The 144,179-nt window shown below is 35.9% G+C and overlaps 6 protein-coding genes across 10 annotated transcripts; 2 read left to right on the top strand and 4 right to left on the bottom strand.

Annotated features, from left to right (window-relative positions):
• Window positions 1-7,362: 7,362 nt before the first annotated feature.
• On the bottom strand, window positions 7,363-15,793 carry LOC106672962 (translocon-associated protein subunit alpha). Of its 3 annotated transcripts, none has more exons than XM_014404830.2 (6): window positions 15,444-15,793; window positions 13,006-13,191; window positions 12,677-12,936; window positions 12,287-12,560; window positions 12,098-12,170; window positions 7,497-7,989 (listed from the first exon to the last, which is right to left on the bottom strand). In XM_014404830.2, exons 1-6 carry the CDS (start codon window positions 15,502-15,504, stop codon window positions 7,962-7,964), a joined length of 882 nt encoding a protein of 293 aa, XP_014260316.1. In that variant the 5' UTR covers window positions 15,505-15,793; the 3' UTR covers window positions 7,497-7,961. The 3 variants fall into 3 exon arrangements, with proteins under 3 accessions (XP_014260315.1, XP_014260316.1, XP_024083363.1); XM_024227595.1 differs by having other exon boundaries at window positions 7,901-7,989; window positions 12,067-12,170; XM_014404829.2 differs by lacking the exon at window positions 12,098-12,170 and having other exon boundaries at window positions 7,363-7,989; window positions 15,444-15,608.
• Window positions 15,794-17,904: 2,111 nt separating this feature from the next.
• LOC106672965 (40S ribosomal protein S28) lies at window positions 17,905-21,205 on the top strand. The gene is made up of 2 exons (XM_014404832.2): window positions 17,905-18,215; window positions 21,089-21,205. The coding sequence occupies exon 1, from the start codon at window positions 18,008-18,010 to the stop codon at window positions 18,203-18,205; it is 198 nt and encodes a 65-aa protein (XP_014260318.1). The 5' UTR covers window positions 17,905-18,007; the 3' UTR covers window positions 18,206-18,215; window positions 21,089-21,205.
• A 172-nt stretch (window positions 21,206-21,377) lies between these two features.
• On the bottom strand, window positions 21,378-26,495 carry LOC106672964 (alanyl-tRNA editing protein Aarsd1). The gene is made up of 11 exons (XM_014404831.2): window positions 26,342-26,495; window positions 26,139-26,267; window positions 25,828-26,080; window positions 25,648-25,769; window positions 25,474-25,590; window positions 25,220-25,350; window positions 22,074-22,140; window positions 21,877-21,968; window positions 21,760-21,814; window positions 21,594-21,685; window positions 21,378-21,537 (listed from the first exon to the last, which is right to left on the bottom strand). Exons 1-11 carry the CDS (start codon window positions 26,378-26,380, stop codon window positions 21,420-21,422), a joined length of 1,215 nt encoding a protein of 404 aa, XP_014260317.2. The 5' UTR covers window positions 26,381-26,495; the 3' UTR covers window positions 21,378-21,419.
• A 22,477-nt stretch (window positions 26,496-48,972) lies between these two features.
• LOC106672968 (calcyphosin-like protein) lies at window positions 48,973-50,309 on the bottom strand. Of its 2 annotated transcripts, none has more exons than XM_014404836.1 (3): window positions 50,212-50,309; window positions 49,847-50,001; window positions 48,973-49,743 (listed from the first exon to the last, which is right to left on the bottom strand). In XM_014404836.1, coding segments are annotated over exons 2-3 (672 nt in total). In that variant the 5' UTR covers window positions 49,848-50,001; window positions 50,212-50,309; the 3' UTR covers window positions 48,973-49,072. The 2 variants fall into 2 exon arrangements, with proteins under 2 accessions (XP_014260322.1, XP_014260323.1); XM_014404837.2 differs by having other exon boundaries at window positions 49,847-49,929; window positions 50,212-50,271.
• Window positions 50,310-70,091: 19,782 nt separating this feature from the next.
• Window positions 70,092-124,290, top strand: LOC106672953 (ataxin-1-like). The gene is made up of 4 exons (XM_014404810.2): window positions 70,092-70,272; window positions 90,631-90,688; window positions 95,000-95,545; window positions 122,866-124,290. The coding sequence occupies exons 2-4, from the start codon at window positions 90,677-90,679 to the stop codon at window positions 123,109-123,111; spliced, it is 804 nt and encodes a 267-aa protein (XP_014260296.1). The 5' UTR covers window positions 70,092-70,272; window positions 90,631-90,676; the 3' UTR covers window positions 123,112-124,290.
• Window positions 124,291-127,841: 3,551 nt separating this feature from the next.
• On the bottom strand, window positions 127,842-139,260 carry LOC106672959 (protein virilizer). 2 transcript variants are annotated; one of them, XM_014404817.2, is made up of 18 exons: window positions 139,043-139,260; window positions 137,203-137,315; window positions 136,987-137,125; window positions 136,769-136,918; window positions 135,839-135,967; window positions 134,800-134,921; window positions 134,560-134,735; window positions 134,281-134,492; window positions 134,139-134,222; window positions 133,869-134,076; window positions 129,703-132,364; window positions 129,349-129,640; window positions 129,175-129,292; window positions 128,948-129,108; window positions 128,728-128,887; window positions 128,390-128,653; window positions 128,168-128,327; window positions 127,842-128,097 (listed from the first exon to the last, which is right to left on the bottom strand). In XM_014404817.2, exons 1-18 carry the CDS (start codon window positions 139,097-139,099, stop codon window positions 128,067-128,069), a joined length of 5,238 nt encoding a protein of 1,745 aa, XP_014260303.1. In that variant the 5' UTR covers window positions 139,100-139,260; the 3' UTR covers window positions 127,842-128,066. The 2 variants fall into 2 exon arrangements, with proteins under 2 accessions (XP_014260303.1, XP_014260304.1); XM_014404818.2 differs by lacking the exon at window positions 135,839-135,967.
• Window positions 139,261-144,179: the final 4,919 nt, after the last annotated feature.

Below are 144,179 nucleotides of genomic sequence, written 5' to 3'. Positions count from 1 at the left end.
TTATCCATGTTTTTACTATTTTGTTGTGTATCTTGACAAAGATCTACGATTAGGTTCATTTCAAAAAAATAATATATCGACATAAAATAGTAAAACAATATTTTCAATTTACCATTCGACGATACTTTCCCTATAAATCTACGATTAGGATGTCACAAGAATATCTACGATTANCCATTAAAATCTACGATTAGGTGCTCAATTTTATTTTACAAAATTTTAATAACTACGATTTGGTTCTTTTAAAAAAATTTACTACATCGACGTAAAAGAATATAAACAAAACGTTCAATTTCCCAAACTTCGACAATATTTTATGTATAAATCTACGATTAAGTTCAGTTGAAAAAATTAATATTAGGTAGTCAATTTTATTTTCCTAACGTTAATGTCTTCGATTAAGTCCTTAGCATATTCAAGGTTTAAAGTTTTTATTTTCTTCAATTCACTAGTTTTCTATTTTCCATGTTTTTACATTTTGTGTTGGGTATCTTGTCTAATATCTACTATTAGGTTCAGTTCAAAAAATCAATATATCGACGTAAAAGAGTATAAACAATATTTTCAATTTCCCAAACTTCGACGATACTTGGGTATAAAGGTTTAGTCAATTTTATTTTCCTAACGTTATTAATCTTCGATTAAGTCTGTAATCTACGATTAGGTAGTCAATTTTATTTTCCTAACGTTAACATCTTCGATTAAGTCTGTAGAGTATTGAAGGTTTATTGTTTTTATTTTCTTCAATCCACAAGTTTTCTATTTTCCATGTTTTTACATTTTGTGTGTGTATCTTGTCAAATATCTACTATTAGGTCATATAAAAAACAAAAAATTACTATATCGATGTAAAAGAATAAAAACAAAACTTTCAATTTCTCAAACTTTTAAACTACGATTAGGTGGTCAATTTTTAAGTCTTTATCGTATTAAGGTTTAAAGTTTTTATTTTTTCCATGTTTTTACATTTTGTGTTGTCTATTTTGTCAAATATATCTACGAGTAGGTTCTTCCAAAAAATAAAAATTTACTATGTCAACGTAAAAGAATATAAACAAAATGTTTAATTTCCCAAACTTCGACAATATTTTATGTATAAATCTACGATTAGGTTCAGGACAAAAAAAATAAATATATCGACGTAAAACAGTATAAACAATTTTTCCAATTTCCCAAACTTCGACGATACGTACCATAAAAATCTACGATGAGGTCAATTTTTAAGTTTTTATCCTATAAGGTTTAGTTTTTATTTTTATTTTATTTTATTTTTTTACATATTTTGTTGTATCATTTCAGATATGTACGATTAGGTTCATTTCAAAAAATTGATATATCGACGTAAAATAGTAAAACAATATTTTCAATTTACCATAATTCAACGCTAATTTGCCTATAAATCTACGATTAGGATTTCACTACAAGAATACCTACGATTAAGGGTTCATATTTCAAAATTTTATATTTCCCAATGTCTACGATACTTACCATAAAAATCTACGATTAGGTGGTCAATTTTTAAGTCTTTATCATATTAAGGTTCAAAGTTTTTATTTTCCATGGTTTTACATTTTGTGTTGTGTATTTTGTCAAATATATCTACGATTGGGTTGAGGACAAAAAAAATTAATATATCGACGTAAAAGAGTATAAACAATATTTTCAATTTCACAAACTTCGACGATCCTTGGGTATATATATACGATTAGGTAGTCAATTATATTTTCTAACGTTAATGTCTTCGATTAAGTCTAGAGTATTCAAGGTTTAATGTTTTTATTTTCATCAATTCACAAGTTTTCTATTTTCCACGTTTTTACATTTTGTGTTATGTATCTTGTCAAATATTTATGATTAGGTTCTTTTTAAAAAATTTACTATATCAACGTAAAAGAATATAAACAAAACTTTCAGTTTCCCAAACGTTAACGATATTTTATGTATAAATCTACGATTAGGTGGTCAATTTTTAAGTCTTTATCATATTCAAGGTTTAATGTTTTTATTTTCCATGTTTTTGCATATTTTGTTGTGCATCTTGTCAAATATCTACGATTAGGTTCATTTCAAAAAATTAATATATCGACGTAAAATAGTAAAACAATATTTTCAATTTCCCAAACTACGACAATACTTGAATATAAATCTATGATTAGATGATCACTAAATGTTAATATCTACGATTAAATGTTCATTAAACTTTTTAATGATCACTAAATGTTAATATCTACGATTAAATGTTCATTAAACTTTTTATTTTCTTCAATTCACTAGTTTTCTATTTTCCATGTTTTTATATTCTGTGTTTGGTATCTACGATTAGGTTCATTTCAAAAAAATTAATATATCAATGTAAAAGAAAACATACAAAATTTTCAATTTCCCATATTTCGACGATACTTTATGTATAAATCTATGATTAGTTAGTCATATTTTATTAATATTTAATATCTATGATTAAGGTTTATAGTATTGTAGTTTTAAAATTTTCATTTTTAAATTTTTTTTGTTCTTTGTATATTTTTGATTAGGTTCTTTTTTAAAAAAAAAAAAGGTGTGTGTGAGTGCACATGCGTGTGTTTGAACAGATGTATGTGTACATATTTTCCAGATTGATATTTGTTTTAACCATTAGTTTCACGTAAATGTATTTTAAAAATCAATAGAATTGATTAGTATTTTTGTGCATTTAATTGGCAACTATGATTTTCATTAGTTTAATTTTAATATTTATGACATGCCACGAATATAAATACATTTTCCCCCATAAATAGTGTTTTTTTTAAGATTTTTTTTTTTTTAATAAGTTTCCATTATTAACATTTGTCTGTATTCGCTAACACAAAGGTGCGCAAGAGATTGTTTCGTTCAATTTGCACTTAATTCTTAAAAAAACGTTAAATCCTGGGATTTCTCATTGTGTGCATGAATATGAACGTGTAATTTGCCAAATGTTTATTAATGACTTACTGTAGTAACATTTGTGTATACACCTACACATTTATTAATTAGTAATTAATTTTTTTGTCATTTTAATTTAAGGCAGTTGTGAATGTATAATTTCCTAGAATTATGGGTATTCATGCAGTGCATTTTGATGCAGTTCTGTGCATGTGAGTGAGTGAGCATGTTTGTCCAAGTGCATGTATGTGAATTTTGTTGGGATGATTGGCCAAGTGAATTTTATTTGTGGCTGAATGCGCCTGTGTGAGTGAGAATGAGTGTTAATCCCTGAGTGAGGACGTGCAGATCTGAATAACTGTTTATAGTGTGTGTTTAAAAATCCTTGGACTTGATTGAACTTTTTCTTCCGAAGTGTAATAATTTTTAATTTTATACTGTTCCATCAAGCCCAAGGTTTTCGGTCTGACCGAAACCAAGTTTTTAAGTCCGCCGATAAGCACTCATTGCATGCTGATGCGCCAAGGCGCTCCATCACGTATGATTGCTTGTTGTCAGTCCCAAGCCTGAATGAAAAAGGACGAGGGGAAACTTGGTCAGTATAGACATGAATTTTAAATTAATTATTGTCTGTCAATTGACTTCTATATCTAGTTAATAAATTATTTTGTCATAAATTGTTTTCTTTTTCCTTAAAAATCCTATTCTAATACCAAACTTTTAAAGCATCCTCAAAGGTGAAGATTTAAGAAAAATTGCTGTGCTTGTTGTCAGTCCCAAGCCTGAAAGAAAAAGGACGAGGGGAAACGGTCATTATAGACATGAATTTTAAATTAATTATTGTCTGTCAATTGACTTCTATATCTAGTTAATAAATTATTTTGTCATAAACTGTTGTTTTCTTTTTCCTTAAAAATCCTATTCTAATACCAAACTTTGAAAGCATCCTCAAAGGTGAAGATTTAAGAAAAATTGCTGTTACCATTAACAAATAACTAAGTAAGTAGTAAAAGATAATCTTATTAAGCAAAAGATAGTATTTGCATGAGCAATAAGTCGAATGATTGATATCCATCATTGTGTGGACCCTGTGCCTTTATCAAAACCTGTATATATGACATTCTTCCAGTAGAGTGGAGTGTGGCAAGGATTTCTCTTTAGCCCTATACTGTTTTCGATGACCAGTCTATTAATTGGTACATTTGAAGTGCCTTTTCACTCCCCTATGATCTCCTTTGATTCATTCCATTTGTTTCTTTCTTTCGATATCATGCCATGAGGTTTTCAATTAGTTGACCATTGAGTAAATTCCTTCCTCATGTTTATTATGTATATTTTCCTTAATTTACTCGTTAGTTTGGATCCTTATCATCTAATTCCAATCTCGAACATCTGCCAGTTGAAAAAAATATGGGTTATCGGGACATTATTTGGGATTGAATCTATGAAACATTTAATGGGAGAGTAATGTTTTCTGATAGCATGATTACAGGGTGATGCTTTAGTTTTGAAGTATGGGAATGGGTTTTACGGTTGTAAGGTCAACTATAAATGTAATAAGGAGGTGAGCAAAAATTTGTTTTTGACTTACAAACAGTAATGAAATTTTCTATTTTTCAATTTTGTAATTGTTTTAGAAATACGTAAAGCAAATGTTTCTGGTTGGAAGATTGGTTTCCATACTTGGTATACATTTCTCGGCTCAACCTTTGCACTTTTTTAAATTTTTTTTTTATAATGTTGAACCTCATCGTAACAAAAGCATCAGGTTTAAAAGGGACTAGGGTAAGTTTTATAGTTGGCAAGAATATCATTCGAGCAGAGATTTATTACCTTTAACAAAAAAATTGTTCCCCAGAATGTTTGAAGTAAAATTCTGATAAAAGTGTAAAATGAAATCATCATTTTGCGATATCAATCAAGAAGCCATTGTATTAGCTCATAAAACTCATATAATGCTGATATCTATTCATTTTGGTAAACCCATTCATGGTAACAAAAGCATCATTTTAGAAGGGCTAAGGTGTAAAATAACTGAAAAGAACCTGATTGATATGAATCGAGCAGAGATTGCATGGAAAAAAACTGCAAGAATGGTTGATAGATCAATCAAGCAGATTTATAAGCCTGCTTGAACATTTTTTTTGTGTGCCGAATGATTTTCATCATAAAACTAATGTAATGCTGATACCTATTCACTTTTGTAACAAAAGCATTATTTTAGAAGGGTTAAAATAAAATAACTGACAAGACCCTGTTTGATATCAATCGAGCAAAGATTTATTAGCTTATATGAAAAAAATTGTGCCTGAATGATCGATATTCATCGTAAAACTCATATAATGCTGATATCTATACATTTTGGTAACGAAAGAATCATTTTAAAAGGTCTAAGCTAAAATTATAACTGGACAAGAACCTGATTGATAGTTCATTCGAGCAGATTTATTAGCCTGCTTGAACTTTTTTTGTGCCTGAATGATTGATATTCATTATAAAACTAATAAAATGCTGATACCTATTCACTTTTGTAATAAAAGCATTATTTTAGAAGGGTTAAAATAAAATAACTGACAAGACCCTGATCGATATCAAGCCAAGGCTTATTAGCTTACATGAAAAAAAAAATTGTGTTCCTGAATGATTGATATTCATTGTAAAATTAATGGTAATGCTGATATTTATTCATTTTTGATTACAAAAACGTAACTTTAGAAGGACTAAGTTAAAACTATAACTGACAAGAACCTGATGGATAGGTATCAATCAAGCAGAGATTTATTAGCTTGCCTGAAATTTTGTGTGTGCCTGAATGATAGATATTCATCATAAAGCTCATATAACGCTGATCTATTCATATATATTTGGTCAATAGACCATTAAATATAATGGATTTAATATTCTAAATGATTAGTATCAATCAGAGCAGATATTTATTATCTTACACGAAAAAAATTGTGTGCGAATGATTGATAATCATAAAACTCATAATGCTGACATCTATTCATTTTGGTAACGAAAGCATCATTTTAGAAGGGCTAATGTAAAATTATAACTGACAAGAACCTGATTGATAGCTCAATGGAGCAAATTTATTAGCCTGCTTGAACATTTTTTGTGTGCCTGAATGATTTTCAACAAATTACTCATATAATGCTGATAAATATTCATTTTTGATGCTGAAAGCATACATTTAGAAGGACTAAGGTAAGATTATAACAGACACTAACCTGATTGATAGGTATCAATCAAGCAAATTTATTAGCTTGAATTAAACAAAATTCTGCTGCCTGAATATTGATGTTCATCATAAAATTATATAATGCTGATACCTATTCACTTTTGTAACAAAAGCATTATTTTAGAAGGGCTAAGATAAAATTATAACTGAAAGAACCTGATTGCTATCAATCGAGCCAAGGTTTATTAGCTTAAATGGAAAAAATTGTGTCCCTGAATGATTGATATTCTCATAAAACTCATATAAGAATGCTTTCTCCTCATTTTTGAAAAGAAAGCATCAGGACAAACACTCATAGTCGATCGTAATCTGAATCATTAATCAAATCCGGCTGATATTTATTAGCTTACATGAAAAAAATAACGCCTGAATGATTGAAATTCATTGTAAAACTCATATAGTGCTGATATTTATTCATCATTTTTAGTAACTAAAGCATGATTAAGCTAAGCTGAAAGTAACTAAAGGGCTAAGGTAAGATGATTGATGTAATGTAATGTAAAATTATAACTGACAAGAACCTGATTGATAGCTCAATGGAGCAAATTTATTAGCCTGCTTGTACAGAGTGACAAGAGCCTGATTGATAGGTGTCAATCAAGCAAATTTTATTAGCTTGCATAAAAAAATGTGCCTGAATGATTGATATTCATCGTGAAATAATATATTGCTGATATCTATTCATTTTTGGTAAGACAAAGGTTTATAGTTGAAAAGAATCTGAATCAAGCAAAATAAAAAATATTGGGTAACTGAATGATATTAGTTGAAAAACATGTAAAATGTAATGGTCTATTCTTTTTCATACCAAAAGTTTAGAAGGATCTGAATGCTCTAATTTGAAAAACCCTTGGTTTATAAAGGTATACGTTATGTGTCCAAAAGTTTGAAATCCATCGAAAAAAGTGAAATCATGTCCGATACCCTCATTTTTGAAAAATTCTACCCTAATCCAAGAGACTATTACAGATTAAAGTAAGGAAGTATATAGTAAGTCGCATATAACATACTATTTTATAGATTACAAGTACCTAAAAGAATAATATCAATAAAGAATATATCAGTAATAAATAATGAAATCGTAGCTGACATCTTAAGTACAAAAAAATCTAGGATTAACACCAATGTACGTTTAAGTAATCCATCTTAAATGGATGGATGATTTTAATGCATTTTTTCCTGGAAATTGTGTAAGGGAAAAGTAAATAAAAACAACATTATTTTTCTATAAATTTTTCTTTTTTTCCCCGATCATTCTGCTGGAGTGAAAATAGGAGTTTTTGCAATGGAATAGCCCAAGAAGATTTTTGCAAGGACGCAAAAAAAAAAAAAAAAGAAGAAAAAAGGGGGGAAGTTTCCATGTCTAAAAGTTATGAACAATTGACGCACTCCTCGCATATTGCACAAACAAAAAACATGTAAATGTAAAAAAAAAAATTAAATAAATTAGAAATTTAAAAAAAAATTACAATTTTTTCAATAATTGATTGCTATAATATTGTGAGCATTTTTTGTCTCTTTTTTTATTTTATAAATATCACTTAAAAACCCTCAAAGAGGTGTTTATTTTAATATTAAATTACGATTTTTTACTCAATAAAATTTATACTGATTTTAACATGTGAAAAAATGTAGTATCGGATGTACTACAGACCTGCAGGATCAGTCTGTACGTTTTTTTTCTCATAGAAGAAAAAAAATGAAAAAAAGTTTTGTCCCCACAAGGTGTACTGAATGATGTCAGTCGTCCCTCGCAGATCTCTTCGCCCGGTTTCTAGGGCTAGTCTTCGGTGATTTGCTGTTTCTTTTGGGACTCGTCTCAGTTTTGTACACCCGTTTGGGCATATCTGAAAAATAGAAAATGAGAATCAGCCTCAGTATATTTCATTGTATTGAAACATCACTGAAAAATACAATAAAAAGCCTGTTAGGTCGCTCAAAATCTTAACATCAAAACAAACTTTTTTTTAAAGAATTTTTTTTTTTATTTAGAATTTTTAATTTCAAAATCATGCATTATGCTCCATCCCATCGATCATGAGTCGAAGGAAATCGATAACGATTCAATCATGACAAAAATATAGCAGGCACTACGAAAATAAAACAAAACAAAAATCATGTGCATGTTTCTAGTGCTTGCGCATAACAAGAATGGGCAAATGCAAAGGATCCCAATTTAAAATTGTACACTGTGGCGAGATAAATTTCTACTATGCTTTTAGCCAATGCATCCACTATTTTCTAGGGATTTTTCCCAGGTCGAGAATAATTATTTCTTTCCAATATGTCAGGTTTATTGTGTATGTAAATGTCACCTGTTGACATATCACACACTATTTTGATTAGACAATATGCGATATGTAATATGTAAATAAATATGATATACACTCTCCACCAAAAATATCGCCTGTTTTACATAAATCAAAACAGTTCATAATTTTTTATTTATCTAAACAATTGTTTTTTTAATTATTTAAAATCACATTTAATACATACAAGTAACAAAAAAATAACCTCTGATTTTGCTGATTGCTTCTGCTTAATGTAAGTTCATAAAATAAGTTTTTTTTTCTTTTTTGGCAGTAGGAAAGATGGAACCTTTCCAAAAAGCTTAAAGGCGTAGAAACACGACAACCGAATTGCCTTTAATAANACCTATGAAGCTAAGGTCGCCATTAATTTGGAATCCTGCCAACTGGATGGGCTTTTGTGACTCTAAACTTGTGTTGCACGCATATTAAGCGAACGGTCAGAGGTCATGATCGACCCTAGAGCAAGAAAGGTTTTGACCATCCAGCCTCGAGAAATTGGTTTTCCTTCCTTCCTTTGTTTTGCAGTTAAATATAAATAGGGAGGGTCGGGAAAGCAAATTAACCAGAGAACCAAGCAAAGGGCAGACAAGTGGCATGTTTTGGCTTTCGTGTCAGAAAAACATTTTTATTTGATTTGTGCGTATATTCCTCGTCCATTAACAGAGCCCACTTTGAGCCCTGAAGATAATCTTGATGAAGATCGAAGCATTGGCACGATAAAGAAAATGTTTTTCTAAAACCTACGTCACACCAGACTGCATCTCACGATCTCCGAATAATCATTGATTAACGGTCACTAAAGACCACTCATTAACAGAGCATTTGTTTGAACATGTTACCAACGATACGAAATTGATCGCTTTAGAATCTTTACAAGTAATGTACACCAAGAGAAAACGTCGATAAATAGTTCGCATTTATGGGTAAAACAAGGGTGCGTACTGAACCCGCCCCTGTTTGCGCTCTTTATGCGGATGTTGGAATCGGGTATATCTTTAACATGCCGACTATGCCTGGGGAAAAGCATTTTTTTATTTTTTAAATGTCAGCAAATTCAACAGTAGCAGAATAAAGACTGATTATGCAACCTCGCACAATGCCATATATTTGTACTATTTATTCCAGTTTTTGGTGATAGCTTTTGCTTTTTTACAAATGTTATTCATGATTTGTTATATTGTATCTTGTATAACAAATAATATAATTTTTAATTTTTGAACACAAGATTTGAGATTTAAAAAAAGTCGATGTCATATTGGGCTGGTATGAATATTATGCAGGATTAGAAAAAGCAGTCAAAACTTGTTCTGAATTTTTATAAAAAATCTTTACATCTTTGCCAACGCGTAATAAGCCCTTTTGTTCTGCTGACATAAAAATCTTTATTTCGACTTGCAATAAAGCCTTAGAAGGCGTTTTTGGCTTCACCGCGATCTATAAAAATTTTACTCTTCAAGAAATGATCAAAATGCCTAAAAAAGTGGAAGTCTGTAGACGAGAGGTCAGGGGTGAATATAGAGGGTGTGGTAAGGTTTCATATCCTAACTCCTTAAGTTTACGCAGGGTAGGCATTGTGACATGTTCCCTGGCTTTGTCGTGAAGAAGAATCGGGGCCCCACAGTTTATCAATGCTGGACAAAGACGATGCAGTTTTCCATGCATATTTTGTATATTTCACGGGATTTTTTTTGGGTGTAGATTTGGTTTCAGAAAGTGTTCTGGCACTTCATCCTGTCCAACCGCTGACCTGTACTTCTCCATAATATAGAAACCATTTCTCATCACATATGATGATTTGATGGGGAAATGGATCATGGACTCAAGAGAAGAGACGTGCAAATTTCAAAGTGTCTATTTATTTGGGCTTCAGATAGTTTGTGTCGAGCTTTTTTACTTTACCAATTTGCTCCAGATGGCAAACAATCAACACTAACCTCTTCTGCGATTTCCCTTGTTGTCTTATGTGAATTTTCTTCAACCAACATTTTGAGTTGGTCGTTGTCCACAAACAGCCTACTGCGACCTTCCCTGTCTTCGAGATCAAACTCTCTAAGCATTCGCTAATGCTTCCCTCCCTCTGAACTGTATTGATGTTACATGCGGTTTGGGCCAATTTGAGGAAAATCTAGTTTGGACATACATATTTAATTTTGCAGGTCCTTACTCATAAAATTCAATATAAACTAAAATGAGATTGTGAGATGCAGTCTGATGTAACTTAGGTTTTAGAAAAACATATTAATGACTGATGATCACTGTTTTAACCATTGTAAGTAGTGAAGAAACAATGATAACTATGTTGATCTAAAAATGTAAAATATATTTGTTCTGCGTAGAGGCGTTAACTCACCTGAGGAAGGATTAAAATAAATCCGAAACGATAAAAACTGGTTGTGGTTTTTTTTTTTTTTTTTTTGAGATGACCTATTATCCCACCTTCAAGAAGGAAAAAATCATAAGAAAAATATTTTCTTTATCGTGCCGACGTTTTCATCTTTATTGAGATCAACTTCGGGGCCTGGGATTTATAAACATAGTTTAAATTTTATAAATACATGTAGGATGTGAAAAAAAATGAATTTACACAATGCTAGAAAATTTTAGATTAAAAAAAGAATTTATACAATGCTAGAAAATTTTTGGTTCAATCAAAGTATTTGTACTCAAAGTGTTTGTTTTCCGTGTAGATGTGTCATTCTTGTCTGTCGTGTTGAGAGTGGCAGTGAGATATTGATGTTTTATGTTTATATATGTTGGATTTTGAAGGGTTGGGGAGGGAAGTCGGGAATGGAAAGACATTTTTATATGAGGAGTCGGCTTCTTTAAGGTGAAAGGAGCCGACAGAGCCGACAATAGGATAAAAAGGGGGATGGTTCGGCCTGATTATCTTTTCAGGATTATATAGACAAGGATAATTAGGGAAAGGAAAGGCAAATTGTTGAAGAACGAACTATGTAGAAATGTTTGATGTGTGGAATGTGATGATAATATATGTATGTTATAGATATATATTATAAATCCCAGGCCCTTAAGATGATCTCAATAAAGATCGAAACGTTGACACGATAAAGAAAATGTTTTTCTAAAGCCTACGTCACACCAGATTGCATGTCACGATCTCCGAATAATCATTAACTAAACATCACACAAACTAAAAGTTTTGTGTGTAAAAGATAACAGTTAAAAGTATTTATTATAATACATAAATCAGATTTGAGGATTTGCTTATATGACAAGTATTTGCGAAAATAAAACAAATTTTCAAAACTTAATTTTGCAACAACCCAATAGATGGGATTCGAACCCATGGTCTTCACAGAACAGTACCCCGTTCTAAACCCATCACGCACATTTACTTTTTTTAAATCTCAAATCTTGTGTTCACAAATTATTAATTACAGAATGGAACTGAAACCGACAAATAAGCAGTATTTAAATAATATTATTGTAGAGTATAAACCATCAAATAATATCGAGATTTTCATATTGCGATATTTTTGATGGGGAGTGTAGGATTTGCATTTTAAACCATTTGGGATCCTTTTCCCATAAAACATTTACTACATTTCTGTGCTAAATGAAAATGTTAAAAAAAATAAAATTAAACGCAACTCTTTTCTATATATTTCTAACACTCCCTCACATTGTCCTCGAGACGCCTTTTTTGTTTTTGCGTCGCTTCTGTTTACTCTTCTTTGAACCTTGTTGTCCGTTTTCTGTAAAAAAACACATCAACCCTTCCAAGTAACAGTGTCTAATTTGTAATGCGGACTACCAAGACAAAAAAAAAGCCTGAAAAATAAAGAATCGGCGTATGGAAAAGTTTACTCACTGAAGCTCTGCAGAGTTTGCTTTGGGAGCCAATCATAGTCAATGCCGTCGTCATCGTTGGTACCAGTTTCGATCTGTTTCTTCGATGAGGTTGAAGACGATCCGACCCTCTTCTTACCAACGGAAACGAGGAACTGTTGTCCTACAACCAATGCCAAGACGGCACAAGCACTCAGGAACACATAAAGGAAGAACGTTTCTCCGTCTAGGCCTTCGTCAAGCTCGATAATGTTAACAGTTTCGTTGAAGACACCTTCGTAGTATTGGTTTCCGCCCTTGATAAAAAATAAATAATTAATTTCACTAGTTTCCGTGGTCTGCTTGACCAATTAATATCTATTTAATATCTAAATAATTAATTTTTTTTAACTTAATATTTTGAGTCTTTTACCAAGTCCCGGTATCTGAGGTTGATGCTGAGACCAAAAGGTCTTCCGGCGAATGCCTCCGCTGGTACAAAACTGTAAAAAAGTGTGGCTTCTTGACTCGGCTTAACTGGCTTCTCATAGCTGAGAGTCGAAAAGTTCTGAATGTAAAAATTGAAGTCCATTGGGTATCTGAACGAAGCATCGAGAGTCTCGAGGACAAAGTCCTGGGAGCCTTTGTTCTTGAACCCGACAAGGAACTCAACCAAAACGCCTCCAGGGAGATCTATAAAAAAGAGTTGATACATAAATTGTGTATTAGAAAAATTATGTAAAATAAATAGAGATAAATCACCGAGGAGTGAGCCAGTTTGCAGCGAAGGCTTTGTGAATAGTATGGTCGTATCGGCATCAGGCGAACCACCTGGTTTTTCCGGCGCCTCTTCTTCTTCGACGGCATCTTCTCCTGTTACGGCAGTCTCTTCATTTTCAACGTCCACCATCTCGTCGTCTACATCGTCTTCTTGAGCCCTAACTATCCCTGAAAAAAATTTAAATTAATACGATTGTTTGTCTATCAAAGATAAATTGACTCAATGATTCAATTTGGTCAAACACTTGACTAGTCAATATGAATAATTGTGCTCGTTAAAAAATCATAACACCTGTGTAATCGCAATGATTAGCATTTTTAATTAATTATGGCCCCTAACTTTTTTTTTTTTTTTTTTTTTTATTCCCACAGAATTGTACTTTGGCTAATATGCAACCTCATTAGGCCATTAAAAAATCTTACATACAGAAAAAACATATTTTTTTGGTGATAAATCTAGGGAGGTGGACTTGATTGTGCAATGAATGGTTTTTGTTTAACCTTTGTCAAAATGTAAAACAGTACAGTAAATTCAGAGATTTTGATTGATGGACGAAGTCAGAAGTACAAACCGGTGAGAAGTTACAGAAATGTAAATTGGTACAGTTAAATGGGATCAGGTGAAAGTTGATGAATTAACAATGATGGTGAAAAATTCACCATTCCTGGAAAAAAATTCTCGTCTGATTTAACATAGCCAATGACAAGAAAAAAATGAAATTACAATAGAATATTTACAAAATTAGAATCATTAAATTATAAATTATAATCAATACGGTGATGATTTTAATGATCCAAGTCAGAATTACCAATGATGATGGTAAGTTTCAATTAAATTTCTGTCAAAAATGTTAAAGGGTGCATTTGAATTCAGGTGAAATTCGATGATGATTTACGACAATTATTAATGCAGAATTACAAACCTGTGTTGATCAAATTTCGGTAAAAAAATGTACGGTTAAACTTGTCTGGGTGAAAGTCAATGAATTTTTTGAAGAAAAGGATGAATTGTAATATTATTTTTTCCAATTAATTAGTCTTTTTATCTAAGGTTTTTGGTTGAGATGAAAAATTAGTGTCACGAGCGGTATTCGAACCCATGACCTTCGGCTCAATTCGCCACTGCTCTAACCACTTGAGCTATCGTGACTTTAATCGCCTCAGACACCAACTCCCCATCTCAACTGACAACTGTTCGAATTTTCTCTCTTTTTGCCATATTTTCAAATGTCGTGTAATCAGGGTTCGATTCTCAGCGACTTATGAAGTGCCCATAGGAGCTGTTAGTGAAGTAATTAATTCTTTTTAATTATTAAAATAACCAATATTTCCATAGTGGTCACAATGACCATATTAATTATTCCAATTAATTATTCTTTAAGGTTTTTGGTTAAGATGAAAAATTAGTGTCCGATGGGGTGTTGGGTGTCCGAGGGGATTGAAGTTATGATAGCTCAAATGGTTAGAGCAGCAGCGCACTGAGCCGAAGGTTGTGGGTTTGAATCCCGCCAGTGACACTTACTTGGTCATCTCAACCAAGATCTTACATAAAAAGAATAATTAATTCTATTTATTTTTATTTTTTGATCTCACAAGGGGTCTAATAAATATTTTACTAATTAAGCCATTTATATCCATGCGAACCACATCTGATAAAAGCAATGAAAACAGACAAAACAACTAGCACTGCTCTTATCGTTGATCGACGTACAAGCGTATCACAACGTATCGCTCCAATATAAACACCTGCATATAAAATGATATCGTTTTCTTTGTTTCGCTAGTATCACCACTCTTATTGTTTAACACAGTTCCAACATAAACGTACCCTGGGATGCTTTCAGCAGCCAGGTTTCACAGTGTCCAAGTACCCACACGAGCTTAGGTCAGTATGAAGTGTCGCATTACTCACATACCATGAGGCACCTGTTAACCACAGAACCCGTTTCACTTGAGACTCGCTCTCTTACGCCCTTATCTCACAGACAATCATCTCGATTAAAACCGCTTATGCACAGCATTCCAATTTGATCATGATCAGCAAAAAATGGAGGATTATTCGGAAACCGATTTCTTGAACAATTTTTCTATTCAGGACATGTCCTACATATATATTTTTTTAAACAATTTAAGATTTAATGAATAAATGAATGATTTAATTAGGCTTGTGATTAAATAATTGGTATGTATTGTGTCAAATGTGGATTATCTTTTGTAGGATGTTAGAGAATAGCTGGGAGAGATGACTTTCTAATGGAAGGTGAAAAGTTTAAGAACTATATTTAAAATAGTGTCCTAGTTTATTTTTTTACGGTGTGGGATATATTTAACTTAAAAAATATACAATTTAAATCTACGGTGGATTTTTTTAAATTTGAGTTTTTTGTAAGTTTTCGAGGTGTTAATGGTGTGCTACTTACCTGGGCTTAGGGTAAAGACTATCGCCGGGACGGCGAGAAGCAGGATCAGGAAATACTTCATATTTAACTTGATTTTCCACTTGGGCTTTGTACAAAAAAAAGTCCTTGTTCGAATGGTCGATTTTTCCCGTCTGGCCTCTAACTGATGCCCAGTCGCATAACACTTCTACAACTTGGTCCTGCCAGTCCAACTCCTGGCTGGATTGTATTTACGTGGCTACCATGGCACTGCACATGGCAGGATACGTCAACGGGATCGTAACAGCAACTGGGAATCGGTCTTTCGCCGTGAAAACGGCAAAAATGTACAAAAAACGCGAACATCCGTTGTCTCCTTGTTTAAATAAATTTTTGACGATTTTTCACACGTTATTGTTTAAATATTAGTAAATTATTTAATTTATTGGGAACAAGAGCGCAGCGTGGCGACGCCTAGTCGAACTTCGCATGCAAGGAAGCAGCATGTTTCTGATTTAATCATCACAAAATCATGTTCTTATTCAAGTCAAACTCGATCCATTTATCATCAAATTTCTCATATTTAGTAAATTTTAAATTGAGTTGAAAAGTTTTAATTTGACACCTCATTGTCTCACACATACATTAAAAGTGGGGTAAATAAGTAGTTTGACTTAGTTTAATTGTGAAACCATTATTTACAAACATTAAGTTTATAACACATTAATCAAATTATAAACAAAAATTCTCTGAGTAGAACCATCATTTACAAAAAGTGTTGCATTGTCCCATGTACATTTAATGAGAAGTGAAGTAGTTATTACTCAAGGTAAGGAAGAAAAGCACAATTCATATACACAGAGCATCATTCTCAGCATTTCTTTTTACTTTCAGTTGGCAATTTGTGACAATAATTTATCATCATGACGAGGTAAAAAAACGTTTTTAAAAAGAGAAATAATATTGGGAAAGGAAATGTGCTTTGTCGGACAACTGGTATCTCAAACCAGACTCTAGGTGGTAACAATCCCGTCAGTCGTTTAATATATGCAATTCAAAAATTAAAATAAAATACGTCTACTTATCAGAAATACAATTTATTTCTACCAAAATGTACAGAAAGACTTCTAGTATTTTTTTCCAGAAAAAATAGATTTTTTTAAATTTTAGCGAGCTTCTCCCCTTAACAAACGTCTTTACAAATCGAAGCTTCTAAACTGCCATGCATGTATTTTATATACTTTATATTTTCAATATGGTCAAAGAATGACTGTGAAAGGAATGGAATTCAGATAATTTATAACTCGCCTAGAAAAATTTCATATGGCATTCAACCACGCGCGCATATTTTACTACACTAAATATTATAAGAAGAAAAATATAACATTTTTATCTTATCTATCTATCCCTATTATAATTTTAATTTAATTACATATTTTACCTTATCTATTATAAGGTAAATAGACGTATATAAATTTATCCATTTAATTGTAGGTATAGTATAAGAAAAAAAGATAAAAAATAAAAATATACAGAAGTAACAAATAAACTTAACAAAAAGTAATAAAACAGTTAGGAATAAAAACTGTTAAAAGTTATGTTATTATTATTATTTTTATAATAATCCTTGATAAAAGTCAACCTCATATAACACCATAGTTCCAAGTCTCATAATTTTGTTTATGTTAGTATTTTTTATGTGGTTGTGTTGTTGGAAGGATGTTCAAAAGGGAATGTCACTGCAATTCTATTATTATCGAAACTAATTGCCTCATTTATAGTTTGAAAGGCAACAAGAAGAAAAATGTAAAAATTACATTTTTTCTTCCTCTTCTTTGGTCGGTAAATTATATCCTATGTTAATTATTTACTTTCTTAAACTGTTAGTACATGCTATAAAGTACTTACTCAAAGAATTCATAATTACTACACCTCTTATTTTCGATAATTAATTTATTTAGAAAATGTTTTCGATGATGCATTTTCCTTATGTTTGTCCAGAATTAAAACGACTCAGATAAAATAATTAACAAAATATTGATTAATTTATGTATTTCATAAATTATTGTATTTTATAAATTAATATGTACTATTATAAAAATTAAAATATTGTTCATTGAAAAACTTGTTCAGTGATCTTGTGATTCTTTTAACAACTTTACACAATTATAATTAGTTTTATAACTGGTTTTATTGTTGATATTTATTTTATGTCTGATGTTTTGTTTTTTGTAAGTTTATTTTATTAGTTTTCTAAAAATGTACTGCTGGGTTTTATTTTTCACAAGTGGGGTGTAAAATTCAAAATATGGCGGAAACAAAAAGATGGCGTTTTAGTCGTTTGTGAAAATTATTGATATTTTATCAGTTTTTAACTTTTCCAACAATTGTTTTTATTATTTATTAATGAATTAATTTTTTCTTATACGTACCGTTAAATTTTTTACCATGGAAACGAGTCGATTTTAGTATATCAAATTGACTTTTAAGCGTTTGCCGATCGTGTGAACCGAGAGTCGGCCATTTGCCTCGAGCACGTGTTCCCACTTCGCAGGTCTCGTCCAGTTTAGTCTCGCCAGTCTCACAGGCTCAAGAATAATTAAAAAATGGACAAACCAGTCGTTTTGGCCCGCGTTATCAAAATCCTCGGCAGGACCGGATCCCAGGGCCAGTGCACCCAGGTGAAAGTCGAGTTCATCGGGGAACAGAACAGGCAGATCATAAGAAACGTCAAGGGACCCGTGAGGGACGGTGACATCCTCACGCTTCTCGAGTCCGAAAGGGAGGCCAGAAGACTCAGATAGTCGATTCCAGGTAAGTTTCAAAATTCATTTCGTCTAATATTTATCCAAAAACAGAGTTAAAAAGTTTCCCAGCATTCATTCATAACTTAACCATCTCTTCCGCCAACTTCCACCTTACCAAATACTCATTTATTAATATTCACGTAACACTATCTTTATTTCCTTTCTTTCTTTTTAAACTTAATAAAACAATCTTAAAACCAATAAAAACCTCAAATTGTTGGCTGCTTGTACTGTAATCCAATTTTAGTTAAATTATTATATTCTAAGATGGCCGCTTTAGCGTTCAAGACATGTTCCTGGCATGGACGCATTACATTGGGTAATTATTTATTAATTTCTCGAATATACAAACCGTCTTATAACAAAATAAAAAGGTATTCTTTATATCGAAATGACAGAATAGTCGATTTTCATTTACTACCTTGGTATCAGTGCGTTTGGATCTAGTAGTTATATGCATGGAGATAATTTCCTATTTTGCATAACATTTAATTGTTTCTAGAAAACAATGTAACATTTGTAATTGCACTACTGTTTCAAACAGTTGTTAGATCTGTAAGTTGATGGTTGTCCGTCATATCTGATGGCCGACTCCGGTTTCATTCTTCATATATGGCAAGTTGGCTGACAAATCAACTTGTACCTGGATCTGGAAGTTGGATGAACGACTCACTTTTTAGTCTGATGGCCGACTTTGGTTTCATTCTTCACATCTGGCAAGATAGCTGACTGTGTTATAACTTGTACCGGAGACCTGATAGTTGGACGATTGACTCACTTCCTAGTCTAATGGCCGATTCATTTCATTCATCTTAACCAGTAAGTTGGCTGACCTTAGGGTGGCTATATGCGGTATTTTCGATATGCTTGTCATGGAATTTGCCAAATAGCGTGCCTATGTGTACACACATGCGGAGTTTGTGTTTTGGAAACAGCAAATATATATTTGCCAAATCTAACTATATTTATTTTATTTTTTATTTGTAAAAATATATGATTTGTGTTAGAAGTTTTCCAAATTATTGGTTCTGTTTTGTAAACATTGAGGAACTCCAAAACAGTTGTGTTGGGCTAATCCATTCCTAATAAAGAGCTGTTGTTATTGTGCAAATTAATACATCTTTGGGGGGGGGGCGTGGTAGCCGAGTGGTTAAGGCGTCAGACTCTCAGCTAGTAGATCCCCACCGTCGCCTCTGGACTTTTTCTGACGCCTAAGGGGACCGGTGGCCGCAATTGAAAGAAATTGACATGGCACTCATCAATGGAAGGGGCGGGATCGGATCTCAGAGACCCTGAATTTGGTCCCAACCACCTTCAAAAATGAGTTTCTTCGATGGAAGAACCCGGTACAACAAGGGCTCAAGTTCACATTTGTGTGCGAGCCCTCTCTCAAAATATGGAGCCAGGGATAAGTACAATAAGCTGTACAGCTCAGCTGCAGTGCTCAGGAGGGAACTCTTCCAGTCCCTGGTATCCATTGTAAAAAAAAAAAAAATAATAAAAAAACAATTTTACTAGTTAGGAATCATTTATCAATGAAAAATAAATAGCATTAAATAGAAGATTATTTGGAGATCAATTGGCGGTCTAGTGTGATGTAGGTTTTAGAAAAACATTTTCTTTATCGTGCCAATGTTTAGATCTTTTTTGACATCATCTTCAGGGCTCAAAGTGTTTGTTTTCTGTGTAGATGTGTCATTATTGGTTGTCGTGTTGAGAGTGCACACTAAGTTGGTCTCACTTATTTCCTATTATTTGTAACATCGTTGGAAATTGGCAGATTAACGGGTGGTCGGTTAATTTTCACTTCCTAGTCTGATGGCAGACTCAACGTTCTTTCTTCAGATGTGGCAATAAGTTGGCTGGTCTCTCTTATTTCCTATTATTTGTAAAATCTTTTAAAATCGACAGATTAACGGGTGTTCGGTTAATTTTCACTTCCTAGTCTGATGGCAGACTCAATGTTCTTTCTTCAGATGTGGCAATAAGTTGGCTGGTCTCTCTTATTTCCTATTATTTGTAACATCTTTTAAAATTGACAGATTAACGGGTGATCGGTTAATTTTCACTTCCTAGTCTGATGGCTGACTCAACGTTCTTTCTTTGGATGTAGCAATAAGTTGGCTGGCCTCTCATATTTCCTATTTTCTGTACATCTTTTAAAATTGACCGATTAATGGTTAACTTTTACTTCATAGTCTGATGGTGGACTCACTCTTTTTTATTCGGTTCTGACTAACTGATGCCTAGTGTATGTATGTATCTGATTGTTTGATACAACGTCTTTTGGCCATATATTTATTCCATTTTTGGTCCAACATTGTTTTAAACAGTTGTCAGATTCGACAGTTGGATGGACACCCTCATTATGATGGCTGAACTATACTTCTTCGTATTTGGCAGTCTTACTTCATAACTTGAATCCCATTATTTGACAGTCAAATTTATGAATGCTTATTTTGTACTTTGTGCAACACAACTCTCTCTTCCTACACTGTAGTGACCGAATGTTCATTTGGATTAATGGAAGCAAATTAGCTGCTTTCTTAATACTTTCATATTTAGACGGAATGCTGAGTATTACTTACTTTAGATAGTTTGAGATCTGATAATTGAACTTTTGTTTCCATCTTTTTGTCAGATGACCATAGATAGATTTCCTCAAGTGAATCAAGTCTTGATCCTATTTGAGTCAAATTTTGGAAACATTCGTGCCCAACAATTAGAGGGCTTGTCTCACTTTTTTAATTTTTATCCGATTATTTTGAACTGAAGTATCCTAACAACTAGCCATAATTTGTATTACTGCTTAATTTTTTAAAATCACATAGTAATAAAACATTAAAATAATGTTTTTTTTTTCTTCTCTCTTTTTTTCAGGACTGTTACCTTTAAAAAGATCCGACCAACACCTGGACACTACATCAAGATAATTTTTTATTTAAATGTACTATTTCTAAAATACAATTTTGTTCTAAGATAAATATTTTTGTCCCATGTCTTTTTTTTTGTTTTTGAATCCTAACAATATAAATGTTAAATTTGTTTTAATTATTTGTATTTATTGTATAATACTTCTTTAAATTGGGTTAATTTTAGTTAGTTACTTTTTAAGATTAGCTTACTGTTACAATTAGAATTGGCGGTATTTCAATAAATATAGAGAGGAGAAAAAAAATGGTAAAGCTCTAATTTATAATTTATATTACATTTAGTTTATAATTTGCGAGATTTTTTCTGTCAGCTTGCCGAGCCGATCTAGGCGTTTGACCTTGGCCTGATACCTCGTCCCATTCCTGTTTCCTTTCGCTTCAAGGATCTCTGACACTCTGAAAACGGGGTGTTTATCAAGAGATCGATTTTACTAATATAATACCGTACTCACATCTTAGCTGCCTTTTCGACTGTGTCTTCCGGACCAACTATCAAAACGTGCCCTCCTTCTTTCTCCCCTATGGTCAAGAGGTGGAGCGTATCCTACTCAAAATTTTTGTTAGTGATTCTCTCATAATTTGTACTTAATAAAATAAAAATTAGAATAATTGACCTACAGCATCGTCCATTTCTCTTACGACAAAATACATATAGTCCATATCACCTCCTGGCCTGAAATACAAATGTTTAGGACAATTAGAGGGAAAAAACTCAGCAATAAATTTCTTTTATACTTGTGATGTATAAAATATTTTGGCCTTGGATCCTTAGCTTTGAACAGCCTGATTTCAAAGCTTGCAACTTCTTTCAACAGGTTCTGCACCCTCTAAAAACGAGCAAAATTATAAAAATAAACCAAATTTTTACAAATTGTTTTAATACTTTGATATTAACTTTTTTTAATGCTGTTTATTTATTCTAGGAAATATACCTTTGCTAATGTCTTATTTGTTGCTAGGAGTTTATTGATCATTTCTTTATGTGAATCTGGATTACACCTGTCGGGGAAAATGGAATAAATTAACAAAAAATATTGGTTCTGATCCACTGAAGATTTTTGACCGTATGGATCGTTGAGTTATAACTAATCTGTTATCTAGTTTTGTTATATATTCAAATAAAAACATTTTGCAATATTTTTCTAATTATTTAATGATTAACTTAAAGGAGGAAAGATGAACCTATGTATGTTCAGAAATATTCTTCCTTAGGTTGTTTTATTTTTGGGAAAAGTTCTAGTTTGAACAAATAAATAATGTCAACTGAAGTGTTCTGCTTGTTTTGATCACCCGCGATCATCCTGAATTTTCAAAATTGATCAGAGATGATATTGCACCCAAAACAGTTTTAATCAGCCTGAGCTAATAAATTATTCTTATTTGTATAATAATTAAACTTTTTTGAAAATTGACAAGTTGAATTAAAATCGACCATATGGTTCAAAGATGAATTTTTTTATTTGCTTTTGATGTGGTATACAATATTGAACTGAGGACTTATAAGGTTATATAGGAGCCACCTCTTTATGACCTGTGCACCGCGACTGCTGGTCTATTGCGCACTCCATTTTTTCCCTATTTAGAACTCATTAAGCTCAAGGCTTTTCAGTTTTCACTAGACTCCAAAGCTTTTTCAACGGCTCCTATGTACTTCAGGCCCTGGGTTTTCATCTCCCAGGATTAGGAATCAGCCTAGGTAGGCCTTCGCACCAACAGAGGACATGTTCCACTGTTTCTTCTTCTTGGCAATATATGCACAGGCTTGTTTCTGCCACTCCGAGTCTATAAATATGCTTACAGAGACAGCATTCAGTGTCCAGTCAGTATAAAAACTAGTCCTAGATTTATTAGTCCTGTCGTTAGTTTCTGTGGTGGTCCTTTGATAAAATTTTTCGCATGCCTGTCTTTTTTTTTAATTTTTTTATTGGCCTTATGATCTTGCATATTAGCCATGGTACGAATTCTTGTGTGTTCAAATTGGGGGTTATCGGGAAAAAAGGGCCAGAGGCGACGGTGGGAATCGAACCCACGACCGCGGCGTGAGAGTCTCTCATGCTAACCACTCGGCTACCGCGGTCCCCATGCCTATGTCTTGGGCTACATTACCATTGAGTGGAGGACTTATTAATCCATTGTCTAATGGATCTGCATTTTTGGCAGTTTGCTGTGCCACAAAAGGGTTCAGGGCCAATAGGTGTCCTCAATTGAACAATCCTTTGCCAATTTATCAGCCTCTTCGTTAAACCTCTGCCCACTGTGCCCTGGCACCTAGACAAGGGTAATTTTTTTTTTTTTTTTTTTCAATGTGTGACAGGGCTCTAATGCAGTCCTAAAAGACTGGACTTTACCACCAATGCAGCAATTGCCTTCAGTGCTGCCTGGATGTCCCAGGAGATGGCTATACTTCTGTTGACAATCCTCAGCCTTTTTATCTCCCTGGCAGTGTTCAATGGCCACAGTTTCCATTTGAAAAACGGTGGCGAATTGCCGAAGGCATATATGAATTTTAGTCCTTGGTTTATTTCCATAAATGCCAGCTCCTGACCCACATTCAGTTTGGAGCCATTTATAAACCAGATATGGTTGGCATTAACTGGGGTCCCTTTCTCGCACAATGCTCTAAGAGGTATTTTGATTAGAATTTTTTTTCTCAAAACTGAATTTAGGGGGTCATGGCATTCGTAGGCATTCTCAAACTTCTGTCTAGCTGAAGCTCCCTCGAAACCTTAGTTGCTCCTTGTTATGTGAGTATTGGAGCCTGTGCCTGCAGTAGCCTATGAATTGTGGTTCTGGCCTCTCTGGATAAAGACGTGTAGTGGTGGTAGATACAGCAAGGATTTCCAAAGCAGCCATAGGGGTTGTTCTCATTGCCCCAGTGGTGCTCAGACTTGGCAACCTAGAACTTGATTGTTTGACAGATCTGTTTTTGGCAGTATGCTGCAAAAGGGCTGTCATCGAACTTGGCCAATTTATTGGTCTCTGCTCTGGTACAAGGGTGATTTTTCCCCCAATGACTGAAAAGGCCTTAAGTCATAGTAAATCATAAATTGGTAGTTGCCTTTAGTGCCACCTGGCTGTCCTATTAGATTCTTCCTCTATTCTTCTCTAGTATTCTTTTATTGGTAATACCCAGCTTTTTGACCTCCCTGTTATGTCTAGTCACTGGGTGAAAGACAATGGCACAGTGTCCGCTTATATGAAATCTAAACTTTGGTTTATTTCCATAGAAACCAGCTCGATACTTGGACTTAGGGTAATCTGTATACAAGATATTTTTAACTAGTCTCTCCAGAACCTTGTCCGCCTGGAATTTTTCTCAAAGCTTTGGAGCCTGTGCATTGTGGCTCTAGCCTCTCCCTGAATAAAGATGTAGTAGTGGTAGATCCTGGACTTTCAGTTGGATTTCGTTCTCTTTGCCTCAGTAATGCCCTGGCTAGTTCTCTAAGCAGAAGATAATACTAGAGAAAAAATGCTAATTTATTATCCTCAAATTACTTTTAAGCTTTTTTTTAATAAAGAAAGAAGAGGTGCTCCCAGTCGGCTATCAGAACAAATTTTCAAGGGGACTTTTCTCATTCAAGTACAATTTTCTGGTTTATGTGTGGTGATTAGTGACTTTTAATCGATAATTATTCAGAAATCGTGAGATGCGGTCTGGTGTGATGTAGGTTTTAGAAAAACATTTTCTTTATCGTGCCAACGTTTCGATCTTTATTGATATCATCTTCAGGGCTTGGGATTTACAAACGTTGTTTACATTTAATGTTAAATGTAAACAATGTTTGTAAATCCCAGGCCCTGAAGATGATCTCAATAAAGATCGAAACGTTGGCACGATAAAGAAAATTGTTTTTCTGAAACCTTCATCATACCAGACCGCATCTCATGATTTCTGAATAATTTCTGGTTTATCTTCTTATTCAGAACAATGTTTCTGGGGCTTTTATCTGTTCAAAGATGATGACATGAAGTGTAAGTGAAGTATAAAATAAATTTTTTAAACTGAAGGTATGCAAATTTTTGTATATTTAACACCCTGTATAGCGTTGTAATAGAAAAATATAAAATTTATACTTACTTAAGTAATAAGTTGAAGTCCAGCTCCTTTTTGTACATCTTGCCGTGCGATTTTAAGACACGGCATCCGACTAGAAATTGCAAATTTGTCTTCCCCTTTTTACCCTTCTCCGCCCCAAGGAGTTTTATCGCCTTAAAAAATATCAGTTTAACAATCTTCAACAATTTTCAATGGTTTTAAGTTAAATGTGATGGTTATTTCTGTTTTATAGTGATCAGCATTGACAAAGTTTTAAATTGGTTGTTTTTAATTACCTGAAGCTGGCTCAGGTTGGAGACATGAGTGCCGCAGCACATGTTCGCCTCGATATCTTTTATCGTGATTATTCTCACGCTGCCTTTGTGGTCTTTAGGAAGGCCGCGCGTCCTTGTCTGCAAGGTAATAAAATTGTAAAAAAAAAGTTTATATAGAGATTGAATAAAAATCACCTGGTTCAGCTCGATGTCATTCTCATCGAGTATGCTGACCGTAACAGGGACGCCATTTCGTATTTTTTCATTCACAGCATCCTCCAGTTGTTTGATTTGCTCTTCTGTCATCTCCGGTGTGTCTGTTATATCAGTTTTTACTCATGTAAACGTTCTCATTGACTTTACATACTTTCGTACCTAGTTCGATGAATGAGGTTTCTGCACCGAGGGACCAGGACGTAGTGGCATAGCCGAACATGATGTCAGCAAGTGCGGTGATCAAATGTTGTCCGGAATGCTGTTGCATGTGATCGAGACGGCGCTCCCAGTCGACGACCTGCTTCACATCTTGGCCCTCTTGCAGCGGGAACTCTACGATATGCACCGCGTCCTGCCCTCGCCTTAGAACATGTACAACTGGAATGCCATCAATCGTTCCATAATCACACGGCTGGAAAAACAACCTCATATACTAATTCATACCAAACAATTAAAAAAAAATTTCTCACCTGTCCTCCTCCCTCAGGAAAGAGGATCGTGTCTTTTAAAACCACCTCATAACACTTGATCTTTTCTTTTTTACCATTTGACAGCTTTTTGAACTCTGCCGGGGTGCAAGAGACGACAGAAGAAGTGTACTGGAGTATAAAAAATTTATTATCACAGCAAGACAAGAGTTTAAGTTGAATAAATCCTTAATAAGAAAACCCACCTCTTTCTGGAAACTGTCCCTTTGGCAGGCGAAGACCATTGTTAACGCCCAGGCCAATTTATTATTATTATTTAATTTATTATTATTCGGATTTTCAAGTACCACAGGGAAGACTGAAAAGGGTAAGCAGTTTTTAGTACTGTTACAAAAATCGGAACAGTTTGGCATCTGTGCAGTTTGTAGCGCCCCTGTGTTGTACTGGTAGTATCAGTCATAAAGGTGTTCCTTTAAAAAAATCAGCCTAATGATACACTTTTATTATGTTGAATTTCCTCTCAATTAATTTCGATTGATACTGAAAACATCGATTTTCTGCTTGATTTGCTATGAATGATCCGATTTAGTACCCAGAACCCTTAAATGACTGGTCTATGAAGAATCGAATCACCTCTTAGAACTTTAAAGAGTATTGACTTAAGGACGATCCGATTTACCTCTCAGAATCTTTAAACCACTCTGGCCTACGAAGATCCGAATCACCTCTCAGAACCTTTAAACCACTCTGGTCTCTGTATTCCGAATCACCTTCAGAACCTTTAAACGACTTCGACTTACGAAAGGTCCGATTCAGCACCTAGAATACTCGAACGATTCTCGACATAATGATCCGATTTTACTAATAAACGACCTAGGGCTTTGAACTCTCTCTCTCTCTCTCTAAACGTTTACCTAATTTATCTTATTATTTTTCTCCATCTTTCCTCATGTTGTCACATACCTTTTTCTCCTCTTCCTACCTCTTTCTTAACTATTTTCTCACTGTCTGTTTCACTACACACATTTTCTTATCTTTAATTTATTTTCTTCAGTTATTCACAAATCTTTCTTTCTTATCTCTTTGTTTATAGTTACTGTGACACTGTGTCATCTTTTCTTTGGCAACATTTCCTTCTTTTTCGGCTCATTTTATTTTGTTTTCTCTATCAACCAATCTTCCGTTCTCGCTCATTTATATTTTGGTTTAAAAATGAAGACAAAAATAAGCCGGGAGAACGAAGGAAATGCCTTACAATAAGGCGAATTCTTGTGCGTCACGACATAAACGATTAGTGCTATTATGAATGATCATGAGTAAACATGGAATTGCCAAATTGCTATTTGCCATTGATGCCAAATTGTATAATTTCGAACCGGGGTCGTTTCCGTGTCCACGATTAGGACGGGGGCAAATCCGGTGGAAAATAGAAGAAGACTAAGAAGTAGAAGTGGCCAATTATCTAAAACAATCGTTCCATCTCCGGGGCTCGGCTTTTGTTTATTGTCAAGTACAATTAAGGCCGCTCGTTAAAGGGAGAGGTGATGCGTGATACTGACGGCAAGTCGTTTTTGTACCATTGACTCACCCGAGGTACAGGTGTTGTGTCACGGTTCGCAGGGTGCAGCAGGTGGCCCATCCAAGGAGAGACAATTTAAATTGACTAGAGATCTTATTTTCGGTAATTGCCACCTTTTCACGAAATCTCCACACAAAAGGCGAATCTGATTTTTTTTGACGGACAAAACGTTTTTAATTTTGTGCCCAAGTCCGTTCATTTTTATATTTTAAAGCATAAATGAATTCTAAAAACTGATAAGAAATCTACCAGATACTATAAAGCATTACATCCGTGTCATGCGGGTTTTGCATCCAGACTATCTCAAGGCAATTTATTCACGCCCGAGGTTTATTTTTGACAATTTGGTCCTCTTAATTTCGCTGTATTTCTTTTGTTTGCACGAAATCTTCTTCAAATAGAAGATCTTCGTGATATTTTTTTCCAACGGAGAGTTTTTTGAATTGAATATGCAAACTTGTAAAATAATTTTTTTTTTTACTTCATTTATTTGTATCTACAATTGTACATGTATTATATACAACCGGCAGATTGGATTTCAGATTATGTGTTTGGCATTATGGGCGTTATAGAGAAAGCTACCCATTGGCAGACCCTCTGGATTAATGAAATGATATTAATCATTTAAGAGGTCTCTTATCCATATTCTTTTCAGACGTTTACGTGGTAATTGTGGGGATTGGAGTAATCGTATTTGTGTGTTGGTGTGATTTTGTAATTTACTATGAAAACGTCTGTAATATGTTTTGATGGATGAAAAAACTGTTGGGATTTGAGGATCTCTGTGAAGTGTATTATTGCTTACATAAAAAGGGGCAGAAACAATTAATCTCAAAATTTTGGATTGAAAACTTTGTAATCTTTGAATATTGGAACACTTCGCCGATCCATATACTTGGCACCCGTACATCCAAATAGGTTTGAGTAGGTGTGTTTATGTCGAAAGTTTTGATTTTAATGGTAATTTTGATTGTCGGTTGAGTAGGTAATAAAGAATTTTAAATCGTTTGTTCAGTGTGTTTTTTTAATCGTGTGTGTGGATTCCAAGTTACGGAGTGTAAAGGTGTTATGTTGTGACTTTAAGGGATTAAACTTTATTTTCCAAAGATTGCTCCATTTTTCAGTTGTTGATATGTGGTTTTGTAACATGAGTGAAGCTTGTGTAGAAGAGAGATGGCTTGTTAATATGGCGGTGTCATCTGCGTATGTGGCGGTGAGTGTATTCTCATTTGTGGGCATATCAGAAGTAAAAATTGTGTACAACAGCGGAGCGAGTATTGACCCTTGTGGCACACCTGCAAGCACTTCTTCCATCCCAGAAGTCTCCGTATCCTGGTTTACTGCGAAAAATCTCTCTTTAAGGTATGATTGTATAATCAGATAATAGGCCTGGGGTAAAAATAATTTTAATTTGTATAATAATCCCTAAAATAAAAAAATAAAAAAATAAAAAATGACTTCCGTAGTTATCACTGGGTTCGTTTACACTCGAGTTTTTCCCAGGCCAGACCAGTTTTAAAAACCAACTAGGAAATTAATTAATTATTTTTTAAAATATGATTTTCTGGCTTCGTACATAATTTGTGACCGAGTGACGTAGTAAGGCAGGTTGAAATATACAGGGTGTTCGGCTACTCGTGTTACAAACTTTGCCCGTAGATTCTACATTCAAAATGGAACCAAAAAGTCTCTAAATCTCAACAGTTTCGGAGTTATTCCACTTTTTCTATTTTTTAAGATTTCACGATCTTGCTTCAAATAAACAGTGATAACTCCAAAATTAAAAGATTTTAGACAAATCCGCAGATACTATTGGTGGCAACTGCGTGAAATTTCCAATAAGATGTGATAAATACTAAACTTTTAAACAATGGTGAATAAGCGTTGTAGTAGCCAGAATTTTGAAATTTTTTTTTTCAAAATTGAAAAACTTATTTGGTGATTCTAAACCTCTCTTTCCAAACCTAGAGACCAGCGAATTTCAGGAAACGTACTCCATTTAATATCCTTTTTTCCATGTAACTCTTTTTTAATTTTGTGTAGAGATTAGTGACCGTTAATCGATAGTTATTCAGATATCGTGAGATGCGGTCGGGTGTGATGTAGGTTTCAGAAAAACATTTTCTTTATCGTGCCAACGTTTCGATCTTTTATTGAGATCATCTTCAGGGCTCAAAGTGTTTGTCTTCTGTGTAATTGTGCCATCCTTGCGTGTCGTATTGAGAGTGCCCAATTATTTTTTTTTAATTACTTTTTTCAAAGACGAAGAAATTGATGAAGGAAAGGAAAAAACCGAAAAAAAGGAAATTTTGAATGAATTTATTAACCTTTTGTTAATTTGGGTTCGAAACCGAAGAAGTGCAAGTGTTTACTTTTTTACCAACACGACTGCAATTTTCTTTAAATTTTCCACCTTACCAATCCGTCTTTTTTTACTTTCCTTCATCTATTTCTTCATCTTTATGAAGTGAAAAATGACAATTTCTATAAGTTTATTGGCGCTTATGAACTATCCGGGTTTTTCGATGGTGCCTTCTCCCATCCAGTTCAGAACGACCGAAGCCGCCCCTTAAAATGAACAAGTTCTTACAGAGTGGCAAATGGTTTTTGGTTAAAAAAAAGTCCTGTCTCATAAATTGCCCTTTTCAAACTGCAACTATATGGACATCTATTGCTAAAAAAATCGATTTCAATTATTTTCGGACACCAAGACCGCCAAGTAATGAGACAGGAGAAACAAAGGCAATTAAAGTCACCGATTTAAATAAAAATCATAGTGAATACCCATTCACTGAGAAAAATCGAAGAAAAAAATCGTAGGTCAATCTTTCATTATTAAAGACACAAAAAATTCTCTAAAACTTCTCACCGACAAACTGCAAACTTACAGTTAATACATTTTTTGGAATGTACATAAACAGAATTTCATATATACAAATTAAAAGATGGAAAAAATAACAAGATTTGTTTTAAAAGGTTTAAATTTCTCTTCCCCTACAGCAATAATCGTACAGGAATTAAGGAAAAAATGCTACAAAGTAGTTATCCGCATTATCATTTGCATCATCGCGCCTAAAATTACCACTGAACATGTTTTTCGTTGATATTGATTGAAATACACACAAATTATACACATAATTTCTTTGGACCAAAATAAAAGTTGAGGAACCGTTTAAATGGCAATAAATTGTGCAATGCAAATTGTAAGAAAGAAAAGAAATTTTTCATATCAATATGTGCATTATATGAAATAAGCATAAATCGTTATTCAAGAGATACAAAAAAAAAAAAAAATAAATAAATGTTTTGGTGTGTTGGCTAACAAAAGTGTTTTACAACGCAGAATATTTTAATTTGGTATGATCTAAAAGATAAATGAACAAAATATTGCTTTTGTGTAAATTTTAACGAATATCCTGTTAGCAAAGCAGGTCAGAAAATGGCCAAAACTTGCATTTGACCTCATTGTCGTGATTCTTTCGTTACGCACCGTTTTTCGCGGAAATCGGTTTAAATTAAATTTTTCACTGGTAATTTCGACAATCTTCGTGCGTGGTCGACGGTCGTAGTGCAAGCTCTAACATCATTTTCTCAAAAACTAGTGAACCAAGTTTTATGGTCGATAATTTGTTTTAAAGAAATTATCTAGTGCATTTTTTAATTCTATCAAACATTAAAATCGGACTATTATTTCCATTAAAAAAAGAGGTTATTTTCTTTTCTTATAGAAATATTTTGTGTATTTTAATGGTATATACATCGTTAAAAAGCTATATTCCTCTTCTTTCAAATGGTCTGTTTGACATTAAAATCCTTTTAACCGTTTCAACCAGATATTCCGATAACGACTTCTTAAAGGGTCAAAAAATCGATAAATTCAAATTCAAACAAAAATTTATATTTAGGGGTCTCTAAAGGTGCTAAAAGGAAATTTTATTACGATTGGGAAAAAATTTGCCATCTAGTTTACTTGAAGTTTGAAATAATTGGTTTTTATAAATTGTTTGGTTATTGGTAAACTTTTATAACTTTTACTGTACTTTTATTGTAATCTACACAAAAAATGCTGGACAATGAAATATTCACATAGTGGATTTGAACAAGTAGAACGGCGAATTAAAAATATTAAAAAACGGAAAATTTCAACATTCATTTTTTTGGGGAAAATTTGACCTATTCACAAGAAGTAGCTATCCGCCACTAGAAAGCTTGCTAAACCTACTTCCACTAGAAATATTTATACAAGGAGAAGCTAGGAAAAGCTCATTTAGGCTCAAAACACAATCAAATTGGATGGGAACTAAACAATTCGGGCACATTATCATAATTAACGAAATCAGGCACCCATTAGAAATTCCGGAAACATTCTTTACAATATCCCATAAAGCCTTAAAAGATTTTGCCGATATTTTGAAGTGCAGAATCGCCAAAAAGAAGTTTGGTGCAAAACCGTGACCCACACCTGGTAGTCCTCCTGTTGGTTCAAAAATACCTGAGATACTACAAAACATAACAGAAGAGTCGTGCGGGTTTAGCATCCGGTCAATTTCAAGGCAACTATTTATTTTTTGAAAATCTCTGATTTGATGGCCTTATGATGTTTCGTATGAGTGGTGGTTTTATCTTATGGGTGTATTTATTAGCGTGAGTATCAGACTAATGAAATTTGCTTGTACCTATTAAATTTCAATTTATATTTCTGATGTCTGGTGATAGTAAACGTTCATAGATTTTTTAATTTTTTTTTTTACTTTTGATTTATAATGTTTTGATCTTTGTTCCCACTGGTCATCGAGAATCTGTAAGCCGCCCCGGACTTATTTTGCGACATACTGTTTAGTGCTTATCATAGACGCATATATTCAATCCCATTAGAATATATTTGGCAAGATATTAAAGAAATAAAGTCATAAAAAATTAGAATTTATAGGATATCTGAGACCTGCAGTAGATGAATGTATTTATTAGCGTGATTAAACTCGCATCAAATCTTCTTAAAAGGACCCAATTGCCCTAGATAGGTGTAAATAATTTATTCATATCAATTCAATCCCAACTGAATATTTAAGACATCTGACCTATAGTAGATGAATGTATTTATTAGCGTGAGGAAAATAGCTCTCAAACTTCACATAAAAAGCCAAATGCCTCGGATATAAATAATTTGCTCATATCAGTTCAATCCCAATAGAATATATAGCATATCTGTTACCTGCAGTAGATGAATGTACTTATTAGCGTGAGTAAGCTCGCTTCTATGCATCTTACAAGAAGCGAAATGCCTCGGATATAAATAATTTGTTCATACCAATCCAATCCCAACATAATATAAGATATCTGGGGTCTATAGTAGTTGAACGTGTTAATTAGCGTGAGTAAACTCGCTTTCAAGCTTCTTACAAGAAGCCAAATGCATCGCATATAAATAATTTGTTCATAGCAATTCAATCGCAATAGAATATTTAGGATATCTGGGACCTATAGTGGTTGAATGTATTTATTAGCGTGAGTAAACTTTTTACGTGCATTTTACGTGAGATACTATAAAGCATAACATGAGTGTCGTGCTAGTTTAGCATCCGGTCAATATCAGGCTACGGTTTATTTTTTGACAATGTTTGATTTGATGGCGTTATTCTTGTGCGTTTCGGAGGAGTGGTGTCTTTATCTTATGGATGTATTTATTTGCGTGAGTATAATACATCAAATTGCTCATTAAACATCAAATAAATTTTTTTTTTTTTTTTATTTTGATTTGTAATGTTTTGATCTTGGATTGTACCCACTGGTCACGGAGAATCTGAAAGCCGCCCCGGGCTTATTTTGCGACCTACTGCTTAGTGCTTTATTATCTGAGACGGCGACGTGAAATGCGCAGTTAAAGAGTTATGGCCCTTACGAAAAGATGGCCTCCAGAGATGGGTTCCAGGATCTGGCCGTGAGTCACCGGTCCCCCTGGAGGAAGTTGTGCATTAGCCGGTAGCCACTTGAAGCTCGTTTCGCTAATTCGCGAGCCGGTTCATCAACGCCAATATAAACCGGTCTCCGGCCCTTATTGTCTAATAAGAATTAAGCTTTTTCCCCCACTCCTCGTGGTACTTTAACCACTCGAATAAAACCCAGCAATCTGTGAAAAAAAGTTCTTCGCCTTCTAACACGTATTTTATGGGATATCAAAATACAAGACAGCCCCTCCGAAACCCCGTCAAAGAAATCCATTGAACTTGCGAAATTTTCTGTTTCCATCACGTCTGCCATTCAATCCTTTATTGTGCCCGGAGTTTATAAAAGGGCCCCACCTCTATTCACGAGTGGCATCTGTTGCACGCTCGGTCGAACACTCTCCTGAGGTTAAACACGTTTTAAAAACACCTTCGGAGTGGACGGTCCTTCCCGACGCCTCGTCCCTTTTATGCACTTTGAATGAGAGACGGCTGGGAGGCCCAGGTCAGATGAGGAACGGTTGGAAAACAACTCAATCTCAAAGGTTTTCTGCGTCGTTATTTACTTTGTTCGCGTCGGGATAAAAAGGTCTGCTTGATAAGGAAAAACTCAGCTGGGGTTTATGGCTTTGGTCCGCCCAGTCTCGCTTTCTGACAAAAGCCGGCCACTCATAAATTTGAGTCCATCTACCCTTGACAAAAACACTCATGTTTTATCTACTTATATGTAGAAACTAGCAAGACTATGGATCCCATATCTGAATACTGAGATAACGAAGAGTATGAAAAATCAAGTCAGATAAAAACTATGGAAATTTTAAGTCCTGTGTAAAATTTGTTCAAAACAATTGGATCACTATGAAAAATTTATCTTGTTACTATAGTACATGAAAGTACTTATTAGCGTGAGTAAACTCGCTGCAAACCTTTGTGCCTTCTTATGCCCTAGATATAAATAATTTGTTAATAACAATTCAATCCCAATAGAATATTTAAGATATCTGGGACCTATCGTGTATTTAGTAGCGTGAGTAAACTCGTGTCCAAGCTTCCTACAATAAGCCAAATGCCTCGGATATAAATAATTTGCTCATACCAATTCAATACCAATAGAAAATGAAGGATATCTGCGACCTGCATTACATGAGAGTATTTATTAGCGTAAGAAAACGGTCCAAATCTTCTTAAACGAACCCAAATGCCCTAGGTATAAACAAATAATTTGTTCATACCAATTCAATCCCAACCAAATATTTAGGATATATGGGACCTATAGTAAATGAACGTATTTATTAGCGTGAGTAAAGCAGTGTTCAAACCTCTAATTACGGACCAAGCAGTGTGAATATGTACGGCTTTCTTTTGCCAATTCATTCTTAAAGTAAGTTATGCTTTTTCCTACGTTGTCTGTAGTAAGCTACAGTACTAAACTAATGGCTACAGGAGTGAATCTGCCTTAAAACGTCTTATTACGAACTGAACGTCTTGGATATATGTGGTTTGCTTTTACCAATTCATTTTCAAAGTAGGTTAAGCTTTTTTCATGTTGCCTGTATATATGTATGTATTAGCGTGAGTAGTGCTATTTTCCAGCGCGTTCAACTTATGATTTGTGAGGTTAGGAATGTCTTTATTAATGTGAGTAGGTGCTTTCAAGCTTCTTATAAGGTGGCAAGTCCAAGAATATCACAATTAGTGTTAATCTGAAGTTACTTTTCGCTCATATGAAAATTACCTTTAACGAACTTTTGTGTTTTGTTTAAGGCCACATTATACCATGGTGATTATCGTATTATCATCATCATTATCAGAAATATAACATAAAGGAAAACTGACAACACACTGATTGTCTTTAGATATTTCTTTAATTATCTTTGTTGCGTAATTCACGTCGGCATCAGTAGTTGACTTGAAAGCTTGATTCTGTTTGTTAAGATCTTTAAGATCTATAATTTCACACATACAGACTGTAAAGTTTTACTGTTTGGTTGGGAAAATTGGTTTATATTTGCTAATAATATGCCAGGTTTAACGTTTATTCTTAAAATTTGATACAATTCGAAGAGAAAAAACTGCAATTGATATTTTTCCCTGTATTCGTCCATCGTGGAATGAATGGTAGGATAAAAGCGTCGGATTTTAGTCATTAATCCCCTCGGATCCGCGTGTGCCCGTACGTCTCAAGTTGAAGGTCCGCCGCTAACGAAGGTCGTGACCGGGAGCGAGAGAGAGGAGCGAGAAATGAAAGGAGAGCGAGATAATATCTAATAACAGATCCCCGAAGAGGCCCAGACAGAAATTCCACGACTTTTTGCTGCTCCCGGCAACGTCTTAAGCCTTCGAGGAGGCCGGGTCGGAGGGCCGAGCACGCCTCGGACCAGAGGGAACAATGTAATTTATCAAAGGCCGGGCCTTATTCAAACCTGGCCCCGGATTGTTTTTGAATCCGATTGACGGAAAGGATAATGAATAAGTCATCGGCCCGATCTCTATGAGACCCAGATAAACGACGGACCGGCGGAGAATGGCCCACGTTTCGATTTAATGACGAATGAACCTCAAAAACGAATTCAATTTAAGTACACGCACTGAAAACAAGATTAAAGATTATACGTACAATAAAGTGATTCATAAAAACATACATGCATTTATTTGATCGAAATTTACCTCGAATGAAAAATGACTTATACATCACATACCAGGGTTATTGGCTTGAAGTTGTCCATTCGCGCTAATAAATTCATCATAATCTAGACAAGGAAACCGTGATATCCGGTCGGCACCGTATAAGAAGCTTGAGGGTGTTCACGATATTTAAAACATTTATAGATAAAAGACAACGTAAGGAAATTTTCTTCGAAAAAGAACTGATTTGAGCAAATCGTATATCACTTGGTTCCTCGCAAGAGCTGGAAGGAAAGGTTTGAATGGTGAGTCGTATAGTTCATAAGTCCAGGTCGTTTAAAGGGTCAGATTTGTGAATCGGATCGTTTAAGAGTTAATGAGTGAATCGGATCGTTCAGTCAGACTCCTGGAGGAATTTAAAAATTGACTCGGATCGTTTACAGGTCGAAGTCTTTTAAGATTTTCTAAAATGAATTCTAGCTTATGGTCGATGAGCCCTTTTAGTTTCGCTGGATATCATTTCTATTGAATGAATTTCTTATAATTGTCCCCTCATGGATCTCCAAAAAACTTTTTCATTTGCTCCTCTTCCCGATGTGAACTTTTTACATTTTCACCGTTTACTGTTAATTCCATTGCTATTTTTCAAAACGTGTTAATATTTTAGAAGAGAACAGTTGAAGAGTTCGTAATGATCTGTCTTATGGATCTCTTCCTGATATGGAATATTCCAGCACATTTTGACTATTCCAACATAAACGAGTCAGTTTAGTCCTGGCCGTTTATGCTTTTTGAATAGTGAATCAGATCTTTCGGTCAGAATCCTTTAAGGGTGATCAATGAATCAGAAGGGTTATAAGTCCAGGTCTTTTAAAGTTTCTGATTAGCGAAGAGATCCGGATCGTTTAGTTTTGGGTGGTGAATCAGATCTTTTGGTCAGACTCCTTGAAAGGTTCGGATTGTTCATAGCTCAAAGTATTTTGGCAATTATGAAAAAATAATCGGATCGTACGTAGGTCAATGTCATTTATTATTTGATCCCCAAACGAACAAACGATACATAGACCAGTGAATGAAATGCTAAAAGTCAACTGTATAATATCCAGCCAACTAACTTTAATCTATTGACCAAACCGACTAGTCAACAACCAACCAACCATTCAATGAAATATCAAAGTCAAATGTCTAATATTCAACCAACTCACCCTAACCAACTGAACAAACTGACTAGTCAATAAGCAACCGACTAGACAAAAAGCAACCATCCAGTCAATGAAATACTAAAAGTCAACTAACCCTTACCTACTGAATAAACTGACAGTCGATAAGCAACCGACTAGACAAAAAGCAACAACCAGTCATTGAAATAATAAATATCAAAAGTCTAATATTCAACCAACTCACCATAATCTATTGAACAAACTGATTAGTCAATACGCAACCAACCAGTCAATGAAATACTAAAAGTCAAAAGTCTAATATTCAACCAACTCACCTTAATCTATTGAACAAACTGACTAGTCAATAAGCGACTTACGAGTCAATGAAATACCAAAATGTCTAATATTCAACCAACTCATTTTAATCTATTAAAAAAACTGACTAGCCAATAAGCTACCAACCAGTCAAAGAAATACTAAAAGTCAAATGTCTAATATTCAGCCAACTCACCCTAATCAACTGAACAAACCGATTAGACAAAAAGCAACCAAATAGTCAATGAAATATTAAAAAAATCAAGTGTCTAATATTCAACGAACTCACCATAATCTATTGCACAAACTGACTAGTCAATATGCAACCGACTAATCAATGAAATACTAGGGTCGTTCTGATTTTCCATATCGATATGGAAATTAGATGGGTCTGTTACGACTCCTGGATTCCATTTCTACTCATGTTTTCTGTACTAACTTCCATAAACGTGATGTACCTGCAATAGTATAACATAATATATGTGTGGTGATTAGTGACCGTTAGTATATGATTATTCGGAAATCGTGAGATGCGGTCTGGTGTGACGAAGGTTTCAGAAAAGCATTTTCTTTATCATGCCAACGTTTCGATCTTTATTGAGATCATCTTCAGGGCTCAAAGTGTTTGTTTTCTGCGTAATTGTGCCATTCTTGCGTGCGAGACTCTCAACACGACACACAAGAATGGCACAATTATGCAGAAAACACTTTGAGCCCTGAAGATCATTTCAATAAAGATCGAAACGTTGACACGATAAAGAAAATGTTTTTCTGAAACTTACGTCACACCAGACCGCATCTCACGATTTCCGAATAATAATATATATAATAAAGTACATATAATAAATGTAGTAAATGTACATATAGTAAATAAAGTACATATAGTATATATATATNTATATATATAATAAAGTACACTGGTTCACAGGATTAAACTAATCGGGATGGATTCAGAATTGATCCTTCAGGGTTACTACAATAGGGCCATCATGGGCCAGACTCATTGGCCACTTTTCCAAACATATCCAGCCGTAAGTAGTACAAAAACGGGCTTGAGTGGGTGGGGGAGAAGTTGTAAAAGTGGAGCTCTTTGAGATTTCGATCTAGCATTGGCACTTGTAAATCACACTGGTTTGGCTAGTAATGGCCGTTTGTTTCCCGGACGTCGGAGAAGTGTCAACTTATTGTGAGATAGGCGCCAGAGTTGATGTGGGCTGGCCCCGGGTCAAAAAAGTGCGCTCCTTTGAAGTGGGTCGACGCTTTTCTTCCTTGGATTAACAGCTCCGACTCGAAGATGGGATGTTTCGAACCAAAGGAATTCGGTTTTCAGGTTAAACGCCCTGGGATGATTCCTTCTCACGGGGAAGACGCGGAAGGCTCCCTGCAACCGGTTCTCGCGTACTTCGGCCGACCTTTCGTCCTTGTACGACCGGGTCGTTCAACTCCCGAAAAAGGCGACGAGGTGCCTTACGAGGGACTCTCCGCCCTACGGGCTTTCGGACGAGCTTTGTTAACCAAGCACCCGGTGTAATCGACTCGACAATCAGTTGCAACATTCCTCCTGACACGTGACCCGTTTAAAAGCGGGCAAAACGTCCATTTTTTTTCTCTTCCTCTAACGCAAAACTAACATATTCATCCAATTTGCAAAAACAAGTAAGAAAGCTTTAAAAATATGTGAAGCAAGTATTATCATCTTCAACCGAATCCCACCAAACACCGTAAAAAAGGGCCAAGTTCCAGACCCCCTCAAAAAATTAGCCTATCAATGTAATATCTACACTGTGGCCAAGTCCGTAACATGAAAGAACTCCTAAGAAAAGGTGAAAAAAAGTCTATCAAAATAGTGATATTCTACATTGTGGCCAACTTCACTTCACTACTACTTTTATGAGCAACACAGTTGTTTTATTTTTATTGATTATTTCTTGTCTTGTCTTTTCTGATGTTTTCCTTTATTTGCTATATAAACTCTAATATATGCTATATAAAAACTTCTTTTTACCGAATTTCACGTTTCTGCCTATACGGAAAATGCCTTATAATTAATCTTTACCTAAGGTATTGGTTGAGATAAAAAAGTCACTATCACGAGCGGGATTAGAACCTACGACCTTCGGCTAAATACGCCGCTGCTCTACCACTTGAGCTATTTGTGACTTCGATCCACTCAGACACCAACTCTCCATCTCAACCGACATAATAATTTTATCTCAATAATAATATATTTTATTGAACGTATTTATCATCGCGATTATCTTCTGAATACTCACACATAACAGGCTTGGTTAAGTTTCAAAAGTATTGCATACTTTGACGCATTAATTCTCAGAATTCCATTTGTTCAGGGATTAAGATCCTTGGTTCTGTTTGAGCCTTTTTCCCGATAGTTGTATGTTTTAGTCACGTCGGTGTTAAGCCGTGAAAGGGCGAAAAGGTGTCCAAAACTGGGCTTTGTTTAGAACAGGAGAGTAGGCCCAGACTCCGGCGCCAAAAGGACGACATAGGTGTCAGAAAGGGTTCTTCGAGGCATTAATGAAAAGGTCCCACCAAAGCTCTAATTATTTTAAAAGAAGAACGAAGCGAATCCCTCTCAGGTAAAGAGAATGACCTCTGCGCGTTTTCCACCCACCAGGTACCAACCTGTTAATGCACTCATTGTTACGACTGGCGCCAGGCTTCCACCCCCTTTGTCCTCCCATGGGGTTGCTTTTTCACTTTGAATGACAAGCACCACTTAAAAGCCGAGGGGGTGAAAACATTTTCACGCCGAAAAGTCTTCGAGGAGGTCCGCGATCCACCGACTGTCACACTGCCGCGGGGCAGAAAGCACTTCTTTATGTGAAAAGGCAGGGTTGGAAAAAATAATAATAAAGGATTCGGGGGGGGGGGAAGCAAGGAATAATAAAAGAAGAAAGAGCACCGGGCACGACTGCCAGTCACGAATCACCTCGGGCTAAACGAACACGTGCGTTCACGGCTGGCTCGCCATTATCTGTATAAATAAAAATGAGATGTCTGTTTGTACAAAGCTCATTTTGAGACAGGCTATAATAAACTGTCAAATCTGTGACGGTGATTTGGGGCAAAACAAAATCAGCATCCTCAAACAATGGAAAATGACTTTTCTCAGTTTCCCTTGCAAAAATGAAAACGAATCATCATGAAAAAAAGCTCTTCAGGTTTAACAGTCATATTTCAACCCTTGTAGAACGTAGTGAGCTTTGGGGTAAAACTGCTAATTGCTAATCGACTGTCATCGGCGCTTTCACTTCCGTGTCAATAGGTCAATCACCGTCCTGAAGATTTTCGTACTGGAATTTATACAACCGTCACACTGACACTATTCAAGAAACACAGACAAAGAAAAACACGCACACTAATTTACAACATTTCCCTTCCAGTATTATCAGGGAATCAAGCTATGGCATCACATGGTATTTTTCTTCTGAACCTTCTTTGACCACGTTCTGGGGAAGATTTGGTTGGTGTCGTGGTTGAGCAGTTTTTGGTAGTGCCTGTTGTACAGCACAGATCTATCCTGTACCAACCGTACGTCTAAAGAGAAGCTGTACGGCTGAAAGGACCCCCCGTCAAGGCCCCGGGTTTTGAAAGACAAGAATTCCATTGATTTTCGAACTTGAGGCCGGCCCGACGGTTTTGAGTGAAGAATCGGATAGTTCATAATTCCAGGTCGTTTATAAATTCTGATCATTGAATCGGATCCTCTATGAATCCGGGTCATTTAATGTTAGTGGTTTAATGGTAGTGAAGATCATTCTACGATAAGTCTAAACTAACCAATAAGCAGTCAAAAGTCAATGAAATAACAAGTGATTCCAACCCTACCCTTAATCAGTAAACAAAATGACTGGTAAATAAACGACCAGTTCGTCAATGATTTATCGTTCGGTCATTCGGCTAAATGTTAATAGTTATAACTTTTAAACATTTAATGGAATAATAGTCAATAAGCAACCAACTAGTCAATGAAATATTAAAAAAAAAAATCAAATGTTTAATATTCAACCAACTCACCCTGGTCTATTGAACAAACTGACAAGACAATAAGCAATTAACCGGTCAATGAAATATCGAGCCAACCAATTATCATTATTATCAGTAAATTAATAAGTTTACTAATCAATGAGCAAACAAATAGCCTATGAAATAACAAGTGATTCAATATATAAAATCGTTCAACCAACACTACCCTTAATCAGTACACAAAATGACTGGTCAATAAACAACCACTTGGTCAATGATTTATCGTACAGTCATTCGGCTAAACGTCAATAGTTATAACCATTCGAACAGTGTATGAAATAACAACTTAATATATTAATTATAAATAAAATATCTGGCGTGTCATAAAGCAACCAAACAATCATTAAAATATTGAGCCAACTGAGTAACTAATTACTATCAATCAAAAAGTTCGTGAAATTATAGGTTGACCGACTAATTATAAGAGATTAATACAACCAACTTTCAGTTAAACAGTGAACCAAACTACGTTCATTCAAATAGGGCTCAATTTCTTAAAAAAACAACAACGAACAAACGGTATATAGACCAGTCAATGAAATAAGACGTAAACGGGCTACTGGTAAGAGATTCGGCCGTTCAACCAACTCACCCTAATCTACTGATCAAACCGACTAGTCAAAAACAGGAACCAACTAGTCAATGAAATACTAAAAGTCAAATGTCTAATATTCAACCAGCTCACCCTAACCAACTGAACAAACTGACTAGTCAATAAGCAACCGTCTAGACAAAAAGTAACCATCCAGTCAATGAAATACTAAAAGTCAAATGTCTAATATTCAACCAACTCACCCTAACCAACTGAACAAACTAACTAGTCAATAAGCAACCAACCTGTCAATGAAATACTAAAAGTCAAATGTCAAGATATTCATCCAACTGACCCTAAACTACTGAACAAATTGACTAGTCAATAAGCAACCACCTACTCAAAAAGCAACCAACTAGTCAATAAAATGCGAAAAGTCAACCGTTTAATTGTGAGAGCCATTATTTAACCAACTCACCATTACGAACTAATAGTCAATAAGTAACCAGCCACTCAATGAAATTCTAAAACTCAACTGCCTAATATTCATCCAACAGACCTTAACCTACTGAACAAACTGACTAGTCAATAAGCAACCAACTAGTCAATAAAATACGAAAAGTCAGGATTATTTATAAGAGACATTATTTAACCAACTCACCCTTACCAACTGAACAAACCGACTAGTCATTAAGCAACCAACCTCTCAATGAAATACTGAAACTCAACAGTCTAATATTCACCCAACCCTAATCCACTGAACAAACCGTCTGGTCACAAATCAATGAAATACTAAGATCGTACATAGATCAAGGTCATTTTTAATTTGTTCCCATATGGAAATTTCTAGCGTATATTAGATGGATGTGATATGTCTCGCTCGATTCCATTTCCACTCATGTTTTCAGTATTTCCTTAAATGTGAAGAACCTTTACTAGAGGTTCACTGGTACTAAAGAAATCGGGATGGATCCGATCAGACTTTTCGTTCAGACCCATGGACTATAATTGGTGAATCAGATTGTTCATAGGTCTTTTGAGAGTTCTGAGAGGTGAATCGGATCTTTATAGGTTCATGTCGTTTTAGGTATGTCGCATATTAGCATTTGTAGCAATTGGTAGAAAATTCTACGGATGAGATCTGCTCATAGGTTCTTATTTGAGTAACTTATGAACTTATGGTACATCTTAATCAACTTACTGTCGAGATTTTCTTCCGAAAGCGCCGTGTGAAGAAGTGATTTTGCACTGTTAAATTGAAGGAATGACACGTTCCTACGGTTATCGAGGATTTGACCAAAAACGTCTAGACCTCGTTGAAAACCCGTTTCATAATAGTCTCCACTATTAAGAAGAATGGTTAAAAAAATAGAGAGAAAAAATAGTGAAATAAACGTGGCATAGGGTACCTGTGAACCCCAGCCTCCCTCGTAGATATGGGATTTCCACCCTAAATTATTTTCCCCTTTTGCCGGCTGGATTGCGGACCCCCGGCGCGTCCGGGACAGCGGCTCGGGATCGGCATGCGCCTAAGATAAAGAATCAGAAGAACAATCTGAATACACAACGAGAAATCAAAAGGGTCCGCTGTTTTTTATTATTTACCACCGGGGCGATATCTCTGAAATACGCCCGTGTCCTACGTGTCCTAAACGTATTATTAGACTCTCTGGGCCGACGGCGGTCTAATATTGTTGTGTCGACTCTATCCCAGAGGCTCAGACGCTCATTAGGGCCGGACGGAGTATTTCCGGAACGGGAGGATTCGAATAACAGGAATCGGAGTTTTAATGGGGGGAAAAATAAGCCCGACACACAGCCGACAATTCATTGTGTCTGGCCTCGTTTCAGGTTCAACAGCTCGATTGTTTCCCTGTAAATCACAACTATACGACGCCTGAAACACACAACATCGGTTAAGGACTAAATCTGAAGTTGAACAGCACATAACATGCTAGAAAAAAAAAGACAGCAGCACAAGAAAAATAATAGTTGAACCCGGCATACTTACAAATAAGCTTTTTGCATACCGGCACCCCGGAGTTGATATTAAAAAAAAGAAGAAAAAAACTGCTTAAACAACAACCGTTATGGACATGGTTCGTCCGGTCCATGTGCCAGAATTCATTGATTTACAAACCATACGAGGGGGAGGGAGGGATGGACGGANGAGAGAGGGAGAGAGAGAGAAGAAAAGAAAAAAATACATAAAATAAAATACAAAATGCATAATATATAAAAAATGCAAAATACAATAAAATGAGAACTGCACTCAAAATTTTGATAGATTATTAACAATGGAAAACTCAAAATTTTTCTACTTCATTCATTTGTATCTATAACTGTACATGTATTATATGCATCCAGCAGATTGTATAATTTATGTTTGTGGCACAAAAAGATCTGGATTAATAAAATGATATTATTCATTTTCATCCATATTCTTTTCTGTCGTTTACATTGTAATTTTGGGGAATGGAGTAATCGCATTTGTGTGATTTTGTAATTTAATATGAAAACGTCTGTAATATGTTTTGATGGATGAAAAAAATGTTGCCATATGCAGATCTCTGAGAATTGTGTTATTCTTTATGTAAAAAGTGGCAGAAACAGTTAGTCTTAAAATTTTGGATTGAAAACTTTGTAATCTTTGAATATTGGAATATTCGGCCGATCCATAAGCTTGGCATCCAGGTTTGAGTGCGAATGTTGAAAGTTTTGATTTTAATGGTAATGTTGATTCTCGGTTGATTAGGTAATAAGGCATTTTAAATCTTTTGTTGTCTGTTTTTTTTTTTTTAATCGTGTGTGTGGATTCAAAGTTAGTCTTCTATCAAATGTCCTAAATAGTTAACTTCGTCGGATTGAGGAACAGGTTCATTGTATAACTATATGCTAGGACAAGTCTCACGACGGAGTGTAAAGATGATATGTTGTGATTTTGATGGGTTAAACTTTATTTTCCAAAGATTGCTCCAGTTTTTCAATTGTCGATATGTGGTTTTGTAACATAAGTGATGACTTGTCAATATGGCGGCGTCCTCTGCGTGGCGGTAAGTGCATTCTCATTTGTGGGCATATCAGAAGTAAAAATTGTATACAACAGCGTAGCGAGTATTAACTCTTGGGGCACACCTGCGAACAGTTCTTCTCAGAAATTAACGCATCCTGGTTTACTGCGAAAAATCTCTCCTTAATATATAACTAATAGGCCTGGGGTAATATATATACAAAGTGGAAGGTTTATGGGCCGAAAAACAGCTGAGGTGATCGCCGGCCCTCCGCGTGTATTCCTTCTCTGTCCTGTCTTTCTCGCGTATTTTGTATTGAACTGCAGCCATTTGAGCATCTCGATCTGGTTACTGACTCTCTGCTTTTACTTGTATATTACGTAGTTATTTTAAAAAGCTAGCCTCTTGTTAGTACCTCAGGTTGTCAATTTAAGAATAGATAAACAACATACAACACATAACATATATATCGCCACAAACATAGAAGTCTGGTCACATTCACTNACAATTTCTTTAGATTTTTAACTTTTCCCATTTGTTGGTTGACTACACGGCAGATCTGGATGGGGGAGTCATCTTTAAAATCCCCCTCTTTTTTTTCCATGATCCAGTATCTTGTGAAATTCTTTGTCATCTGGTCTTCACTATCACTTCCGCTCTTTTCTTTTCTAATTCTTTTCCTTTTTTTGGACTCCGGCTCGAATGGCTGCAGTGTCCTCACTAATTCGGTGTTACCTTTTCCGTTCCTAGCAGTATCCATACGTTGGGTGGCGCTGCTCTCTCCACCAACTCCAACGGGGCCCGAGTGAATAACGCCGAGGGTGGCCTGTGCCCCCGACGTCACCGGAATTTCGCCTTCCGGATATACGGCGTTTTTTTTCATATTTTTTGGAGCTTGTTTGTTTTAGGCCAGGGGGAAGCTACCCACCCTGGCCCTAGCCGATTAGTGGGGCTGCCACTAAAGGTGAACCGGCACACCTCCCCCTCCTTAAAGCCTGGGACGCCGGGAGAAGGAACAGGGAGGAGGTTAGTGTTGGGGAAGGGGTTATTATAGGAATGGAATGTTAGGTAATGAGGTTAGTAAGGGGATAAAGTGTTTCGGAAGGCCACCAGGTACAGGAGGGGTATTGGACGCAGTTTAACCTCTTGCCCGGGAGGGCCGGGGTTAATAATTTTAATTTGTATAATAATTCCTCGTACCATACTTTGCAAGAATGGCTTAGAAACCCTCCAGTCCCGTACGGTTTCTACTTGAGACATGAAGTAGTGAAATCTGTACCTGTGAAGTTGATGAGTAGTGGAATGACGGGTTGAAAAACTGAATTGATAGTCTGGTATGACGTTCAAAGATGGAAAAAATTATAATGTACTTACTGTTAGAATGCAAAACAAAACAGGTCAAAAATAGAAAGGAAAAAAAGGTTACACAAAAAGACAGTAAATAGTACAACAGCAAAGACATGAAGCTTTTACGTGAAAAGACGCGCAGCTAACATAATTTTCGTTAATTTCTTTTCACGCAATGTCCTTACAATTTCAGCAACAAATACAACAAACCACCCTTGTAAAATCAGGACACTTGATCCTGCGATAAATTTCACTGATGCCTTTATCTGTTTTTTTTCTGGACGAGTATATATACAAAAAATAAGTTCAATGTGTTAAATGAAATCAACTGATAAAAATAATTATTTTTTCTGTTTATCTCTCTTAGGTAATTACTATTTACATTTTTGCAAAAAAAAAAAAAAAAATGAAAGGGTATTTATTCAAGATATTTATAAAATAATAGTACTACTAAGTTTATCTGCTGAATAGATTAATTTTTATAATCAGTTTTTTGTCAGTAGCGCGTCCGTTACGGATCGGCTCTAAGAGATAGATAACGTCTTTCTCGGTAGAGATAAAAAAAAATATATATAAAAATTTACAAAGTGGGGAAAATATTGTGGGAGTCATGATGATTCTTAATAAGTAACTGGTTGCTCCCGCCTTTTATTGGCAATGATTAAAATTCCTGGTTTATTCGCAAATCCGATTAATTACAAAAAGTATTAAAATAAAAATAAAATAAAATAAAAAACACGACGAAGACAGGCGGAAAATGGGCCGGATTGGTCGTGACGCCGCGTCAATCCGTCACAGATGTTTAACTTCTCGGGTTGAAAATAAAAACCGAAGTGGCCGTTCTTCATAATCGATTATCAATGTTTTGCCCCCCTTGAGCTTTAATTATAGAATGATTGATCGAACGTGTGAAAAATTCTTCCGGTTCGTAACGCCGTCCCGGTGGTCCTACTAGTGCCAATTCGGACCGGCGAGGTGGTCGGACACCCGGAAAATCGTTTAAAGAATACATGCGAATTTCAGAAGACTAGGATAAAACGGATCGATGGTTAAATTTAGGCCCAAAACCCCGGCTAGAAAAATCCCATGTTATCAGAAAACAAATAATTCAATGAAGCAATCAAACAGTCAATGAAATAACAGATTAACTGACTTATATAAGAGACTCATTCAGCCAACTTTTCCTTATACACTGAACAAACGGACAGGTCAATAAGCAATCAATGAATCAATGAAATAACATTTTAACCTAGTGTCGTTTGTAATAAAACACTAGTCGATAAGCAATGAAGCAAATCAATGAAACACCGAACCAACAAATCAACTGAATTTTATGAGATGGTTAGGGATGGTTAATGATGATTAAATCATTCAATCAACTTTCCCATAAACGATGAACAAGCTGAGTAGTCAATAAGCATCCAAGCAGTCAATGCAATACCGACCTACTCCACTTATTATTAATGAAAATTCAACCAGTTTATGAAATAACAATTTGACCTAGTGTCATCTATAATAAAACACTAGTCGATAAGTAATAAAACGAATCAATGAAATACCGAACCAACAAATCAACTGAATTGTAAGGGATGGTTAATGATGATTAAATCATTCAATTAACTTTCCCATAAACGGTGAACAAGCTGAGTAGTCAATAAGCATCCAACTTCCTCTCTCTCTCTCGCTCTCTCTTTCTCACTCTCTCTCATTCACTATTAACAATTCGCATTTTGTCTCAATCTTAATACCGTTCTCTTTCCCTCTCTTTCACTCTCACTCTGTGCATTCTTTCAATTTCTTACTCTCTCCTCTCTAATTCCTTTCCATCTCTTATTCACTTTCTCTCTCTCTCTCTCTCTCTCTCTCTCTCTCTCCCTCTCCCTTCCATCTCTCACTCTGCCTTGTTTGTATCTATTATTCACACTCTCTCTCTCTCACTCTCTCTCTCATTCTGTCTCCTTGCCATCTCTCCCTCTTCCTAACTCTCTGTCTCTCTCTCTCTCTCTCTCTCTCTCTCTCTCATTCACTATTAACAATTCGCATTTTGTCTCAATCTTAATTAATACCGTTCTCTTTCTCTCTCTTTCACTCTCAAACTTTCCAACCCTTACTCACACTCTTCCTCTGTCTGTCTGTCGTCTCTCTCTCCTCACTCTCTCTAAACTGCATATAATATTTGTAAACAATGAATTCTGGCAGACGGACCGGACAAACCATTTCCATAATGCTTTTGTTCTTAATTTAATGAGAAAAAGTTTTATTTTTGTTTTTATCAAGCAATTATTAATATTATTGAAGTATTTAGAGAAAAAACACGGTTATTTTAATAAATCGATTTTATTTTCTAATCAAATGACACAGAGAAATGTCCTAGAAGAGCCAAAGCTACGCGACATTTCTCGCCAGACGGACTAGAAATTAGAGCTTGTAAGTTTGTCGCATCATGAGATCGAAGTGAATGTCGGACTCGATTGAAGCCGAGATGCCGTAGTAGTAGTGGAAGAACTCCTCCCTGGAAATCTTCCCAGAGCTCATCCCCTTTTCGAAAATTGAGCAAAACTTCTGTTTGATCTCTTCTTCCGTCTCTTCTCCGGATAGGAACTTCGTGTTCTTCTTGACGGAGTAGAGGCCTCGCATCCCGTCGATCGTGATGGCACCCTCGTTCCCCTTGTCCAGCTTGTCGAAGGCGTCGCTGATGGTCTTCACCCTCGACTCGGGAAGCTTCGGCATCACAGCGGATATGACGTCGTTGAGAGTGACGGTCCCGGAACCGCTCTTGTCCAGCTTTTCGAAGAGCTCAGCGACTTCGTCCTTGTCCAGCTGGACTCCGGCCTCGGCCATCCCCTTCTCGAAATCCTCCAGGTTCATGTTCTCGGTCGTCCCTTTCCTCAAAGCCCTGCCGAACTCGAGGAAGCCGGTCGTGCCTCTGGACTGACAGAGGAGTCTCACCTTCTCCAGGGCGTCTTTTGTCACAGCCGCCTCCCTTTTCGACTTGTTCATCATCTCGGTCTCCTGCCTGGATGCAGCCGACTGCGGCCTCGTCGCCTGCTCGTACTTGGTCATGCGCCTGCACTTGATCATCTCGTCCACTTTTAGTTTAAACCGAAAATATAAAGGCGAAGGTTGTCTTTTAATTTGAATTATCGGTAACCAGAAAAGTATAGAAAATAAATTTTTAGTCAGTCAACTTACTTCCTAAATGAGAAAATGCAATCTGATTTATTTAAAAAACAAATGCAACAAACAACACTTTAGCATATGTTCAGATTGACGATCTGAAAAGATACCGTATGGCCTTTGATTATTTGTTTTTTAATTCGATTCTCAATCAAACAACAAAACAACAACTGAAAAAATAAAAAAATACTATTAAGGACAAATTGTTAAAATCTCGCAAATAATAAAATCGACTAATCGACTTTAAAAAAAAAATCTTAATGAGCTTCTTTTGTGTATAATATTATATTCTAGGACGGTTACAACTTTAGTGAACTTCCAGAATAAAATATTTGTACAAGAAAATTAAAATAGAATAAAAAATAAATAAAATATCATACTTGGTCAGTTAAACGGTTATGTGCAGGTCGATTGCTTTTGACTAATAATTAAATGGGCTACCTGTTATTTAATATTCGTATGGTATTGCCTGGTGGGTTGACAGCTGTTTCTATTCTAGTAAAAATAAAAGAAAGATTTACACAAATTAATAGTAATTTGAGCAAAATTTTTCCTGCTAAGGAGACAAGAGGTAAAAAATGAAAAATTTCTTTCTGGTTTGTTTTCCCCGGAAAAAAATCTGTTGTAAAATTCAAACAGCGTAAAACTATTAAGTAAGATTTTAAGACCAATTTTGAATAGAAAAATACAAACTAGACCCTTTATGCCTGAAGGCTAAAAAGCCGTAGAGCGTAGTTGTACGTGGGGCTATCAAAGATGCGCAGAGATCTCGTCTTAAAGACCAGAGGGGACAGAAATTTAAGGCAAAGAAAATTCACCTCAAAGAGGAAAGATTGTAAATTGAGAGGTGGCAGTAGGAAAATGGACGTTTCGATTGATTATTAAGTAATTAATTAAAATTGGATCGAATGACTGGATCTCTTAAAATGATTTGATTGGTTCGATATCTCATTGACCGGTTGGATATTTATTGATCTGTCAGTTTATTCCCTTATAACAATTATTTTATTCACTTGCTATTTTATGGTTGTTTATTGACTAGACAGTTTGTTTAAGAGTAAGGAAAGTTGAACAATGTATCTTGAAATTATCCCAATCATTTAATATTTCATGGACTGTTTGATTGTTATTGACTAATTTAGACCTATTAGGCGGTTAAAAGTTAGTCTATTGACTGAATAATTACTCGGTTGTCCCAATATTTCATTGACTGGTTGGTTGCTTATCGATCTGTCTGTTTGTTCCCTTATAACAATTATTCCATGCACATGTTATTTTATGGTTATGTAATTGGTTTTTTATTGACTAGACAGTGAATCAGTTTATTGACTGAATAATTAATCGGTGTACCAATATTTCGTTGACTGGCTGATTGCTTAATAATTAATCAGTTTGTGCCTGTAACAAGTATTCCATTCACTCACGTGTTATTTTGTATACTTTTGCTTATACCGATTATCATTTGAATGCTGACTGAATGATATTTCATTGACTGATTTGTTTCTTATTGACTTGTCTGTTTGATCAGTGTTTAAAAAAAAAGTCGGCTGAATAACTTAATGACTATTGATTATTTAGTTGCTTTGTTAATTCGTCGATTGTTTAATGATTTATTGACTAGTAATTAAATGGACTATTAAAATTTGGTCGAATGACTGAATCTCTTATAATGATTTGATTGGTTCGATATTTCATTGATCCGTTGGTTGTTTATTGACCAGTCAGTTTGTTCAAGAGTAGGATTAGTTGAACGATATCATATCTTTAAATTATCCTAATCATTTGTTATTTCATGGACTGTTTGATTGTTTATTGACTACTTTCGACTTATCAGACTGTTAAAAGTTGGTCTATTGACTTAATAATTAGTCGGTTGTACCAATATTTCATTGACTGGTTGATTGCTTAATGATGACTGAACGATATTTCTTTGACTGGTTGATTGCTTAATGATGACTGAACGATATTTCATTGACTGATTGATATCTTATTGACTTGTCAGTTTGTTCAGTGTTTAAAGAAAAGTCGGTTGAATGACTTGAAGACTTATTGATTATTTCGTTGTTTTGTTGTCATGGATTCGTTAATTAATTATTGGATTTTATCTGGGTTTTTTTTGTAATTTCTACACAGGAGAACTATTTCTGAACTATTTGACTGATTGATGTACAGGGTATATCTTTAGATAGTATATATTTACGGTTTCACTACAGTTTTTGTTTTGTTTCCTCAGGGGGTCAAGACTTTTATCGTTGCAAAATCGACCCTTAGCTCAAATTATACAGGGTGTTGTATTTTTTCCCTTTAGTCAATTTGGACGGAATCGACCCTGGAGCCGGCACGAGGCCCCACTCGAAAAACCACCCTCACATGCTTTACGCCCTTTGTCAGCGTGTCAATCTCTTTTCTACCTGGTCGTGGCTACCCTCTATGTAAATACAACATTGCACCGGGGTGCTTTATTTTTCCCGGGCTTCTTAAGTCTCTCGTGAAGGCGGGGAGGATCTCGCGTGAAATATTATAATTGGGACGCTTTTTTAAAAAACGATTTGAGCGTTTAGGACAAAGGGAGGGAAAAAAGCACTTTCGGGCTTTTCTTTTGTCGCCCTTCTGGCTTCCTAGCGCCGCCGACAATGGTACCGGCCTCGGGTACCTGGGAAACACGTGGGAACCTGGGACATCGCTGGAATTCATAAATCTACGAGGGGCCCATGGCAGATTTGATGAACTGGAGGGCCTTAAGTGAGTCCCGGGGAGACAGGTGATCCTTTCTCTTTCCGACCCTCCCCCGAACGATCGATCACGGATTTTTTCCCCTCTTATAGCGCGGCGAATTTTCAGGGGGATGACCCAAAGGCCTCAACCCACCACCTTAGAAGATTTCTAACGTGATATTGCACCACCAATACCGCGGAAACGCGTCAATAATCAAAGATCAATTATTAATTATTTCAACACGGGTCGTCAAGATAACAGCAATCTTATCGATCGGACTATAATTGATCAATGGGTCCGTACGACTTTGCTTTTTTTTCGCAAGGGAACTGCTCTTAAAGTTTCGAACACCAAGATAACTGAAGTTATTATTACCAAAAAACATGTGAGTAAAAAAGAAAAGAAAAACACAAAACAAACAAGAACTTCGATAAAACAAGATAAAGAAGGAAATTCTGTTGAAAGTCAAAAACTAAACACAAAACTGGACTTCTCTTGAAATAGGAATCGAAATTTTAAATACTAACACAAATCTAACTCAAGCCACCTCCAACATCCAGAAGCATCATGAACTTATTTACGATTTACGGGAGATGTGGGGTACGATCAAGACTTCTAATTTCCAACTAATCCAAGCATTCCAAGGAAAAGTCCTCAGATGAATTCTCTAAGTTCCTTTTTCTCTAACATTACTATCCACAATGACGTTTGTTCAAGAACTATCCCAACTTTATACAGCTTAAACTCTCCTGATGTTACTATCCATAATGACCTTGATTAAAGAACTGTCCTAACCTTCCACAACTCAAGCTCTCTACTAATCTTACTATCCACAATGATTTTCATTAAAGAACTATCCTAACCTTTCACAGCTCAAGCTCTCTCCTAACCTTCTTTCCACAATGACCTTGGTTAAAGAACTATCCTTATCTTACACAACTCAAGCTCTCTCTTAACCTTACTATCCACAATGACTTTCATTGAAGAACTATCCTAACCCTACACAGTTCAAGCTCTTTCCTAACCTTACTGTTCACAGTGACTTTAGTCGAAGAACTATCCTAATCCTACACAGCTCAAGCTATTTTCTAACCTTACTGTTCACAATGACTTTAATTGAAGAACTATTCTAAACCTACACATCTCAAGCCCTTTTCTTACCTTATTGTCCACAACGACTTTAGTCGAAGAACTATCCTAACCCTATACATCTCAAGCTCTTTTCTTACCTTACTGACCACAATAACTTTAATTGAAGAACTATTCTAAACCTACACATCTCAAGCCCTTTTCTTACCTTACTGTTCACAATGACTTTAGTTGAAGAACTATCCTAACCCTACACAGCTCAAACTCTTTCCTGACCTTTCACAACCGTAAGTTCTCTCCTGACCATACTATTCAAATGACTCCTAACTTTACTATCCACAATGACGTTTGTAAAGAACTATCCTAACCTTACACAAGCATAAACTCTTTCCTGACCATACTGTCCAAATGACTCCTAACTTTACAATCTACTATGCCTCCTAACTTTACTATATCCAAAATGACCTTGTTAATGAAATATCTCAACCTTACACAGTTTAAGCTCTGTCCTAACTTTACTATCCAAAATGACCTTTGTTAAAGAACTTCCTAACCTCTCACAGCTCAAGCCCTCTCCTAAATTTACTATCACAATGACTGGTTAAAAAACTATCCTAACCTTAAACAAGCAAAAGCCCTCACCTAACCTTACTATCCACAATGACTTTGTTAAAGAACTTTCCTACCTTTCACATCTCAAGTTCTCTCCTAAATATAAAGCTCCCATTCCAATGACAATAATGATTGAAGCCTTAGCCACGTACGGATTCTTGGCTCTTGTCATCTTTTTGGCAAGGGTGAAACCATCGTGTTAGTGGTTTTAAATAGTGTCAAATGGGCTGGAAGTAACAAATTGTACAAGTTTCCTCGGAACTCTCGAAAACGGCGTCCTCTGCTTGCTTCAGAAATAATTCACCTCAGGCCCTAAGAGATTATAATTTTCCCTTTTCGCCGTCGCCACTCCAAGGGGCAGACGATAAATAAATAAATACGAAAATAAAACCCGTGTATTTAACGTCGGAGTTGGACGAGGATCAGTGACCGTATTTAAAATAGACCGTCTCGCCTAACCGTCTGCTCGTTCTCGGTGATTCATCATAACTCGTTATAAATATATACGGCGACAAGGGAGGGCGGACAAGAATTGGGCATTGTCTCTCGCCCCAGGAATAGGACCGGGGCCTCCTCATCCTCAGGAACCCATTAAGGACGGTCTGGCTTTCCGCGCTTACCCTTCGAGTCATTTTTGTCTCGCGGAGTTCTGTTTTAATAGGCGATTGGCAAAACCCGATGCACCTTCATCCGAAAATGGCGGAGGGTAAACGTCCCAATCGGAAGAGGAGAACGGACAGACGAGGGCATTGTTACCGGACAGCTGTCATGGTATTACTCGTCCCCTAAGTCAAACGTCAGGTTCAAGATGATGATCAGTGATGATTAATTGAATTAAATTCAACGTAACCGCTCGGAAAGAAACATATAAAAATAAGTCGAAGAAGATAGCAGCGAAAAAGTAGTGATTAAACACAACTTATTAAAGTAAGAACTGAAGCAAATAACTAAAAAAAACACTTAAAATAGCAGAAAAAAGTATATCGAAAATATAGTGTGAAATGTACGATGATAAAAGTTAAACTATGAAAAGTATAGCAAACATAACTGGTCGAAGAAATTAAATTGAAACAAGAAAATTTGAGTAAAACAATGAGCACAATGAAGAAAAGTGATACGAGCTACGTAATTAAAAAAACGTTTATGCCACTAATCATGTTTATATGAATGTGAATAGACCAGTTAATTTTTTCTTAGAGCATTAAGCTTCAAATATTTAGTTCCTGACGTTAGGGCAGTTTGTTTTGTGGTATGATCTGTTATGATCAACCTTGCGATAAGTGCTCATAGTCACAGGCCGTTAGACAAGCAGCAACAAATGGTTCATGACATTAGTAGGTAGTGGATTAGGTATAATCTTATTTTTATTTTTTTACACACGATTTGCTCTATTTTTGACAGCTTTTGATCATATGATCAAAGTTCATAGTAGAACATCATCGAAAATGGATAAGGTTTCTTTACGATCCAAATGACGAGAATGAAAATCGTGGAAATTATAAGAAAAAATACAATTGCTTAAAAAAGACAACAAAGGAAAATATTGTAGAAGCTAGAGAAGTAGTAGCAGTAGGTACAAGGCATGCAAGGAAAACTATTCAAAACAAAGAGAAGGTAGAAAAATAAAACAAGAGGAGGTGGAAGGGGTTAATCAAGTAAGAGACAATTAGGGTAAATGTAAGAAAGAAAAGAAAACAATACAGAGTAACAGATAGAAGGTCATAGCAAAGAAAAAGTACAAGCCATGTACGGAAAAGGATTCAAAACAGAGAGAAGGTAGAAAAATAGAACAAGAGGAGGTAGAAGGGGTTAGTTAAGTAAGAGACAATTAGGGTAAATGTAAGAAAGAAAAGAAAACAATACACAGTAACAGATAGAAGGTCATAGCAAAGAAAAAGTACAAGGCATGTAAGGAAAAGAATTCAAAACAGAGAGAAGGTAGAAAAATAGAACAAGAGGAGGTAGAAGGGGTTAGTTAAGTAAGAGACAATTAGGGTAAATGTAAGAAAGAAAAGAAAAGAATAACGAGTAGAAGATAGAAGGTCATAGCAAAGAAAAGTAAAGAAAAAGTACAAGGCATGTAAGGAAAAGTATTCAAAACAGAGAGAAGGTAGAAAAATAAAACAAGAGGAGGTAGAAGGGGTTAGTTAAGTAAGAGACAATTAGGGTAAATGTAAGAAAGAAAACAGTACGGAGTAGAAGATAGAAGGAGTAAGGCAAAAGTAAAGAAAAAGTACAAAGCATGTAAGGAAAAGTATTCAAAAAAAGAGAAGGTAGAAAAATAGAACAAGAGGAGGTAGAAGGGGTTATTCAAGAAAGACATAATTAGGGTAAATGTAAGAAAGAAAAGAAAACCAATACCTTGTCGAAATAGAAAGAAAACAAGGATGATAGAGTAGAAGGTCGAGAAAAAGAAGACAATTCATTGAAGAAAAGAGGGTAGAAAGGTTGTAAAATTTGGAACGTAGAGAAGTAAAAGGGGTATATGTAAGCGAAAATCATAATAAATAAACGGACTGGAAAAAGTTAGGGTAAATGTAAGAAAGAAAAGAAAACAATACCTTGTTGAAATAGAAAGTAAACAAGGACGATAGAGTAGAGGATAGGTCATAGTAAAGCTCTTAGAAAGAAGAGAATGAAAACAAAGAAGGAAAGATTGAGAAAAGTAAAGAAAAAGTAAAAGGCATGTAAGGAAAAGCATTCAAAACAAAGAGATGATAGAAAAAATAGAACAATAGAAGGTAGGGGTTAGTCAAATAAGAGACAATAAAAAGACATAAATTGGAAGCAGAAAAAGAAGGTGGGGTACTTTGTATAAAATAAGTAAATATTATTTTTTTGGGGAAGCCTGTTGGTGTAATATGATCAAATTACAAGTGGGAAGAAAGGAAAAACATTCAAATGCTCGCAAAATTTCATAGTCAGGTTGTTTAGAAATGCCATTTTCCTTGTGCTAGTGGGTGCTATGGATATTTTTAAGTATTGTAAAGGTAAATCGACCGTTTAGCTTTAAAAATTGATCGTTTTAATTATTTATTTAGCTTTTCTGGGACTGAAAATAGACTTTTGTTTGGTGTAGAATGTTAATGAATCTTCGGCCTCCTTTGTATGCCTGGGCTCGTTTTATTTCCTCTCCTGTCGATACGTACACCGAAGGGGGTGAATTATTAAAAGAGGGCCGTTTTCCCGTGAATGACGTCCTCCTTTGAATGAACGTTGAAGTGCGGTTGGGCCATTGAGCGGTCGTGCCGCCCCCGCACGTCGTTACCATGGCGACGGATCGAACCCATTCATGCCGCCTCCGAGAGTAAAAAGGGCCTGAAAGGCGGTTCGATCCGAGAAAAGGGCCGTATGCGCCTATGAACGAAATTTTAGGTTTATTTAAAGTATTTGTACTCGTGTGATTTCTGAGTGAATACAGATACTTCGAATAAACCTAAAATTTTTATATTGCTTACGTATTTCTATGCTATATTGCTTATATTTATTTGTATAATGTATGTAAACCCATGCCCTGGAGATGATCTCAATAAAGATCGAAACGTTGGCACGATAAATATCACACAAGACGGCATCTCACAATCTCCAAATGATCATTAGTTAAAGGTCACTAAATACTACACATTAAGCCCTAATTTTGATTTTGGTTAGAGCTCGAGGTGGTTAAGCATCAGATTTGACTTTGGTAAAGGCTAGTTGGTGATGGTTAAGCCCTACATTTGATTTCTGTTGGAGCTCGAGGTGTTTAAGCACCAGTTTTGATGTTGGTTAAGGATATTTATTTATTTCAATTAATTATTCTTTTTATGTAAGATCTTGTTGTGATGAAGAATTAGTGTAACGAGCGGATTCGAACCTACCCCGGCTGAATAAGCCGCTGCTCTAACCACTTGACCTATCGTGACTTCGATACCCTCGGACACCAACTCCTCATCTCAATCTACAAATTTCCAAATTTTTACTTGTTTTGCCATTTTTCAAAGGTTGTGTGGTTAGGATTCGATTCTCAGCGACTTTGAAATGGCCACAGTGGGAGCTGTTAATGAAGTGATTAGTTTTTTAAATATTTTATTTTTGTTATTTTTTATTTTATAAGGGTTCGCAACAGCAGAAACAGAGATTATATCAGCCCTCGGGGTGCCGATGTTAAATTAAGCTGTTAAAAAAAAGCCCATTTGTAAGTATTCGGGTTCGAATGCAGGGCCGCTGGATTCGAACCCGGGACCTTCACCTTACAGCGATGAGCGGCGTGAAATTGATGAAGGAAAGGAAAAACCGTGGTTGTCGGATTGGTAAAGGGGAAAATTTAAGAAAAAATAAAGGAAATTTTGAATGAATTTATTAATTTTTTTGTTAATTTGGGTTCGAAACCGAAATAGTGCAAGTGTTTTCTTATTTACCAACACGACTGCAATTTTTTTAAATTGTCCACCTTACCACTCCGACAGCCACGGTTTTTTCTTTCCTTCATCAATTTCTTCATTTTTGAAAAAAGTAATTAAAAAAACATTTACATCACTAAAAAGGATATTAAATGGAGTACGTTTGCTGAAATTTGCTGGTCTCTAGGTTTGGAAAAATTATGTATTTTTAGAATCACCATAGAAAGGTTTTCAACTTTGAAAAAAAAAAAATTTCTCGAGGTTTTGGCTACTAAAACGTTTATTTCACCAACGTTTACAAGTTTAGTATTGATCACATTTAATTGGGTATCAACGGATTTGTTCAAAACCTTTTATTTTTGGAGTTATCATTGTTTATTTGAAGCAAAGTCGTGACATCTTAAAAAATCAGAAAAAGTGGAATAACTCCGAAATGTTGAGATTCGGACCGTAGTCAATTAGGACATTTTGGCTCCATTTTGAATGTAGAATCCACTGGCAAAGTTAGTACCACCAGTACCCGAACACCCTGTATTTTTAACATTATTCAAATTAATTTTACATATACTCAACTTTGGTAGTTCCATAGTAGGGTTCAATCCTAACCTAGTTGAATTATTATTTATTTTTAAACTGGTGATTAGTGACCGTTAGTCTATGATTATTTGGAAATCGTGAGATGCGGTCTGATGTGACGTAGGTTTCAGAAAAACATTTTCTTTATCGGGCCAACGTTTCGATCTTTATTGAGATCCTCTTCAGGGCTCAAAGTGTCAAGAATGGCAAAATACGCAGAAAACAAACACTTTGAGCCTTGAATATGATATCAATAAAGATCGAATCGTTGGCACGATAAAGAAAATGTTTTTCTGAAACATACGTCACATCAGACCGCATCTCACGATTTCCAAATAATTTTAAATAATGGGTTTAGTTTAGTTAGTTCAATTTATCTACGGCTTCATATATACATGATTCAGATAGGTAATTGATTTCTTCGGTCGTACTTGGTGGCAAACAAAATGTGCAACCGCATAAACATCCGGTCTCTAAAGATAATATTTTAAATATTTTGCACGATAAATGCGTTTTGCGTAAAATTTTTTTTAAAATATGCGATATTGTTCAAATATGCAATTTTATGCGATATTCTTCAATTATGCAAAAATATGCTCTATAAGATTTAACCTACGGCTTCCTATATACATGATTCGGATAGATAATTGATTTCCTCGGTCGTATGTGATGGCAAACAAAACATGCAACTGCATAAAAATCCGGTCTCTAGACATAATTACATCTACAAGTATCGGGCCTAGGTTGCTACCTATGGCATGCCAAATAGTTGTTTGTAAAAATGATTGTTTTTATGTAAAGTGTCTTAAAACTGCAGTATCGAACTTGTTTTTTCATAGACTTGTGTGCCATTTTTGGGCAAAAAAACATGATAAAAACCATATTTTATGTTTTTTTTTTTTCAACCTGTGAATTTGAAACTTAGTGAATAACTGTCTCGGTTTAATGATGTATATTATCAAAGTGTTGATTGTTCCTTTGTTCGATTATCCAAACTTGATATTTTGTGGGAACAGGTCCTTTTGGTCTTCAGACCCTAAGTTACCCTTAAAAAAAAATCAGAAAAAACACATTCTTTCTAAAAGAATCATGAATAGGATAAGGCTACAAATTACCTTTGTGCCTCGGCTATCTCGAGATCGGCTCGGAGCGAAGGGGGAGAACAAAGCCGTCGTAAGGGGGAAAAAAACCTGTCGACACCCTATACCCCTTGTTTACAAGTCGGGGGAGGCTTTCCGAGAGGGATGAGCGCGCCGCATGAAATTATACCGTACCGAAATGTCACATCCTCGGATTCCTCCGGCAACCCGACACCGTGGTACCTGGACGATCCCGCGCACCGATATCTGTACGAAGGGAGAAAGGGAAATAGTTGAAATCGCACAGACCTTGCCGGCCCTAGTGAAGTTAAGCGAAATGGATCAATCCCTGAACTGTACCTCTGCGTCGATCGATCCCACCAAAACGGACCTGCAATTATGATTTCGACCAGTGAAAAAAGCATAGACAATCAAGCAAAAAGCATAGACAAGTGCGAAAAAACCAATTCCCGGTATGGACCATCTCAATATTTCAAGCATTTGTTCAATGATCTGTGAGAATATTAGCTTTAAACTTTTAGCTCATTGATTTTTTATAAATGGATTCATGTCACGTGATCCATCATAGCCTATTATTTCCAAGACTGATGTCCAGAACCAATAGGCCGATTAAAATATTCAGGCAAATCATGATCATAGGAGTTATATTATGTATACATAATAAATACATATTCAAATACACCGTTTATCCTGGTGACTTTTCAGTCCTGAATAACTGCTTTTAAGGAGTAAAAAATGACAACGCAAAGAAATGGTCAAATTTGGTAAAAATGCCCAAAAAACAAAGACAATAACTTGACAATAGCCCCTTGTTTGGTTCATTAGAGTATTATTGAAAACTTTAGAGCTTCTTGCCTAATTTATTGCCCAGTTAATTAAAAATATCTGTGTTTTTTTAACAGTCAGAAAATAAAAACTAAATAAGACAGACTAGACTGAAGTAACTGAAAAAGAAATTACCTGACAAATGTTGTTTCCGTGGTTTTTCAAAATATTATAGGAAACGATAGGGGTTTTTATCCAACTTTTATCCCAGAACCCCAAAAATAACTGCTCTTTATGATAAAAAGAAAGAAAACTCAACAAAATAGTTATATCGGCTTAAAAAGGAAAAACCAGACACACGACCTGAGAAAAGCTATTTCCGTTGTTTCTTTAAATTTATTGAAAACAAGAGTTCGTGAGGAAATTTATTTTAAACAAAAGTTCAATAATGTTTTTTAAGAGTCAGACAATAAAACCCAACGTATTCGGCAGATTGGATTAAATTAGCAAAAAACGAAACGACTATGGTCACGAAATGGTTTAAAAATACATTTGTTAAAAAATTGAAAAAAAAAAGAAAATATGTTGACAATAGCCCCTTCTTTGGTTCATTAGAGTATTATTGAAAACTTTAGTGTTTCTTACCAAATTTATTGCCCAGATTATTTAAAAATATCTGTTTTTTAAGAGTCAAACAATAAAAACCAACTTATAAGGGAGATTGGATTAAATTAGGTAAAATACGAAACGACTAGTTAAAAAACACTTCCAGAATAACTGTTTTTTAGGAGTAAAAAATGGCAACCCAAAGAAATGGTCAAATTTGGTAAAACGGCAAAAAACAAAGAAAATAACTTTAAAATAGTCTCTTTCTTGGTTTATTAGAGTTTTATTGTAAAATTTTTATTTCCTAATCATTTGTCCTGGAAAATTTAGAAACAACCGTTCTTGAATAGTCAGACAATAAAACCCAAAGAATTGGGCAAATTGAATTAAAACACCTAAAAACCCTAACAAATGCTATTTTCATGGTTTTTAAATGATTCATTAGTATATTAACGTTTTATCGTAAAATGGAGTTTATTTGCCTAATCAATTGTCCAGAAACTTTAGAAACAACCGTTCTTGAATAGTCAGACAATAAAACCCAAAGAATTAGGCAGATGGACTAAATTAGCTAAAAATACGAAACTAGTTAAAAAACTTCCAGAATAACTGTTTTTTAAGAATAAAAAAAAATAGTCCTTCTTTTGGTTTATTAGAGTTTTATTGTAAAATTTAGTGTTTATTTCTAATCATTTGTCCAGGACACTTTAGAAACAACCGTTTTTGAAGTCAAACAATAAAACCTGCTGTAAGGTAAAGGTCCCGGGTTCGAATCCAACGGCCCTGCATTCGAATTCGACATACTTACATTTTTTTCCAAAAACACCGGCACCCCGGGGGTTCATATAACCTCGTAGTTGAAATACCTCGTAAAAAAAAAGAAAAACAATAAAACCCAAAAAAGGGAAAAGAATATATCACGGTTGTCACGCCCTTTGTTTTCTAGAGAACCGAGAAATTTTTCTGTTGAATCGTGAGAACGTTTATCGACCAAAAACCTTCAAACAAATTCTGTTTCTGAAGAGTCGAAACAAACAATTAGGCAGATTGGACAAAAATAGCTAGAAAACAAAGAAATATCTTGTTAAATGTTATTTCCATAGTTTTTAAAAGATTTATTGAAAACATAAGGTTCCGTTACCAAATTTATTGCCATGAAAAGAACGACTATTCTCAGAGCAGGCTTGTTTTGAAAACCTTCAGAAAGGACGAGTTAAGGAAGGGCAAACAATGACAGTAGATGGCTTTTAGCCAGAACTGGTCCGATCAAGGACTGAACCCTAGAAAAAGGCGAATCAAGAGAAATTTCCTGGCTTTGTATTTTATAATGATTATTTTAACAACCTAGAATTTAAATAAGACTTTGAATTAGGACAAAACTGACCAGTAGGTAGGAATTTTACTCGTTCTGACAAACTTTACTAAGCGAATCCCATGGTATTTTAAGTCGATTGCCGTCCAAGTTGTTTACCTCTTTTTTTTTTTGCATTATGCATCGCCTGTCCCACTTTCCGCCCTTTGAACTTTATTATCGGTAATTTAGGGCGGACCGTGCAATAAAAAAACGCAAAAACACAATTAACATAAGTATAAAATCCGGACGACGTCGTAAAAATTATCGTAGGATGTGAAAATCAGCCAGGTGTTGAGGAAAGAGGTGAGAATTTTTTTAATCCACCTGATTTCTTAAACCGCGCGAATCATTGACCATTACTGACCGAAGTCCGACTAACAATATAGACAATACCCGCGGTGATGCTAATTACAAATAATTAACACTAAAATTTTTAAAGGAATTATAAAAAAAAGTTAGAATTTCGTAGGATTATTATCAGCGGTCAACATTGCACCTAAGGGCTGATGTTCAACATAATCAATAGATTTTTATCCTAGTAATATATTTCATGCCAGACTTTTGCCTTATGTTAAATTTAGTTTTAATTAGTCATTTTTTATACATTTTTTACAAGTTTCTTAATTGAAATGGTATTTGAAATGGTAGCAGTACTACTGCTAGCGTCTGTTTTATTGACCTTCTTTTCTTCCAATTTTTTTACTGCATTTATTCTAACTCTCATAAACTACTCTTTTACTTTCTACTCCCTCTTGTCGTTGTTTAATCTTTTCTTCTTTCTAAGTGTCCAGCATTCTGGGCATGTTTCTGTCTGAAAAATATCGTTTATGTCTTGAAATGTAGGTCTAAATCGGGTGAAACATGAGAAATGAATGTTAGGAGAGTTTTTAGCCCAAAAATTCGAATTGACATGACAGTAAACCTGAGAAATTTAGAGAGAAAGCTAGTTTTTATTAAGTGTCCAGCTTACTAGACTTATTTCTGTTTAAAATCCAAAGTTTTCGGCTTAACTCGTCGGTCTAAACAGGGTGAAACATGAGAAATGAGATTTAGAAGAGTTTTTAGCCTAAAAAGTCGAATTGACATGACAGTAAGCCTGAGAAATTTAGGGAGAAAGCTAGTTTTTATTAAGTGTCCAGCTTACTAGACTTATTTCTGTTTAAAATCCAAAGTTTTCGGCTTAACTCGTCGGCCTAAATAGTGTGAAACATGAGAAATGAGATTTAGAAGAGTTTTTAGGCTAAAAAGTCGAATTGACATGACAGTAAACCTGAGAAATTTATGGAAAAAACTAGTTTTTATTTAGTGTCCAGCCTACTAGGCTTGCTTCTGTCTTAAAGATAATGTTTTTTTTCTTAAAATGTAGGTATAAATTGAGTTAAACCTGAGAAATTGTGTCTAGCCCACTAGCCTTATTTCTGTCTGAAGGATAACTGTTTTTGCCTGAAAATATAGGTCTAAATAGTGCGTATATTGAGAATTGTTAGAATGTAAAGTAGGTTTTCCCTTGGTTTTTAACTTGAAAATCCCCATTGATATGGCAGTAATCCCGTGAGAAATCTAGGAGAAATTGTTTAGTTTTACCAGTAAGTTGTAGTTTTTAAGCACTAGACTACTAGGCATGTTTCTGTCTAAAAACGCAAGTTTCCGTTTTAAACTATAAATCTAAATAAGGTGAAACTTGAGAAATGAGTGTTAGAAGAGTTTTTGCCATGGAAAGTAATTTTTTTTAAGGTTGTGGTAAACAAATTTTACTGAGGATGTTTGAACAAGTTTTATAGGTGATTTTCCCCTAAATAGATTTTGAACATTAACCCCAAAACGTCTCATGAAAATTTTCTCATCCTATAAACCGATTTTTACGTAGAGATTTCATATTTTTTAGCCTAAAAAGTAACTTTTACATAGATTCAAGTACGATGAAAAACAGAAAAGAGATCGAAAGAGCAGCAAACCAGGGAAATTTAAAATATACTTTTACTTTTAAAAAATTCGATGTTATTTCTTCACTAAAAAGGGTGTTTTACATGTTTTTTCAGCTTAAAAAATAATTTTCAGATGTTCGGCATAGTTCCCATCATGAAAAATTAGTTAACTTTGAAAATAAGCCGTTTAATTTTTTTCAATTAATCCAAGTGGTTTTTAGTTCAAAAGCTTTGACATATGTGGCCGGTTTTCTTGTTTATTTTGACACCTTTTTTTTTACTTCAAAATTTCGAATTTGCAATTGCTTATCGTCGAAAAGATAAGGAGATAACCCCTTCGGCTAATCTCAATAACCCTAAGCCAAATATACAGAACAGGATTTTCTTTTATTCCAGTGGAAATTGAAGGGTTGAAAATGGTTTTGTAAAGAAAGAAAAATAAACCGTGGAAAAAGCGGGAAATATATTTTTACAACGATTTCCTATGGAAACAAAAGTGTAAGGAATCAGCATGACTCACATGAATTGTTGACTAACGCTTAACGGGCCTCTGATGAACAATACTGATCAAGATAACAAAAAAAAAAAAAATCTGCGGATTTATTTTACGATTCACTCTATTTGAAATGTTTATTTTATTTTATTTTATTTTTTTTAAAATTGTATGTAAAATAAAGTATTCCAATGCTTAATTTAGGTTGCCTTTATATTCTGTCCTGACGGTTTTATTTATGTACAATTTGTTAAAGGGTTTTATGAAAAAGTAAGTGGTGTAAATTTTGTCTTTCTTCAACGAAGCGGACGTGACCTTCGTACAAGCGGTTAAAATGGTTTGCTAACCTATTTAGGTTGGTGTTTTTCATATACTGAGTCCACAGATAACAGCCTCCACCCACTGGGGTGTGGACTGAAAGATTTGCCGATCGTTGTTCCATTTGGACGACCAACGGATCACGATATTTGCGAGCTGGAGGTGAAACAAGGGGGGAAAACATCTTGGACTCAGCGAGACCGCACACGTTCAACCTATCCTGCGCCTTGATTTAAGAAAACAACTTGATTTAACTGCGGAAAGGCAGATTTATTCGTTTTAGACATTTTTGAAGAATCTAGCTGAAGAAATTCAGAACTAGATTTAGAAATGTTTCTAGTTTTGCCGTTGGTATGATCAGTGGTTCAGGTTGCTAAACATATCTCATACATATCTTGGGATGTATACACACTTTTTTTTGCGCGAGCGCAAGGTTAGGATTAGAGTTTGGATATGTTAGGTTAAGATTGTGATTAGGATTAGGTTAGGGATATGTCAGTTCAGCACAAAGATTAGCGCTAGGTTTGGCAGGGAAGAAAAACGATAAGGTTTTTTAATATTTGAAATTATATTTCGCTACCGTGTAAGACTTATTGTTAGGGACAATTTAGGTTAAGTTAGATAGGGTTAGTATTATAATATATAAGGTCGGCGTTAAGGGTGTGGTAATGTAGGGTTATGGCTGAGACAGGTTAAGGTGAGGGTCCGCATTAAGATTTTGTTTGAATAGGGTTATTGTTAGGGAGGTGTAGTATTAGGAATAAGTTAAGTTAGATAGGGTTGGGTAGTTCAGGTTAAAGGTTATGCTTAGGTGAAGGATAGATTATGTTTGCATTAGGGTAAGCGTTAAAATTATGGTAAGATAGGGATATAGTTAGGTTAGGTTGAGGTGGGAGGTTAGGGTTAGGTGAAGGCATAGATTAAGTTTGGGTTAGGATAAACGTTAAAATTATCGTAAAGTAGGATTATAGTTAGGTTAGGTTGAGGTGGAGGTTAGGGTTAGGAGAATGCATAGATTATATTTACATTAGGGTAAGCGATAAATTATCGTAAGATAGGGTTATAGTTAGGTGAGGTTGAGGTGGGGGTTAGGGTTAGGGTTAGATGAAGACATAGATGACGTTTGCATTAGGGTAAGTGCTAAAATTATCGTAAGGTAGGGTTAGGTTGAGGTAGGAGATTAGTGGTATGTGAAGGCATAGATTAAGTTTGGGTTAGGGTAAATGTTAAAATTATCGTAAAGTAGGGTTATAATTAGGTTAGGTTGAGGTGGGGGTTAGGGTTAGGTGAAGGCATAGATGAGTTTGGGTTAGGGTAAACGTTAAGATTAGGGTAATGTAAGGGCTATGGTTAGGCTATTAATGTGAGGAATAATGTTAGAAGTTTGTTAGGGTGGTATTAGAAATAGATTAAGTTAGGTTGGATAAAGTTAGGCTAGGGTAAGTATTAAACATATGTTTAGGCTAGGGTAAGCGTTAAAATTATGATTTAGTTAGGGTAAGCGTTGAGTAGAGTTGTGGTTGGGTAGGATTATTGTTAGGTATTATTAGAGGAACGTTAGGGTTAAGTTATATTAGAATTGGGGTTGATGTTAGGATTAACTTAAGTTAGATATGGTTAGGCTAGGTTAGAAAAGGTTTAGGGTTAGGATTCCCCCCTAATATAGGGTCGCAGGGGTTTGTACTTTTGAACTTTCGTCTATTGTGCTGATCTGTGCTAATGGATTTCCTGTAAGATTTTCATTTCCTTTATCCTCATGGGGTATGGTATCAAGGTCTGTATATCTCAAGAAGGGTTTTTCCAGATCCTATAATCTCTTCCTAGCTATTGTTGACGTAGGGTTAGGATTAATGGTGGATTAGTAGAAGCACGAGTGTAATCGTTTGTATAAAAATATTGTAGACAAAATACAGGGAAATAGAGCCAATGACAAATCTATAGGGAAATTAACTTGAAGTTGATTTTTACGTTGGTTTTTACGCGAGTCAATTTTTCCTCCCATTGACGCATTTGGCCCCGCCGTCAAGAATGGGAATTCCGTGCCGTCCGACAATGTACAACAACAATTGACCTTAGCGTGTTTACCGGTGGAATATCTATTTCAGTCCAGGACGATAAACAATTTAAATGCCGGCCGCCTTTTTATAGGCCCGGCCTCCGTTCTGACGCGGGTCGATCACCGCCCTCGCGTCGCGCTGTTCAAAGGCGCGACGTTCGATTGTCACAAAAAGAAGATTTCTTTAAGTCACTTTGGTTGTAAATTTTGTCGGGAAATTAATCGTCTGAACTAACCTGGTTCTATTTGTCTTTTAATATAAAACTAATGCTCCTTTTTATAAGTGTACAACTATTCTTTCTATGTTTAATAATCATAAAAAGTCACAATCAATTATAAATCAAGAATAAAATCCTCATATCCTACTTATTTTTGTATACTTAAATTTTGAAATTTTCCAGCAATACCATATGAAAAATAGTTCTCAACAGCAAAGAATACAAAGAAACTTCATAATATCATAGTAACTTGAAATAGCCATCACTAGTATACATATCGATCCTTATTTAACTCGGCTAGACAAAAAAAGCAAACCCTCTATCATTCCTAAAAAATCCAAATTCCCATGATAAAATAATTCACTACATTAGGTTGAAATAACTGATTGTACCCCACTTTATAACATGAAACAACTGGTTAAATCCTGAAAAAATAATTAATTTCTTTTCTTTTCTTCTCTTTTTGTATACTTAGGAAGTTTAATTAAGTTCAAATATTTACAAGGAAATGGATTTTTTTTTGCAAAGAAGTATCCTTCATTTCAGCCCCGAGCTCCACGTACACAGGTCGAGGGGCGATTAGGATACTATTCCACCATCAGCTCCTCCCCTGTTACTCTAATAAATACACTCACTCATACGAAACACATATTGTGACGACTGTATACATTAAAAAAAATCCCCAATTCCCCTAAACATCGGAACAGGAGACCTGAAACTCGCTACCGTGTCCGAGAACCATTCTCAAATCCGGCGGGATGCCTACACGCTCTCTGTACGGAGCCAAGGCATGATACGCCTCCATTATGTGGGACATATCAAGCAAGAAATAGTGTTGTTTATCAGTTCCTCTATTTTATTTATTGTTGGGTAGTGTTTTTTAATCTTATTTATTTGAGATATGACGATGTTATAAATAGTTCCATTATATTGACCAAATTATACTTTCAATTAATTAATATTTTTATGTAAGGTTTGGTTGAAAAATGGCAAAAAGGAGGGAAAATTCTAAAGATTGTGGGTTGATGGGGAGTTGGTTCCGAGTGGATCGAAGTCAAGATAGCTCAAGTGGTTAGAGCAGAAGTTTGTGGGTTCGAATCCCGCACGTGACACTAACTTTTTCATTTCAACCAAAACCATACATAAAAATATTAATTAATTGGAAGTTATAATTAGTTCCATTATGTTTAGTGGTTATTGACCAAATTACTTCTTTCAATTAATTAATCTTTTTATGTAACGTTTTGGTTGAAAAATGGCAAAAAGGAGGAAAAATTCGAAAGATCGTGGGTTGATGGGGATTTGGTGTCCGAGTGGATCGAAGTCAAGATAGTTCAAGTGGTAGAGCAGCGGCGTATAGAGACGAAGGTCGTGGGTTCGAATCCCGCACGTGACTTTACCTTTTATATTTCGACCAAAACCTTACATAAAAAGATTAATTAATTGAAAGTTATAATTAGTAACGATTTCTTCATATTGATTTAGACTTTTAGGATTGCTAGTTTTTTTCTAGTCTAGAAGAGAAAAAAAATCTACGTTTTAGTTTGTAAAGGCTATTTGAAGTTATGATGTTTTAATAATTAGTTTAATTACAATTTCGACTTTTTAATGTTGTATTTTATTGGTATATAGTTTGTGATATATATATATAATTGGAAGGATTGATTTATTACCCAATATTATGATGGGCACGAATCGTTGATTTAAATTGATCATGCATGAACCCAATCAATGGTTTTAGTAGAAATAAATCCAAATTGAATTTTTCCAATATCCATTGTGATGTTAAAACCGGGTTCGCTCTATTGTTAGATGGGCTTTTTTTTATTCCTCTCGTGTCCTTCCGACGACCCGAAGTGCCGACCGGCCGTAGTAGGGGCCGTTACTACATAGTTCGGCCCGTAGTAACTATGTAGTAAGGAGGAGGAGGCTGGGTGAAAAAAAAAAATAAATAAAAGGATGGTTTTTTTTCTTCCCTTCTACCCGAGCGGGCGAGGTCGATGAGAGCCGATCCGTGCCGACCTGCGGCGTGGGGCGCCGTCCACAAACAATCCACCAGTCGTGGAGTACGCGCTGTGCTGAGTGCTTGTGACTTTCGGTGGTTGCTTTTATTTTTTTTCAAATTTAATTTCATATTTTTTTTGGAATTTTTTCCACAACACGGATGTTCTTTTATAAAACGGCTTGGACTTTGGATTAACAATCACAACAGACAATAATCAAAAATACGACGTAAGTTTCGACTGAAAATTACATTCATTCCTCTACCTCCCCTGCTTATGTTATATAAAAAATAATCTTAAAATTATATAATAACATATTTTATTTTGATCATTTCATATACATTTATTTATTATGTATACAAATAATGCCCTACAATCATTTAAAAAATGAAATAGGCATTTTATAATTTGGCATGTTTTGTATATTTTTGTTTTCTTAGGTAGTTTAATTAAATTAAAAATTGAATATTGGCTAGGCCGGGGAAAACATTGAAAATTAAATTAAAATTTAAAAAAGAAAAAATGAGTGAAAAGATTGTATAAAAGAAATTTTTAGTGAGAAAATTCTGAGGAAAAACATTTATTTTTCCTGGAATTGTTAGCCTTTTTTAATAATTCGATCAAATTTAAAAAATATTCGCAACAAAAACAAAAAAAATCTGATGTGGAAGTTAAAAAAATCTTTATACCTAGCTTTTTTCACTAACTTAAAAGTAAGTCTATAAATGACCTATAGCCATTTAAAAAAAGACAGGCATTTTTTTATACTTGAGTAGTTTAATTCAATTAAAAATTGAATGTTGGCGAGGCCGGGGGGAAAACATTGGAAATTAAATTAAAATTGAAAGAAAAAATGAGTGAAAAGATTGTATAAAAGAAATTTTTAGTGAGAAAATACTGATGAAAAACATTTCTTTTTCCTGGAATTGTTAGCCTTTTTTTTATAATTCGATCAAATTTAAAAATATTCGCAACAAAAACAAAAAAAATTTCTGATGTGGGTTAAAAAAATCTTTATACCTAGCTTTTTTCCCTATCATAAAAATAAGTCTATAAATGACCTACAGCCATTTAATAAAGACAGGCATTTTTATACACTTGAGTAGTTTAATTTATTTAAAAATTTCCGATATAAAAGTTAAAAAGAACTATATAGCTTTTTTTGCCTAACTATTTACTATTAGAGAAGTTTATTTAGTTACAAATCTGAACACAAAAAAGGAACAAAAACCGATCGTTTTTATAGACGGATATACAGCTATTTTAAAAAAAGTCAGGAATTTTTTTTGTTTACTTGAGTAGTTTAATTAATTTAAAAAGTTCTGATATGGATGTTAAAAAAGAACTATACAGCCTTTTTGGCTAACTATTTACTATTAGGGTAGTTTATTTAGTTACAAATCTGCACACAACAAAGGAACAAAAACCGATCTTTTTATACAAAGACATACAGGTATTAAAAAAGTCAGGATTTTTTTTGTTTATTTTAATTAAACAAGTAGTTTAATTAAATTAATTTTTTTTGATATGGAAGTTAAAAAGATCTATACGTCTTTTATGCCTCACTATTTACTGTTAATGTAGTTTATTTAGTTATAAATATTCACACAAACACAAAAAAAGGAAGATTTGATCTTTTTTATACAGAGACATATTTTTATAGCGTTTTTATTTTGCTTATTTAAGTAGTTTAATTAGTTACAAATCCTCACAAAAAAGAACAAAAACATCTTTTTTATGTAAATACTTATAAAAGAAATATTATAGGGAGAAAAGCAGGGGAAAAAATTTGTTGCTTGGCATTTAGCTGTTTTAATAGTTCGATAAAATTACAAATAGTCGGGACAAAAATCAAATAAAAAAAATTCTGATGAAGTTCAGAATGAAGACTTCATATCTAGTTTTTTCCGCAAAATTAAAATTAAATCAATAAATGACCTACAACCATGTAAAACATGACAGGCATTTTTACAATTCTTCACAGAAAAACAACATAGGAAGTTAAAAAAGAAAATGTTCGACTTTTAATTTTGTTTTTGTTTACTAGAGTAGTTGAACTAAATTTAAAATTTCTGATATAGAAGTTGAAAAAAAACTATATAGCTTTTTTGCTTAACTATTTACTGTTAAAGTAGTTTATTTAGTTACAATTCTTCACACAAAAAAAGGAACAACCGATCTTTTTTAAACAAAGTCATATTTTTTACATCTTTTTTGCTTACTTTAGTTAGCAGTAGTAGTTTAATTAGTTACATATCCTCAAAAAAGAAATAAAAACAGTCCTTTTTTTTTATACAAATTCATTATAAAAGAACTAAATATAGTGAGAAAATTGTTGAGGAAAAACAATCTGTTGCTTGGTTTTAGCTTTTTTTAAATAGTTCGATTAAATCTCAAATATTCGTAACAAAAAATAATGAAAAAACAACCAATTTCTGATATAGAAGTTGGAAGAGAAGATTTTTATTTTTATAGCTTTTTGCTTTCTTATGTAGTTTAATTAGTTACAAATCTTCATAAAAAACCGACCTTTTTTTATAGAAAGACGTTTCAAAAGATTATAGTAAGAAAATCCGGATGAAAACAATTTGTTGCTTGGCTTTTAGCTTTTTTATTAGTACCATTAAATAATAATTATTAACAAAAAAAGATTACTGAGTACATCGAATTTCTAATGTAGAAGTTATTTTTTTTGTTTATTGCTTTTTTGGCTTACTTGTTACAAATCTTATTATGTTATATTATAATGTTAAATTCAATTAAATTCAAATTTGTTTTGTGTTGCACAACAAATTTATTTGTGTTCAAAATTGTTAAATTCAAAAATTAAATTAAATTAAAATGGTAGCTTAAAATTGTAAAATTTTGTATTTTTTTAATGAATCATTTTTGTCCTTTTGGCCTTTATTGTTGTTAATTGTAAGTTATAAATCTTACAAGAAAAGAGAAAATAACTACAAAGATTCTATAAAAACAAATTTGTATTGAGAAAAAATGAAAAAAAATTATTGACTGTTTTGATGATTATATATATATATATATATATATATACAATATATATATTTTTAAAAGTAGTTTGAGGAATTATCCTTTTTAATAAACCAGTTTTATTTTGTAAGCCTTTATTTTTTTAACTTATGCAGTTATATAACATAAAATTCTTCTTAAAAACAAAATTTAGTTAGGAATTCAAAGAATGGAAAAAATTTTGTCTACTTTTTTCGTTTTGTTTAGTTAAGTAGTTTCAAATTTTCACACAAGAGAAAAAAAAATTCAAAATTTACAAATATTGTACATTAGAAATTTATTTTATTCCTTAGGCTTTTTTCCCGATATTTTATTAGTTTAGTTAATTGCAATTTTCCACCAAAATCCATTTTTGAAAAGGCTGTACAAAAGTGAAAAATCCGCAAATTAGAAAAATCACGAACAAACAATTTTGATTCTTGTCTGTTCTTCTATTAAATCTTACGGAACAACTGGTCCAACTGGTCATAAAACATTTTAACTAGAAAAAAATCCCACGAGACGAACTTAAACGGCTCATCCGTACAAAACATTTGTAATTAATTAACATTATAAATTGAAAAAAGGGAACAAAGTGTAAAATATTTTTTATTGACCTGAGTGTTCAATTCAGCATCAACCGGTTCCTCAATCTGATTTTTCGCTGTTGGAACACATGGGCTTTTTTTTTTCAAAAACACAGGCTCCCCGAGAGTAAAAAAAAATAATAGTATTTAAAGTGGAAGTTACGGCTAAATTTGAACAATAGGTAATCTTTTTTTTCAAAATAATCAATCGAAACGACAATCGATAAGATGAAAGATAACACGATTTCACCTATTGATTTATTGATCTTTTATCTGGCTGGAATTATTTGGAAGCTGTACAGTTTTTACAGGGCGTCTCGAAAACGGGGCAAATTTGACGCGCCACCCCACTCTTTTCACTCGACGGTTTTTATCTGTGAATATTTCCGCTGAAATATCAATTCTATTATCGGTCAGGTATCGGTTCGTAAATAGACACAGCGAGAAAAAGCGGACCGGAGATTAGAAACTGATTAAAAAGTGCCGACCTAGTATGACAATTTTGCCGACAGTCTAGGAAAAAATAATTTACACCCGTAGATTTACGGGGGTAATTTGAAAGGATTCTGACGCTTTACTGGTGAAATAAATGGCTTTTCTGTTACAGAGATGATAGGGTGTCTGTTTAGTAAGAGAAAAGCTTAGAAAAATGTTTTTGATAATATAAAAAAAAAATAAAATTGAGAATCGAAAGAAAATCATATTTCGGTAGTTTTTAGTTATTTTGCATCATGATTTAGTTCAACTTCTCTCTCAATTTTTTTATTGCATTTTTAATTTACTTGTAGTTTGGTGAATATTGAATATTGTTCTCTAATTTATTTATTACGACATAATTTAAAACAGGTGGGAAATAAGCTCGTCCTGTGGCCAGTCGAGCATTGTATTTCACCGCAAACGATCCGAAGACCTTGGATGCCTCATGACTTATAATTAGTACTAATTTTAGTACGGACGCGATCCTTCAGTGTACTATAGCACAAGTGGACTTTTTTTCTTTACATACAAAAAAAATGGAAAGAGGCTAAAAACAGGGCAAATCCGTTGTAAAACATGCTGTAAACGGCCGGTGCAGATGGAGATAAATATTTGAGAGAGTTTGAGTGAAGCCAGTCGCCGAAATGAAAAGATCCTTTGAATCCTGTTGATCCGAAACACATGGTTCAAAGGGGGCGACGGGAGTACCATTTCCCCTCTTGTTGGGCGAAAAATACAACCTGAACATGTGAACGATCCGATTCAACACTGAGAACCCTTAAAAGACTGACAGAAAGATCTAATTCACTATCCAGAATCCATAAATGACCTGATTCCATGAACGATCCGATTCACCTCTCAGAACCTTTAAACGACCTGGGCGTATGAACAATCCGATTCAACACTGAGAGCCCTTAAAAGACTCCCTCAGAAAGATCTAATTCAATACCAGAACATTTAAATAACTCTGTTCCTTGAACGATCCGATTCAACACTGAGATCCCTTAAAAGACGATGACAGAAAGATCTAATTCAATACCAGAACCTTTAAATGACATTGTTTCATAAACGATCCGATTCACCTGTCAAAACCTTTCAACGACCTTGACTTATGAACGATCCGATTCGCCTTTCAGAACTTTTAAACGATCTGGAGCTGCGTTCTATACGATTCATTACTTAGGACTTTTAAACGACTTAGACCTATGAATGCTCCGATTAAACTCTCAGAATCAATAAACTAACTGGAATTACGGACGAACCGATTCACCTCTCAGAACCTTTAACAACTTGAAATATGAACGATCCGATTAAACACTGAAAGCCTTTAAAAAACTCTGACAGAAAGATCTAATTTACTGTCCAGAACCCTTAAATAACTTGATTCCATGAACGATCCGATTCACTCTCTGAATTTATAAACTACTTGGACTTAAGAACGATCTGATTCAACACTGAGAACCCTTAAAAAACTCTGACAGAAAGATCTAAATTACTGTCCAGAATCCATAAATGACCTGATTCCATGAACGATCCGATTCAGTGCTGAGAACCCTTAAAAAACTGACAGAAAGATCTAATTTACTGTCCAGGACCCTTAAATGATCTTGTTCCATGAACGATCCGATTCACTGCTCAGAATTTATAAACTACCTGGACTTAAGAACGATCCGATTCACTGCTCAGAATTTATAAACTACCTGGACTTAAGAACGATCCGATTCAACGCTGAGAATCCTTAAAAAACTCTGACAGAAAGATCTAATTTCCTGTCCAGAACCCTTAAATTACCTGATTCCATCAACGATCCGATTCAACGCTGAGAACCCTTAAAAAAAACTCTGACAGAAAGATCTAATTTACTGTCCAGAACCCTTAAATGATCTTGTTCCATGAACGATCCGATTCAACACTGAAAACCCTTAAAAAAACTCTGACAGCAAGATCTAATTTACTGTCCACAACCCATAAATGACCTGATTCCATGTACGATCCGATTCACTGCTCAGAATTTATAAACTACCTGGACTTAAGAACGATCCGATTCAACGCTGAGAATCCTTAAAAAACTCTGATAGAAAGATCTAATTCCCTGTCCAGAACCCTTAAATTACCTGATTCCATCAACGATCCGATTCAACGCTGAGAACCCTTAAAAAAAAACTCTGACAGAAAGATCTAATTTACTGTCCAGAACCCATAAATGACCTGATTCCATGTACGATCCGATTCACTGCTCAGAATTTATAAACTATCTGGACTTAAGAACGATCCGATTAAACACTGAGTACCCTTAAAAAGACAGAAAGATCTAATTCAATACCCAGAACCCTTAAATGACCTCGTTCCATGAACGATCCCATTCACATCTCAGAACCTTTAAACAACTGGAATTTATTAACGATCCGATTTATTGTTCGGAGCCCTTATATGAGTTAGACCAAAAGATCTGATTCACAAGTAAGATCGTGAAAACACCTGGGCCTAAGAACTGTCCCCGCATTTCCCAACTTTTGGCCAAACATTTAGATAATCAACAAACCATAAAACATTTATTTATTATTGCACCGTGGTGAAAATATAAAATTCAAGTTCGCAACAATATTTCCTCTAAATTAACATGGTTTTGCAAAATCGAATCGTAAGACCCTCTCCTTTGGACTTTCATGGTGATCAGCTCATATCGACCGTCCGATACTTCGCGAGGCCGGTTTCCAGTTTAAAAAAGGCCAGGAGACTAAAATCCCGGATGGGCTTGGTCCTATTTTTAAACCATTGTTCCCAGATAATGGCCGTTTAGGCGGTCATCCCCGAAACAGTTTTAGATTTTAGTCGTCGGAACGGCGAAATTTGACGAGCCCCGAGCTGACACCTGGTCATACAACACCAGTTTAAATGGGAGAACACTTTTGAACATAAAAATCCCCGATGTATGGGAAATTTCAAGGTATTGCAAAAAGGACTTTTAGGTCTTAAGACTTAACCTAAACAATGCCCAATCTGACTACAAAGTCCAACATTTCATTCTTAATTTACAAGACGCAGAAAAGTCGAGACATCCTGTATTAAATAATTTATCGATCCTTTTAGGAGTAAATAAAAAGAAGGAGTAAGTTCATAACTTTATCTACTGGTTCATTTATGTTATCACAAATATCTAAATTTGTTTATTTTCAAATTAGACTCACGACATACATTAGAGTAGGAAGAAAGAAATCGTTTTCGTAGGGAAACGGCTTGGGCGAAGATCAGTCCAACGATCAGTTCGGAGTATTTCTCAATGGATTTGAATTATTTTTTAAACGTTCGAAGAACATGTTATTGTGCAGTAGTGCAAGAACTAAATGACAATTGAGAGTAAACCGTGCGATTGTGAATTTCTTCCCCAATATCTTGTCTCGTTGGTTGTTGAAAGGCGGGTGCAAGGGGGTTCGGAGATGGAATGCCGGCCGAATTAGAAGCATATAAGAAGAGATACAAAGAGTGGTGGAAAAAGAGAAGAATGGTAGCCGGAGAGAGGCAGAGGACCGCCTATTGGAGTCTGAAGGTCATGGAAGTTTCAAAGCGGACAAGCGTGTTTCGCCCCCTTCTTACATGCGTGTGTGAGAAATTCCACCGGGACGCCGTTTCCACCACAGCCTCCCTCGACTTATCAATAAAAAAAATAAATAAATAAACATAAATAAATCTGGCCGAAAATCCATAAAGAAAAATTAAACGCCGATAATGTGTGAACACTTCTATAGTCTTGGTCCTGCAATTTCGTACTGTCCATTTCCCTTTCAGGTTCCCCAATCAGAACCTTTAAAGACATGAAATTATGAACAATCCGATTTATAGTTCGGAGCCTTTCATGAGTTTGACGTAATGACGATCTGAATCATTCCAGAACCCTTAAAGGAGCTGGTTCCGTGAACGATGCGATTCACCTCTCAGACCTTTAAACGGCCTGGACATATGAAAAGACAATTCAACACTGAGAGCCTTTAAAAAACTCCGACAGAACGATCAAATTGACTACCCAGAACCCATAAACGACCTGATTCCATGAACGATCCCGTTCACTGCTCAGAATCTATAAACTACCTGGACTTATAACTTATAACTGGACTTATAACAATCTGATTCAACACTGAGAGCCTTCAGCAAACTCGGACAGAACGATCAAATTGACTACCCAGAACCCATAAATGATCTGATTCCATGAACGATCAGATTCACCTCTCAGAACCTTTAAACGACCTGGGCGTATGAATAATCCGATTCAACACTGAGAGCCTTAAAAAAAACTCTGACTGAACGATCTAATTTAATACCCAGAACCCTTAAATGACCTGGTTCCATGAACGATCCGGTCTGACGTAAGAACGATCTGATTCAAAAACCAGTACCCTTAAACGTGTCTGAACTTCGAACGATCCTATTCACCTTATTCGACTTAGCCCTATGAACGTTCACTTTTCGTACTAGTTGGTTATTTATCAATTTATCGTTTGGAACTGTTAATGTATCCTTTAAATACGCATATACACTGACAGGCAAAAAATTCCTCCCGATTTGTATTTTTAAATTTTCTCGATAAAAGGAAAATCTGCCCCTAATTTGTCACATTGTTTTTACCAATAAATATTTGTATAGGCTATGTTTTAAATTAGGAATATCAATTAGAGGTAAACACACTTAAACCTTAATCCAAAATAAGGATAAAATTTTTTTTCAGTGTTTACATTTTACGGAATTGAAAATGTTTATTCTATCTCATTTTAATTCTGAAGGAATAAACTGTTTAGTTTTCATTGTTTTTAATTTCAATTTTTAAATTTAAAAATGCGACTTAGTGTTGAGGAGTTGCGCGTCGTTAGGCACTTGGACGTTCCATCTGGTTGGCTATTAACTACGAAACTGCGAGACGCCGTTAGACGTTTTCGACAAACTGGGTCCTAACATAGAAGTTCTGGGTGCCCTAGGGTAATAGAACCACAGGATGACCGTTTTTTGACTTTGAGAATTTTGCGAAACCGGCACCTTCTGTTCAAGCGATTCATCAGCTTCAGGAAGTTCGAGGTGTTCAAATTTCTGAACTCACTGCTCGTAGTAGATTAAATCAGTATGGACTGATGGCTTTTCGCCCCGCAAGAGGACCAGAATTAACCAGAACACACAGAGTTCACAGTTATTAGTCTTTGGACGATTGGTCTGCTGTACTTTTTACAGATGAGTGTAGATTTGCTCTACCATCTCCAGGTGGGCGTGAAAAAATCTGGAGAAGGCGAAATGAAAGGTACGAAGCTTGTAGTTTTTCCCAGAGCCTACCTTTTTCAACGTACCTCAGTGATGCTCCGGGCAGGAATGGAGGGTGGCACAGAGTTGGTTGTTGTTCATGGAGGGTTTTTGACGGCTGCCCGCTTTGTGGATGAAATTTTGGCTTATTCTCGATGCAACCAGCGACAATCCTATTCTAATACACGATAATGCTCGTCCGCATGTCTCTCGCATGATACAAACCTTCAACAGCAAAACAGCAGGGTCTTAGTCTGACCAACCCGTTCTCCACACTTGAACCTCATCGAACATGGGATAACCTCATAAGGGCACGTCCATCACTTCCTGATACACTCAACGACCTTGAAAAGTCTCTTCGTGAAAAATGGTTAACCAGCCAAGAGACATTTCCAGACCGCAAGAGGAGGAAAGTCCCGATATTGAAATGTTAATTAAAAATCTAAAACAAATTTTATCTGTCCGTCTTCCCCCTCCCCTTAGCAATACAATTTTTTAACTTTTTTAGACAGATTCAAATGTTAAACGTTAAAAAAACGTGAAACTTTGATTAATATATAAAAATACATACAAATCAAGTTATATTACAAGTGGGTGGAAATTTTTGCCTGTCACTGTTTTTATAAGTCGTGTATTTCATAACTCAGTGTTGATTTTTAGTGTTTTGTCCGATTGTTTGTCAGTTTATTCGCGCCTGAACTTTATGCGTGTAAATCGCGATTAAATCTTGTTGAATATATTTCGCTTATTAAGAAATCGCGTTATTCACGGTTTAAAAGGATTAAATGATTCGGAATTAAGCACCGGATCAAATGTACACTTTTGTTTTTCTTCACAATTCCGATTAAAGGAAATATCAGTTTTTAAATTTGTTTATAAGGGATCGGAGAAAAACGGCGCTGTTTAATCCTCTAATTTAGCGAGTTAAGTCCTGCTGTCTCTATAGAGGAAAAACCGTCTTTACGCTTTCCAATTGTTCTCTTACGGCAGGCGGAACGATGCCCGGAGACGGCAATAAAGCAAGGGATGAAAAAACCGCTTTTGAAACGCGATTCTACATAAAATAGGGCCAATTTTTACCCATTTCCCCCAGAAAAAAAGGAACATCTTTTGTAATAAATTACCTCCAATGTGTTCATTTTCTCGCTTTGGCCAATAAGACGGAATAAACTGACGAACGGGGAAGAAAACGCATCCAGATTTTTAAAATGTCTCGAATTCGACGAGATTCCTATTCCATCTGACCGAAATAAAACACCTGAGATCCTCAATTTTTGGATATTTCCTGAAAATAAACGGGTGGACAGAGGCTGCGACTTTTCTGCGGGGGGGAACACCTTTATTCGCCTCACACCCCCATGGCGATCCCTCCGATAACTTAATACGGGTTGAAGTCGCATTCCGGGAAATCCTGGGAAATAATCCGTTCCCCGTGCCAATTTGTCTCCTCGCAGGCTGGGTGGGAACGCGTTGAGACGGAGTTTTCTAGAATATCCCGTGGAAAATCCTACGACCCTTCTTCTTCTCAGTAAAAGGCAAATCGAAAGATTTTCGTTTCTCTCTGTTTCTCAGCTTTCACACTGATTCCGTGGATCTAAGTTTTCCGGTTCAGCTCGTGGAAATATTTTGTAATGTGTCAAAATGTTTTATTTTTTTGTGATATAAAATGACAATAAAACCAGATTATGACACGCATGTTATTAGATTATATCTAAAACTGCGACTGTTATCCCGTTCATCCCATGCCTGGGGCAACACTGGGTAACACTGATTCCGTGGAGGGAGGTTTTTCACTTTTGCTCTAATATGCTCTGCTAATATTACATAACGACTGTTAAACAGATTATTAAATATTCATGGTATTATATTATATCTAAAACATTTACCACTGTTATCCTCTTTATCCCATGCCTGGGCCAGCACTGTGGGTAACACTGATTACGTGGAGCTAGGTTTTCCAGTTCGGCTCGTAGTAGTCACAAGAATTTTGTAATTTATTAAAATGGTTTATTTATTTTTTTGTAATATAAAATCACGACTATAAAACCAGATTATGACAGATGCATATTATTACATTATATCTAAAACATTTACGGCTGTTTTCCACCTTCATCCCATGTTTGGGGCAGCACTGTGGGTAACACTGATTCCGTTAAGTGACTGTTACGAGTTAGATGTGTTGAAAAGTTTTCCGTAGTTCGTTGGAGTGCTTTTTGAGACTCAGATCTTTCGGTTAAAATCGTTTTGGGTATCAGTGTTGAATCGGATCGTTCAAAGATTCAGGCCATTTAAAGGTTCTGAGAGGAGAATCGGATGGCTCAAAAATCCTGGTTGTTTAAGTGTTCTGGGTAGTGAATCAGATCTTACGGTTAAAATCGCTTGGGGATTTCAGTGTTGAATCGGCTCGTTCAAAGATTCAGGCCATTTAAAGGTTCTGAGAGGTGAATTGGATCGCTCAAAATTCCTGGTCGTTTAGGGGTTCTGGGTTGTGAATCAAATCTTTCGGTTAAAATCGTTTAGCGCGTTCAGTGTTGAATCGGATCGTCCAAAGATTCAGGCCATTTAAAGGTTCCGAGAGGTGAATCAGATCGCTCAAAAATCCTGGTTGTTTAAGGGTTTTGGGCAGTGAATCAGATTTTTTGGTTAGAATCGTTTAGAGCTATTAGTGTTGAATCGGATCAGGCCGTTTAAAGGTTCTGAGAGGTGAATCGGTTATAGATCCAGGTCATTTTAATCGTTCTGGTTAGTAAATCATATTTTTGAGACAGATTCCTTTAAGGGCTATTAACGTTGAAACGGGCCATTTTTAGGTTTAAGTAGTTTTACTGTTCTGAGAGGTGAATCGGATCGTTTATGGGTTTTGGGTAGTGAGTCCGATCTTTCCAACAGGCTTCTTTAAGGGCTCTGATTGATGAAACGGATCGTTTATAGGTCAAAGTCTACAACAATTCTGATACGTGAATCAGATCGTTTCATCAGACTCTTTTAAGGGTTCTCAGCGTTAAATCAAACATAGGCCGTGGACGTTTTATATTTCTTAGTATTTAAGCGAAATTCTTTTACAGGTCGGTATTTTATATGGTTTTGAGGTTTTCAACAATTCTCAGCATAGAATCGGATAGTTCGTAGTCCAAGGTCCTTTACCAGTGCCTTGTATTGAATCGATAATTGTTCATAGGTCTTTTAAGGGTTCTGAACTTTGGGATAAAAAGAAACAACTATATAACGGTTGTTATAATCGGAATGTCCTGTATTAATAAACCACTGCCCATTGGCATACACTGGGCAAGAATTTGGACTGGATGATAGATTTGTCCTGCCAGGTGTGTTAATTACATCGCATTCCATATTTATTATGCAACATTGCCGAGCGATGACAGTTGATTAATGAAATAAAAGGAAGATGTACAGTTGTAAAATATCAAGGCGATATGTTCACCACTGGAAAAACTTTGTATATTTTTTTATTTGGTTCCGTTTTACAAAGGTGGTTGGGATCTGTTGTTTGAAAGACGAGTAAGCGCGAGATGCGCCGTAGAACAAATAAAAAATAATGACCGCATCGTCGTCGGTGTCCTATTGACGGGACGGGACCTTTATCGACTGGATTGCCAATGGGCACAAAGGGCCAATCTCGGTTAACACCTCGTTTCCTGATTTATCGTCCCAGTCGAGCATTGTCCCGTTGGGTGAGGTAAGTTTATCTAAATGAAGCGGTTTTCAGTTTTACCACCCTCCACCGGTGTCGGAATTAACGAGAACTGGAAACAGTAGGGCGCTTGGACATTATCGTCCTATGCCAATTGATGGTCTTCTATTCTTCTTTTCCCCAAACCACTTTAATGGAATTCCACGATTTTTTTAATATATCGTAAGATTGAAAGTCAAGCTGTGATAAAGGTAGTTTGAGGACGTTTAACAATAAGTATTAAACAGTTCGTTCACTGAAACGAATTGGGTCGTTCATTGGTAAAAGCCTTTTAACAGTTCTGTGTGTCAAATCGAAACGCACTTAGGTCAGAATCGTTTAAGAGTTCATTCATAGTTCAAGGTGGTTTAACAGTACTGACAGTAGAATCGTTCAAAAGGTCAAGAGTCGTTCAGGGGTTCCTATCCTTGAATCGGATCGTCCATTGGTCCAGGTCCTTTACAGTACTGAGTGGTGAATCGGATCGTCCATGGTCAGAGTCTTTTAAAGATTCTGGTTGCTGAATTGGGTCGTTCATAGGTCAGAGTTGTTTAAGGATACTGGTTGCAGAATTGGATCGTACATAGGTCTAGGTCATTTAAAGGTTCTAAGAATTGAATCAGATCGGTCATAAGTCAGACTTGTTTAAGGGTTCTCACCGTTGAATAATATCATTTACAGTTCAAAGCGGTTTATTTGTTTAAACATCAGTATCTTTTAAGGGTTCTTATCACTGAATCGGATCGTTCATTGGTCAGAGACGTTTAAGGGTTCTGGCCGTTGAATCGGATCGTTCATAGGTCAGAGTGGTTTAAGGATACTGGTTGCAGAATTGGATCGTACATAGGTCTAGGTCATTTAAAGGTTCTAAGAATTGAATCGGATCGTTCATAAGTCAGATTTGTTTAAGGGTTCTCACCGTTGAATAATATCATTTATTGTTCAAAGCGGTTTAATCGTTTAAACATCAGAATCTTTTAAGGGTTGTTATCACTGAATTGGATCGTTCGTAGGTCAGAGTGGTTTAAGGGTACTGGCTGCAGAATTGGATCGTACTACTAATCATTTAAAGGTTCCAAGAATTGAATTGGATCGTTCATTGGTTAGACTTGTTTAACAATGTTTACCGTTGAATAGTATCATTCATGGTTGAAAGTTGTTTAACAACGCTCAAAATTGAATCGAATCATTTATAGATCAGAGTCGTTTAAGGATTCTGGTTGAAGAATTGGGTCGTACATAAGTTTAGGTCGTCTAAAGATGAGAGATTCAGTTATTTTTTATTCATGTTGAATCCGTTCGTTCACAGGTCAAGTTTTATGTGTTCTTGCAGTTGATCGAACCGTTTATAGGTTCGGATTGTTTAAGGGTTCTTTAGCCCTAAATCGTATTGTTATTAGGTCAATGTTGTTTATTGGTTTCTAATTTTGAATAGGTCATTGTTATAAGATTATTTTTAATACTTTTAACAGTGTTGATTGTTAAATTCTGAATTATCGGACTAATGATAGCGTTTTCAACTCTTCTAGAAGCTTCTTTTTAAACATTATTATCAAAAGAAAATCGTCACTTTAGGCCAATTAATCGGTTTATTGAAATGAATATAAAAAAATTGTATAAACTGGAATCGATAATTATTTGCATAAAATTTATGGGTCCTTTGAGTCCGTCTTCCTCACTGGCAAAGGAGTTTGCGTAATGAAGTGAAGAAAAGGCAAAGGTGATTTACGCCCTCTTGCTACCACCGAAGTCCCACGCATTAATGGCCACGAAAAGGTCAATTTTAATTTATGAAAGTCTTTGAACCGTGCCTCTGAATATACAGAAAGCCCGACAATTAACTTGTTTTGTTAATTTTTTCTGTGATCTATCATTCGGTTGTTAATTTTAGCCTTTCGTAATTATTTCCTGGTCGTGTTTCGGTATCGGTTACAGGTTGAGGATATGCACAATTACGGTCGTTGATACAGATTTAGCATCCAATTTCATAAACCGTCCCAAGTTTGAAGTCAATAGTAAACGTTTGTGAATGCGTTAACGGTCAGTTAAGCTTAGAAGCAACTCGATTATAAACGTCGGCCAAATAGAACGGATGTGGACGTTCTTGGCGTCGGTTTGTAAGTCCCTTTCAAAAAGCGAGAAATTTATTTGCATCGGGCCACCCTTTCTTCTTTCCGGTTTAAACATAGACGGTGCCCATTCCATTATCTCGATCACCCCGCCGCCCCGCGCGGGCCAGCTCTACAAATACCATTGTCACGGCTCTCTCGGAGGCCGATTTCGATTATTTGCTAATGAGCACTAATGAGCGAGGGGGGAGCAAACCCGAGGACCGTCTCACGACGTCGTAAAATATACGGTTTTAGCAGATGTCGCCTTTTCTTTACTTTCTTTTTTTTTTGGTCTTGCCCTTCCAGGCGGATTGTGCATCCCATGTGCCTACTATACTTTCGGATAATTAAAAGCTGTTTAATAGAACGTTATAAACTGTCTCTGCCGACAGCTGACATAAATATAAGACGCCTTCTTTCTCGACTTTCAAAAAACGATGCAATTTTAAAAAATATGGTTCGGGAATGACTTTTTTAAATGGTCAAACACCGGATTTACCAGAAAGTTAGGGTAGATTTGGATAAGTTCCAGATTTGACGACACTTAGTATTAAAGATGACGTCTTCGTAAACAATCGTAAGTTGATCTAAACTGAAAAGTCAAAACGAGAAAAATCAATCGTTTAAAACCAGATAACGCGAAATCTGAATTAGATTAGATATTGTGTAGCATTATATCTGAGAAAAGCTTGGGACAAAAGTGAATAGTGGTGGTTAGAGACTGCAGATTTGACGAAGGTCAGATAAAGATGGTTTGGAAGAGTTAGTGATGGCTAAGTACCAATTTTTCGCAATTTTGGATCAGCAATGGTCTGTGATGTCATCAGATAACACGATCATTTGGGTTAGTTTGACCAGTTTTCAGAATATTTTGGGTTAGGTATGGTTAATGATGGTTAAATGCCAGTCATTGACGATGATGAATAGTATTTAGTCATGGTTAAGCTCCAAATTTATCTTACGTTTGGGGCAAGAATGATATGAGATGTCGAACCATCAGATATTACGACAATTTGGATTAGGGTTTATAAAGATTAGAAACAGTTGTGAATAGTTAGCCAAGCACGATGATAGACTTAGTGATTGTTCAGAATGGCTACATGCAAGGTTTCACGATAGTTTGATGGAGGGATGGTTCTCGATGGTCATAGGCCGGTAATCGCTGAGATTTTATGTCAGTTGAAGTAAGGTATGGTTAAGTATAGTTAGTTACCACTAGATATCACGATATTTTGAACTAGGGCATTGAAGGTTAGATAAAGTTAGAGATGGTTAAGTCCAGTCAGTAATAGTTTAGCACCACATCTGTCGACAGTTAGGATTAGAGATGGTTTAGGATGGTCAATGATTGTTAAAGATGTTTGAGCAGCAGATATCACTATTTTTTAGGGATGGGGTGAAGGATTAGAAGTGGTTAAACGCCAGATTTCCCAATAGTTTGGAATATGAACTGGCAGGAATGATAAAACATCAGATATCTCTATACTTTGGGTTGGTGTAGTGAGGTTGACGATGATGAATAGTTAGTGATGGTTAAGCTCCAAATTTAACTTACGTTTGGGGCAGGAATGGTCTGAGATGTTTCAGCATCAGATATCAATATAACAATTCCTTGTATCTATATTCATCATCATCAAGGTTATATAGAGATGCCTAGACACCAAATATCATGGAGTTTTATAAATAATTGTTGACGGTCAAATGCCAAATGTCAACAAAGATTGTTAGGTAGGTGTCACATGATTTGACCATAATTATGGTTAGAGGTGGTTAAGCACCAGATGTCAAGAGAGTTTTGTTTGGTAGATTAGCAATATTTTTGAATAGTTAATCATGATGGTGCCTTAGAGATGTCTACACATGAGAGCTCACGAATGTTTGGGTGAGGGAGGGTTCCGGATGTTATAGGTTGTTTTTCGCCAGATTTTATGTCAGTTAGAGTTGGAAATATAATGATCATAATTAGGCACCAGATTTGAATATAGTCTTGGTTGGGGAAGGTTAGAGATAAGGTGCCAGTTATAGATGGGTAAAGATAGCTAGTTACATTTAGGTACCAGGTCTGACGATTGTTTAGGTTAGAGAAGGTAAAAGATAGTTAACCATGGTTAAACAATAGATTCGATGATGGTTCTTGATGGTTGAACACCAGACTTCGCGAAGGTTCGTGGCAGGGATGGTTCCTGATGGTTATAGGTTGTTATTCGTCAGATTTTATGTCAGTTATATTTGGAGAATTTAATAATTATAATTAGGCACGAGATTTGACGTTAGTGAAGGCTAGAGATAAGGTTTGGGGCAGAGATGGTTCGAGATGTTTATAGATGGTTAATCGCTAAATTTTACGCCAGTTTAAGTTGGAGATGGTTAAGGATAGCTAGTTACCATTTAGGCACCAAGTTTGACGATAGTTTACGTTGAGAAGGTAGTTAATTATATATCGTTAGCCAAGGTTAAACAATAGATTCGATGATGGTTGTTGTTTAGGTAGTGATAGTTGAACACCATACTTTACGAAGATTTTGGGCAGGGATGGTTCCCGTTGGTTATGCGTTAATATTCTCCAAGAGTTTGAGATATAATAATTATAATTAGGCACCAAATTTGAATATAGTCTAGGTTAGGGAAGGTTAGAGATAGTTAGCCACGGTTAACCCATAAAGGCGATGATGGTTCACGAAAGAGATATCGCTTATTTTCAGGATTGTGCATCCCACGAGTGTTTTCTTGGTCTACTGTATTTTTCGACAGTTTAAAGCTAGAATTTCACAACAAAAGTTGGTGTAATAAGTGCCTTCTTCCACGTCTGTCATAAAAAGCTGTATTTTGTATAAATATGACTTAGTGTAATAGAACTTTCTAGTCGATTAGGTCTGGTGCTAGCAGTCAGCTTGAGCTAATTGATTAAAACTCGTCAGATTTATCTATACCGGGTTTACTTAAAACCGATAATATTGTATAAAAGGCCGGTCCTTATGCGAGAGAAGGTCGGTTTCTGCAACAGTTGACATTTAGGAAATGTACCAACAACCGGCCTGCGAAGAACGCCCATGGTGCCCGTCCCACGGTTAAAATCTGTGGGAATTGCGACAAAAACCGCGGACTTGGCCGTGTAGGACTTTTGCCCCGGGTTCAGTTTAAATATTTACAATCTCCGATCGGTTTTTGAGAGGTGTCTGCCACAATGGGCGTCCCCCAGTCGCTTCGATGGGCTTGGGCAAGAGACGCCCACGCAGCACCGCAGGTACGACAGCTGTCGTTTCGGTCAGCATGACGTCAAAACCAGAGGGCTCACCTTACAACGATTATAATCCAGATGTAACACCCAGTTATAAACAATTTTTTGTTTGTTTTACAATTCTGAACGAGTTTCCAGGCCGAACGAGGCGGTAGGTTTTCGGCTCTTTTATAAATTACGCCTGTACGTCTGTTGAAATTTTGAGAAATTAGAACGCAAAAGTAAAAACAAAATGAGTGAAAAAACAACAGAGTACGACAGTGGAGTAGATTGGAGGTAGTGAAAGGAAAGGTAGAGAGTGAGTTCTTAGTAAGTGGGCGAGAAAAACGTAAACGATTGTAAGTTGATCTAAACTGAAGAGTCAAAACGAGAAAAATCAATAGTTCAAAACCAGAAAACGCGTAATCTGAATTAAATTAGATATTGTGTAGCATCATATTTGAGGAAAGCTTGGGACTTAAGTGGATAGTGGTTGTTAGAGACGGCAGATTTGACTAAGGTCAGATAAAGATGGTTTGGAAGAGTTAGTGATGGCTAAGTACCAAATTTCACGAAATTTTGTGTCAGGTTAAAGATGGTTAAATCTCAACATTGACGATGATGAACAGTGCTCATTGAGCTCCAGATTTAACTCACGTCATGGGCAGGAATGGTCTGAGATTTTTCAGCATCAGGTATTACTATAATTTGGGTTAATTTGTCCAGTTTTCGTGTCTGTTTTGGTTTAGGTATGGTTAAGGATGGTTAAATGCCACTCATTGACGATGATGAATAGCACTTTGTGATGGTTAAGCTCCAAATTTATCTTACGTTTGGGGCTGGAATGGTCTGAGATGTCATCAGATATCACGTTCATTTGGGTTAGTTTGTCCAGTTTTCATGACTGCTTTAGTTGAGGTATGGTTAAAGATGGGTAAATGCAAGATAATGACGATAACGAACAGTAATCAGAGATGGTTAAGCTCCAGATTTAACTCACGTTTGTGGCAGGAATGGTCTGAGATGTCGTACGATAATTTGGGTTAAGGTTTTCAAAGGTTAGAAATAGTTGGGAATAGTTAGCCTAGCACGATATAGTTTGATGCAGGTATGGTTCTCGATGGTCATTGGCCGGTAATCGGCGAGATGCTATGTCAGTTAGAGTTAGGGAAGGGGACGGATAGTTACCTTTAGGTAACCACCAGATATCACGATATTTTGAACTAGGATATTCATGTTTAAAGATAGAGTTAGAGATAGTTAAGCGTGATAGTTTATCTGCAGATTTGTCGATTTGTAGTTAGAGTTGGCAATGGTTAGGCAAGGCTACTCGCAAGATTAGCCCTAACCATCCCTAACCATAGTGATAGGTACCAACCAGATATCACGTTATTTCGAGCTAGACTAGTAATGGTTAGATAGAGATGATTAAGTGTGATAGTTTATCCCCAGATTTGTCGATTTGTAGTTAGAGTTGGTAATAGTTAGGAAAGGCTACTCGCATGATTTCACGAAAGTGTGAGACAGATATGTATAGACATGGTTATGGGGATTTGTAATGATTAAGTACCAGACTTAACGAAGGTTTTGTATTGTCAAGCATCAGATATATGGTAAAGACTAGTAAAGTGATAGTTTAGCACCAGATTTGACGATGTATAGTTAGAGATGGAGATAGTTAGGGATTTTAGGGATGACTACTCGCAAGATTTCACGAAAGTTTGGGACAGATATGGTTAGAGATGGTCATCCGGAGTTAGTGATGATTGAGTACCAGACTATCGGCAGAAAAACGTCCCCAAACTCATAAAACCTGGTTATAGTGTATATAAATATGGCGGGTGCGTGTAGAACAGATGGTGCAATGTTAAAATCATCATTCTAATGGAATTTGCTGCAACAATTGCTCGTTTTTTAATTATTTACGATAATTAAGCCCAATAAATCTCGGTTGATTAAGAGTCTTTTTTATAAATCCTTAATTACATTTTAAATATTGAATTATTTAGAGGGTTTTTTCTATTTAGAAGAGGCCTTTTTTGTAAGAGAAACCCGTTCACCCGGGAGGCAGCTTTGCGTTTTAACCAGCTGCCATAAAGATCTAGAAGCTCTTAGGGGTTATCACTTAAGTGCACGGCTCGTTAAGTGCCCTTTCCACAGATAAGCCGGGGCTAATTTTTCCAAAATACAAAAACAAAACAAAAATCTTTTCTTTTTCCAGGTCACCTCGCGGACTATGAGAGCTGGGTGAAGGGGCCACAGCACCTATGTTAGTTCAGGTAATTTTTTAAAAACTTTTCGCGTCAAATCGGGAGGAAAGATTTCAAAAGGGATTACCTTAGGGATTATTGTTTAGAAAAAATATAATGTAAAAATGTATCAGGCGGTTAAAAGATAATCCAGGGAGATGTCAATGTCAGAAAAGCGGAAATATTCCACGTGGGGGATCCGGCACGATTTTCCCATCCTCCGGGTCGTTTTCCACGTCAAATCCGCCTACCGCAGTCGGACCCGGTGGAAAAAACACGCTCAAATCCTCTCAGGATTGAGAAAATTGCAGATTCTTTTCCATCCCCCCCCGCGCAGCTTTTTCTTTATCCTTGAACGTGGGCTGTTTCTATGAGCTTTTGTTGCCGGGCTGCGCTTATGTAACTCTCGTCGAACGTAAATGGAAATTAAGTGGGAGTGGCAATTAGTGGTGGTTTATTTAATACAAAACGGGGGAGGGGGATTATTCAATGGACCCGGTTCTTTTGACAAACCGTGCAAAACTCACATGCACAACACATCTGCGTTCGTTTCTCAAATGTTTCATCAATGTCATAACCCGACAACACCAAGCCTCGAATCTGTACAGAATGTGATAATCGATTTCTTATCTTAACCTTTAGTTCACAACTGGACATCGGAAAATAACAGAAAGCTAATTATAAACGTGCATTTTAGGTCGTTTTTCAGAGTATAACTGAATAACAACACAAGTTTGTCCGTTTCGTGGATTCAGGGTATTCTCCATTCTGCATTTCAATTAAAGATAGTTATACATCAGGATCCACGAAGATTTCTGGTAAGTAATGGTCATAGTTGATTAGAAAAGTTAGTGATGGTTAGAGAAGGCTACTCGCAAGATTTCTTGAAAAGTATGGAACAGGGATGGTTGGAGATGGTAATGGGGTTAGTAATGATTAAGTACTAGCGCCTTGACGAAGGTTTTGTATTGTTAAGCATCAGATATCATGATCTATCGAGCTAGGCTGGTGATGGTTAGATAGAGATAGAGATGGTTAAGACTAGTCAGTGATAGTTTAGCACCAGATTTGACAATGTGCAGTTATAGTTGGTAATGGCTAGTGATGACTAAGCCCTAGACTTGATTTCTGTTAGAGCTCGAGATGGTATAACTCCAGATTGGACGTTTATTAAGGATATTACATATAATTCAGCACCAGATTTGACTTTGGTAAAAGCTAGTTAGTGATGGTTAATCCCTAGATTTGATTTCGGTTAGAGCGCGAGGTGGTTAAGCATCAGATTTGAAGTTGGTTAATGATATTTAGTTAAGTTAAGCACCAGATCTGACTTTGGTTAAGGATAGTTAAACACAAAATTTGACTTTGGTTAGAGCTCGAGATGGTAAAGCACCAGATTGGACGTTTGTTAAGAATATATAGTTATAGTTAAGCACCAGATTGGATTTCGGTTAGAGCTCGAGGTGGTTAAGCATCAGATTTGATGTTGGTTAAGGATATTTAGTTAAGTTAAGCACCAGATCTGACTTTGGTTAAGGATAGTTAAACACAAAATTTGACTTTGGTTAGAGCTCGAGATGGTAAAGCACCAGATTGGACGTTTGTTAAGGATGTTTAGTTATAGTTAATAAGCATCAGATTACAGACCACAACGAATGTCAAGAAAGTTTTTTGTTAGATATGTTTAAATATGGATATAGACTCTCTCTCTCTCTCTCTCTTACACATACAACACACACACACACACACACACACACACACACACACACACACACACACACACACACCAGATTCCACAAAGATTTTGGTGATATGTATGTATACAGCTGTGAATGGATGATGATGGTTAAGTACCGAATATCGTTATTGGTTAGGTTACAAAACCGTACATGTATCACGAAAGATATTTAAACCTCAGACTTCACAACTGTTTGGGTTAGGGAATATTATAAATTGTTAAAAACCAAATATCCCAAATGTTTTGATTAGGGATGTCTAAACATGGTTATGAATAGATAGCGCGAAAAAAAGGGCCAGGTGCGACGGTGGGAATCGAACCCACGACCGCGGGGTCTACGAGCCGAGATAGAATAAAATAAATTAGAGATAGTTAAACACCAAATTTCGGGTAGATTTGAGGGATAGTTGGGAGCTATCAATGGTTAGATAAGTTGTGCACTAGATATGACGATACGGTTAGAAATGGTTAAGGATAGTCAGTGGTGGTTATGCTATATATTCACGTTGGTTGCTTTATATACGGTTAGGAATGGTTAAACTGCTAATATCACGAATGTTTGGTATGGACGATTAGAGATAATTAAGCACCTGATTCAACTGGTTTATGATTGTGATGGTCATTTTGCACAGTGGATATTACGATAGTTTATGTTAAGTTAGGGATGGTTAAAGTTAGTTAATCACTAGCTAGTAGGGTCAATATTATGTGTAGGTGAGTCGGTATTTATGCAGGTACAATTAGACACGCCGATGACAGAAGATCTCGAAATCTAATACACCTGACCTAGATGATTTCAAAAGACCAAACTACCTGTTTATACGATCGCAGTCCTAATGACGTACTAATTAAGCACAGAAAAAAATGGAGGAGGAAGTGTTTTTTCTGTATAGAAAGTATTTTTTGTATCACAGCTATACGAGAGCAATTCATCGTCACAGCTCTCAAGTCCCGGGATATAAGCAGGGCGAGGCAAGAGATTTTCAACCCCGCCACCTTCACACTTTGTTTTGCGTAACGTCGATTTTATTTCTCTGTCACAATCAAAAGTGTGTACCATAGGTTTTTTGATGTTTCACAAGATAACACAGCCTTGAAATAACCTGGTAATTTTTTACTTTTGTGTTTGTATCAAGAAGTCATTTTTTTATATATGTGTGATTACAATTTTTTTAAATAAATTTCATGTTTTTCTCTTTCTTCTGTGTTTATTAGATTATTAGAAATGTACTGAATCGGAAAATCTCTTTAGATTTCATTATTTTTGGAGTCCTCATGTGTGGAGGTATTGTGGTTCCGCGTGATCGCGCTATGTTTCAATTACTTATTTAATTTTCCTTTTGAAACTCTTGAGTTGAGAATGTTTTGGAATTGTTTGGAGCCTGGGCCAGACCAGGCGGACGACGAGGGCAAAAGGAAAACAATTCGCGACCATCTGCTGGAAAATGTCCCCCTTGCTGTTTTTCCAGGAACGGCCATTCGACATAAACGCGTTTTATCCTACTTGACGAGTTTCAAAATTCAAATTTTCGACGGGAAAATCTTCCCGGATCGAACGTCAACCGGGACAGCACGTATCCGATAAGCAGTTTGCAAAGTTAAGCAGACGAAGTGCGTCCTAGCCCGAATCAGAGGAGCCTTGACAGCAGCTGAGCACGTGTTTGCTTGTGTAGGCACTTGCTGACTGACCCCCCACGCCGTGACCATTCGGGAAAAGTTTACCGAGAAGGCCTATCAGGGACTTGGCCGTCTATGGAAAACGTTCGGGTCAACATTTCCTAAATAAAGCCCAAGCTCTTTAAAGAAATCATCGGTTGACACTTTTGATATCGGGCCTCGCATGGTTCAATAAGAAAAATGCACAATTATTTAAATAAAAGAAACTGAAACGTTTCGATAAATAGGGGAAAATGGGTCGGACCGGTTAAAAAACGTCGAGTCAAGGAATTAGGTCTGCAAATTGTTCCAAATTGTCCTGGGATTGTCGCTTGACAGAAATTTATTTTAAAAATCTACACTTCGAAATGATATAGATAAATTATCTGTTAGTTTGTTCCTGTCTGGCCATCATGGTCCGTTTGGTTTTGCAATTTTGACTTTCGATCTTGAACAATTATAACACTTAACCTTCAATCCAAAGGATCTTTTATCAAAATGGGAAACCTGAAAACGCTTTAGGGATTCTAAGATTGAACCTCGCCTTATGAGCATGCTCATGCCTCAATATGACGTTCCCTGACGATTGTTAATATTCACATGCCGTCGTTAGAACGTAAGAAGAAAATCGATTGAAGCTACCGTGCAATGGGAGGCGGGTGTTCGCGTGCAGACGTACACGACCATTAGCTCTCGTGGGATCGAAGGTCAGGCTGGCTGCATTCCTGCAGAGCCGCAACAGGCCGCGGAGTATTCGCTTTCGTACGTGGTGCAGTCTATGAAGGCGGGCTGGGGGGATCGATGTCGACCTTTTACGTCCGCGGTTTACTAATCCATCCGTCGACGGTTTGTTTTTCCTCTGCCTAATATTTAAATTGAAGGGAAAGTGAATAGAGTAAAATTTTGAATGTTGTACAGTTTCTTAAGGAGTGGTTATTTTGTTGTAGGATGCGATGATGAGGTCAGGTGGAGGAGGAGTGCTGGAAGGAAGCAGAGGTCCCATTTCCTTTCCGCACCACCCCATTTACCCCCCGGGTCCGGAATTCCTCCGACCTTTGCCGCCCCGTTACAGGCCGCCCCCGCTGCCTCCGACGAGGCTCAAAGAGGACGAAGATACGACCAATTTCCCATACAGGGTTTATCCTTACCCGTACCCGTATCCTTACCTGTACCCCCTGGTCCGACCTCTCGACTACCCTTCTTACGCCTCGCCGCCGCAGTCGCCGCTCGTCAGGAAGTCCCGGCCGAAGGAGAAGCGTGCCCTTCGCAGGTCGAGGGCAGACCCCTCGGCCGGCTTCGCCCGGGGATCCCTCATCCGTCTCGCATCCGGGGAACTCCGCCGGGTCGAGGAAATGCGGACCGAAGACTTCATCTCATCGGCGGACGCCAGCCCGGCCCTCAGGCTCGACCCGAGCACGGTCGTACGGATAGATTCCTCGCCTGAAGCCACCTCCGCAGTCCTCACCCTCAGCTACGGCCAAGACCGTACACAGGTATGTTCTTTCCATTTTCTTACCCTTCAGTACGCCATTTCTCTCGGTTTTTATTTATGTCTAGATTTAGACCATGTATTATGCCTAACAATAATTTCGTCTAATAATCTAAACCAAAATTTTTGTGCGGGATCGGCTGAAATATTATCAAATATGTGTATTGGTTTAATCGGGAAGAAATCAATCATTTTATAATATGCTCCTTTGGATGGGTTGATTCGATGGTTATCAATCGTGTTATAACCTGTTCCTTTGGATAGATTTGATTCGATCGTTATCAATCGTGTTATAACCTGTTCCTTTGGATAGATCCGATTCGATCGTTATCAATCGTGTTATAACCTGTTCCTTTCGATAGATTTGATTCGATCGTTATCAATCGTGTTATAACCTGTTCCTTTCGATAGATTTGATTCGATCGTTATCAATCGTGTTATAATCTGTTCCTTTGGAAGGGTTTGATTTGTTCGTTATCAATCGTGTTATAACCTGTTCTTTTGGATAGATTTGATTCGATCGTTATCAATCGTGTTATAACTTGTTCCTTTGGATAGATTTGATTCGATCGTTATCAATCGTGTTATAACCTATTCCGATTTGATTCGACCGTTATCAATCGTTTTATAATATGTTCCTTTTGATAGGTTTGATTCGACCGTTATCAGTCCCGTTATAATTTTTTTTTATTCGATAAGACTTATAGGTCTTTAAACATGATTGATTAGTACTTTTTTTTACCGATTCAGTTCATACAGGTCATCATGCCACATACTCCTTAGTTTGATTGACCTGAAGACATGTGTATTTTCTGTGTATTAAGAAGTACGTGTGTATTAACTGCACTTTCTTTACATTCTTTATCTCGTTTTTCTCCGCTTTTTATGACGAAAAACGTTTTTTTGAACCACGAAATAATTTCTGATCTTTGATCTACCCCATGAAAAAAAGCTTGTTTAATCTCAATTAGTTGTTCGGTTAATTCTTTTTGTGAAATATTTAGCACATCCAAGACACCGCCGTTGAATAAAGCGAATTAGAATGAAAACGCGACATCTCGTTAAATGTTGATCAAAGGAAACTGCTTTCTTCTCTAATTATAAGACTAGTTAGATAGAGGCGAGATTCATTAAAAAAAGAAAAAATGTATTGCTGCTAGGATTAAAAACTACTTGTACTACTATTTAAAAAAAAAGGTAATTAATTGTGTACTTTGTGAAAACATGCTATTATATACTTGGTCACGCGGTGTAATAACATAGTCGAAGGACTCTCAGGTATTTACTAGGAGTTTTTTCCCCTAAAATCTGATAACCTTAACGGTCTGTTTTGGGCTTACCCACAGAAAGGGAGAAAATGTGAAAGGGGCGGGTTAACGGTTTGAGCGGTGTTTTATTTCGATTCGCTTAATAGCTTTTATAATCATAACTTGATTTAATACGTGTCTAAATCATGTCCCTTTAACCCTTTTGTTTCCACAACTTAATAATATCAAAGTTCTTTAAACAAGGATCCAATTGGCGACAGTCCAGTGATATCGGTTTCAATAAGCCAGAGGCCTTTTTGAAAATTAACCCACCCGCCAATCGTTAAAAAGGCCAATTTGGAAAACGGCCAGTCGAAGAAGACGACGGACCCGAGAGAGAAAACGCCTGTCACGCACGTTTTCGAAATTAATCAGGACACGTGCCTCTCGAGGCTCGTAAGAAAATCCTCAGGGGCCGAGATCTCTTTCGAGCCTCCTTCAAGCCTTTGGGCTCGAGGGCCGTCAAATTGGACGAGATTTTCATCCCAAGTGCATTTCCTCAAAGCTCAGAAGTTTCATTTTTAGAAAGATCCCAATATTAGAGACCCGGTTGCCCCAGCTGTCGATACAGTTTACTCTTGGACGTAAATAACAATCGACGGCTTCTAAACATAGCTTAGATACATTGCGTTTAAATTTGACTTAAAGGAACAAATTCGAAGTACGAGGAAAGTTGTGGTCAACACTCAGAAAGGGAAGGCGGAGAGAAAGAAGATACAGATCCTGTAAATAAATGGATCTGAATAGGATCTGAATAGGATCTGAATAGGATCTGTTCGAGCCAAGAAAGAAAGAGTGTGAGTTACTGAGCAATGACTGAGAAACATTTTTTGTCTGTGCAGAGATTGGTCTTCTTGACGATGGAAGATATATGAGAATCGGACTAGTTCTTTTTACTGAATTGGATCGTTCATAGGTCAGAGTCGTTTAAGGGTTCTCACCCTTGAATCGATATGTACAAAGTACCAGAATGTTTAACAGTCCTCAACGTTGAATTAGATCTAACATTGGTCCAGGTCGTTTAAAGGTCCTGTGTGCTGAATCGGATCGTTCATTGGTCAGAGTCGTTTAAAGGCTCTGGGTACTGTAACGAATAGATCATAGGTCATAGTCGTTTAAGGGTTCTGGGCGCTGTATTGGATAGTTCATACGTCAGAGATGTTTAAAGGTTCTGGTAGCTGAATTGGATCGTTCGTAAGTCCAGGTCGTTTAAAAAATCTATATACTGAATCTGATAGTTCATAGGTAAAAGTCATTGTTGGTTTCTGGGTGTTGTAACGGATAGATTTATAGGTCAGAGACGTTTAAGGGTTCTGGGCGCTGTATCGGATAGTTCATACGTCAGAGATATTTAAATGTTCTGGTAGCTGAATTGGATCGTTCGTAAGTCCAGGTTGTTTAACAGATCTGTATACTGAGTCTGATAGTTCATAGATCAGAGTCATTTTAGGGTTCTGGGTGCTCTAACGGATAGATTTATAGGTCAGAGTCATTTTAGCGTTCTGGGTGCTGTAACGGATAGATTTGTAGGTTAGAGTCGTGTAAGGGTTCTGGGTACTGTAACAGATAGGTCATAGGTCAGAGTCGTTTAAGGTTTATGGGCGCTGTAACGGATAGATATAGGTCAGAGTCGTTTAAGGGTTCTGTATGCTGAATCGGATTGTTCGTAAGTCCAGGTCGTTTAACAGATCTGTATACTGAATCTGACAGTTCATAGGTCAGGGTCATTTTAGGGTTCTGGGTGCTGTAACGGATAGATTTGTAGGTCAGAGTCGTTTAAGTGTTTTGTGTGCTGTAACGGATCGTTCGTAGGTCAGACTCGTTTAAGGGTTCTCACCGGTGAATCGATATGTACAAAGATCCAGGAAGGTTAACAGTCGTTGAATTAGATCGTACATTGGTCTAGGTCGTTAAATGTTCCTGTGTACTGAATCGGATCGTTCGTAGGTCAGAGTCGTCTAAGGTTTCTGGGTATGTAATTGGATCGTTGATAGGTCAGAATCGTTTAATGGTTGTGTATGTTGAATCGGATCGTTCGTAGGTCAGAATCGTTTAAGGGTTCTGTATGTTGAATCGGAACGTTCAAGGGTCGTCGTTTAAGGGTTTTGGGTATTCGGATCGTTCGTAGGTCAGAGTCGTTTAAGGGTTCTCACAACACAAAACCATGGAATGTCCTGAACTTCTAATTAGACCGTATATTAGTCCAGGTCTTTTAAAGGTCCTGGGTGCTGAATTGGATCGTTCATAGGTCAGAGTCGTTTAAAGGTACTAGGTTCGAATCTGATCTTCGTAGGTCCAAGTCGTTCATATGTTCTGTTAGGTGAATCCGATCGTTTATAATTGAGACTGATTAAAGGAAGCGTTTGGTTGAATCGGGTTATTTTATCGTTCAAAGGTTATGTCTAGAATTTTCAAAACCGACGAGGATTGTTTCATATATATTTATTACGTAATAATAATTTTTATTATAAAGAGAGAGTGTTAGATAGGAAAGGTGGGACAGTGCCAGATAGAAAGATACATAGAACGAGAAAGAGTGAGAGGAGTTAGCATGCTTACGACTCGTTCTTAGTAATGTCCTGAAAACAATTTATCACTTTACATTTTTAGAGATCACAAGGATTCTCTCTGACACCAGTTGGGAGACCCTGGATGGAAATACACGCCTCAGATTAAACGTCATCAATCACACAGTCTCTCCGTTTGCAATTTTCTCTCACAATTATTTTTAAGGAGAGTTCGGATTGATACATTTTCTTCAGGGGGAAGTTTGTCCGTCCTTGGTTGTTTTTTTTCTCTTTTTCCTTTTGGAATCTTTAAACGAGGTGGTCGTCACCGCGGGCCCATCCATCACGTAGAACATTGCGAGTATCGTCCTGACCTTTCCGTTTCCAATGTTCATACCTGGTTGGCAATTATCCTGCCAAGTTAGACGACAAACATGTCGAGGCGAATATTGTTTTAATCTCCCCCTCCCCTCAAATAAGGAGAAAAAGTAGAGAAAAATCTTCCTTATAGTCCATATAGTCTTACAGTCCATGGAGCGTCCGACTGACTTCTTCTCGGCCACAGGCTTGACCTAACCCGGAGAAATGTGATAATAGGCTAATCGGCTGCCTTCTTCCTAGATGAGTTTGACTCAGGTCCAAGACCCGGCATCGAGATACACAATGGGTTTAAATAGCTGGCCGTTATCCACTCCATACCCTGAAACTCCTCTTTCTGCGTTCCTGGACACACTTCTTTCGCTAGTTTTCGACGCGGATCAATCGTGGGGGAACACCCTTGGTGGATAATCTGTTCGAACCGCCAAATCCGATTGTTACAGCACTATACAGCTACACGGTCTAAGGTAGAATATGAAAAAGCAAGAAGGTAAAACCCAGAGTTCTTTTCCACTTTTGTGTGGTGTTTTCGGAGACTGATTGTTTGAACAGATGCAGTCCTGGCTGTCACCACTACTCGACACTCCTTCCGCCTTTCAAACAACAGCCAAAAATCGTGCACCGCGCTTTCGAAGCTGTGGCTGAACCTGCTCAAATCAGACTTGACGTGTTCGCTCAACCACTTGGAAAGTGCCAACAGAAGTAAACAAGTATACTCTGGCCTAATCGAAGCCCTCCACGTTTTTTTTAATGAAAGTTCACGACAGCTAAAGCTTCACTTGAAAGAAGGAGGGGCATTTATGTGTGTGCAATGATGGACGTCTTGATGATAGAGTAAATGATATTAAGTGAGTCGTTGAAGGTTCTGTATGCTGAATCATTTTGTTCATAGATCAGAGTGATTAATGGTTTTGGGTGCTGAACGGGATAGTTCATAATTCAAAGAATCTGAAGGTGATACTTCTTCAGAGGTCAGAATCGTTTAAGGGTTCTAGGTGTTAAATCGAATAGTCCATATTCAGAATCGTTTAAGGGCTCTGGGTTGTATGGGATCATTTGTAAGTCAGAGAGGTTTAAAGGTTTTGGGTATTGTAACGTATAGACCATAGGTCAGAGTCGTTTAAGGGTTCTGGGTGTTGTATCGGATAGTTCATACGTCAGAAACATTTAAAGGTCCTGGTAGCTGAATTGGATCGTTCGTAAGTCCAGGTCGTTTAATAGATCTGTATACTTAGTCTGATAGTTCATAGGTCAGAGTCGTTTAAGGGTTTTGGGTGCTGTATCGGATAGTTCATACGTCAGAAACATTTAAAGGTTCTGGGGCTGTAACGGATAGATAATAGCTCAGAGTCATTTAAGGGTTCTGGGGTCTGAATCGTATCGTTCAAAGTTCAGTGTCGTTTAAGGGTCCTGGAGCTGTAACGGATAGATAACAGGTCAGAGTCGTTTAAGGTTTCTGGGGCTGTAACGGATAGATAATAGGTCAGAGTCGTTTAAGAGTTCTGGTTTCAGAATCGTATCGTTCATAGGTCAGAGTCGTTTAAGGGTTCTGGGTCTGAACCGGATCTTTATTCGTCAGAACCATTAAAGAGCTCTCAGTGTTGATCGGATCTTTGGATCGTTCAGCGCTTCTACCTTTATTTAAACTTAAGAAAATTATTTATACCGTACATAACTATTATGTAATAATAAATTTTATTATAAAGAGAGAGAGAAAGACAGACTGAGTGAGAGCATGGAAGGAAAGAGATATTATTTGTCTATTCAGTGATTGACGTCATGATGATGCAGGATGTAAGATCCTTGACGCTATATTTTCTTCCATTTCCTCTGGACCTTTTCATGTTTTGTATTTTCTCTGACATTGTGAATATGGCGGAATGTTGTTGGAAGTTTGGCCTAGGTGGTTCACTACGGTCACATTTTGATCTCCGTTACAAAATCCCATCATCGGTGTGCCATTTTTTTTCTCTCGCCCGAATAGTAAAGCACCTTCCTTCTTCTATGTTTTTTTTTTACACCAGGGGTTGGATCGGACCGCCAACGGCTGGAGGAATGCGAGGAAGGGAGTGGCGTGCGGTACCGCGGGGTCGAAGCCCCCGGCTCGGGTGGGGACGCGGCCGCCGTAGTACTACCAAGGACGGAGCCTTCCAAGGTCAGAAACTCAGCCAGAGAAAGGGAGAAAGACTTCTTTCTCCAGGAGGGACTCCATTTCGGGGTCATCGGGCCCCTGGGACGATGGGTCCGTACGGCTTCGACGAGGCAAGCTACGAACAGGAATAAAACGCCTTGGCCACGTCAGACCAAGAGAATCTAATTCCGACCTATGAACAAGTGGTGAAGTCATATATTTTTTCTAATTGTCCTTTTTATGAGACTAGTCATAGTCTTCTAAGAACGTTACTGAGCTCGAATATCATCGGGTCAGCTTAGAACCTGATATCGTTTTGTTCAGAAAAATCGGTTGAAACTTTCCTGCAGGAACGGTCCTGGCGAGCTTCGATGTCCGATGAACCGGCCCGGTCGGACAAAGCGGATTCTACGGAAGCGCCGCGCTCGGCAGGAAATCAGGAAAACCGGAAAAAGTCCCTGAAAGGGGCGGAAACGACGTTTTTCAGGCCCGGATCTTTCAATCGTGCCCGGCGTGCAATAAAAAAATAAAAAACCTGTAAAGCAAATTGGGCTTAGTCTTGTTCTGGTAAATAGCCTTTCTCCCATCAGCAAAGGGCATCTTCTTACAATAATCCAGTCAGAGAAAACTATAAAAGAAAATCCATCTTAGGAGCCAGTCCATCTGCAAGCTAACTGCCGCTTTATTGTCATTCTGCAGATATATTTTTTTTAAACATGATCTTATCTTACAATAATTTTGTAATCTCTCATTCCGAGACAACAGTTACGCAATAATAACAAAATTGTTATTATAATATATTATCTTTGGGCCTGGTTAATTAATTTCAACGAGAAATTAGAAAAAACCGTAATTTATTTAATAAATTCTTAAAATAACAATCGAGATTGTACAATCTTCAGGTTAACGATTGTTAGACGTGTTCCTATTTTTATATTTTAATCTTTTATTTTGAAATTTTCTCTTGGACTTAAGACTATCATTGACGACATGTAGGTTACGAAGAATAAATCTTCCTCGTGCTGCACTATGCTGTTCCATAGTCCGTAGACGTTCATTTGATAACACCTCACATGAATCCATTGATGCAGCAACGAAGACGGGCATGGTCCCTTCGAATCGTAACCGGATAATTTCACTGTGACTGTTGTGTCGACCTTGGTTCTATTCTGTTGGTCTCCGGAACACAAGGTAATGATCAAGTGGACAGGCGGGGGCATTCGTATAGCGGCGTTAGAGGTGAAATTCTTGGATCGTCGCAAGACGCACTAGAGCGAAAGCAATTGCCAAGTATGTCTTAATTGATCAAGAACGAAAGTTAGAGGTTCGAAGGCGATCAGATACCGCCCTAGTTCTAACCATAAACGATGTCAGCCAGCGATCCGCCGATGAAGCTTTTGGGTTCCGGGGGAAGTATGGTTGCAAAGCTGAAACTTAAAGGAATTGACGGAAGGGCACCACCAGAAGTGGAGCCTGCGGCTTAATTTGACTCAACACGGGAAACCTCACCAGGTCAGGACATTGGAATGATTGACAGATTGATAGCTCTTTCTTGATTCAGTGGGTAGTGGTGCATGGCCGTTCTTAGTTGGTGGATCGATTTGTCTGGTTAATTCCGATAACGAACGAGACTCTAGCCTATTAACTAGACGCGTTTGGTATCGAATCTACCGGCGAACAATATTCTTCTTAAGGGGACAAGCGGCTTTTAGCCGCACGAGATGGAGCAATAACAGGTCTGTGATGCCCTTAGATGTCCTGGGCCGCACGCGCGCTACGCTGAAGGAATCCCCTTCGCGGTCCGGGTACCCCGCTGAACCCCTTCGTGCTGCGAATTGGGGCTTGCAATTGTTCCCCATGAACGAGGAATTCCCAGTAAGCGCGAGTCATAAGCTCGCGTTGATTACGTCCCTACCCTTTGTACACACCGCCCGTCGCTAATACCGATTGAATGATTTAGTGAGGTCTTCGGACTGGCGGTAAGCCCAACCGACCTGGTCGGTTTTATCGAACGCTGGAAAGACGATGATAACTTCATCATTTAGAGGAAGTAAAAGTCGTAACAAGGTTTCCGTAGGTGAACCTGCGGAAGGATCAGTAACGAGCAGTACGCTTTATCCGGCAGAATAAACGCGGGACTCTCTCAAGAGAACGAAATCAGAGCCCGGCAGCGGCGGCCGCGGACCGAGGCAACGGGGTCGAACTCTACCAGGAGCATCGGATTCTGGTCACGAAATCTCGCATTGACCGCGAAGATAGTATGTAGATCCAGGCCGTCCGAGAAAAACGTAGAGAACGCCGTTGTCCCGTCCGTCCGATCGTTCGGGCATTAGATAAAGAAAGAAATGAGCGAAAGACCAAAAGACAAACCCTCTTCCATAAAAAGTGGAAAGAGGGTAAGAAGTGCCGGACCAGGAGCATCCGGGCACGTTTGTAACACGTTACAGACGATAAATAGAAGCTTAATTGGGTACAATAATACCATAAAGGGATTCCCCAAGGCGGTGTGCTATCGCCACTTGTTCTTGTTGGTTGTTGATAACCAAATTACAAAGCTAAAAAGGCTAGGATCTTTCCTGTGGCAGAATCAGTTACAGTTTCAGACGTCGAATTGGATCGTTCATAGGTCAGAGTCGTTCAATGATTTGGGTTCTGAATCGGAGAATCGGATGGAGTCTTTTACAGGTTCTGGTAGCTGAATTGGATTGTTCATAGGTCAGAGTCGTTTAATGGTTCTGGGTGCCTAATCGAATTGTTCATAGGTCATTGGATATTGAATAGGATCGTTCACAGGTAAGATTAGTTTCAACGTTACGGGTTGGAAATCAGATTGTCCATAGGGCTGTATTTCAAGCATCTGGGTGCTGAAACGGATAGTAGTTCATAGAGTCGTTTAAAGGTTCTGGGAGCTGAATAGGTCGATTATAGATTTGAGACTGTTTTTCATAGATTTTGGGAGCTGAATCGGATTGTTCATAGGTCAGAGACGTTTAAGGGTTCTGGTTGCTGTATCGGATAGTTAATACGTCAGGGACGTTTAAGGGTTCTGGGTGCTTTAACCGAGAGATCATAGGACAGAGTCGTTTAAAGTTTCTGGTAGCTGAATTGGACCGTTTGTAAATCCAGGTCGTTTAACAGCTCTGTGTGCTTAATCGGATAGTTCAAAGGTCAGAATCGTTTAAGGTCTGTGTTGTATGCTATCATTTTTAGGTTAGAGTGGTTTAAAGGTTCTGGCTACTGTAACGGATGGATCATAGGTCAGAGTCGTTTAAGGGTTCTGGGTACGGTAACGGATAGATCATAGGTCAGAGTCGTTTAAGGGTTCTGATAGCTAAATTGGAACGTTCGTAAGCTCAGGTCGTTTAACAACTCTATAGGCTTAATCAGATCAGTGAAGGGGCTTTGGGTGCTGTATCGGATAATTCGTAGGAATGTCGTTTAAAGGTTCTGAGAGCTGAATCGGATTCTATAGGATGGATCCTGAGTTAACGTCGTTTAACAGATCTGTGTGCTAGATCGGATAGTTCATACGTCAGAGACGTTTAAGGGTTCTGGGTGCTTTAACCGAGAGGTCAAAGGTCAGAGTCGTTTAAAGAGCTCTGTGTGCTTAATCGGCTAGTTCAAAGGTCAGAATCGTTTAAGGTCTGTGTGTTGTATGCGATCATTTTTAGGTTAGAGTGGTTTAAAGGTTCTGATAGCTAAATTGGAACGTTCGTAAGCCCAGGTCGTTTAACAACTCTGTAGGCTTGATCAATATCAGTGTAGGGGTTTTGGGTGCTGTATCGGATAATTCGTAGGTTAATGTCGTTTAAAGGTTCTGAGAGCTGAATCGGATTCTATAGGATGGATCCTGAGATAACGTCGTTTACAGATCTGTGTGCTGGATCGGATAGTTCATATGTCAGAGACGTTTAATAGTTCTGGATTTTGAATCGGATCGTTTATTCATCAGTCGTTTAAGAATTTTGGGTGTTGAATTGGACCGTTCGTAAATCCAGGTTGTTCACCATTTCTGTGTGCTTAATCGGATAGGTCAAAGTCGTTTAAGGATCTGTGTGCTTAATGGGATCGTTCGTACATCCAGGTTTTGGGATATTTAATCAGCAAGTGTTCAGGAGAGTAAAAACGCTCTGCTACAATTTGACAACGAAAGCTGGGTTTTTTGGTCTAATATTTTCCCCAAAATAGAACAATAATGTGATGTAATTTGAACAAGCTAAAAGCTTGTAATTTGTTTAGCTGGTAAGTTTCGCTAGAAAGGAACTCCTTTCCATTTCTGTGGGGAATCGTGTTTATTTTCGTAAGGTCTTTTATGTAGATTTTTCCATAGACGGAAAGCAAAATCAGAAAATATATTATACCCGATTTGTCACTTTGTTAATACACGCGAGCTGTGATGATGATGTCTATGATAAGTTTTTGTAAATACTATAAATCAAAATATTTTAAATTTACTGTCGGATTTCTGAGGTCTGGCAGGTGAAAGGCAGCTTCGGCTTTTATTATTCTGAATGCCTTCTACGATCACGGGTAAATCCAAGGATATTAAAAGTCTTCGTGACGAAAATCCCAGCCGCCTCGCCTCGGAAAATACGTACGTCGTATCCGGCTCGAGTACGTACGAGTACTACAGGCCACACGTGAATGGAGGGCGCGAGGGGTTGGAATGAATGAGGGATGATTCTTTGAATGGGGTAGCCTCAACAACCCCCGGCACCCCCTCCATTCATGGTGCGAGATCAATACACTGGGCCGCTCCCGGTCACACCCCCAGTCAAAATTTAAGTTGGACGTAACATTGCGACGAATTTGTCAATAAAGTAGAAAAAAAACATGTCATTTCACCTAATAGGTGAACAATGCTGCATCTTTCCTTTTATTCATCCAATTTTTGATTAAAAAAAAACCCGAACTTATAAACCTTCAGGTTTAATTCTGGATATTAAATTCAAATTTGAAAATTTTCCACAAGTCGCGTGAAGGATCCGGGAACCGGCCTGAGAGACATGGTAATGAACCTAGTGCCGGTTGAACTTTTCCCTGGCGTGACTCAGTCACCTTAACGCCCTGAGTATGCTGGGCTTCCGTACAACGAACCGGCATTAAATTATTCGCCCAGATTATTTACGACCGGGTGAAAAACGCGTTTGAACCGATATTTTACCGAATGTCCTATTTGAAACCATTATTTACCCTTAGAACTTTCATCACGTGACTGAGACTCAAAAAGTCCAAATATATACTCTTTGACTGAAACATTCTTAGATTTTTAAAAACATCGACCCAAGAAATAAAAGCTCTTTGAAGCATCTATTTTAATTTTTACAAAAGCTCTTGGAAGCCCGTGTTCTCCAAATACTTCTGTACTTTTGACCCTGACGGAAAAAAACATTTTTCTTTTTTAAATACTCAAACAACGAATTTGGCCCATTTTCGTGAAATTTTCCAGTTCTAGAACATGTTTTTAGCTGCTTCTAACTTCCTAGTAGAAATTTCAAACGAGAGCTCCTCTTAGAAAATAATCTCCCATTTCCATTTTTCAAAACCCTGTTTCTAGCTGAGAACTTATGAGGACCATAAACTGTTTTTTAAATTTAACAAAGCTTTCAGAGCCAAAAATTTCAGTTCTAAATTCTGATGAAGCACCATAAATGATTTTTTTTTAATCTTGAAGGCAATTTTTATTTTAATAAAAATTCCAATCGAAAAAAGCACTTAGAAGCTCTGCTTAAGAACCCTATCTCCACAAAGTTTTTATTTTTAAATACTCAATTTTGGGCTCCTTATAGATTAGAATCTCCCTGGACAAGTTTGCGTTTTAATTTGATAGGAAAAAAAAAACAATTTGGCACATTTTCCAGTTTGAGAGCTTTTAGGTGCTTTTGTCTTCCTAGTACAAAGTTCAGAGAGAACTCCTTAGAAAAATAATCTCCTATTTCAATTTTTACAAAGCTCCTTGATTGCTTCTGTTCTCCTGATAGAAATTTCAGCTGTGTGCTCCTTATACACCCCCTTTTAATTAATTTTTAAAAAACTCAAGGAGGCTCCTGTTGCTGGTTGTATACAATACATGTACAGTTGTAGATACAAATAAATGAAGTAAAAAAAAAATTTTTTTTACAAAGCTCCTTGAATGCTTCTCTTCTCTTGATAGAAATTTCAGTTTTGAGCTCCTTATACACCCTTTTAATAGAATTGGCCCTATTGGACAAACAAAAATAATGAATTTGATGCATTTTCGTAGGATTTTCCAATTCGAGAGGCTTTAGATGCACATGTTTTCCTAGTAAAAATTTCTGAAAATCTCGTTTTAAATGTAACAAAAAGATTGAAATTTTCGACATAGTGAGCTTTTAGCGCTAGTGTCATCTTGATAGAAATTTCAACTGAGAATTCCTTATGGACGGTAAACTCATATTTCAAGTTAAAAAAGCTCTTAGAGGCTCCTGTCCTCATGATACAAAATTCTTCCTCCAGCTCTTTGTGAAACTCTCCCTGTCTTAATTTTAAAAAAGAAAATAATTAAAAAATCTCTTGCATGCATCCTCCTACCAGATAGAAATTTCAGCTGAGACCTTCTTGTGAAAAATAAATAATAAAATAATAGTAAATAATAATAAAAAATACTGTAAATCTGCTGTTTCAATTTAAAAGTGCTCCTGTTCTTCCAAAAGAAATTACAGCTAGAACTTCTTGTGGATTATAATCTTCTATTTTCATTTTTTTTTTAATCTCTTGGAAATAGCTGTGCTCCTGACAGGAATTTAGCTGAGAACTTCTTGTGTACTGTAAATTTGCTGTTTCAATTTAAAAGAGCTCCTGTTCTATCAATAGAAATTACAGCTAGAACTTCTTTCGGACTATAATCTTCTATTTTAATTTTTTTTAAATCTCTTGGAAGTAACTGTGCTCCTGATAGCAATTTCATCTGATTGCTTCTTTTGGGCTATATCTTCGATTTCAATTAAAAAAATATAAAAAAAACTTTTGGAAGTAACTGTGCTCCTGATAGGTATTTAGCTGAGAACTTCTTGTTAACTGTAAATCTGCTATTTCAATTTTAAATAATAGAGAAAAAACTCTGGGGAGTAACTGTACTCCTGATAGGTATTTAGCTGAGAACTTCTTGTGAATTGTAAATCTGCTATTTCAATTTAAAAGTGCTCCTGTTCTTTCAATAGAAATTACAGCTAGAATTCTTTTCGGACTCTATTCTTCTATTTTATTTCTTTTGTTTTTAATCTCATGGAAGTAGCTATGCTCTTGATAGGAATTTCAGCTGACAACCTCTTGTGGATTATTACAATCTTCTATTTTAATTTTTTTTAAATCTCTTGGAAGTAACTGTGCTCTTGATAGTAATTTCAGCTGAGCACTTCCTGTGTACGTAAATCTGCTGTTTCAATTTAAAAGTGCTCCCGTTCTTCCAATAGAAATTTCAGCTACGAACTTCTTGTGGACTATAATCTTCTATTTTAATTAAAAATAAATAAATAACAATCTTGGAAATAACTGTGCTTCTGATAGGAATTTTAGCTGAGAGCTTCTTTTGGGCTATATCTTCAATTTCAATTTAAAGAAATAGAGAAAAAACTCTGGGCAGTAACTGTGCTCCTGATAGGTATTTAGCTGAGAACTTCTTGTGAACTGTAAATCTGCTGTTTCAATTTAAAAGTGCTCCTGTTCTTTCAATAGAAATTACAGCTAGAACTTCTTTCGGACTATCATCTTCTATTTTAGTTTTTTAAAAATCTCTTGGAAGTAACTGTGCTCCTGATAGGTATTTAGCTGAGAACTTCTTGTGAACTGCAAATCTGCTGTTTCAATTTAAAAGTGCTCCTGTTCTTCCAAAAGTAATTAATTTCAGCTAGAACTTCTTGTGGAATCTTCTATTTTAATTTTAAACGAAACTCTGGAAGGCTTAAACGAATTTCAGCTTAGAGCTCCTAGTAGAATTTTTTTTAATTGAAAAAATTAAAATTTCACCTTTGAGCTCCTTTGGAAGTATATTCTCCTGTTTTAATTGAAAAACTTGTTCTTCTAATATTTCTGTGTTTGACCCTACCGACAAATGAGTTTTGAGTTTTTCTTTTTTAAATTTAACACGCTGGGCTCCTTGTGGGTTGAAGTCTCCTTACTGGACAAGGTAATACAATGACTTTTGCTGATTAGCATGGACTTTTCTAAGCCTAGAGCTTCTTAAGGATGTTGTTAAATCCATACGGTTGCTTTTAAGTTTATTATTAATCAAAAATTGGAATGTCGTGAAGAACGAAGTTGTACCTCGAGCAAAAATCAGCCAGTTCAGACACAGAATCCGATGTATTATTAACAAATATAAAAATCCTTTTCCTACGATCAATCACCTCATCGATAAAGCTTAATCTTATCAAGGTGGGGGCTGTTAATCCGTGAAACCCTCCGCTGCACCGGCTCTCAATGAAATCTGGCACGTAGGCCGAGGGCAAACGGACTGTGTCAATAGTTGAACAAGTGCAAGACGGGGGTCGTTGACACTCCTGGAACGGCGTACGATTTGGGACAGATTTGAACCGAGGCGTTTTTCTCGTCGGCCCGTCCCTCCTTTAAGGGAAAAGTCAGTTTTCTGCTGGGATCGCCTGGAATCGTACGGGATGACGCAAACCGAAGAAATCCCTGACCTTGCACCTTTCTCCTCGACAGCCTACTTTCCTTTCAGCGATCCTTGCTAATAGTAAATTAAATTATATTTACAATGAAAAGATAACGAAATTGTCGTTTCGTTCAGTGTTGGGAATGAATTAAAAAAAAAAATCCAGTTCCCGGATGTGAATTTCTCACAGGACCATTACCATAATAACATTAACTCTTGAGAACTCGAGAACCTGAATAACGGATTAACAGATGCTACTTCGGCCATCGGAATTTCCTTTTGTCAGATTTTTCTATATATTTTTGAATGCAAAATAAGTTGACTTTTTCTCAAAAGATTATATCCAGGTCTGGAATTCAAATTATCCCCGATTATAAATATTATTCAGTACCACTTCATACCAAAAGCTACAGAACTACCGTAATTTTTGTGATTATGTCTTCGGTAAAAGGCAAAAATCTGCTTAAAGTATCTTGCTATCTCCTTATCTTTATTGAAACGACGGAAATTTATGTAAATTTGTTCAAATTTCTCTTCTCATCATAAAAACAGAAAATCTACTGAAAAATGATGTAAATATTTTCCACTTTTGTAACGGATATTTTTATACGAACTTTACGATATAAAACCATAGCAACTTACAGAAATTAATACAATCTCTGGTCCGGATAAGACAGACGTTTTCTCTATCAAACAATTTTTTTTTCCTTCAGCGTTAAAATGTCATAAGGAGATTTTGCCAATGAGTTTTACCTTGTCCAATAACACAAAAGGAGCCCATCATATGAGTAATTTAAAAAAGAATAACTACAATTTTTCATTAGGGTCAAGCGTAGAGAAATAGGAGAACAAGAGATTTTTTGGTTAAAACGGAAGATCTTCCACAAGAAGCTCTAATCTGAAATTCCTATCAGGAGCACAGATACATTCAAGAGTTTTTAAAAATTAAAATTGAAGAGGTTCACAAGAAGTTTCCACCCAAAATTGCTATAGGGAGAACAGGAGTATCTAAACCCTTTTTTCAAATGGAAACATCAGATTTTAAGTCCCCGAGGAGTTCTCAGCTGAAATATCTATCTGCTGCAAAGGTGCCTCTAAGAGCCTTTTTAAATTGGAAGAAAAGGATAGTCCACAAGGAGATCTCTTAGCTGAAATTTCAATAGGAAGACATTAGCGCTAAAAGCTCACGAATTGGGAAATTTCATGTGTTATTTTATTTAATTCTCCTTGCCCAATAGATAACGCAAGAAAAGATAAAACATTGAGTATTTAATAAATAAAAACTTCGTGGAAATAGGGTTTTTAAACGGAGCCTCTAGGTGATTTTTTTTCTTTTGGAGTTTTTATTAGGATAAAAATTGCCTTCTAGATTTAAAAAAAAATTATATTAAGATATGATGCTTTGTAAGGAGTTAGAACTGAAATTTTTGGCTCGAAGAGCTCTGTTAAATTTAAAATAAGATTATGGTCCTCAATGAGTTCTCAGCTGAAACTTTTGTTAGAAAGAGCGTTTTGAAAAATGGAAATGGCAGATTATTTTCTAAAAGGAGCTCTCGTTTGAAATTTCTATGAGGAAGTTAGTAGCAGCTAAAAACATGTTCTCGAACTGGAAAATTTCACGAAAATGGGCCAAATTCGTTGTTTGAATATTTAAAAAAGAAAAACTTCATTTTTTCATCAGGGTCAAAAGTGCAGACGTATTAGAACAGGAGCCTCCTTGAGCTTTTTTTTAAATTAATTAAAAGGGGGTGTATAAGGAGCACACAGCTGAAATTTCTATCAGGAGAACAGAAGAATTCAAGGAGCTTTATACAAATTGAAATAGGCGATTATTTTTCTGAGGAGTTCTCGCCTGAACTTTGTAGTAGGAAGTCAGAAGCAGCTAAAAGCTCTCAAACTGGGAAATGGGCCAAATTCATGGTTTTTCTTATCAGATTATAACCACACTTGTCTGTGGGAGATTCAAATCCTCGAGGAGCCCGAAATTAATTATTTAAAAAAGAACAATGTTTTTTTCCGTCAGGGTGAAAAGTGGAGACATATTAGAAGAACAGGGATCTCCAAGAGCTTTTACGAAAATAAAAACAGACGCTCCTGAGAGCTTTTCTTTCTTGGGTCGATGTATATCTTAAATATCTCAAAATGCTTTAGGCAAAGAGTATATTTTTGGACTTTTTGAATACCGTTCTCGCCCTAAAGGTTAAATTAATGGTTTCAAACAGGACATTTGGTAAAATATCGGCTCAAACGCGTTTTGCATTCGGTCGTAAATAATCCGGGCGGATAATTCAACGAACAGGGGCCTCAAAGTGCTTTTAAAATTAAAACAGGAGAGCACCGCGTTTAAGGAGCTCAAAGATGAAATTTTTATCAGGAAGACAGATGCTTCCGAATGCTGTTTCAAGAATTAAAGCATCTGAGCATCTAGTAGTAAATAAACTAAGAGAATTTAAAATTTCATAAAATAAACCGATTAAATTTGTAAAAAATCAGCCAGATTTGATATTTCTATTAAAATGAATAGAATTTTAAAAAGCCTTGCGGAAAATAGTCTAAAATTAGGTTGTTTTTTTTTGTATTTATTATTTATTAGTTTGAATAATTTACAACGGGTGGGTTTTAAATGAACATCGAATCACTCGTCATACACCTAGGTCTTTCTCCTCAACCCCTGGAGAATCTGAAGATTCCGGGAAGGAGGAAAAAGGAAAATAAAAACGATGATGGGAAAAAAAGAAAAGAATTCACTATTGAAGGCGCTACCGGGCTTCAGCCTGGACATTATCTCGTCTGGGATTTTAAATGACCAGATATGAGGTGTGTTATGAAGATAGAAGGCTAAACGAAAACTGCAGTTTTTTTTCAACGAGAAAATGCTAGAAAATCTGTTTGTACTTGTAGAGAATGAAATTATAGACTGGGTTTGTTTTTATGGAGATGGTAGGGTTGTGGAAGATGACATTTTCTCAGGATCTTCACAGGGTGGAAAGGCGATTATTTGAAATAGAAAGAGGCGTTTTCCATTTAACGCATGGCCTGTCCTGGCCGTCTTTGATAACGGGGAGCGGCTGGCTAGGATCGGCGACGTTATCCAGCTGGACGTCGTTCAAGAAGATCGGCTCGTTTCCTCGGATCAAAGACAACCAGCGTAATAGCCCGGAGCGGTGGAATGTTAACAGCCTCCCTTTATATCACAGTGACACGGGTCCACCTAATGAGAAACTCCTTTTCCTCATTTCCATCGGGCCGGGGTGAAAAGCCGATCAGAAATATGTGCATGCCCCCGGGCGTACAATGGGCCGGGTATGCTATGCCCTCTCTCCCGTGACTTTTTGCTCTTCTTTTACCCGGCTCATACACGGTGAGCCGTTTAGCGATACAATGGCCGGCCATTGTCATCCGTCCTATTGAGAGAGGAGGCAATGCTCCAAGGCTCCAAGGCCGTCCGGATTCACCATCCGCACACGCGGGGACCGACGGACCCACCGATAAGACGGGGGTCGATCCGTCCTGGCCCGTACCGGATTCTCAGAATTCCTCGACCACGACCTCGCATAATTAAGACGGAAAGTAAACGGTCCTTAGAATCAACAACAAAAGAACACTGACGAATACCTCGTTGCTCTTGAAATTCCAGTTTTCATGTACTGATCACCTTCCAAAAATATCAAATCTGGTTATAGATAGAATACGTGGTCTAAATCGTCTTACCTGTTAACTATACATAGCTCAACTTTCAATAATATACAAAGTGGACATAGACAATGTTTTAATCTTATTATTGAGGTCCACCATTCACATAATCAATTCAACTATAACTGTCGAAAAATAAAGCTCTCAAAAGAAGTTACATACCTAGGACAGAGCATGGCACACCTTAAGACAACCCAGGATAGGTAAAATGCACAATGGATTTACCATCTTAAAATGACCTTATCGTCATACTTCATAGCTTAAACTTCTAATCTAAAATTTCTATTAGACTGCGTGATACCAGAGTTAAGACATTTCGAACATACATATCCAAGAGAAATGGAAAATTCTGTGTTCAGTCCACTGCGTGAAAGATTGTCTCAATGAATTTGAATTTCAAATTATCTCCATTGTGTAACATCTCAGGTTCTGATAGGTCTTAGGAGAACGGAATGTGGCACGAGCTCACAAACCGAAATATAGAGAATAGAAATATTTCCAGAATAAAGGCTAAATTTCAAAGTATCTCCATTGTGCAACATCATAGGTTTTCTACGAGGAGAACAGAATGTGGCAAGAGCTCTCAAATCTAAATATTTAAAGAAAAAAAAAACGAAATTTTAAGTAGAGTTACACAGTGGAGAATTGTGTAACTCTACAGATTTTCTACCTGGAGAATAGAAATATTTCCAGAATAAAGGCTAAATTTCAAATTATCTCCATTGTGCAACATCATAGGTTTTCTACGAGGAGAACAGAATGTGGCAAGAGCTCTCAAATCTAAATATTTAAAGATAAAAAAACGAAATTTTAAGTAGAGTTACACAGTGGAGAATTGTGTAACTCTACAGATCTTCTACCAGGAGAATAGAAATATGTCTAAAAAAGGCTAAATTTCAACTTTTCTCTATTGTGTAACTTCATAGGTCATAGAGGAGAACAAAATATGGCAAGAGCTCGCAAATCGAAATATTTACAGAAAAAAGGCTAAATTTCAAGTTGTCTCCGTTGTGTAATAGTACGGATCTTCTTCCAGGAGAACAGAACACAGAAAGGGCTCCCAAATCTGAAATATGAATAAAAAGGTACCGGATTCTCAGAATTTGTCGGCCTCGACCTCGCATAATTAAGTCGGAAAGTAAACGGTCCTTAGAATCAAGATAGATAAAAGATCAACGTAGATAAAATCAATAACAAAAGAACACTGGGCGAATACCTCGTTGCGCTTGAAATTCCATTTTTCATGTACTGATCACCTTCCAAAAATATCAAATCTGGTTATAGATTGGATACGTGGTCTAAATCGTCTTTTCTGTAAACTGTTTATTATTGAGGTCCGTCCACCATTCACTAATAAATTCAACTATAACTGTCAAAAAAATAAAGCCTCAAAAGAAGTACCTACCCAATGGCCCATCTTATGACAACCCACGATAGGTAAAATGCACAATGGATTTACCAAACACTGTGAAAGAATTTAATTGCTAAATCCTAAAATGACCTTAGGTCATACCATACAGTCAGACATTATTTATGCATACGGTAGAAAGTTTTCTATTCCAACTGTAAAGCATCAAAACTATCTGACCTGAACCTGACGTTTTTTTGTTTACTGCATTAGTATATTTCTCGACCCGATAAGATCTACAGACTTTTTGATAAATGATTTCCATCAGATTGATACTTTTCTGAATAAGTCTTTTATGTTTGTTCAGTTTTTGATAGAAAAACGTCCAGTTATCTGTTTGATTGGTTTTTTGGTCCGGTTTTCCACGTTGTCCTTCACGTCTAATTTCATACTAGCCTTGATGGTTTTTCTGCTATGTTGTTCGTTATTTTTATGCTAACGAATCTTTCGCACGCGATTTTTGCCCCCTCTGGGAATAATAAAACTATTAAGAAAAAAATAACGAGACTGTTTACAACAGTTGGCCGATCACCGATTACAGAAACCGATCTGGACTTTCTACCAAGAAAACAGAAGCCTGAAAACGCTCATAGATAAAAAGCAAATAATGAAAATAGCCTAAATTCGTGGATTTATTCTTTTGAATTGCAGAATTTTCCAATAATATATTAAATTAATCTATTTAAATTGTTTGGCTTCAGCCTGTGCGTCAGTCTAAGATTGTCTTCCATGAGAACAGAATGCTTCAAGGGCCTCAAATCGAAATATCAAAAAAAACATGCTAAATTTCAACTTATCTCCACTAACTAACATAACAGATATTCTTCCAGGAGAACAGAATGCAGCAAGAGCGTCAAATTAAAGAAAAAAAGTGTAAATATCATTTGTCTTCATTGTAGTAACATTACAGATCTTCTACTGGGAGAACAGAATGAAACAATAGCTCACAAATCGAAATATTTAAAGAAAAAACAGCGAAATTTTAAGTAGACTCTACAGATATTCTACCAGGAGAACAGAATGCAGCAAGAACACCCAAATCAAAATGTTTCCAGATAAATTCCTAATCTCAAGTTGTCTCTATTCTTACACAATAGAGAACAGAATGCACCAAGAGCGTCAAATTAAAGAACAAAACGGGTAAATATCATTGTCTCCTCTTGTGTAACATTGCAGGTCTTTTTCCAGGAGATTAGAATGCAGCAAGAGCTCCCAAATCAAAATATGAAGAAAAACGTGCTAAATTTCAAGTTGCCTCCATTGTGTAACATTACAGATCTTCTTCCAAGAAAACAGAACGCAGCAAGGGCTCTCAAATCGAAATTCCATTGTGTAACATTTCAGATGTTCTACCGGGAGAGTAGAATGCAGCAAGAACTCCCAAATCAAAATATGAAGAAAAACGTGCTAAATTTCAAGTTGCCTCCATTGTGTAACATTACAGATCTTCTTCCAAGAAAACAGAACGCAGCGAGGGCTCTCAAATCGAAATATGTCCTGAAAAGGGCTTAAATTTCAAGTTGTCTCCATTGTGTAACATTGCAGGTCTTTTTCCAGGAGAGTAGAATGCACCAAAAGCTTGCACAACGAAAAAGTTCCAAGAACGAAAATCTAATTCCAAGTTGTCTCCATTGTGTGCCCCCCAGGGATCAGAACACTACAAGGGTTCTAAAACGAAAATATTCCATAAAACAAACCGATTTCTTCTTTATATACCTATTCAATCTTCACTCCAGAACGTTGAACTGTAAACATTTCCAGAAAACACGTGAAAAACACGTCCCTAGTCTACTATGCTCAGGAAATCAGAACGTTGGAGGAGGCAATGTTTTTCTGCGTATTTTTTTTCTGACCTGAGCTCAACAGATGATAGAAAATCTCTCAAATTCTGTTTCGTTTATTTATTTTTTCTCTCGGGCCTGGGACGAAAAACTTGAAATGAACATCGTTAGTCGATTAGATAAACCAATGGACGCAGGAGCAGAAGGGAAAACTTTTTTTATTGATTGTAACCCGGGACGTGTTATTTTTTTCTACAGTTTTCTCAGCTCTTTGAATCGAAATATTTCCGGACAAAAAAGATAAATTTCACTTTGCCTCCATTATGGAACATTTCAGGTTTTATACCAGGAGAACAGAATGCACCAAGAGCTCTCAAATCAGAATTGTCTTGGAAAAAGGCTAAATTTCAAGTTGTCTCCATTGTGTAACATTTCAAATGTTCTACCAGGAGAACAGAATGCAGCAAGAGCTCCTTAAATCGAAATATTTCCAGACAGAAAAGATAAATTTCACGTTGCCTCCATTATGTAACATTTCAGATGTTCTACCAGGAGAACAGAATGCAGCAAGCGCTCCTAAATCAAAATTGTCCTAAAAAAGGTTAAATTGCAAGTTTTCCCCATTGTGCAACATTTCAAATGTTCTGCCAGGAGAACAGAATACAACAAGAGCTCCAAAATCAAAAAATAAAGAAAAAACGGCTAAATTCATTTTGCTTCCATTATGTAACATTTGAGATGTTCTGCCAGGAGAACAGAAGAACAAGAGCTCTCAAATTGCAATAGTTAAAGAAAAAAATAAAGAACAATTTCAAGTTGTCAACATTGTGTAATTCGACAAATCTACTAGCAGGATAACAGAGGACGGCAACAGCTCCTTAAATCGAAATATTTCCAGGCAGAAAAGAAAAATTTCAAGTTGTCTAAATTGTGTAACATCTCAAATGTTCTATCAGGAAAAAACATAATACAGCAAGAGCTCCCAAATCAAAATTGTCCTTAAAAAAGGCTAAATTTGAAGTTTTCCGGTTTATTTCCTTGAATATATAATTATTTTTTAATGGGCTTGTAGTAGAGTAAATATCCTTTGCCGGACGGAGATGACTCAGGCAGGAAACGCTCGGCATGCTTGTACAAATCTGACTTCCGGTTCGTCCTGGGTAAAAAAATAACAAAGGGAACTATCTCCTATCCCAAATCCTTGTTCTTTCGACTACTCAGATCGGTGGTTCTTTTCCAATGCGTCCGCGCGGTCTCGCCGTGTCACCGGTAAACGGTGAATCTCATCGTAGAAACGTCTCCGGTCGAATGGGCCAAATTGTACCTCATTCTGCCGATTCAATTTAACCGGGTCCGCATAATTTCGCTGCGACTTTTTAGACAAACAATTTTTCAAACTGGCCAAAAATCGACAGTATCTCTGTGCAAAAACTTGTCTGATTAAACGAGAATTCTGTTCTTCCACTGGACCATTTATTTTAAATTTCCGTGGTATTTTCGCTATAAAATTGATTACGTTAAGCCATCAACTTTGGACAAAAGCACTCTAAGAAACTAGTAAAAAATCATAAAATGAAAAACTTTATCCCTTTGACCAAACCTCTAATTATTCTAATTAAAATTTATAATTTTTTTCAAATAATTATGTGCGAAAAGGCTATTAGGCCGTTCAGAAAATTTTGATTTGTTACCCACTCGACGGTCGGACAGCATAAGGGTTCATTAAAGAAATTCCATGTTATAAAAGAAAAAGAATAAGAAATAAAAGAAGAACTCGACTTCGTATAATGCCAGAAGTGGCATCACGTATTCGGCCATTTAGTACATGCATTCCGAGGATGTTTGGATTGTTTCCGATGGGGTCGAGGGGGAATTGAACCTCCTCGGAGTGAAGGTCAGTCCTCGACACCTGAGAGTAGTCACAGGGATGACCTTTCGCCCGTGAAGAAGACGGCCGATTACACAGGCAAACCGACCAGAAGTAGGCTATGACGCATAAGATCTTCTGAATTTAAATTTAGCCTCATTGAGTTACCCTCCTGGAGGATTATTGTCCGTATATGGAAGAAATCGAACTGTATGGAACAACCAGGAAAGCAAAAAGAAACAAGTATATAAAAGGATTGCGACGTAAACTAGCGCCTTACTATAACTTATAGGCTAGCCCGCAATGCACGCAGACATTGCGTGTTTAATAACACCAATCATAACCATTGAATTCTTTGTACATACATAAAATATATAATAAATATTACATAATATTAAACCGTTTATGCTTTAATAACCAATACCAATTTTAACAAAACCCTACACAAAAAGAATAATTACATAATATATTTAAAAAAAGCCAATAGTTTTGATACTTCTAACCTTTTTTTCAAATATGACTTAATAATGGAAAATTAGAATAGCTGAAAATAAAATAAACTCTCAATTCATAAACAGGATCATTTTATTCATGACATACCGGGTGTTACGGGATTAAATGTCACTAGTGACATGATGGATTTACTAAATTTTACGTACTCCAGTGCCACTAGAACGAGGTTTCTATCCTGTTTCTTTCCTGAGATATCATTTTTGTGATTTCAATCTAAAATCAGATTTTTTTGGACATGTTCGAACATTTCAGATGTTGTAACGGGAAAATAGAATACTGCAAGGGATGTCAAATCAAAATATTTAAAGAAAAAAGGCAAAATTTCAATTTTTCTTCATTGTGTAACTCTAAGCTCTTCTACCAGGAGAATATAATCTAGCAAAATAAAAATATTTTCAGACAGAAAAGAAAAATTTCAAGTTGTCTAAATTGTGTAACATCTCAAATGTTCTATCAGGAAAAAACATAATACAGCAAGAGCTCCCAAATCAAAATTGTCCTTAAAAAAGGCTAAATTTGAAGTTGTCCCCATTGTGCAACATTTCAAATGTTCTACCAGGAGAACAGAATGCAGCAAGAGCTCCTTAAATCGAAATATTTCCAGACAGAAAAGATAAATTTCACGTTGCCTCCATTATGGAACATTTCAGCTTTTATACCGGGAGAACAGAATGCAGCAAGAGCTCCCAAATCAAAAAATAAAGAAAAAACGGCTAAATTCACTTTGCCTCCATTATGTAACATTTGAGATGTTCTGCCAGGAGAACAGAAGAACAAGAGCTCTCAAATTGCAATAGTTAAAGAAAAAATAAAGAACAATTTCAAGTTGTCAACATTGTGTAATTCGACAAATCTACTAGCAGGATAACAGAGGACGGCAAGAGCTCCTTAAATCGAAATATTTCCAGGCAGAAAAAATAATTTTCAAGTTGTCTCAATTGTGTAACATCTCAAATGTTCTATCAGGAAAAAACAAAATGCAGCAAGAGCTCCCAAATCAAAATTGTCCTAAAAAAGGCTAAATTTCAAGTTTTCCCCATTGTGCAACATTTCAAACATTCTACCAGGAGAACAGAATGCAGCAAGAGCTCCTTAAATCGAAATATTTCCAGACAGAAAAAAGATAAATTTCACGTTGCCTCCATTATGTAACATTTCAGATGTTCTGCCAGGAGAACAGAAGAACAAGAGCTCTCAAATTGCAATAGTTAAAGAAAAATAAAGAACAATTTCAAGTGTGTGGTGATTAGTGACCGTTAATCGATATTTATTTAGAAATCGTGAGATGCGGACTGGTGTGATGTAGGTTTCAGAAAAACATTTTCTTTATCGTGCCACGGAGAAGAGAATGCAGGAAGAGCTCTTTGAATCAAAATATTTCCGGACAAAAAAGATAAATTTAACTTTGCCTCCATTATGTAACATTTCACGTGTCCTACCAGGAGAAGAGAATGCAGGAAGAGCTCTTTGAATCGAAATATTTCCGGACAAAAAAGATAAATTTCACTTTGCCTCCATTATGGAACATTTCAGATTTTATACCAGGAGAACAGAATGCAGCAAGAGCTCTCAAATCAGAATTGTCTTGGAAAAAGGCTAAATTAACTTTGCCTCCATTATGTAACATTCAGATGTTCTACCAGGAGAACAGAATGCAGCAAGATCTCTCATATCGTAATATGAAGAAAAACGTGCTAAATTTCAATTGTCGATTGTGTAACGATACAGATCTACCAAGACTCAAGACCTGCAGGCCAGGATAGCCATTGAATTTTTTGTACAACATGTAAAATGTATATTATGTATACAAAAAACCCAGCATCTGATATTTTGCCAAAAATATCTTTATAATGGAATGTTCGAATTGTTAAAAAGTAAATAAACACTCAATTAATTAACGCTTATGATTTATTTATTCCTGGCATACATAAACAGAACAGATAACATACAGTACACTTTTTTCGTCCTGACAACAACCTTCGGCTCTTGGGATCGAGTCCCGCTCGTGACACTATTTTCTCATCTCAACCACGCTTTACATAAAAATTGTAAATTTAAATCATCACTTTGGTTAAGTAAGATCGACTAAAAAATATGGATTGATATAAATAACTATGTAATTGTTGTGTATGTGTATGTAAAATACAAAAAGCATGATAAAAAGCTTATTTTTTCATGTATAACAAAACTTATGACACTCACTGTATATTATGTTTTTAAGAATTTGTGATATTGGTTTCCTAGTTTTTTCGGTACTCCTTAACTACGTACATAGGTCCTTAATAAAATTGTATAGGCTAACCCGCAAGGCCTCGGGAATTGCGGTTTTAGTATCACGAAAATTAACAATTAAATCTTTCTATATATAAAATACACTCAAAGACAATAAAAATCGCATTTTGTTATTCATTTTAAACTATATCTATTTTATATTATTTACAACACACTTATTTTAATGTAAATCAAATTAAACGAGATCAGAAATTCATTAGTTTAATAAAAACTATGTAATAATGATGATTTGCAATAAAATTCACCAAGATATCGTAAAATCATTAAGTAATAGAGTAAAATTTAACTAAAAAATGTATTAGCTAGTTTTGCTATATTACCTCCTGAATCAATTCAGGACAGGTGTGTCCGTCGATTCCACCCCACACTATAACTGTCTTTGAAGGCATTAGAAGGTCGAATAATTTAATTTTTTAAGATTGTTTAAAGCAATTTTATGCCTGCCTTAGGTAGTAATATTGCAAACTTAAAGGGTAAATTTTTCATATTTTAAGGTTAAGCATCAAAGAAATTATCAAGGGATTTGATGGCAGTGCTGTATTTGTCTTGTATTAGTCATTCGTCAAAAATTGAATATAAATTTTTAGGGTTTTAAGGTTAAGCATCATGGAAATTATCATGGGATTCGATGGCAGTGCTGAATTGTTTTTGTATTAGTCATTAGTCAAAAATTGACTAAATTTTTAGGGTTTTAAGGTTAATCATCATGGAAATTATCATGGGATTCTATGGCAGTGCTGAATTGTTCTTGTATTAGTCATTAGTCGAAAAGTGACTGTAAATTTTGTTTTTCATTATTTGTATTTATGTTACAGGTCGAGGTCGAATGTTCGACAGAACACCCCTACTTCGTCTATGGCCAGGGTTGGGCATCGTGCCGCCCCGAGAGGACCCAGGCAGCCTACGGTCTGAAGGTCCATCAGCTGCAAGTGGGCGATGTCTGCATCTCCCTGACGCCTCGACAGGGTGCCCAGTCGGGTACAAGTGGCGACAGGAAGCGCAGGTGGTCTGCGCCGGACGAGATACCTCCTCCACAGCACACTATACTCGTCAACGACTGATCCCGTTCGACAGAAAACAATAAAAACAAAAAAACAAAACAAACAATAAACACTAAGGCCGGGTTATGCAAAAGAGAAAGTTGATGTTTCAAAATTTATATGAGCTTTGTGACAAAATTGGGGTTTTCTTGCCCTCGAGAGCATCCATTACTTTAGCTTGTAAGCATAAATCATAGGTTGCCACGTGTCGTTATAAAATAATAAAAGAAACTTTTTTTACATTTAATCATTTATTGTACTGACACTGGATCTGCCTTCACTCGTTGCTCAAACGAGTTTTGGCTTTATGCAGTCTTCAGTGAGTCACAAACCGATATCCACCATTTATTTAATGACTTGTACTTGATCTAAGTTTATCTTATGTTCTGAGTTTAATTTTAATCTTCCTTTATAATGTAAAATCATTTTTGTTTTTTCAATGTTTTGAAAGAGTAGAATAAAATCCTGGTATCAATCAGGTTTTATACTTTTTGTTTTTCTTACAATTTGTCCATAATTTCTGTTTTATAGATCATGTAACTTTAATTTTGATATAATTAAGGCAAAATTCTATGCTTTTATTTACAAAAATCTTGTAACACGTGACAAACATAAATGATTGAAAATAGTATTGATATAATTAGTTATCGTCGACATTTCTCCTTTATTCAGCTACAGTCTTTCAATTTGAGCTCTCAGTAAAAAATATAATAAAAATAATAATAAAATAAAAATAAAAACATCTCATTTTTGTTATTGTGCAATGTAATAATCTTTATTACAAGTCGAGAGATTTTTTTTTTATACAAAGCCATAGTCATAGGACTAGCTGAACATTAATACATCCGGATGGTTGATTTTTGTATTGTATAAATTGAAAATTTAAAAAAGAAAAATATTTTTGTACTGTAAAATAGAAACCCTGCCTTGTGCAGAACCCGGGGGAGGGGTGCACAAACCTATCCAAAAGCTCTGCTTTTGTGTATAAAATTTTTTTTGTATATACTTAATCGTTGAACTTATTAAAAACAAAAATTTTTTTGTAATTTTTATCTCTGTGAATATGATCTCTTTTCTTATATAGTTTTTGTTTTATAAAGCAGCCAGAATAGAAATATTTTTAAAAAAAGGTGTATATATTAGTTTAATCATTTCCCAAAAGTTAAAAAGTTACTAAAGTTATATTTAAACAATAAAATTAAAAAAAAAAATTTTTACTTTCAGTATTTATTTATATTGTTAAAACGCTGATGCGAAGGCAAAAATTTTTATATAAACTGTGGTTTATTTTTTGTTGTTTTTTTCTTTCCTTCTTGAATCTTGATCGTTCAACAAAAATTGAGTGCCTTTATAGTTTCTTTGTCGAAGGATAGACTGAATAAAGTAATTTACAGAAAGATAGAACATAAAACGTGCCATAAACCAGCGCACTTGATGATACCCGAGACGTATATATTTAAAAATAATAAGAAGAAGAGGAAATATTTAACGAAATGTTAAATAGATATATGTTTAAAAAAAATTGGATGTTACATTGTAATATTTAACAAAAAAAACCATTAATAAAGACAATTGTTTATATCATTAATTATTGAGTTTTGTATTAACCTTTAAACTTTTTTTAATGTGGCATGTGAGTATTACATTTCTTTGTTTTTTATTATTAATTTATTATTTATTATTTGTGTTAAGTGTGAAGTGAGCTAGACTGCATGAAATTTGAAGAATTGGGATTTGGCTAGGTCATTATTTTGACTGGATGGATTGGGTCCTTTTAATGTTATGATTTTTTTAGCCGTTTTTTGTTCCAGTCCATACATGAGCTAGAAGAGCTGTTTATTTATTTTATTTTTTCAAGTATGTTGAGCATTTGTCTAACAGTAAAATTGTCTTGTACCTGTATTTTAATTCTGACATTTTAAGTTATGTTAATTCCACGTCTTTTATCTAGTTATAGTTCCAAATATTTGAATAGGAATAAATAGGAGGGAGGATTTTTTTGTTTGCAGGCAAAGTAAACATGATTCTAGGATAAGGAGGGATCAAGGTTTGTAGAGAAGATCACTGCGTCTATGCTGAAAAGTAACATACCTAGAACACACCCTTGAGATACACCAGAGAGAACGGATTGAAGAGGTTTATAGGCAACTGTTTATACAAAACTGTTTTTGCCCCAGGCCCTTTATCTCATTATACGGGCTGTACAAGTAGCGTCTTTACTGTTAATACGCTTGTATGTCATATGTTAAGAGTCTCTGTGATGTTTTATGACATTGAGTGTGGGTTATTTGTGAAAAAACCCTGGAATTTGATCATCTTCAACGACCACTTCAGTTTATTTCCAAATCAAAATTTATGATTGTGAGCAAACTACTTACACACATTGCTTTGAGAGCATGAGCAGAGATAGATTTGTATGCAGTAAAATTTGCCAAAATATGCCATAAAATGTGTGGTTGAAAGCCCTGAAATATGCAATAATGTGCAGTATTAATACGTTAAAATATGCAATGATATGCAGTAAACCATTTTTTTTTTTTTTTTTTTTTTATAGTAACTTTAAACAGAAATATAGATAATTAAATGAAATTGATATTAAAACTTTTTTTTAATGAGGGTATTTCAACTGCGAGGTTACTTGAACCCTCAGGGTGCCGGTGTTTTTGACCAAAAGCCCATTTGTAATTATGTTGGGTTCAAATGCATGGCTGCTGGAACCCAGGACCTTTACTTTACAGTGATAAGCGCTGTGTCAACGCCTAAACTGTTGCGGCCACCGACGACCCCTGGAGTTTATTTACATTTAACAAAAATATTTTCTCGCTTACATAATTAAATTATATATGAAGTTCTTTCGGAGGATCTATGGAAGAGGTCAACACAGAGAAAAACTTCCTTTCGGTTTTCGCCGAGCTTTCGACAGTTTTTATACTGTCATCTTCAGGGCCTGTTTTATTATCATATAGAAAAAAAAAAAAAAACATGAAAAAACAAATTGCACAAAAATTGAAATATCTTACCTTAATGGGGAAATAAAAAGACATGGTGTTTTGGGCACAGAAGTACATAAGGTTTTTTTGGTGCTCAGCATCTAAACATTATTTAAATTGAATAAATTAGTAATTAAAAATTACAACCATAAGTACAATAAAAATTAAAAAAGTGGTTGAGAAAAGGTTACCTCATAAAAGTCTAAATAGATCCTCCGAAAAAACTTCATGTTTCCAGCAGGTCAATAACCCAGCTCATTGTTAAATTATATATTTTATACTAATTGAGTATAATTAATGTTAATAAACGATTAATTGTCTTCTGTGAAATAGTGCCTACAATCCCTTAAAATTTGTGAGAATACTGAATATTGAAATAAGATTTAAGAAGGGGTTTTATATTCTTTGGCTGGTATTTCCAGAATCTTCTATTCCCGTTGTTGCGGCCTGTTTCAATTTTCTTTGAATTAAAACAACTTTGCATCAACTTATTTATTTTTTACAGAACTTTTCTATCCTTCCCCCTGAAAACCAATGTAGCATTTAAAACATTTTGTGCGATAAAGGCGATTTTACATAAAAATCCTTCAAATATGCAATTTTATACGATATTCAACAAATATGCAAAAATATGCTCTATAAAATTTTACCTACAGCTTCCTAGATACATGATGCGCATAGATAATTGATTTCCTCGGTTGTATGTGGTGGCAAATAAAATATGTAACTCATAAAAATCTGGTCACCATACTCTTTGGAAGGATTGGACGTGCTGGACTAGTGTAGTGCTTGAGATGAATCGAGAGCTTGGTGTGGAAATTTTGGATCAGTTAGGGACGGTTAGAATTTATATGTTTTCACTCCATAGAGTTCCCTATGGACCTAGACAAGTCATACTGTTTGCTCTGGTTTCTAGGACTAATGTCATTAGCACCTTTCTTTCCTTTCCTATGGCCCTGTTCCCACTATCCCGGAAGGGCAGTGGCTGTACATTTTATATGAAGTTGTTCACGTTTAGCCAGATTCTGAAAAAATGCTTAGTCCGGCATTTTCGTCAGATGCTTTGTCACTGGGGAGAGCCGGTGCCTGGACTGGTGTAATGTGAACGAGCTCTGCACTGCCATAGCCTATTCATTAGGTAGCTCAGCAAAATATTGGAAGAGGTATAAAAATCCAGGCACATTGGGTCATTTTAGAGTTCGCATTCTGTAGATCATCTAGAGTTTCTGCATGCATGTGCGAATCAAATGCAGAAACTTTAATTTCACTGGTCCAAAAGAGACCACGTGAGAAAACGCTAGACAAATACGAACAAAAACAGTCATTCAAAAATAACTGAAGAAATTTGTTTCCGTCACTTCTCAGTTCACCAATTGTTTCAAATGTTCCGAGTGAAAATCTTTCCCTTAAAAGATTTCTTGTCAAATCTGGTCTAATGTGAACTATGTCCGGGTATCGGTTTCTAGCATAGTGGGAATGGGGGTCTGTTCATTACTTGCTATGGTTGTTTTGCAGGTTTTTTTGATAAACTGTACGGTTGTATAAGCAATCAAGGTTATAAACAGGGAGAGGCAAGATGCAACTATTTTCCTATGATAAAAATAACAAGGAGGCTTTTCAATCAGTCTTTTTTTTACTCATGCCTGCAGTCAGCCGTCGCTGGTTGAAACGCTGCTCTGTTAAAAGTTACCCGCATAGAAAGCGTAAAACCAATCATCCTGGTTCAGGAAGTAAAAGTAAAAATTATTCAATAAAAAAGAATAAATTGGAATTTGTACTGTATTTGGAATTGTTCAGATACAAGAATCAGATATATACATTTGTAAAAATCCAACTAATATCACAATGTACAATTTCATAAAAAGAAACATTTAATATTTACAGTAGGCAAAGCACGGCAGTTATATAAATTTGAAAGACTAGACTAAAACAGATTAAGAAATGATGTAGTAAAAAAACAATTGTAAAAGAAAAAACAAAACTTATCTAATGGAAATCTTCTATTCCTGACTTCATCCTGTAAAAACGAGGGCAGAGGCGGTAATATCTTCAAAACATTTTCCCTTCCCTCTCTCTTATATATTTACGTTTGAAAGAACCTCATGTGCCTGCTAGACGCACCACGTTGCGTACGAGGCTCTTTAGAACCCCATGCCATAGGTACGTTGGCTGACCTCTGGCTCCTGCCGAAACGTCCGTCTAGCAACTCGCTGCCGTATAATTGCGACCTATCCCAGATGCTATCGCCTGTTAAATATTTATAAAGAATTAATTAATACAAATTATTATTATTATTATTTAAATAGTACCTTCTCTGTGATATAGATGTCCTGGGAAAAACTTTCCACCCCTTTCCATACCAAAAGTCCTTCCTCTGCCCCTTCCCCTCACACCTTTGTCCTGCTGTTGCTGTATGGATTTTGTATAGCCGGTCGTTCCGCAGGTCTCGAGAGCGACAAAATCGTCGACGTGGAGTGAAGGCGGTCGTGATGTGTTTGGAGGGCGTGACCGGAACGTGTCAGACCCTCTTGCACCTCCGCCTCTGATTCCTCCTCGTCCTCTCATTGGAGTGACTAACAAAATATAATCTGTATTTTATTTATTTTTTTTATTTTATTTGATTTATTTAATATTATTTTTTAATTACCAAAAGGTTTTTTATGATTTGAACTGTTGGTTTTGGCCTTTTTTTCAGCATCACTTGTATCTGCAGATTCATTTTTCCTGTCATAAAGCTGTGCGACTGCATCGCTCAATGAAACACCACCTAAATCCGTCTTGGCAATTTCCAATAAATCAACAGTGACCTGAAAATTAATTTAAAAAAAATTATATATTGTAAATTACAGATAATTTAAAAAAATTACGATTTCTGCGTCTTGCTCTGGCTCGTCACTGCTTGGTGCGGAGAGCCAATAAGCCGTAGAGAGACGATCTTCTTCGTTATCGGTCAATGTATAGACAGTCCTCATGGAAAATTGGGTCAACAATGATTCCGCTGGCGGTATCGTAGGTTCCGTGCTTGTTTCTTAAAAAAAAAAAAAAAAAAAAAATTATCAACTGATTTAAATCAAAACATTTCTATGCTGCGTACCTGGTGCTACACTCGTGGATTTTGCCTCGTTTTTCTGCATATCCGACAGTTTAACAAAAAAGGAAGAGAGTGTTTCAACTAGTTGTTCAACATCCTGTTGACCTTCGCTGACTATTTTCTACAAATTAAATATTTAAAAAAAATTTACTATCTAATTTTTAGTTTAAAGCGTACTTTTAAAACTTCTTCTATGACTAGGAGTGAGTTGTCTGGTGAAGGCCACATGATTATCTTCCCGAGTTCAGAAAACGTCAGTACGAGCGTTCTCATATTGAACTCGGACGCTTCTACATTTACGAGGCTACGGAAGAGTTCAAGGGCTGACGATACGACAGCAAGGCATTCTTGCTTTTCCGGTGTCCAACCTTCGTCTTTCTTCTCTTTGTTCTCGCCCCAATTTTGCGACATGAACTTTTCCACTCGGACTAGTAAATTGTACAAACAGCCGACTTGTTTTTCCAACGAGCTGAAATTAAAGAAAATTTGAGTCTGAATTTTGTTTTTGGTTAAAATAAACCAAAAACATACATTTTTACGTGATGGAAACCGTAATCGTGATCTGCCAAGAGAATGAGGGATCGTAGTATGGTGAGGGAAACTGTGAAACCAGTGTCGTGTTTTAAATAGTTGATCATTGCGAGGCAAATCATCATGAGGATGTCTTTCGGCGGCAGTGCGCAGCTCATGAACGTTTCAATCGTTATGGACGAATCAAGTCCAGGAGGTTGAACGAGGTAGATTTCCGTGTCGACTAGCGACTGGCAGATGGACGCCAGACCTTCCTGAATCTGCACGCACTGCTCCGCCTTCTGGTCGAAAGATTTGAGCAAATTCTGAAAATGCTGCAGGCTCTTTTCGTTCTGTAGCAAATTGAGGAATGTGACTTTTATAACGCCGTGCGACATAAGTGAAGCCAGGAAGTTGATCTGCCTCAAAAGCTGCAAATGCATGTTTTTGTCGTTCATCAAGTTCGACATGCTTTCAAGTATCGTTTTGACGACGAGTATGGCCGTCGGGGCCGCGATGTCGGCCAGCTGGATGCAGACCCTTCTTAAAAGCTGCAACAACGGCTGACAACTGCTTGCCGACATTATCATTATCATCGATTCGATTGATGAGCCCAGAGAGTGCAAATGAGCCGACCAGAGCCTCCTCGAATTGACAAACTTGGAAATCTCTTCTTCCGAAAGCTCGCTTTTCGTCTGTATCGGCAACGGGAGAGGAAGAAGCTCTGACAAGACCATCAATCCAGTCATAAAATTCAAAGGAACGTCCGATGCAAATTTAATCACCTCTGAGACCATTGCGGTCCATAAACTTTTATTTAAAGCTTCCGTCTCCGTGCTCGTCTCACTTGACACAGGCTGAGTGTAAGCCAACAGGGTCTCGATTATTTCACGGCAGACTCTTATCGCGTCTGTATGCGCCTGAGCGTTAAGCGGTATCGCTTGCATCAAGCTGAAAGTCTGTAAAAGAATCGGCACAAGGGTCAAATCTTTAAAGTCTGTATTTCTCACGTTTATAACGTAAGTTATCATCCTCCGTATCAGCTGTACAGCAGGTAAAATGAGCGCGAGTAAAAGAAGACCCTGCCTAGCTATGAATCTCGAAGAATGCAGATAAGGTTGGTCGTAATGCTTGCAGAGTTTCTGCAAAATGTTCGACAGGTGGGTCAGACCGTCGTTCGAATACAGCTGTAATATTATAAATTTGTGTTTCAACTCTCTGTAATTGCTTGTGAAGTTTTGATTCGACAGGTCGATTTCGTGTTTCGGCACGCCGAGGAATTTCAACAGCCTGACTGATGTTATAAGTTCGGGTGGGAGAGAAGTACAAGCGTCAATGTTGTTTTTGATTATGTCGCATACCGGAGTGGCCTCGTATGTCGTGCAGTTTTCAATCGGTGACAGCCAGCTCTGTATTTCGCTTATCTCCGTAAAACTTTCTTTCGACAGTTCGACCAGTGTTTCTGAATACCTTTGTAAGAAAGGAACATGAGCCGTGAGCTTGATCGTCAGCACGATCAAATCACATATATAACCTCTACTCGGTGATCTTTTTTTATTCGATTTCGTCTTGAGAAGATCCAGTAGGACGTCCAGGTTCGAACCCTGGCTCAAAACATGTACAACCGACGACTTCCCTATATTTCCGATGTTCGACAAGGTCAGATTGAAAAGCCCCTGTATGCTGTCAATTATCTCCGGCTTGTCTGAATCAACATCTCTGAGACTTTTAATCGAATCCAGATACAACAACGCCTGCAGACGGTATGCCAGATGTAAGCCGAGCGTAGGATTCAGTCCCGGTACTCCCATTTCGTTCTCATCCAGTTTCGCTGAACTTCCCAATAAAAGTCTTATCAATGAATTGATCTCAGGACTAGATGCTAAAAACTTCATTCCATCGTCAGTATCCAATATCTCTGATATGAGTCCATTAACAGGAGCAATGATTGGGAGGTACAACGATGTCCCTGGATGGGAAAAGAGAGTGACAAAACTTTTTATTATATTCGTAAATCTGAAATAAGTGTAGATGGCTTTGTAAGGGTCTGGGAAATCGTCGGTATTTATTTCGAACTGAGCCGCTACGGGCAAAAACCTTTTCGGATGTGACAACAAAGTCCTGGCTTCAATGAAGACTTTAAGCACTTCCTCTAAAGCCATGCTGAGAAACTCCCTGTCAAATTTATCCGACCTGTCAACACCCCTTCTTTTCATTTTTTTAATATCGTTGTCTAAATTTTGAATGTTGTCTTTTAGAGATTTAAGCAGTTCGTAGAAGTGGAGTTTCTGTACGAGGGCGCAGAGGGCGTATTTGACGCGGGCGTGCTGGTTCCCTTGGACCATGTCGATTAGCCTTTGGTATCCACTTTTGTTGTCGGTTTTAATCTCGATGAACTTCTCGACTGTCGCTTCATAGCGGATCGTGGCGTCGATGGCCCTCAGGATCATGAGTTTTATTATCAAAGCCATGTACTCTTCGTGGTACAAATTGAGAAGTTTGTTCTGCGCATCCGCCTCCTCTATCATTCTAAGCGTTATCTCTTCACCGCACTGGCTCAACGATTCGACCAAACGTATTCCGGCTTTTATATGGCGTAATTTCAGCCCCGGCTGCGGCTGCTCGAATGCTTCTTTGAAGTTCAAACCAAACGCAACCCATGTGATCAATTTGTCCAATATCTCTGCAAAAATTATAATAATTTGTTATTCAAATAATACAAACTGTGATTTTTCTCACTGAGGTATGTGGGTTAATGAACTGGGATTAGTTATTTCTAATCATCTTCATCTGCATGTTTTGGTCAATCAGATCGTTTCAGTTAGGGCTAGGTTTGGTTTGTAATAATTAAGGATGGATAGAGATAATTTGTGCTGGTTAAGGATGGATAGGGATGGTTTTGTGAAGGCTTGGTTATGGCTTGATTTGGCAGATGTTCAAGGATGGTTAAGAATGATGGTTTTGTACGGTTCATTACGGCTAGAGATAGCCAATACTGTTTAAGATTGTTAAAGATGAGTACAGATGGTTTATGATAGTTAAGGATGTGATGGTTTGGTATGGTTAAGCTTGATAAAGATGGTTCGGTATGGTTGATGTTGGGTTCGTTAGATATAGTTGACAATAGCTAGAGATGGTTATAAATGGTTAGTGATGGTTGATTATTGCTTGAGATGGTTCAGTATGGTTAATATTTAAGGATGGTTTAGGATTTGACATTTAAGCATGGTTGATGATAGCTAGAAATGGTTAAGGATGGGTATAAATGGTTTGTGATGGTTGCTTAAGGCTAGAGATGGTTCAGTATGGTTAATGTTTAATGACAGTTTAAGATGCGATGATTAAATATGGTTGACAATTGCTTAAAGCAAGAGATGGTTCAGTATGTTTAATGTTTAAGGACGGTTTAGGATTTGATGATTAAGCCTGGTTGACAATGGCCGGAAATGGTTAAGGATGAGTATAAATGGTTTGTGATTATTGCTTAAGGCAAGAGATGGTTCAGTATAGTTAATATGTAAGGACAGTTTAGGATGTGATGATTAAGTATGGTTAAAAGTGGCTAAAAATGATTAAGGATGGGTACTGACAGTTGTTGATGGTTGCTTATGGGTAGAGATGGTTTGGTATGTTTAATGTTTAAGGACAGTTTAGGATGTGATGATTAAGTATGGTTGAAAATGGCTAGAAATGATTAAGGATGGGTAGTGACAGTTGTTGATGGTTGCTTATGGGTAGATATGGTTTGGTATGGTTAATGTTTAAGGATGGTATAGGATTTGTCAATTAAGCATGGTTGACGATGGCTAGAAATGGTTAAGGATGGGTAGTGACAGTTTGTAATGGTTGATTATGGCTAGAGATGGTTCGATATGGTTAATGTTTAAAAATGGTTTAGGATTTGATGATTAAGTATGGTTGACGATGGCTAGAAATGGTTAAGGATGGGTAGTGATAGTTAATGATGATTAGAAAAACCTCAAACGTTCTGCTTCAACCACCTTCAACAAGCATCTCTTTGGGCTCTCAGTTATATCCCTACCCATACTTAAACATCACAAATCATTTCTAAACTATCATGAAATCTGGTGCATAACCACACCAAAGAAAAGCATCTAGGAAGATGGTGAAAACTAGAAATAAACACACCAGGTCTAAGAAATGACTAAACTACAAAAATAATTTACCTTTTCTTTCACTGGTTGCAACTTTCGTCAGTGACTTTTCGATGCACACTATGACCTGTTCTACAGTCTCAACCCAGACGCCTTTAGAGTCGTGCAGATTCGTTATTGAGTTAATCAGATTTTTCAAAGCTTCACCATCTTCGTCTGTCTTTTCCAGCAGTTCCTTCGTCTCCCACTCATAGACAGGAATAGCGGGATCGTAGAAACTCTAAAAAACGAAGGATAAAGTCAAAATTTCAGCGTATATTTTCTAAGAGAGTTATAATGTACCTTAAGACTAGGGATTTCATTATTGTACGGGTTGAACGACTGTAAAGGATCTTCGGTGAACTCGCCAAAATCATAATCCATATCCTGCAATTCGATTTTTAATGTAAAAACAAAAAACTTGTTCTGTTGTCTTTATTTAAACCTGATCGTCAACAATTTCATCATCGGATAATATAGGCTCAAAAGGTTCGCCGGTGTGTTTTTGCTGAGGGGAAGTCGACTGAGCGGGCGGTGTAGTCGGTGATGCTTTTCCACTCTCCTCCATGCCTTCAGTCTCCGGAATATCACCTTCAGATATCGATTCAACGTCACCGGGTGACATTGATTCAAACTGTCCTTGCTGAGGTGATGTTTCTTCAAGAAATATAATTAATTAGAAAATTAGAATGGAAATTTTAATTTATATTTTTGTCCGGTTTACCGTGGACTGTAACCGTTGGAGGAGGTGGCGGAGTATGCGGCCTCTTCCTGCTTCCGCTCCACTCATTCGAGACCCAACGCCTCGACTTGTAGTAATCGCCGCTTTGCCGGCCGTCGTATTCAGGCGTACCACGCTCATGGTAATCAGGGCTACGTTCTTCATGCCTCCTTTCATATCTTAAAACAATTCAGTTTTTACTTCTTTTTTTTCTTTGTTTCTAAATAAACAAAAAGGGCAAACCTGAAATTCTGATCTTGATGCCTGTCCTTCGACCGTTCCCAATGCTTGTCTTCCTGACGAAGCTCCCAACTCTCTCCCTCATACGCCTCTTTCGGTGTGTCGTACGACTCCTGATGACATCCCTGTCATGACAGATGTCACAAATCCTTTCATTTTGCATTAAAAGAACAAAAGTAACAGAAAATAGATTAATTTTTAAATAATAATTAGTAGATTAATAAATCCCTAGAAAAGAAAAGAAATAGGGTTAATCTTTTTTATTATTAGTTAATTGAAGGGAGGGGAAAGATGGAAGACTTTTTTTAAGGTTTTAAAACTTGTTTTCTATCTCTCTTTTGACCAATCCCTGCTGTCATTTTGTAAATAAAATAAAAAAGTACAATCACCCATATTTCATTAAATTTCTCTTCCTTCTGTCATCCTAAGAACAATAATAATTGAACTATTTTTTTCTATTCATTTGTAAATAAACTTTAGATTTAAATTTAGAAAATTGCGAAGTCTTAAGCCTAGATGTTTTATTAACGGCACCATAATGAAAATAAAAAGAGAAATATGGACAGAAAAGCTGAGAAGAATGAAGAAAAGCAATAAAAAGCGCTACAGGATATTAAGTTTGAAAATTATCAAATTGAAGAGTGTCAAGTTTGATCGTCTTCGATCGTTTTTCTCTGACTTTGTGATGAACCTGCAGTAACGGTGGGTTTGTTAAGGACGGTTAAACACCAGACATCGCAATATTTTAGGTTACAGATCGTTAGTGATAGTTAAAACACCAGATATGATAGTTTGGGTTAGAAATCCATCAGGATGGTTAAGGATGTCGCGACATGACCAATTTTATTATTTTACGCGTTCAATTAATCATCCTTAAAATTGTTTATTTTATTTTCTACACCTTTCATCGAGTTTCACTTATTTTAAATAGTGTGTTTGATAAATTTAGTGGAAAAATAGAGATCAATTTTGTATTTGTCGGTTTATTTATTTTATTTTTATTTATTTTTTTCTGTTGCAAAAATGCATTGTTCGTCTTTACCTGGTGCCAGGAGTATGACTGCTGAGGGCGGTAATCCTGGCTTGTGTAAGCGTCCCCAACTTCGTCTTGGGGGTAGCTAGTGTAGTGGTGGCCACCTTCAACCATGTAATCTCGCGTGCCATCTTCCATCTCCAACGCATGCAACCAAACAGAAAAAAAAACACCTTTCCTCACCAAAAAAATTTCAAAAATTCAATTTTTTGTTTTAAAAGCATTGGTGGGGGGAAGAGGGTCTGAGAAGAAGAAAGCCACGTGGACCAAATCGGGAAAATCGCATCGTGGGTTCCTTTTTCAATCATCGCCATGCAATTAAGCATTAAAAGCTGCAGATTGAAATTTGACTCGTTTCACTCTCTCTCTTTCTCTCTTTAGACAGTCAATCCGATAATTTATTTGAAAAAGAGTTAAACAAAAATAAACCAAAAGAGATTACGCACAAATAAATATATAAAAAAGGGCAGAAAAGCAATGATTTCATTCAATGTTATTCATACAGGCAAGTTAATGAACTATTTAAAAAAAACTATGTGCATGGATTAAAACTATAGATTAGAGTTTTAGTCACAATTTGTTTAAAACACTGCAATTTTTAATTAAAAATAAAAAGTTAATAAATTAAAGTGGGAATAAAAAGGAAAAAAGCTCTGAAATATAGTAACCCCTGTTTAGCCGTTAATGATTTTTTTACAAATAATATACTAAAAATTAGAAAATATTTTTTGTCAAATAATTCACAGACAGTCAATTAAAAGAATACTTAAATTTTTGCAACTTGAAATCAACTTTGGATTTATATAAAATTTTACTTAAATAATCAATAAACATAATAAATAATTATTTAATTGTTTAAAGACATATTTTATAATCAGATTGTTTTAAATAAGTTTGTATGTCGGCTAACAAAGGTTTTGCTTAAGTTTTAATAATCACCTGAGAATGCTGTTGGAGCCAATCGACCGAAGTCACCATATCGGGCTGAGCCGGTTCGGGCGGGACCGTCTTCGTCAGTACGCCGTACACTGCCAGCGTGATCGTGGTGTACCAGCCTCTCAGGACGAGGCCATCGGTTGGGATAGGAGGCTAAATATTAATTTATTTTTTATTTTACCCTAACAAGGAAATATAAAAAAAAATTCTAAAGTGCATACACGAGAATGGTTGTACTCAAAGTGTATGTTGCCATTTTGGTTGTAGTCGATGGCGCCGAGGTTTTCAAACGTCGACGCGCCCGGCTTGCTCAGGTCATTGACAAAAAACTCGATCTTGAACTGAGATGGGTTTGTCGCACTGAACAAAAATAAAGAGCCCAAAATCAACCATTTAAACACATAATTTGATGATTTAACTATAAAAAATTTAATTACCCTAATCTCACCCCTCCAGGAAAATCAGCCTGTACCCTTGCTCCAAGTGGAATAATCCTCACTTCGCCAATGTAAACTGGCTTGGGGAATTGAACCAAGTCAAGGTTGATTTCCTGTATAAAAAAGAAAATTATAAAATAAGCTCATTGTAAAGGATTTTATAACAGTTTGGTTCAAAAAGTATGTTTTATCAGGCAGATTCCAACACACTTCAGTTGGCAAAGGCAATTTTTTTTTTTTTTGTATTAATAAACAATAACTGTGGCTTTGTCTACTCCATTCAAATATTGATTTTTAAATTTCTTAGATTCGAACCCACGACCCTTGGCTAAATACGCCGCTGCTCTACCACTTGAGCTATCGTGACTTCGATCCACTCAGACACTAACTTCCCATCTTAACCCCACTTTTCGAATTTTTCCTTTTCGAATCCCGCTCGTGACACTGACTTTTTATCTCTCTTACATAAAGATTAATTAATTGAAAAAATTTATTCAGTCAATCAGACCATGAACTCTAATGGATTGATTTTTAAATGCAATTCAAAAATTGTGAGATCTGAATGGGCCTGTTGTTTTGTCCTTTCTGAACATTTTGATCTGATGGATGAATTTCACCTTTTCAAAATGTGGCTTTCAACCAGAATTGTTATTATATACTGAACCGAGAAGCAACAAACTACCAGCTTATTTTTCAACGTGTTTGTACCACCTGTTCCGTTGGACCTACCTGACCTGTTTTACTTCATCCTTCTGCATTATTTCGCACACACCGAACAGAGTTGTCCCGATTATTTCCGACAAGCAGGACTCTACTATAAGACCCTGATCTATCTTGGTGATTTGGTCTGAGGGCTAACCAAGATGATTGGCTCAGGACCCTCGCATGCCATGTTTTTATTCTACGTTATGATTATTCCTGACAGAATTTAGAAGATAAAATACAAGAGGAAACTGATTATCATTGATACACCTGATCTGACTAGTTCTGGCGACATTTTCGGCAGAGGGTCTGCCACGATGATTGGCTCAAGACCCTCACAGGTAATGTTTTAATTATTTCATGACGATTAGTCCTGTCAAATTTACAAAATAAAATATGAGAGGAAACACCTTATCCATGATATGTAGCTTGATCATCTCTGATTTTCATTGATACACTTTGATCTAGCTGGTTTTAACTCCATCTTCGGCAGAGGGACAGACAAGATGATTGGCTCAAGACCATGTTTTAATCCTACATTATAATTATTCCTGTCAAATTTATAAAATAAAATATGAGAGGAAATTCATTATCCATGATATTGTAGCTTGTTCATCTCCGCTTTCATTGATACACTTGATCTAGCTGGTTTTAACGCCATCCTCGGCAGAGGGCCGGCCAAGACAACCGGCTCAAGACTCTCGCAGGCCATGTCCTACATGCCTTTAAATATATTGTACATGTAAAAAAAAGTTTATTGCTTAATAAATAAATGCTTAAATTGTAAAATTTGTTAGTTTTGCTCTATCCGAGTTTATAGGCATCGATTATCTTGATCTGTTCTCGGTCAAGGCCTACGCATGTCGCCTGCATACCAAGAGTCCTTACTTGGTATTTTTCATTGCTTATACAATACAAAATCAGTTTAATTAAACACAAATTAATTATAATTAAGATTCTAATGTAATAAATATAGAATGAAAATGTTTGATAAAAATAAAAACCCTGAAACTTTTTTTTTCAGGCACTACTTGTGATTTAAAAGCTTGAAAAATGTTCAAAAAAGTGTATAAAATAGTTTTTTTTTTTTTTTTTTAAAGGCTTGATTTTTAATAGTTTTGTTTTTGGTTCACCCTACCTCGGAGCTCTCGTGAGAAAAGGTGTCGAAGAATAACAACTCCAGCGAGTCTTCCATGACGAACGGGCTTTAAATTTTCATCGTCCTCCGGGAAATAAAATTCAGAAAATGTTCATTTTGAGCTTTTTTTCTTTCTTTCGACCGGGGGGAGGAAAATAACAAAAAAAGCCGACGCTTTTTCTCTGTAAAGAGGTTCTACGTTTGGCCCTTTATCGACGTCCACAGACGCCAGGGATGGCAGAGACATCTGGGTGATTTTATGAAATCTTCCCTCCTTTCTCCTTTTTTTTTTTTTTTTTTTTTTTTTTACATATTTTAACGATTTGCCAGATTTCTTGACACTTTTGGCAAAAGTTTTATTGAAAAATTATTTACCATTAAACCAAAACTTTATGGATTGAAAGATTTTTCAAAAGAATCAAGTCTTTTTTTTATAAAAATTTTAAGCAAGTTTGCCCTTGAAAACCACAAACAATAAATATATTTAGCTTTCTTCTACTCAATTAAATTGTAAAATGTCAAAAATATCAAGTTTTGGCAAAAATATCTCATTTTTGATTGTACGTAGTTACATTTAACAAGTGTTTGATATGTAGAAACAATTAATTATTCAGCCCTTAATCAGAGCTTTATGAATTTGATACTTCACTAAAAGAATTTAGGCTGTTCTGTAAAATTACAAGCAAGTTAGAGCTTAAAAAACACAACACAATAAACATAAGCAAAATATGTTATTCAGTATTTCGATCATTTACAGCACTTTTCCATAAAAAGGAAAAAAAATTACAGCACACAAGTTGAGCGATCAGTTACAAAAAAGTGAGACTTTCAAAATTATGAAACATAGCCATATTCAGCTTTCTTCTACTGCATTAAGCCCCAAAATGTCAAAAAATATCAGATTTTTTAAAATGTTTTAGACACAAAAACGTTTTTTGAAAAATAGAAGATTTTTTTTTCATTTTTTGTTAATGGCAACAAACAATTATTCAGCCCTTTAACGGAGTTTTACGAATTGGATACTACTCTAAAAGAATCTAAGCTCTTCTGTAAAATTACAAGCAAGTTAGAGCTTAAAAAGCGCACAAAATAAACATATTTAGCTTTCTTCTACTCAATTAAGCTATAAAATGTCAAAAATATCCCATTTTTTGATTGTACATAGTTACATTTAACAAGTTTTTCAATGTGTAGAAACATTTAGAAAACAGTTATTCAGGCCTTAACCTGAGCTTTATGAATTGAATACTCTAAAAGAATCTAGTCTGTTCTGTAAAATTACAAACAAGTTAGACCTTAAAACCCACAAAACAATAAACATAGGCTAAACATGTTATTTAGTATGATTAAAGTTACATATCACAAGTTTTTTTGAGTGTAGAAACACTGAGTGAGTACAAATATTTTGATTGAATCTCAAATTTTCTAGCAATGTATAAATTCATTTTTTTCTCACCTCCTACATGTATTTGTCAAATTTAAACAATGTTTATAAATCCCAGGCCCTGAAGATGATCTCAATAAAGATTGAAACTTTGGCACGATAAAGAAAATGTTTTCTAAAACCTACGGCATGCCAGACCACATCAATTTGGAATAACAAACAATTATTTAGCCCGTAATGTGAGCTATATGAACTTCACTAAAAGAATTTAGGCTGTTCAGTAAAATTACAAACATGCTAGAGCTTCAGAACCACAATAAACATAAGCTAAATATGTTATTCAGTATTTTGATCATTTATGGCGCTTTTATAAAATAAAAAAAATACAGTACACAAGTTGGGTGATCAGTTACAAAGAAGTGAGACCTCCAAAATTATGAAACATAGCCATATTCAGCCTTCTTCTACTCAATTAAGCCACATTTGTTACATGTAGAAACATTTAATAAACAATTATTCAGCCCTTAGCCTGAGCTTTATGAATTGAATACTCTAAAAGAACTAGTCTTTTCAGTAAAATTACAAACAAGTTAGAGCTTAAAAACTACAAACAATAAACATATTTAGCCTTCTACTCCTTTAAGCCATAAAATGTCAAAAAATATCAATATTTTTAATGTTATGGCACAAAAACAACTTTTTTTTGGGGGGGGGGAATTTTTATTTTTTGTTAATGACAACAAACAATTATTCGCTCTTAGCCTGAGCTTTACAAATTGGAAATTACTCTAAAAGAATCTAGGCTGTTCTGTAAAATTACAAGCAGGTTAGAGCTTAAAAAACGCAAACAATAAACATATTTAGCTTTCTTCTACTCAATTAAGCCATAAAATGTCAAAAATATCAAGTTTTGTCAAAAATATTTCCATTTTTTGTTGTACGTAGTTACATTTAACATGTTTTTTATGTAATAAACAATTATTCAGTCCCTTGACCTGTGCTTTATGAATTGAATACTCTAAAAGAATTTAGTCTGTTCTGGCAAAATGACGAGCAAGTTAGAGCTTAAAAATCACAACACAATAAAGATAGGCTAAACATGTTATTTAGTATGATGAAGCACATGTTTCACAGTACAGTAAATAACTTAAAAAGTCAACTTTTGAATCCAAATCAATAAATTATTTACTGGTACAACATTGAATTATTATTACAGTACACAAGTTGGGTGATCAAGTTACAAACAACTGAGAACTTAAAAATCATAAAAACATCCATTTTAAGCCTCTTTCTAGTCTCTTAAGCCACAAAATGTCAAAAAATATCAAATTTCTTTACTGTTTTTGATGCAAAAAATACTATGCATAAATATTGTCTTCTTTTTTTGTCAATTTTACATTATGAAAGTGTTTTTTTTCTGCAACTATCAATCAGAATCCTTGGCTTTTTGCATTGAAAGCTTTTCAAGAATGCTTCAAGAAGAATCCAAGCGGTTCGGTCAAATTACAAATAATTTTGATCATAAATACTTAAAAGTATAAGTACATTCAGCAATTCATAATGATCGGGTTCAGAGCTGAATAATTGTTTGTTAAATGTTTCTACATAACAAAAAACTTGTGAAATGTAACTATTTACAATGATTCTGGTAGCTAAAGTGTAATTTTTCTTCATAAATCAGCCTAGTTGAATATTTGCTGCATATAGTTGAAAATTGCCGAAGGTACTTACACTTTTCTGTATTATGATCGAAATTATTTGCAGTTCGATTGAACACCTTGGATTCTTGTCGAACAGCTTTCAGCTTAAAAAGTCAAGATTTATCACCGGAAATAATACGTGTGTAACATATTTTTAATTGAGAAAAAAAATTTCATACTGTATAAAGAATTGACAAAATGAAAACAAAGGCAATGTTTACACATATTAATAAGTATAAATTTACATAAAATATGACGTTAATTGTGATTGCTAGTTAAAAATGTAGTTTCTTTACAGCTAAAATAGCCGGAAATTGATATTTTTGACATTTTATGGCTTAATGCAGGAGAAAAAGGCTAAATATAGTTTTTTTTGTGTATGATTTTTAAGGTCTAACTTGCTTGTAATTCTATAGAACTGCTTGAGTTCTTTTTGAAAAGTTTTTAATGCAAAAAGCCAAGGATTCTGATTGAGAGTTGCAGAAAAAACTTCCATACTGTCTAATTGCAAAAAAAAAAAAATGAATAAATAAATAAAAAAATATTTATGCATAGTAGTTTTTGGGCTAAATACCGTAAAGAAATTTGATATTTTTTGACATTTTGAGGCTTAATAGTTTAGATGAAGGCTTAAAATGGATGTTTTTATAATTTTTAAGTTCTCAGTTGTTTGCAACTTGATCACCCAACTTGTGTACTGAAATAAAAAATCAACGCAGTACCAGTAAATAATTTATACTTAATTTGGATTAAAACGTTGATTTTTGAAGTTATTTACTGTATTGTGAAATATGTGTCTCATTATACTAAATAATGTGTTTAGCCTATCTTTATTGTGTTGTGGTTTTTAAACTCTAACTTGCTTGTCATTTTACAGAACAGACTAAATTCTTTTAGAGTATTCAACTCATAAAGCTCAGGTCAAGGGGCTGAATGATTGTTTATTAAATATTTCTATATATATTAAAAAACAAACAAAAAACTTGTTAAATGTAACTACATACAACAAAAATGGGAATATTTTTGAGGAAACTTGATATTTTTAACATTTTATGGCTTAATTGAGTAGAAGAAAGCTAAATATGTTTATTGTTTGCGTTTTTTAAGCTCTAACTTCCTTGTAATTTTACAGAACAGCCTAGATTCTTTTAGAGTATTCAATTCATAAAGCTCAGGCTAAGGGCTGAATAATTGTTTATTAAATGTTTCCACATACAAAATATAAAAAATGTGGTTTAATTGAGTAGAAGAAGGCTGAATATGGTTATGTTTCATAATTTTGGAGGTCTCACTTCTTTGTAACTGAACACCCAATTTGTGTACTGCATTTTTTTTAAAAATATTTTTATTTTTTTTATTTTATAAAAGCACTGTAAATGATCGAAATACTGAATAACATATTTAGCTTATGTTTTTAATTAATTAATTAATTTTGTTGTGTTTTTTAAGCTCTAACTTGCTTGTAATTCTACAGAACAGACTAAATTATTTTAGTGAAGTATCCATTCATAAAGCTCAGATTAAGGGCTGAATAATTGTTTGTTAAATTGGTTATTTGGAGGTCCTGAGATGCGGTCTGGTGTGTTGTAGGTTTTAGAAAACATTTTCTTTATCGTGCCAACGTTTTGATCTTTATTGAGATCATCTTCAGGGCCTGGGATTTATAAACATTGTTTAAATTTGACAAATACATGTAGGAGGTGAGAAAAAAATGAATTTATACAATGCTAGAAAATTTTGGATTAAAAAAAATTATTCAGTGTTAGAAAATTTTAGATTAAAAATATAAAATGAATTTATACAGATAGAAAATTTTAGATAAAAAAAATTATACAGTGCTAGAAAATTTTAGATTAAAAAAATAATTTAAAAAATAAAATGAATTTATACAATGCTAGAAAATTTGAGATTCAATCAAAGTATTTGTACTCACTCAAAGTGTTTGTTTTCCAGGTGTTTGTTAAATGTTTCTACACGTCAAAAAACTTGTTAATGTAACTTCGTACAATCAAAAAATGGGATATTTTTGTCAAAACTTGATATTTTTGATGTT

The sequence above is a fragment of the Cimex lectularius genome, unplaced genomic scaffold (genome assembly GCF_000648675.2).
Source record: "Cimex lectularius strain Harlan isolate CLEC.00 unplaced genomic scaffold, Clec_2.1 scaffold203, whole genome shotgun sequence".
Lineage (NCBI taxonomy): Eukaryota > Metazoa > Arthropoda > Insecta > Hemiptera > Cimicidae > Cimex > Cimex lectularius.
Note: the sequence above shows the minus strand (reverse complement) of the source record. Positions and strands in the feature narration are given on the sequence as shown.

Coding starts and splice junctions, on each gene's coding strand:
- LOC106672953 (XM_014404810.2), top strand. Junction 95,546..122,865: donor ACGGCCAAGACCGTACACAG/GTATGTTCTTTC, acceptor TTTATGTTACAG/GTCGAGGTCGAATGTTCGAC.
- LOC106672964 (XM_014404831.2), bottom strand. CDS start 26,380: ATGGTCTTCGCCTGCCAAAGGGACAGTTTCCAGAAAGAG. Junction 26,268..26,341: donor GGGACAGTTTCCAGAAAGAG/GTGGGTTTTCTT, acceptor TTTATACTCCAG/TACACTTCTTCTGTCGTCTC. Junction 21,815..21,876: donor AAATATTTTATACATCACAA/GTATAAAAGAAA, acceptor TTTGTATTTCAG/GCCAGGAGGTGATATGGACT.
- LOC106672965 (XM_014404832.2), top strand. CDS start 18,008: ATGGACAAACCAGTCGTTTTGGCCCGCGTTATCAAAATCCTCGGCAGG.
- LOC106672959 (XM_014404817.2), bottom strand. CDS start 139,099: ATGGAAGACTCGCTGGAGTTGTTATTCTTCGACACCTTTTCTCACGAG. Junction 135,968..136,768: donor GGCTCCAACAGCATTCTCAG/GTGATTATTAAA, acceptor CATGCGTTGGAG/ATGGAAGATGGCACGCGAGA. Junction 128,888..128,947: donor CAGAGCAAGACGCAGAAATC/GTAATTTTTTTA, acceptor ATTAATTTTCAG/GTCACTGTTGATTTATTGGA.
- LOC106672962 (XM_014404829.2), bottom strand. CDS start 15,504: ATGAAGTATTTCCTGATCCTGCTTCTCGCCGTCCCGGCGATAGTCTTT. Junction 13,192..15,443: donor AGTCTTTACCCTAAGCCCAG/GTAAGTAGCACA, acceptor AATTTTTTTCAG/GGATAGTTAGGGCTCAAGAA. Junction 12,561..12,676: donor ACCTCAGATACCGGGACTTG/GTAAAAGACTCA, acceptor TTTTTTATCAAG/GGCGGAAACCAATACTACGA.